General features: G+C 49.1%; 6 protein-coding genes across 10 annotated transcripts; 2 read left to right on the forward strand and 4 right to left on the reverse strand.

Moving 5' to 3' along the window:
* The first annotated feature begins 9,059 nt into the window (after positions 1–9,059).
* Positions 9,060–25,367, forward strand: LRRC59 (leucine rich repeat containing 59). Its single transcript, XM_002748428.7, has 7 exons — positions 9,060–9,407; positions 11,282–11,341; positions 13,381–13,539; positions 13,777–13,881; positions 18,774–18,846; positions 21,648–21,821; positions 23,393–25,367. Exons 1-7 carry the CDS (start codon positions 9,303–9,305, stop codon positions 23,638–23,640), a joined length of 924 nt encoding a protein of 307 aa, XP_002748474.1. The 5' UTR covers positions 9,060–9,302; the 3' UTR covers positions 23,641–25,367.
* On the reverse strand, positions 25,137–32,763 carry EME1 (essential meiotic structure-specific endonuclease 1). Its single transcript, XM_002748430.7, has 9 exons — positions 32,721–32,763; positions 29,984–30,782; positions 29,774–29,901; positions 27,894–27,980; positions 27,680–27,801; positions 27,365–27,482; positions 27,020–27,135; positions 26,101–26,290; positions 25,137–25,839 (listed from the first exon to the last, which is right to left on the reverse strand). The coding sequence occupies exons 2-9, from the start codon at positions 30,756–30,758 to the stop codon at positions 25,663–25,665; spliced, it is 1,713 nt and encodes a 570-aa protein (XP_002748476.1). The 5' UTR covers positions 30,759–30,782; positions 32,721–32,763; the 3' UTR covers positions 25,137–25,662.
* Positions 32,764–32,807: 44 nt separating this feature from the next.
* On the forward strand, positions 32,808–38,106 carry MRPL27 (mitochondrial ribosomal protein L27). Of its 2 annotated transcripts, none has more exons than XM_008997380.6 (4): positions 32,808–32,880; positions 35,418–35,549; positions 35,898–35,965; positions 37,691–38,106. In XM_008997380.6, exons 1-4 carry the CDS (start codon positions 32,871–32,873, stop codon positions 37,895–37,897), a joined length of 417 nt encoding a protein of 138 aa, XP_008995628.1. In that variant the 5' UTR covers positions 32,808–32,870; the 3' UTR covers positions 37,898–38,106. The 2 variants fall into 2 exon arrangements, with proteins under 2 accessions (XP_008995628.1, XP_002748478.1); XM_002748432.7 differs by having other exon boundaries at positions 32,808–32,867.
* LOC108591821 (uncharacterized) lies at positions 36,335–42,084 on the reverse strand. 3 transcript variants are annotated; one of them, XR_013535866.1, is made up of 6 exons: positions 41,597–42,084; positions 40,905–41,017; positions 40,104–40,190; positions 39,672–39,839; positions 39,094–39,338; positions 36,335–38,213 (listed from the first exon to the last, which is right to left on the reverse strand). XR_013535866.1 is itself a non-coding variant. In XM_035301255.3 (6 exons), exons 1-6 carry the CDS (start codon positions 41,991–41,993, stop codon positions 39,219–39,221), a joined length of 546 nt encoding a protein of 181 aa, XP_035157146.1. In that variant the 5' UTR covers positions 41,994–42,084; the 3' UTR covers positions 36,335–39,218. The 3 variants fall into 3 exon arrangements, 2 of the variants coding, with proteins under 2 accessions (XP_035157146.1, XP_017828163.1); XM_035301255.3 differs by having other exon boundaries at positions 36,335–39,338; positions 41,597–41,641; positions 41,981–42,084; XM_017972674.5 differs by having other exon boundaries at positions 36,335–39,338.
* A 2,664-nt stretch (positions 42,085–44,748) lies between these two features.
* XYLT2 (xylosyltransferase 2) lies at positions 44,749–59,572 on the reverse strand. 2 transcript variants are annotated; one of them, XM_054256274.2, is made up of 11 exons: positions 59,402–59,572; positions 51,397–51,889; positions 50,939–51,114; positions 50,466–50,668; positions 49,960–50,040; positions 49,545–49,761; positions 49,281–49,457; positions 48,770–49,032; positions 48,290–48,485; positions 47,366–47,639; positions 44,749–45,912 (listed from the first exon to the last, which is right to left on the reverse strand). In XM_054256274.2, the coding sequence occupies exons 1-11, from the start codon at positions 59,534–59,536 to the stop codon at positions 45,590–45,592; spliced, it is 2,538 nt and encodes an 845-aa protein (XP_054112249.1). In that variant the 5' UTR covers positions 59,537–59,572; the 3' UTR covers positions 44,749–45,589. The 2 variants fall into 2 exon arrangements, with proteins under 2 accessions (XP_054112249.1, XP_035157143.1); XM_035301252.3 differs by having other exon boundaries at positions 47,306–47,639.
* A 68,432-nt stretch (positions 59,573–128,004) lies between these two features.
* Positions 128,005–133,134, reverse strand: TMEM92 (transmembrane protein 92). The gene is made up of 5 exons (XM_002748433.6): positions 133,030–133,134; positions 129,991–130,016; positions 129,159–129,233; positions 128,802–128,997; positions 128,005–128,603 (listed from the first exon to the last, which is right to left on the reverse strand). Exons 1-5 carry the CDS (start codon positions 133,096–133,098, stop codon positions 128,490–128,492), a joined length of 480 nt encoding a protein of 159 aa, XP_002748479.1. The 5' UTR covers positions 133,099–133,134; the 3' UTR covers positions 128,005–128,489.
* Positions 133,135–139,480: the final 6,346 nt, after the last annotated feature.

The raw sequence follows: 139,480 nt of genomic DNA on the forward strand, positions 1-139,480 counted from the left end.
AGTAGGGCAGTCATAGCTCATTGCAGCCTTGAATTCCTGGGCTCAAGTGATCCTCCCACCTCAGCCTCCTGAGTAGCTGGGACTGTTGCATTGAACTTAGCACAGAAAGTCAACACCAGAACAAAAGTATGCCAAATTGCAGGGTTTATTGCCGGCGACCACGGAGGACTCACGTCTCTCCAACCCGTGGCAGAGAAAGAAGAGTGACAAGACCTTTTTATACCCACAAAACCACCTTGGGAGTGGGGTTGAGGAGCGGAGATGGGAATGAAAGCTGTCAATCACCTCCTAGGCTGAGACAAGGGTGAGGGGGCTCCAGATATTCCAAGGGCCAGGGGACTTTTGTCATTCCGATTGCCACTTAAGTGGTTTACAGAGGTCAAGATAAACATTAGTTTATACATTATTTGGACAGGTGTGGGGTCCACATAATTTTAGGTTACTTGGCTCCAGGATGGAATTATCTGGGGGTGCTTACGTTGGTAAACAAAGGCCAGCAATTCTGGCAGTTACAGATAAGAGAAAGTATGCAGCTTTTCCTCTCTTTGCATTTTGCAAGGTAATCTTAGTAGTTTACAGAAGCCATGGCTAGCAGTCATTGTGAGGAGAATGGAAACAGTTTTCCCATTTTAAAACGGCATTGTACTGGTTCTAATTCTAGGCCAGCTATATCAGAGGATTACAGGTACATGCCACTATGCTGTGCTAATTTTTCTTTTTTTGTAGAGGTGAGGATCTCACTGTGTTGCCCAGGCTGATTTTGAACTCGTGGGCTCAAGTGATCCTCCTGCTTCAGTTTTTCAAAGAGCTAGGATTCAGAAGCAGGAGCCACCACACCAGCTGGGTGAAATTATCTTGATCGCACAGGCAGATGTATTTTCAAATGATCAGTATTTTCTAGCTGATATCCCCAAATTGAAAAACCTAAATAAGCCATAATCCCAGCAACTGCCAAAAACTTGTGCAAGTCTTGCTTTTGTAAGAGGATAAGATAAAAATATTTCCTTGATGGTGTAATATTTTATTTTTCTTGGGTCAAAGTGAAGAACTAAAGTCAATTGTGAAGTCTTGGATAAAGACTCAGTGTTAAACCAAATCTAATTTAAGTTCCTTTATTCAATGTTTCAACATTCATTCATTCAGTGACTACCCGTTGACAAGCATGATACGAATGAGACATGGCATCTGCCCTCAATGAGCTCACTGTCTCAGAGAAAACACCAACCCTGAGACTGACAGTGGCCTGCAGTGTGGCCAGTGCTGTGTGAGGGAGGCTGGGGGAGAGGCACCTACCCAAGGTGTGTTACAGAAGGTCTCTTGGAGGTTTGCGCCTAGACCTGAGAAAGAAGCAATGTGTCAGTTTCCTAGGAGGCCGGAAGTCTGAAGTGAGTCTTGCGGGATTAAAATTAAAGTGTTGGCTGGGTGCTGTGGCTCACACCTGTAGTCCCAGCACTTTGGGGGGCTGAGGCATGTGGATCACCGGAGGTCAGCAGTTCAAGACCAGCCTGATCAACATGGTGATGCCCCGTCTCTATTAAAAATACAAAAATTAGTCAGGCGTATTGGTGCACACCTGTAATCTTAGCTACTCAGGAAGCTAAGGCACAAGAATCACTTGAAGCCGGGAGGCAGAGGTTGCAGTCAGTGGCGATCACACCACTGTACTCCAGCCTGGGCGACGAAGTGAAACTCTGTCTCAAAGAATATTAAACAAACAAATAAAATAAAGGTGTTGGCAGGGCCGGTTCCTTCGAGAGGCCCCAGAGAAGAATCCACTCCTTGTCTCTTCCAGCGGCTGGTGGCCGCAGTTCTTCTTTAGTTTATGGCCACATCACTGTAACCTCTGCCTCTGCGCTCGCATCGCCTCCTCCTTTATCGGATCTCTCTCTGCCTTCCTTGTTTTATGTTTTTTGGAATAGGTAGTGCCTTCCCTCATGGTCTTAAGATGGCAGTTCTGGGCACCACATCCAGGCAGAACCAGCAAAGAAGCTTGTCAGCCTTTGATAAGCTAGGAAAGCCTTTCTCTGGAAACCCCCAGCAGACTCCCCTCCGGCTCCACTGCTATCACTACTAACCATGCCGACAACTAATGCAAAGTGGGGCATAGTGCTGTGGGCCATGGTGTGGCCCAAAACACCACAGGGCATCAGCAGGACAGCTCACTTTTGCTCAGGGTGATCAGGTAAGACTTCTTAGAGGAGGTGGCATTCGGACTGGACCTTGAAGGATGAAAAGGAGGGTGACCATGGAAAGGGCGGAGAGGGCATGCCAAGCCAAATGGAATGAACAGAGGAGAGAAGGTGGGAATAAAGAAGAGATGAGTTGAACAGTCTTACAGGAATGATTTTTTTGAGTGCCTTCTATGGACTAAGAACTCATTTAATCCTTATGAAAAAATAGCTTTTAGCCGGGCATGGTGGTGCATGCCTATAGTCCCGGCTACTCAGGAGGCTGAAGTGGAAGAATCCCTTGAGCACAGAAGTTTGAAGTTACAGTAAGCTGGCTGGGTGCCATGGCTCAGGCCTATAATCCTAGCATTTTGGGAGGTTGAGGTGAACAGATCACTTGAGTCCAAGAGTTCAAGACCAGTATGGTCGTTATGGTGAAATTCCATCTCTGTTTAAAAAAAAAAAGTTTCAGTGACCTGATCACGCCACCACTGCACTTTAGCCTGGGCAACAGAGCAAATCTGTGTCTCAAAACAGACAAAGAAACAAAAATAACAGGCTGTGCTCAGTGGCTCACATCTGTAATCTCAGCACTTTGGAAGGCTGAGGTGAGCAGCAGATCACTTGAGGTCAGGAGTTTGAGACCAGCCAGGCCACATGGTGAAACCTCATCTCTACCAAAAATACAAAAATTTGCTGGGCTTGGTGGCATGCATCTGTAATCCCAGCTACTCAGTAAGCTGAGGCAGGAGAATCGCTTGAACTTGGGTGGCAGAGGTTGCAGTGAGCTAAGCCTGGGTGACAGAGTGAAACTCTGTCTCTAAAAAAAAATTTAAAAATAAGCAAAGAAACAAAATAGCTTCTTCTATAGGTGGAGATTTATGACTGAGGAATCCAGGATTGCAGAGATTAGGTAATGTGTCCAAAGTTGGTAGAACCAGATTTGATCTCAGTTCCATCTCAACATATGACGATTTTATTTATTCATTCATTCATTGCTTATTTATTTCTAATTAACTTTTCTAGATTGTAATTTATTAGAAAAGTAATAAGCTCATTTTAGCAAATCTTCAAGGTGAACAAGGTTAAAAATATAGATATTCATCTACACATTTTCCTAGGCCCATACAAACATATTTATCTGTTTTAGTATTATATATTAATATATCATACTGTTAATATCATATGTATATAATTTTTATTTTGTCTTTTAAGAGAGGAAGTCTTGCTATGCTGCCCAGGCTGAACTTGAACTCCTGGGCTCAAACCATTCTCCTCCTCAACATCTCAAGTAGCTGGGACTACAGGTGTAAGCCATTAAAGTCTGGCTATTCTTTTTTTTTTTTGAAACAGAGTTTCACTCTTGTTGCCCAGGCTGGAGTGCAATGGCATGATCTGGCTCACTGCAACCTCTGCCTCCCAGGTTCAAGTGATTCTCCTGCCTCAGCCTCCCGAGTAGCTGGGATTACAGACATGTACCACCAAGCCTGGCTATTTTTTTTTGTATTTTTTAGTAGAGATGGGATTTCACCATGTTGGTCAGGCTGGTTTTGAACTCCTGACCTCAGGTCTCCCAAAGTGCCTCGGCCTCCCAAAGTGCTGGGATTACAGGTGTGAGCCACCTCGCTCAGCCTTAAATCTAGCTATTTTTATTAAAAAAAAAAAAAAAAAAAAAAAAAGATCATGCTGGACAATTAATGGAATCAGAATAAAGTCTATAGATTAGACAGTAGTATTGATCAGTGTGAATTTGTTCATTTTTACAATTGTCCTGTGGTTATGTATTTCCTTGTACTTAGGAAAAATCCACTGATATATTTAAAGATCAAAGGGCATCATATCTGCAGCATACTCAAACAGTTTAGAAAGTGTGTGTGTGTGCGTGTGTGTGTGTGTGTGTGTTTAGACAGAGAGAGAAGGATAAAGCAACTGTAGTAAAATGGTAAAATGGGAGATCTGGGTAAAGAATGCACAGACATTCTTTTTATTTTATTTTATTTTTATAATAGAGATGGGTCTTGCCATGTTGCCCAGGTTGATCTCAAGCTCCTGGCCTCAAGTAATTCTTCTGCCTTGGCCTCCCATAGTGCTTGAATTACAGGCATGAGCCACTGTCCCCAGCTTCATGGCAATTCTTGCACATTTATTTTGCTAATTGAACTTGACTTTTCCCTCTATGTGCCTTCTTTTGTTAAAAATATTTATTTAAAAAGTACTATTATTGTCATATCCTTCTATATGCATTTTAAGATAGTATTAGGCCAGGTGCAGTGGCCTGCCTATAATCCCACCACTTTTGCTAGGTGGCAGTGAAAGGATCTCTAGAGCCCAGGAGTTCAAGACCAGCCTGGGCAACATAGGGAGACCCCATCTCCACATAAAATTTAAAAATAGCCGAGTACAGTGGCCCATGCCTGTGGTCCCAGCTACTAGGGAGGCTAAGATGGAAAGGATCACTTAAGCACTGGGAGGTCGAGACTCCAATGAGCTGTGATCACACCACTGCATTCCAGCTGGGGACCAAGACCCTATCTCAAACAAGCAGACAAAAAGATAATATTTACTTAGCTCCAAAAACAAAAACAAAATAAATATCTTTGGATTTCTAACTGATACTGGCTTCAATTTGAGGGTTACCTTGGGAAGAGCTGACTTACAGGAACATGGTGTATCTCTCTACATGTGGAAGTATTTAAGGTGAATTTATGGCCAGGTGTGGTTGCTCATGTCTGTAATCCCAGTACTTTGGAAGGCTGAGGCGGGCAGATCACCTATGGCCAGGAGTTTAAGACCAGCCTGGTCAACATGGCAAAACTCCATCTCTACTAAAAATACAAAAATTAGCTGGGCGTGGTGGCACACACCTGTGATCCCAACTACTCGGGGGGCTGAAGTGGGAGAATCACTTGAACCCGGGAGGTGGAGGCCTCAGTGAGCCGAGATCATGCCACTGCACTCCAGCCTGGGAGACAGAACGAGGCTCTGTCTAGAGAAAAGCAAATTTATGTTAGCAACTAAATTGTATAAACAGAGATCAATGTTAAAATATACTTTGGGGGTCCACATCCTCAAGGCCTGAAACTGCATTTTCTTTTTGAGATGGAGTCATGTTCCTTTGTCCAAGCTATATGGAGTGTGGGTGGTGTGATCTCGGCTCACTGCGGCCTCCACCTCCTGGGTTCAAGCAATTCTTCTGCCTCAGCCTCCCATATAAAGTAGCTGGCACTACAGGTGCGTACCACTAAACCCAGCTAATTTTTGTTTTGTTTTTTAATAGCGATGGGGTTTTGCCATGTTGGCCAGGCTGATCTTGAACTCCTGACCTCAGGTGATCTGCCCGCCTTGACCTCCCAAAGTGCTGGGATTACAGACATAAGCCACCATGCCTGGCCTGCCTTTGTTTTTGAGACAGAGTTTTGCTCTTGTTGCCCCGGCTGGAGTGTAATGGCATGCTCTCGGCTCACTGCAATATCTGCCTCCCAGGTTCAAGCGATTCTCCTGCCTCAGCCTCTGGAGTAGCTGGGATTACAGGCTCCCACCACCATGCCCTGCTAATTTTTTGTATTTTTAGTAGAGATGGAGTTTCATCATCATGGCCGGGCTGGTCTTGAACTCCTGACCTGAGGTGGTCCACCCACCTCAGCCTCCCAAAGTGCTGGCATTACAAGTGAGAGCCACCGCACCCCGGCCCCTTTTTCTTTTGTTTTCATCTCACCTTCCACTATGAGGACAAACCGTGAAGGGACTCAGCTGCCCTCAGGTTGATTCCTGCCGCATGGTGCTGTTGGCTCTTTCTCACCTGTCTCTCCTGGGTCTTTGACGTACTACTTCATATTATTATGCCCATTTTTTTCAATGTTTAAACATTTATTTATTTAGGGTGACAGGGTGCAGTGCACTCACTATGTTGCCCAGGTTGGCCTCAAATTCCTAGGTTCAGGGGATCCTCCCACCTCGGCCTCCCAAGTAGCTGGGATTACAGGCAGGGGCTGCTGCACCCGGCTATTATGCCCATTTTACAGAAGGAGAAACAGAAGCTGGGAGTGTGACATGCTTGCCAAGATTGCCCCAGAGTTAGCAGTGGCTGCACTAGCCTGACGCCCAAGGGTTTTCAGGCAGCTCCTGTCCTGATCTTGATCTTGGCCTTCTCAATCGCTGCTGGTACTTGTGTTCTGTTTGGCAGCTCCCCGAACCTCAGACATCCAAGCACAAGGTGGCATTTGGTTTGAGGGGGTTCAGCCCTCAAACCCCCTATAGGGCCAGCCTGTTGTTTCCAAGAAAAAGGCTGCCAACAGATAACAGGCTTCACTTTCTCACAAGGCTGTAGGGCTCTAGCCTTAGAGAGTTAAAAAAAATCTTCCCCAAAGTCAATACCTGTGGTCAGTTCCTCGCTCTGCCTCTCTGCTTCCCTGGGCTGCATCTCTGCCTGTCTGGATCTGACCAATCCTTCAAAGCCCAACCTAAATGCCACCTTCTCCATAAAGCCTTTTCTGATTTCTCTCTTCTGTATAGGGTCCTCCTCCCCACTCCTCCCCATGCTAGGTTTGCACCCACTTTTCTTGGAATGTATTCACTTTCCTGCTGTGATTGTCATTAAATAGTTGACCTTTTTGACTTTTTTTTTTTTTTTTGAGATGGAGTTTTGCTCTTGTTGCCTAGGCTGAAGTGCAATGGCATGATCTTGGCTCACCGCATCCCCCACCTCCTGGATTCAAGCGATTCTCCTGTCTCAGCCTCCCAAGTAGCTGGGATTACAGGCATGTGCCACCATGCCCGGCTAATTATTTTTATTTTTATTTTTAGTAGAGATGGGGTTTCTCCATGTTGGTCAGGCTGGTCCTGAACTCCCGATCTCAGGTGATCCACCTGCCTCGGCCTCCCAAAGTGCTGGGATTATAGGCGTGAGCCACTGTGCCCAGCTGATAGCTGATCTTTTTGAACCTCATCACCTGTAAAACTGATATAATGTCTGCCTTATATATAAAGTCTGTTGTGAAGGCCGAATTAAAGCACAGTCTGAGGCACAAAGAATGTTCTTGCACCTGTCAGCCTGATGTTATCACATCACACACACAGCCCTACACATTCATGCACAGATTTCCTCTCTCTGTGTTCAGGTACTTATCCTTTTACCTTGTATAATAATTATTTGCATGGACTATAGGCTCCTTTGTGGCAGGAAAAATAGGGTGTAGTGAAAAGAAACAGGATTTGGAATTTAAAAGTCTGCCCCTCAACCAATGGTGTGAACAAGTGACTTCTCCTCTCTGAGCTTTGGTTTCTTCCTTCCTAAGAGAGAGAGTACAATAAAATGTGCCCCACTGTGTCCTCATGTGCATTATCAAAATAAGATAATGAATGCTCAAGGATTTAGAGACTGCCAAATGCTAATGTATGTCTTATCCAATTGCCCTTGTCTGTTTCCCAGAAGCCCAGCACAGTACCTTGCTGGGGATGGGTTGGGGCTTGCGCAGCAAGGATTTGTTAAATGAGTAGTGGGCCATTGCATTTATTTCATTTGGTCTTCATAGTTTCCCTCAGAGACAAGCTTTTTTAGTTTTAATTTTGTTTTTAGAGTTGGGGTCTTGCTATGTTGCCCAGACTGGTTTTGAACTCCTGGCCTCAAATAATCTTCACGCATTGTCCTCCCAAGTATTGAGATTACAGGTGTGTGCTACCCTGCCCTGCCCCTCTGAGATAAGCTTTAATGTCCCCTTTTCAAAATGGGCAAACTGAGGTTTGGAGTGGGTAAAGTGCTTCATTTATTCATTTATTCAACAGGTATCTAATGAGCAGCTACCCTGCATCGACAGGCAGACTCTGGAATAAAAAAATGATTAAGACAATAATCCCTGTCTTCACAGTACAGAATGAAGGACAGACACATAAAGATAAGTATACTACAAGGTGGATTATGAATTGTAGATAATATTTATTGGGTACTTACTAAGTGCCAGTGAGTGCTGTAAACTCCTGGTGTGGTTAACATTCCTCCCCAACCTCTGTTAGCTACATTTCTTGTAGGTTGATTCATAGATACGACTGAAGCCTGGTGAATGTCTACGGTTTTATAAGTGGCAAGTGGTAAATCCAGGATGAATGCCCGGTTGATGGGTCTTAGTGCCAGAGGTCCCACTTGGCCATCAGGATCTACCGTCTGGGATGACAAGGTAGCACATGAGGCCCTAAGGGGGAGGGCCCTAACTCAGTCTGGCATTCACAGTGCTGTCTGAAAACTAAAGAATTAGCTAGGCAGGGAAGGTGAGTGGTGGAAGACAGGGCCATCGCAGAGGAGGGCCAGACGTGGGAGCCACCTCCCGGAAATCTACACAGCATCCAAGCCAGACAGGGCCTGGAGCTGGTGAGGAAGCTGCGGAAGCAGGCAGGACCCAGCCTCAAAAGGAAGGTGGTTAGGATTCTATAGGTAGCTGGAAGTTTGAATGGTTTTACACAGAGGAGAGACTTGGCCAGATTTTTAGAAAGACCGCCGGGGACCTCGGTGAAAGTGGATGGAAGGACAGAGACAAGCGCTGAGGCAGTGAGTGGGGAGGAGAGAGGGGAAATTCAGGAAGTCGAATTTTCCCGATGATGGTTATTCGGGGGTTAAGTAGAGGACAGGGAGCAATTTTAGAGGACATCTAGCTTCTGCTCCTAATCAGGGGGCTGGGGTGATCTGATGAGATCAGTTTTGGATGCCAACTCAGTCTTCTGGCACCTAGTCAGTGCCCTTTTGCGTCTGGCGCTGCCAGCGATGACGCCCGCGGGTCACCGGGGAACTGAGCACACAGCCTCCAACCCCACCCCTCCGGCGGCGGCGACGTGCAGTGCACCACCCTGGACACCAGGGGACGTTCCCGCACAGGCTCGGGGCGCTCTGGCCCAGCCCATCTCAGTGGTCGCGGAAGGTGACGTGGACACGGAAGTGGTCGTCGTCGCGGCACCGGTGGGAGCCAGGCGCGGTTCTCGGAGTGCGGTCTGCGGGTGGACAGGCGGAGGCGGTCTAGCACCGGCGGCGACGGAGGGCTCAGGCGTTGTCGTTTGGGTGGGGGCCCGCTGAACTGACAAGCGGCATTTCAGCTCCTTTCCCCCGCCAGTCGGAACCCCGGAGTCGGGGCCCGCTCAGCCGGCATCACCATGACCAAGGCCGGTAGCAAGGGCGGGAACCTCCGCGACAAGCTGGACGGTAACGAACTGGACCTGAGCCTCAGCGACCTGAATGAAGTCCCGGTGAAGGAATTGGTTAGTATCGTCCCGCTAGGCCTAGGCACCCACCTTCGCCGGGCGCTGGCCCCAGCGTGGGCCGCCTACTTTCCCCAAGCATCAGTTTCCTCTTCTTTAAAAAGAAGCGGGGTGGCGGGACTAAGTCCCCTGGGAGGCTAAGTCCCCAAGGTTCTTCCCAGGATGTACACGTGTCGCTTTGGCGCAGTTCCAGAAGATAGGGAAGATCTGCTTCTCTGGACCTAGGCTTTTTACAGGCCAAGAAGCGAATCTGTCACCTTTTGGGGGCTTTTACAGCGCCCAACTCATGCCCGACCCAGAGTAGAAGCCCACGGAGCAGTTACTGGATATATTCGAGAATGAATGAGTGACTTGTTCTGAGAGAGTAGGCCTCCTGGTAGACCTGGGTGTGGCCCAGAACCTGGCTTTTCTAGGAAGCTGGCAATTCCAGCTGGCTGCCCGAGTCCTGAGGCTGCCTACCTCGAAGAAAGTGAACTCTCCCTCCTTGGCTGGTAAAGTGTCATCCCAATTCCACTGAAACTGGCAGGAGTCCCCGTTGCTCCCCTCCCACATCTTTCCCCTGTAAACTGAGGCTTAAGGCCGCAGGGAGATTAGGCATCTAGTTTTGTCAACGTGGAGCTAGTTCCCACATCCCTGCTTTTCCTACTCCCGCCAATGCCCTGCTAGCCTCTTTGGGTGACCCACACTTTGCTTTCTGCCGTTGATGAATTACATTTGCCTTGGGCGCTGGGCCCAGTCTTTCTTCCACCGTGGACTGGTATTATGGTGGTTAGAACCGGGTTCCCAGCCCCTCCCAGCTCCATTGCTTAATAGCTAAATGCCCTTGGCAAGCCAGTTAGCCTTTATACCTAGATCTCCTCATTTATGCAATGGTGATAATAGTTTCTATTTCATGCTTATTTCGAGGTTAAATACCATTATAATGAAAAATGCTTGGAAGATAGCAAATACTGATACTTGTAGCTGTTAGTGTGTTGTTTTTCCCACTGTAGTATTCAAAACTTTTGTAGGTGGTCACACTTGACTTTAGGACTTTGTGACAGAAAGTGCAGGTTGCCAGAGGACCCTTAACTGAATATTTGCCTCCTTTTCTAACCCAGGAAGATGCCTAGCCTTATTTCACCCTGCCCTAGGCCTGCTCTCTGAAACCATCTACTCCAGACATCTGCACAGCGCAGCGTTAACCTCAGGGAGAAAGTTTTGCTGAGCCTGTCCAGCCTGGACACCATGGGAAAATAGAGATGGGCTATGAGGGCCTTGTTTTTTTAACTCCATCATTCACTCCACTACTTACTCGGTCAATCATGATTCAGGGAACATTATGGGTATTGACCACCTGCTCTGGGGAAGGCCCTGAACTGGGTAATATGGAAATTGAGAAGCTTTATCAGACACATTCCCTGCCCTGAAACCTAATAAGAGGGACACGTGGTATATTCACTTTTAAAATGCTGGGAATAATGTCTAAGAACCTAATTTTGCTTTCCTTTCTTTCTTTTTTTTTTTTTTTTTTGAGACAGGGTCTCAGTATGTTGCCCAGGCTGGCCTCAAACTCCTGGGCTCAAACGATCCTCCTGTCTCAGCTTTCTGAATAGCTGAGACTATGAAACTACAGGTGTGAGTCCCTGTGCCTGGCCTGAGGTTTCCTTTCTTAGGTGTTCTACAGCCATGTCCCTTCTCTTTGTATTCTTCCTTAGCTCAGAGTTGACTGGCTCATTTATTTTCTTATTCCCAGGAACATTATTCTTTACTGCCATTTTAAGAAGGCCTTTCCTAATTGTGGGAACCTTCTCTGGAAATTGCTTCATTAACAGATATCACTGAATCGTTCCAGGTGTTGGTCTGATAGGTTTTTCTCATTCTCTTTTTCCTAGGCTGCCCTTCCAAAGGCCACCATCCTGGATCTGTCTTGTAATAAACTGACGACTCTACCGGTAAGATTGGCAAGCAGCCATGACTCCTTCTGGTATCTTGGATGCATCTCCTTCCTATTTTGGTGGTGGATGGGGGGTGTGAGGGTGTCATCAGGCATAATTTCAGGATAGGTCTGCCGGCAGGCTATAGCTAAATCTTAGTGAATAGGGGAGGCACAGTGAAGTGGGGTGGTTAGTCTCAGTGGGAATGGAATTGAGGTGGAGGCCTCACTCTTCAGAACAGTGGTAAAGTCAGGCCACAGAAAACTAAAGTCAACAGGATGCTGAGTAACTTACTGGGCTCATTTGTTTTCTACATTATTTTATTCCTCCAAAAAATAGTTTACCTCCCTACTGCATAGAGGATGCTAGAGACCGTTTTGTAACTTGCTCTGCATTCCAGGGAGAAAGCTGTGAACAGCTTCCTTGTGCGTCTTTTGATGGGGAGCAAGAAAAAATGTGATCTTATAGGACTACCTTATCATTATTCTCCCAGAGGACTTGAATTACTTGAGATTTGCTCAGTCTGGCCAGCACATTCAATTGATGAGCAAATCCTTTTGATTCATCTTGCACAGTGTCTGCTAGTTCTCCTTTTGCTTCACCTGTAGACAGTGGATTCATTCAGCCCCTCAGCCTCTCCTCTATAGCACTGCTCCTGCACGGTCAGGCCTCAGTGTGCCGTTGTTGCCTCTTCCACCCATTACTCTGGCCGTGCCACTCCTTGCTGTACTCCAGGGTAACTTTCTATTTGGCCCTGGCTCTGCCTCAGTGATCAAGTTCAGAAGTTGGCAATGCCTTCATTGGATCATTAGTCCATTCACCTCTCAGTATAGTACTAGGCCTTGCACATTTTCTATAGTGTCTTCCCACAGCTCATCAAAAACTGTTTCTAACAATCAAAAACGTCGAGATCCCACTTCTTCCAGTGGAAGATCCCCATAATTCCAGGAAGTATTTTGTGTTGAATGAAAGAATATGTTGGGAGCTGTGGTTCATGTCTATAACCTCAGCAACTCCGGAGGCTGAGGTGGGAGAATCACTTAGCCCAGGAGTTTGAGACCAGTGTGGACAACATAGCAAGACCCCACCTCTAAAAAAAATAAAAATAAAAGCAGCGTGGCAATTCCTTGCAGCCCCACTTCTGTATACTTTGCCAGATGGTCATTCAGCCAAGTGCACTTTGCAGTCTGAGTCTGTTCTGTTGTCTGTACTGACCACTTGCATTTCACCCTGCATTGCAGATCCACTGGCATTTCCAGGTTCCTAGAGAGCATGAATAGTGCCTCATTAGCTGAGGTTGTACCATCAGTTTCAAATGGGTGCTTAGCAAAGGTTTAATGTCAGGGGGATGTTTTGACCTGTGCTGAGAAAGAGCCAAGACATGGGTAGGATGGGCCCCAGCCAGTTCAGTTAGTCACAGAATGTCCATTGAGCACCTATGTTAAGTACTGTGTTAGGCGCTGCAGATAACAAGAATCAGACTGAGTACTCCAGGAGTACCTAATCTTTTTAAGAAAATGGACAGATCCTTTGAAAGCTGAGCATAGGGTGCTGTGGAAGGACAGAAGGGGTCCCACACCACTCCAGGAGCAGTATGGAGGGTGGGCTGGAGCAAGAACTGAGGATGAAGGGATAGGATGAAGGAGTAGTGTTTTGTGCCTACTTTCTGCTAAACCTCTTTCCATACTCTTCTTGGCAATTAGCCCCAGGAGTGGCGGGTGTTCTCTCCTATTTTCATTTGAGGAAGAACAGCTACTAACAGTAGAATCAGGATTTTTTCAGGGATACCTCTGACTTGAAGGTTTCCAGACTGTTAGACCAAAGCGTGTGAGCCCAAAGCTTGCATGAGGGTGTCCAACGTTGTGGCTTCCCTGGGCTACATGGGAAGAAGAAGCATTGTCTTGGGCTACACATAAAATACACTGATGAGCTGAAAAAAGAAAAAAAAAGCATAATGTTTTAAGAAAGGTTATAAATTTGTGTTGGGCCACATTCAAAGCTGTCATGGCCCACGTGTTGGACAAGCTTAGCTTAGATGTTCTCTCTCGGGATCCTAGTCGGATTTCTGTGGACTCACACACCTGGTGAAGCTAGACCTGAGTAAGAACAAGCTGCAGCAGCTGCCAGCAGACTTCGGCCGCCTGGTCAACCTCCAGCACCTGGATCTCCTCAACAACAGGCTGGTCACCTTGCCTGTCAGCTTTGCTCGGCTCAAGGTAACAGTTCATGAACCAGTGTTTCGTGGCCAGGTGTGGCTGAGAACTCAGGGACTCTGGTGCACGACCCTGAGAAAGGCTGACAGAAATACCCCTTTGCTGGTCCCGCCTCAGATGGCTCTTCCTATAGGTGGAACACAGAGGGGCATTCTTCCTGCTCATTTTGTTCCACCCTGAGGGACTGTGTGTGTGAACTTGGGCTTAACGAGCCTCTTTGTCCCTTGCCCATCTCTCTAGAACCTGAAGTGGCTGGACCTGAAGGATAACCCCCTGGATCCTGTCCTGGCCAAGGTGGCAGGTGACTGCTTGGATGAGAAGCAGTGTAAGCAGTGTGCAAACAAGGTGAGCACAAAGCTCCTGGGGGCTCCTCACACTCTCCCCTGGGACTTCTCTGCCTGTTTTTCCCTCCTAGGGCACCTGGAGCTTTGTGTGGAGTTAAGCACTCAGGTCCCAGTAAAATAGGTCCACTATGATTCTGTCAAGCAGAGACCTTTGTTTCTGCGTTTACTTTAATTTTTTATTTGTTTTGAGACAGTGTTGTTCTGGTGCCCGGTTGGAGTACAGTGGCACAATCTCAGCTCACTGCAATCTCTGGCTCCTGGGTTCAAGCAATTCTCCTGCTTCAGCCTCCCCAGTAACTGGGATTACAGACGCCTGCTACCATGTCCAGCTAATTTTTGTGGTTTTTAGTAGAGACGGGATTTCACCATGTTGGCCAGGCTGGTCTCGAACTCCCAACCTCAAATGATCCGTCTGCCTTGGCCTTCCAAAGTGCTGGGATTACAGGCATGAGCCGCGCACAGCCTGCATTTACTTTACAAGTAGCAGAACAAGATTGCCTTCTGCTCTACTGTAGTACTTCCTCTCTCAAGAAGCCAGGACCTTGCATGCTGCAACATGACACTGTGCGGACAGTTGTTTTGTTTGTTTGTTTAATTTTTTTACCACATCATTGTACTCAGGACAGTTGTTTTAACAGTACCAGAGGGTAAGGGGCTGTGGCCTTTCTGAGGCAGAGTCAGGAATGTGGATCATGAAAGTGATAATAAAGGTGTTACAGCTGGAAGTTTATATCTGTAAGCAGACACATTCTAGGCAGACCTGGTATGGGTTCCAGTTGAGTCGTCTGACATAGGAGTGAGGAGCTGAAGGCAGCATGCAAAGCAGCCATTGTCTGTGGCCACTAACCTTGAAGGTGCCAGACCCTGCCTATTAAAAACACCATTATACCCATTTATTAATAACTCCAGCTATAGACATGTTTTCCCCTCCAGCTTTGGAACAGATTGTTGCTGTGTCAGCTGAGCACCAGATGAATGACTTGGCTATATTTAAGGTGCATATTGAACAAAAAAGACTTAACTTTAAATATTAGAATTAATGTAAGTTACGTGTGTGAATGATGAGTCTCTACTGTTTCAAGTAGAGAGTATGATACTTCTTATCATTAGTTCAGGGCTTCCTATGTAATCTCATCATCTGTATCATCTCTTGCTACAAGAAATCAAGCACAAAGTTAACACAATCAAATAGCTAAGGCAAGAGTTTTCCCTTAGATGAGAACAGTGTAAGTGAGCAATGAAATCCCCTTTTGAAAGCTGGGTGCTGGGTGGGCACAGTGACTCACGCCTGTAATCCTAACACTGGGAGGCCAAGGAGGGCTGAACACGAGGTCAGGAGTTCGAGACTAGCCTGGCCACCATGGTGAAACCCTGTCTCTACTACAAGTACAAAAATTAGCTGGGCATGCTGGGGGGCACCTGTAATCCTAGCTACTTGGGAGACTGAGGCAGGAGAATCGCTTGAACCCAGGAGGTGCAGGTTGTAGTTAGCCGAGACTGCGCCGTTGCACTACAGCCTAAGTGACAGAGCAACACTCCATCTCAAAAAAAAAAAAGAAAAGAAAAAGAAAGAAAGCTGGATGTTGTAGGAGTGATGTCCGCCCTGAAGGCCAACAGTAGCTACCATTGATGACTCTTCCCTTGTCCTGGATGCTTTCCATGCACCATGTCACAATCCTCAGAGCCCCAAGGAGTTGGCATTACTTTCATTTCTCTGACACAAGAAACCCTCGGCATATACACACCTTTCATCCATCCATGCATTCAGTAGATAATATGTGGAATCATAGGAAATTGATGATATTCTACAGTTTTTGACATATAAAAATCATTTTTATCAAGTACAAAGGCCTTCTGTATTTGCATATGTCATTCACACAAAGCTCCAGGCAACGCAGTGGATGTGGCAACTAAAGCCATGGTCCCTGGCACTGCTGTCCCAGAGCTGCAGCACACCTTTAGGCTTTGTAGGGAAATGGCCTGGGTCAGTCAGAATCAGGTCACTTCTCTGCAGGAATTAGTTTAGGTCTTATCAGCACTGACCAGGTACGACTTAAACCCTGGTGGGTATATGGGTTAGTCTTAATCAGCTTGGTACATATTAAAGCACCTTTTAAAAATGATTTGTTCAGTGTATTCATTGAGTGCTTACTGTATGCTGTGAGCTCAGGTTAGCTAGACAAAAATTTACCCTCCGGGAGCTCACAGACTAGACTAGGAGACTCTGCCCCATTTCTGCATTGCCTGTATTTTCAGATAATTAACTTTTCTTTTCTTTTTTTTGAGATGGGGTCTCACTCTGCCGCCCAAGCTGGAGAGCATGGTGCCATCTCAGCCCACTGCAACTTCTGCCTCCTGGGTTCAAGCAATTCTCCCACCTCAGCTTTCCGAGTAGTGGGGATTGCAGGGGTGTGCCACCAGGCCTGGCTAATTTTTGCACTTTTAGTAGAGACAGGGTTTCACCATGTTGGTCAGGCTGGTCTCAAACTCCTGACATCAGGTGATCCACTCACCTTACTCCTCTTCCTCAGCCAACACCCTAAGATTCTCACTTTTCACACTCTCCTTGCATCATGGCAACAGGACCCTTGACTTCCCCACTTCCTGAGTGCCCTGAGCCCTAACACTCGTTCCAGACCTGATTTCTTTCTTTTTTTTTTTCTTTGAGACAGAGTCTCTCTCTATTGCCTAGGCTGGAGTGCATTGGCATAATCTCGGCTCACTGCAACCTCCACCTCCCAGGTTCAAGAGATTCTCCTGCCTCAGCCTCCTGAGTAGCTGGCATTATAGGTGCACACCACCATGCCCAGCTAATTTTTGTATTTTTTTTAGTAAAGATGGGGTTTCACCATATTGGCCAGGCTAGTCTTGAACTAGTGATCCGCCCCCCTCGGCCTCCCAAAGTGCTGGGATTACAGGCATGAGCTACTGTGCCTGGCCCAAACCAGGCTCTTGAAAGATCCTTTAGCTGGGTTTGCTCCTAAATACTTCTTATGATGGGTATGTGCTTGTCTCAGGGGTATGCCTGTCTGGAGTTTCCTAGAATTAAGAATTACATTTGAATATACATGTCTGTCTCACGGGCATGCATATTCAGATGTAATTATTATTATTATTATTCTTTGAGACAGAGTTTTGTTCTTGTTACCCAGACTGGAGTGCAATGGCACGATCTCGGCTCACCGCAACCTCCGCCTTCTGGGTTCAAGCAATTCTCCTGCCTCGGCTTCCCGAGTAGCTGGGACTACAGGCGCGCACCACCATGCCCAGCTAATTTTTGTATTTTTAGTAGAGATGGGGTTTCACCTTGTTGACCAGGATGGTCTCGATCTTTTGACCCTGTGATCCACCCGCCTCAGCCTCCCAAAGTGCTGGGATTATAGGCGTGAGCCACCACGCCTGGCCTCAGATGTAATTATTAAGTGCAGTAGTGAAACAAGGCCCTTTTGCTAATAGTTTAGGTTTTCTTCTTTTTTCTTACTGTGTGGTAAAGAAAATAAGCAGCAGTACTTATTGAGCACATACAGTGCCAGGGATTATACAAGGCAGCCAGTACATGTGATTTATTCTCCACAGCACTCGCTAGAAGTATATCTTAACTCTGTTTTCCAGAGCAGAACATCGGCTCAGAAAGGTTAAGTCATTTGCCGAGGTTATACAATAAAGGGTAGTCAGGATTGCATTGGACCCCAAGCTTATACTCTGTCCCCTATAGCCAAAGAATCCCAGCTTCAAAAAAAGATAAAAAAGGTCCTTAACCTCCTCCACCCACCATAGTGAGAATCTTTGTGGTTGTATGGTCAGAGGTCATCCGTGAACAAGTTGATGCGGATCTGGGGAGCTCAGAGTGCTGAGTACAAGTGTGCTGTGTGTAGGCCTCTCTCTCTTGGACCTTTCCTCTGCATGCAGTGAGAGTGCATGGAACAAGCTCTGCCCTAGGAATGCAGGGGACTGTGCTCAGGTCTTAGTTGTGCTGCTTTCTGGCCATGTGCAGTGGACAAATCACCATATGAGTCTTGGTTTTCTTCCTTTTGAAATGGGAATCCAATCAGCCATTCATCATGTATGTGTTAAATGCCTGCGATTAGCTAAACTCTGTGCTAGCCACTCTCCTGTGGGATACCTACAGACCAGACAGCGGTTCCTGCCATTAAGGACTCTGCCATCTTATGACCAAGACAGATAGGTAGCAAGTGGTTACAGTGTCCTGTGTTGAATTCCAAAGGAGTAGGTGGAGGGGGATTTGGTGGGGGCAGTCAGGAAAGCGTGTTGGAGGAAATGCTGACCCCACGTTGTTGCTGAGGATTACGTGGAATCATGCATGTGAGACTGAGTGTAAACGGCAGAACTTCTTACAGATTCGAGTTGGCATTGTGTTTCCCTTTTTCTGACAGTTAATGACCTGGGCTCATATCACTCTTCTCCGACTAAGGTGGGCACAGCAATTTTAGGATACAAAGATAGAATTAACTAAAATAGTTTGGTGGCGGTGGTTGTTTTGAGACCGGGTCTCATTCTTCACCCACGCTGGAGTGCTGTGACGTGACCACAGCTCACTGCAGCCTTGATCTTCTGGGTTCAAGTGATCCTCCCTCCTCAGCCTCCTAAGTAGCTGAGGCTACAGGCATGTGCCACTGCGCCTGGCAAATTTTTTATATTTTTCTGTAGAGATAGGGTTTCATTATATTGCCCAGGCTGGTCTTGAATTCCTGGGCTCAAGCAGTCCTCCCACCTTAGCCTCCCAAAGTGCTGGAGTAACAGCCATGAGCTACCACGACCAGCCTAACTACATTGCTGCCAAGATAATCTGGGAGCTTGAAAATAGTCTATTTTTTGAAACTTCCCTGTGCAAATGTGACCGAAAAGTACTACTTTCCTCCTTTCCCTTTGCAGGTGTTACAGCACATGAAGGCTGTGCAGGCGGATCAGGAGCGGGAGAGGCAGCGGCGGCTAGAAGTAGAACGTGGTAAGTGGCTGTCCCTCTTGCAGGTACCTTCCAGGTCCTCATCCCAGCCAGTGGATTCTCATGCTTCCGGAGCTGGAATCCAGTAGAAGAGTCATGAAGAACAGTTGGTGGGTGGTGGGGGGACAGTATTGTGGTAGATGGTATCGTCTTTATATGATGAATCTCTTTCCAGTCCTGGCTTCCCTGCTGAGCTTTAGGGCAGTCAGCTGCTTATATTTCATCTCTGCTTGGAGGGCTGATAGGCATTCATGTGAAATGTGGCTAAAGCAGATTCCTGATTGCGCTTCAGTCCCTCCCAGTGTTGCCTGTAGTAGGAGATCACTTTTCCTGTAGTTATTCAAGCCTGAAGTAGGAAAAGATGTTAAGACTCCTTTTTTTCTGTAATTCCCATATCCAGTCTGTCAGCAAGTCCCATATGGGACTGTTTGTCCACCTCCAGTGTCATCTCTAACCAGCCACCATTCTGGGACCGCCACAGCACCTTCCAACATGTCTCCATGACGGTGCGGTCTCCTTAAACTCATTGTCTTCACAACAGTCTGGGAGACTTTTTAAAAACATAAATAATTATGCTGCTACTTTCTTAAAACAAGTGGCATCCCACTGAACTTAGAATAAAATTATACTCATTGACAAGGCCAGTAAAACCCACCTTGGCCCCAGCTTGTTTGCCTGCTCTCCGCCAGCCTTGCACACACCAGTGAGTCTGCGCCGTCAGCTTCAGTTTGAATACACCAGCTGCGGTCTCACTTGGGCTTTGCTGCGTGTCCTTTTCCCTTAGTCCCTACCTGCTGGCCTCATGACCCCACATGTCTGCTCAAGCGTTGCCTTAGGTTAACCATAATGCTTTTAGACCACCGGACTAGAGTAACCTTCCTACCTGTCACTCTCATACCCTCTGCTAGTTTCTTTCTTTCTTTTTTTTAATTATTATTATTGTTTGAGATGGAGTCTCACTCTGTCGCCCAAGCTGGAGTGTGGTGGTGCAGTCTCAGGTCACTGCTATCTCTACCTCCTGTGTTTAAGCCATTGTCCTGCCTCAGCCTCCTGTAGCTGGATGCAGGTGCCCCTCTGCTAGTTTCTTTATGGCACAGATCACTGTCATCTTTACGTTCACTTGTTTGTGTGTCTCCTCTAGAGAGTAAATGAGAGAGACACTGGAACGTGACCTGTATTCTCCACTCTGCATCTCAAGCACTTAGAATAACTCCTGGCACATAGTAGGTTTTCTATTGACAGGCTGGCTGATTTCTGAGCCCCTCACTGGAGGACTACTGTGGTTCAAGAAGGGATGTGTACAGTACTGATTACAGGCAGTCCCTGAGGTCACGATGCCCAGATCCCTTATGTGGCATGGCCACTGTGGCAAGACATGGCTGTGCTTCCTCTGACCCCTGCTGCCTTCACCTCCCAGTGGCCCATGTTCCCTAGAGGCTGGGTGGTGTGGTTCTTGGCATTCCTGGTGCCCAGCTGGAACTCGGAGCTTGTTTCTACATGGAGAAGCAGTGGAAAGCTACAGTCTTACAGTACTGCTATTCAGCAACATTATGGCTCAGATAGGCTATTAAGCCCTAAAAGGACATTTAACCATCATTTGTGGCATTCTGGCTTTAGAAAAATGTGCTTCAGACTTCCAAATAACTAATTTGGAAATGCATTTTTAGAACCCAATGATTTGGAGGTTGTAATTTGGAAGTTTGTAAACATGCTTGAACTGCTGAGTAAATCTGAATGTGTACCTGTGTTCAGTTCTCAGATTCATGAGTTCAGGTCTAGAGGCTACTCTGACAAACTGTTAGGCTTATTTGTTTTTTAAGAACAGTCAAGTGCAGGCTGGTCCGAGTGCAGTGGTGTTTACAACTAATTGATCACAACCAGTTAGAGATTTTCTTCTTCCTTCTCCATTCCCACTCCTTCAGTTGACTAGCATTAAAAAAACACAGCAAAACAAACCAGTCTGTGCAGTAGTAAGAAAGTAGACTCACTTTTTTAGAACAACGTTGCCATTGTTACTTTTTTTTTTTCTTTTCTATTTTCTGAGGCAGTCTCACTCTGTCACCCAGGCTGGAGTGCAATGGCACAATTACCATTCATTGCACCTTCCACCTCCTGAGTTCAATCAGTCCTCCCACCTCAGCCTCCCAGGTAGCTGGGACTACAGGCATGTTCCAGCACACCTGGCTAATTTTCTCATTTTTTGTAGAGATTGTCTTGCCATGTTGCCCAGGCTAGTCTGGAACTACTGGCCTCAAGTGATACTCCCAACTTCACCTCCCAAAGTGCTAGGGTTATAGGCATGAGCTACTGCTCCCGGCCTCGTTGTTTCTAACCCTAAACTTGAGTGTTCATTTTCTCTTCTCACTGTCCCCCCATGCCACATTTATTTCTGAAGCTTGGGAAGATAGAAGTCCTATAGAAAACTGCCATGTTTTTTTCTCTTCATAGCTGAGTTCTAGAAGGCTATCAGTTGGTATCTGAGTTCTGAGTTAGTACCTAATTCTAGAGGAGCACCACTTAACCTCCATGCCTTGCTTAGGTCCTCCTTGTTATTTTACCCTAATTTCTCTGCTGCTTGAGGATAGGAACCTTGTAAACAGAATCATTCAGCAAACCCTGAGAACAGCTTCTTTTAGGGAGGGCTACTTCCAGGAACAGAAAGATGGCTGTTGCCTTTGACTATTTCTTATGTGATCCATGGCACCAGGGTAAAGGTGGCAGAATCTATACTTTTAATCACTTGGGAAAGCAAACTGCTGGAGTGTTTGTGGGAGAGAAGTCAAGTGTTGGTGTGTTTGTTATAGAGGCAGAGAAGAAGCGCGAGGCCAAGCAGCGAGCTAAGGAAGCCCAGGAGCGGGAACTGCGGAAGCGGGAGAAGGCAGAAGAGAAGGAGCGCCGGAGAAAGGAGTACGACGCCCTCAAAGCAGCTAAGCGGGAGCAGGAGAAGAAACCTAAGAAGGAAGCAAATCAGGCCCCAAGTAAGTTTGCTGTCTGTCGTAAGGTTCCAGCAGGGGTGCAGTGGAGACACTCATGTTTCTGGGCATAGATGACTGAGTGAGCAGCCCTGCACACCTTAGTCAGATAAATCACACTAAAGCCTGGAAGTAGATGGGAGGGTTTGGTTACAGGGAATGGAGGACTCTCCTCTAGGGAGCTAGTGTCCAGCTGGTTTGTTTCCCTAGTGCCCACATACTTCTGTTTTGGTCAGATGTGTCTTGGAGCATTCCTGGAATAGAGCCTTACTTTTTGTAGAGGTGAGATTCTAAAACCATTGAGATATGCAAAGATCACAAATGGTCAAGTTTAATCTTAAAAGTCCCTCACAGCCAGGTTCCGTGGCTCAGGCCTTTAATCCCAGTGTTTTGGGAGGCTAAGGTGGGAAGAGATCACTTGCGCCCAAGAGTTCAAGACCAGCCTGGGCAACATAGAGAGACCCTGTCTCTACCTAAGTTTTTTTAAAATTAGCCAAGTGTAGTGGCACACAGCTGTGGTTCTAGCTACTTGGGAGGCTGAAGCAGGAGGACCATTCAAGACCAGCCTGGGCAAGTGAGACCCCCCTCTGCTTGAACACTGAAGGAATCATTTGGCCTGAATTCAGGGAGCCACATTGTACAGAAAACACATATTTGTGTTTTACATGAATATGTGTAGTTGAATTTCATTAGTCACGTGGCTCCATGTGCTGTGGAGGATCGGATGCCCTGTGGGTGAAAAGGGACCCCTAAGGGAGAGGCAGGTGAGGGAAGGAGCTCTGCACAGAGAGCGGAGGCCTGTGGCCCTGCCCCTGCTCACCCTTGTCAGGATCAGGACAGGGCCGGCCACAGGCCTCCATCCTCCTGATCTAACTGGTTTTTAATTTCCTTGTTGAAAATGAAGATCATACCTACTTACAGGGTAGTAATAAGGATTAAATGAGGAAACAGGATCATGCAGTTCCTGGCATTGTGGATGTTCAGTTGAGTTTTTTAAAATTTTGTTTAAAAATCTCAAAACCAATTTTTTTCTAATTAAAAATGTAATATATGTTCATTGCAAAGAATTTAGAAAAGATATCTGTATAGATACATATATCAGAAAACGGCAATCACCTGTACTCCTCCATGCCTAGCAGTCATCACTGCTTACAATATGGTGTATTACCTTTGGGCTTTCTTTTTATATACACATTATATCATAATCATGACAAATCCTGACCCTGTTTCCTCAAGTGGACAGTACTCTGTCAGTGCTGGATGCCTCCTGATAAGCCCCTCCCTCTGTGATCCCAAGGGTCATGGATCACCGTGTTACCAAGGACTTAGGACCCTGGGGGCTGTGAGCGACATGAAACATGCAGAATGAGTCCCAGTTTCAGATGTACCCCCTTGAGAGCCAAAGGAAAAGGTGTTTCTGTTTCGGTCTCTGGAGACATTTTTTCTCTTCAGGGCCTGGGGAGTTTTTGCTTGAGAAAGGGGTGTAGGTAGATCTGCATGGAGGAGACTAGCAGAGATTGGCATAGAGCGGGTCTAACTGACTGAACTTGTTTCGTCTACTGTGACTGTTCCTCCAGAATCTAAGTCCGGCTCCCGTCCCCGCAAGCCACCACCCCGGAAGCACACTCGTTCCTGGGCTGTGCTGAAGCTGCTGCTGCTGCTGTTGCTATTTTGTGTGGCGGGAGGGCTAGTTGCTTGTCGGGTGACAGAGCTGCAGCAGCAGCCCCTCTGCACCAGTGTGAACACCATCTATGACAATGCGGTCCAGGGTCTACGCCGCCATGAGATCCTCCAGTGGGTCCTCCAGACCGACTCTCAGCAGTGAGCTTGTCCCCAGCACCTGCTGCCTCCCAACCTTGGAGCTTGGATTCCTATGGAATTGGGTTCTGCTGGACACAACTTCTTTTTAGCATCAGACCTACCTGCCATCATCAAATGGCTGCAGATTGGTACATGAGACCTCCTCTTTGTAGGACTTCATTCCTTAGTCAGGGTTCCCTGGTGGAATGAGGAGAAATGGAGGTAGTGGGGGGGGGGGCAGTTACCTGCATGCCTAAAGGAGTAGGCTTGGGGGTGGGGAGAGAGAAAACATAGCCTTTTCTAGTTGTTGTACAAAGCTGTGTAAAGGCAAGGCTTGTTACTACTAAATGGTCAGCTGTCACTACATTTATACTTTTGTATGTCACAAACCCTTTCATTCCTCCCTGGGCAATCAGGGCAGATCAGAAGTTTTTGGGGACTAGAACACCACACTCAGTAAATCCAGTCTAAACGGTGGGGAGGGGTGTTCCTGTTTTCTTTAGGACCTCATAAGCATTTTAGCAGCCATACAAAATCTCTGAAAGGGACTTCATGGCCATCCAGTCCAATATAACACACAGGCAGCGAAACTGAGGCCTTCCATGACTTGCCTAGTCTCCTAGCTAGTTTGAGGCAAAACTGGATTCCTACTCTGACATTCTTTCTTTACATCATTTTCCCTCCTTTGTAGTGTCCTGAGAGACTAGAACTCACACCCGAATTATTTCTCAGGCGGAGCATAGCATCTTTACTAGTAGACAGATTTCATGACTCAGACATAGAAATCTCTTGCCATCATCAGGTCTTGGGCAGCTCCTGTGGAGTCCTGCCCAACTTATGTGGCTTCCATAAAATGGCAACAGTCCAGGCTCCTTGCTTCAATTTTAGAGCATTAACTCCCTAATTGCCAGTAAGCAAGGAGGTGGCTCTCTGCACACCTACACTGTCTATGACAGCTCTAGTTGTACTTGGTGGGACTAAATACCTCAAAGGCACCCTGCTTTCGCGGGTTCTGAAGTGTCAGCTTCATAAGACACTGAGGTTTAGAACTGTTTGATTCTAGACCATAAATGAAGGGAATAAATGGAAACAGAGGAAATGAAGGGAAACAAGTAGCATCATGGAGCTGAAGCGTGGTGCAGCACCCAGTGACTAGCACAAACAAGGATTGCACTGTCCATTCTCTTGTCTGCTAGATTAAGCATTTTCTTGCCTCCTTTGCTTCATCTTTTCACAACAGCTAGATGGAGGGATCAGCAATGACTGTGTCATGGTGCTCATTCACTGAAAACTCCCAGTTGAAAGCTCCTTGCCTCCCTTGGAGGGAGCAAGAAGCCGTCATAGTTCAGAGACAGAGAGGGTAGGGTCCAGCCTTCTGGCCCTAGTGACCTCTTTGGATGGGACTGCCACTCATGACCGTCCTGGTACTGGAAGAAAGGACTTTGTTAATCTTCTCCCCCAAAACTCTGCTGCGTAGGTCTACACCATACTCAGAATCACTACACATTCCTTTAGTCTTCCTTCGAGCTCCAGAGCCATTGGTACAAATGCTTTATTGAAACTAAATACGTAATACATACAATGAGATTAAGACAACATAGAAGTCCGCATAGTCATATCCTGTTCCTTGGCCGGTTGAGGCAGCTCAGTGGCTGAGCCCAGTCAAGCCAATCCGCAGCTTCACTCACGACTTCGAGATTTGATGCTAATTCTTTTGGATTTCTACCGTTATTAAATACGTGTCTGAGTGGACTGTCTTTGTTCCTTTGTGTTTTGAGGGCTGGCTGGGTAGGAGTGGGGGTGGCTTGTCTGTGGCAGTTAATTTTTGCCAGGAGAGGAACATTAAATGCCGAAGGTAGGTGGCAGTATTTCAGTCTCTGCCCTAGCTGATGGGCAGAGAGACTTTCACAAATAATAAGACCCAGGAGAGACTGGGCCTCACCTAGGCTTGTGCTCCAGGTGCTACCAGTCTCTTCACTGCAGTCAGGCTCTGAGGCTGGGGAGGTGGCAGTCTCCAGCTTTTCATCCTCATCCCTGAAGGCTAGAATCAGTCAACACTATCTAAAGACAGATCTGGCTGTAAAGCAGTCATCTGAAGGTAGATACGCCTGGATAGCTCTGGTCCAACACGGCGAGAGGTGGATGTCACACCTTCTCCACGGCGCACCTGTATGTCTGCAAGCAGATTCTGGCGTTCTTGCTCCGAAAAACACTGTCGATAAGCCTGGAAGTGGTAGATGGCCTCTTAATATGGTACCGTCCATGGTGATCCCTTCTCCATGAGCATGGAGGGTGCTACACTTGGCTTGGGGCATGAGAACCTGTTCTACCTCCCTGAGTCAGTGTTAACAACTCTGATCTTAGCAGACCTGTGCTGCTGACCTGTGAGGCCTTCATGGGCCCTCAACAATTGTCCAAGGAAATCTGGGGATCCACGGAGCCCACCAGCAACGGGCAGTGACCCCAGAGCCCTGGAGCAGCATACCTGTACCAGAAGCTGCGGGGAGGGATAGGCATCCACAATTGCGCTGGCCATTTCCAGGCTGACTCGGTTCAGCTGCTGAATCTGTCTCCTCCAAACCAGTGAGAGTCCCCTGCCAGCACGGTCCACCTTCACCCCTCCAGCCCAGTCACTCTCCACACAGAAGGAGAAGGTAGTTTCATCTCGGAGCTTCCTGCAACACCACAGTTGGAGAGCTGTAAGTTGCTCATTACTCTCCTACACCTGTTCCCTCAAGTAGGAACTGAAAAACACCTTGGAAGAGGTGGGCGCCATCTTACAACTGGCCTATTTGTGCCTTTGACATTTGCTCACTTTGTTCCCAGGTACAGTGCCAGTTGCTGATTTCCTTTAAAAACTACATCTAGTCCATTTTAGTAGAAGAGGTACCAGATTCTTTTAATATTTGGCAATCAGGAGTCTATTTCTGGTTCTTCTAACTGCTAGGAGCTCAGACAAGTCAATCTCTTCAGGCCTCACTTCCCTCAAGTATAAAATAAGGGGCTTGGATGGGATTGTCTCTGAGGTCATTTACTCATTTTAAATTCTGACAATGAACACTCCTTGAACTAAGTCGGCTAAAACTTTGCTTTCCTAGTGCTTATAACATTGTGATCTGACCTGTAATTAATCCTGGTTACTTGGCCTATGGTAACCTGGCCAATGATACCAACCTGCAGAAGAGAACGCTTACACATAAGTGAAAGGAGAATATCTGAAAAGGGGCTGGGCTTGAGGATTCTTCCCAAGAATCCCCAGCATGAGGTCAGCTCCTCCTGCCTCACGCTTGAGAGATAATGGGCTAACTGCAGAGATGAGGAGAAAGGGACATTTGCTTTGACTGCAAGAGCCATGGTAAAGGACAAGGCCCCAAATGGAGGTTGGACTTGCTGGGGGTTCTCACTTGAAGGGCGTCTCAGCCACAGCCTTTGTGAATGCACATGTGAAGTCAGCCAGCTCTTTCCAGCTCTGCACAATTTGAGCCTGGGCTTCCGTGTGTAGCTGCAGATCCACCAATGCCTAGAAACCCAAAAGCAACAATGGACTGGAAGGATGGAGGGACTAGCTGTAAGTCACTATCCACTGAAGCTATACCCCAGCCCTTTGGCTCCCTATTCGGCACCTTCTCTCCTACTCAGTGCCAGGGCAGAAAGCAGTATGCAGCAGGCATTTTATTCTCTATCGGTAGCAAATCTCCTTAGGTGACCAGTGAGTACCCAGCCCGATTCAGGCAACAGAATGTTCTTACCTCTTCCACGTCTACCCTGGATACCATGGACGCTGTGCTGGCCTCTGGTTGTCTCTGCTGCTTCTCCTTCATCTGTTTATTTGTTCCCTGTTTCCCTTTTCTCAGAGGATTCTGAGCACTGGTGCAGGGGAGGAAATCAAAGAAGGACAGCAGCTCCAGGCTGAGCTCAGGCAGATGTGCAAGAAGACTAGCCCAGAGCATCCTGCTGGGCTTGTTAGATATGGGCTACCCTGCAGAATCTGTGATGAATAAACTCACCCCACTTGGCCCAAGAGCTGCCCCTTTGAACATGAAATCATCAGGGCAAATCCAAACCTGAAGCATTTCTCTTGATCCACAATCACCAGTGACAGAGTTTTCCCTGCTGTCCTTGCTGTGATATCAGTTACAAAGCCCCAAAATGTTTCCTTCTCTTTCCTAGTGCTGTCCAGGCTTCCCTGCATGAAGGGGCAGAAACTGCATTAATTCTTGCTTCCTACTAAGAGTTGGCCCTCTGTTCCATGTCCTCCCACCCTCTGGCTCTGCCCACCTGCTTTCCATTGTAGATCATGGACACAAATGCCTCTTCCCGGAGCAACACCAGGACTATTGGCTCCTCCACCCAGTCCTCTCCGTCCTGCCCCAGGAGCACAGCACAGGGAGGGAGGTCAGCAGGTACTGAGCACCTGTGAGAGTGGCCCAGGGCTTCCAGGTGAATGAACTAACTCCCACCCCTGTGCATTATCCCTTTCTTCTGGAATGAAGTCACCGTGGCAAGAAACGATGCAGTCCCTCCCAGCCCTCAATTGTTCAGTCCTGGTGCCCTGCATCTCAGAGACAGCGAATAAAAAAGGGACATAGCAAGTTGAAAGGGGCTGGGAAGTAACTGCCAATTGTTCTGTACATTTTGAATAGGGGGATGGAGGGAAGGGAAACTCTTCCAAAGGATTTAGTACAAGTAAATGACTCTGGCTTTGAAGGTGGATGCTATGAGCTGAGTGCCCCTTACAATCACATAGCTTTTTTTTTTAGTGACAAAGACAAGAATCATAAGAGAAACATCAGTCTGTGAGAGCAATTCCTCTTTATCACAGGTAGGGCATAATCAAAGTCAAGACTGCTTCAAGGCCAACAATACTCCAGCAGTACAGTATAATAGAGTAACTGGGGAGCAGGACTTTTATAGAAAATTTCCTGATTGGGTTCCTATAAGCAAAAGCAAGACCCATACTACATAAAAGTGTAGGTGGGAGGAGCTCTGGGTTCTCATTCCCACTGTGGTCCTCAACAAGGCATTTAACTTTTCTGAGCTCCAGTTTCCCCACCTGTGATGTGGGGAGAAGTCCTACCTTATAGGATGACTGACGGTAACACAAGAGAATGTGGGAGTGCCTTGGGAGGGTAAGCTGCTCTATGAATATAAAGGCTTGCTAATACCCCCAGAGTAAAAAGTGTGGGTAACTGTCCTATGTTACTGAGAAAGTTATCAGATCCAAAAAAAGAAATCAAAGAGAGGAAAAAATAAATCTTTTCTTTTTTTATACAAGATGCTTCTGGTGAGATAAAAAAGAATCTTAGCACCAGGCACAGTGGCTTACACCTGTAATCCCAGCACTTTGGGAGGCTGAGGCAGGCGGATGGCATGAGCTCAGGAGTTCAAAAACAGCCTGGGCAACATGGCAAAACCCTATCTCTACCAAAAATATGAGCTCCACTCTGCTCCGTGATCTCTACAAAAATCACAGGGCCCACATGTCTTCTGGCTCCCAGCTGGGTGTCACCAGCGGGGAACCCTAGAAGAGGACTAGTAGGAAGGAAGAAAGTGAGGGTATTTTTCCCTGGCTCCTTCCCAGTGGGGTCATCTAAGGTTTGCTGTCCCCCTCTATGGCAGCTCATAGCTTCTCTCAAGGTGGCCCTCTCTCCATTTCTCTTCTGGATTCTGTTAACCACTCCCACCCCTCACCCCTTCAGGCATAGGAGTATTAACAGCTGTGCCAGTGGTTTTCAACCAGGAGTGATCTTTCCCCACAAACGACCCCTGACAATGTCTTCAGAATTTGTTACTGTCATGACTGAGAGGGGTATATTTGTGGCCAGTGGCCAGGGATGCTGCTCAACATTTTGCACATCACAGGACAGGCCCCAAAACAACGAGTTCTCCAATCTAAAATGCCAACAATACTGAGGTCGAAAAGCCCTGAGTTGTGTTGTTACCCTGAGGTACCATGCTGTCCCTGGTAGCTTCCTTGTACCCTGACCATGCCTTGGGCAAAGAGTACCTTTATTTAATCTTTCTTCAATTACCCTGAGTTGAATGTACCATCTGTTTTCCTGCTGGGACCCTGACTGATAAGTATCATTTAAAATAAAAGCATATTTATCCTATAACTCTAAGGGGAGGAGGGGGAGGAAATGTCAGAAAACACCTACCACAGATGGCTCAGCCCTTCTCCTCCAAGTGACGCTGCAAGGCACGGCCTGCGCCTCGATCACACAGCGGCACTCCATGGACTGCAGTGCTCCCAGGAGCTGGCCCCCACCTTCCATCTGTAAAAGCACTGCAACAGATGGAAAAGGGACTGTCAGTGGATGGTCCAGAAAGCAGACAACTCAGCAAAGGACAAAGACACATGCGAGAACCTGGATCCAGCACCACAATGATGTGTTTTAAACATTCCTCTGGCCTCTGGGCTTTCATCCTGGTTACCGGTGCTGCCTTCTGTCTTTCCTGTTGTCTCAGGGTGCTTTCCTTCTGCCTTACTTGTCTCTGCTGCTGGCATCCCTGTGAGACTCTTCCCTGGACCTTCTGACTCTGCTTGGTTTTCTTTTGGGGTGGGAGGATTTCAGAATTTGTTTTGGTTACTGCCAAGCTGCTGCTCTGGCCAGAGCAGGTAGACTGGTAGGCTGGAAGCTGACGGCATGGATCTAAGATTGGGTCCTTGTTATCTAATGCACTCCTCTCTGGAGTATCATGGAGGGGAAGTTCAGGGATCTTTGAAAAGGGCTGCTTTTTCCAGTCACATGACACACCTTCATTATTTTGATAATCCAAAACACTTTTAATTAGGGAGCTAGAGTCCTCAGGGCTCAGTTGCCTGTGGGTCAGAAATTTATGTATAAGCCTCTGAGCTAGAGGAATAGATTCTTCATCCTCACTTCCACTGCACAGCAAACTGACTGACTGTGTTTGTGTGACAGTTTCAGCTGTGTCTGGGACAGGTGGTGAATCTTTCAAGCCTGGTGATGGAGGACAGGAGGCCTCAGAATCTGAGATGTCAACTACTACAATCTTCTCTTCCCTTTTAGGCTGTCTCCTCTTTGTTAAAGGTTCCTTCTTCAGAAAGGCAAATGTTGGCAACTCCTCAGAGTCACTGTCACCAGAATCCAGTGAGGGTGATGACTTCTTCAGAGCCATCAGTATGTGCTATCAAATCATTCCCTAAAAGGAAAAGAGACATACGACACAGACTGGAGTATTCAATTCAGTCCACTAGCTGTGGTCCATAGCCAAGCTTTATGAAGAAAAATATAAGATATAGGTAATACAGAAACAGAGAAATATGACATGGCCCCAACACATTCAATCTGGAACTCTAACTCCTGGTAGTCTAACAGGAATCCTCTTCAAATTCTTTCCAGATGACTATAAACAAAGTAGAGTTACCATTACAAAATTGTAATGGGGGCTAGTAACAAGATTTAACACCTCCACCCCCTTGTTGATGTCCACATTTGAAATGGAGACGTCAAAAGTTACACTTTTTTTTTTTTTTTTTTTTGAGATGGGAGTCTCACTCTGCTGCCCAGGTTGGAGTGCAGTGGCATAATCTTAACTCACTGCAACCTCTGCCTCCCAGGTTCAAGTGATTCTCCTGCCTCGGTCTTCTGAGTAGCTGCGATTACAGGCATGTGCCACCACGCCTGGATAATTTTTGTATTTTTAGTGAGGACGGAGTTTCACCATGTTGGCCAGGCTGGTCATAAACTCCTGACCTCAGGTGATCTGCGTGCCTTGACCTCCCAAAGTGCTGAGATTACAGGTGTGAACCACCACACCTGGTCAAAAGCTGGTTTTTTTTTTTGTTGTTGTTGTTGTTTTTCAAAACTGAGATAAAGGCTGGGCATGGTAGCTCATGCCTATAATCTCAGCACTTTAGGAGGCCAAGGCAGAAGGATCACTTGAGTCCAGGAGTTGGAGATCAGCCTAGGCAACATAGTAAGAAGTCATCTCTACAAAAAAAATACAAAACTTAGCTGGATGTGGTAGCTCACATCTATAGTCTCAGACACTCAGAAAGATGAGGCGGGAGTATCGCTTGAGCCTGGGAGGTCAAGCCTGCAGTGAGCTGTGATTGTACCACTGCACTCCAGCTTGGGTGAGAGTGAGACCCTGCTTCAAAAGAAAAATAAAATAAAAAGACATATAATTCGCACATCATAATATCCTTTGAAAAGTGTACATTCAGAAGTTTAGTATTTTCACAATGTTGTGCAACCATCATCATTTATTTTCATCACCTCAAAAAGAATTCCTGCACCCATTAAGCAGTCACTGTCCATTTCCTCCCTCTCCCCAGCTCCTGGCGACCATAAATCTCTCTATGCATTTGCCTATTCTGGATATTTCATATAAATAGAATCACACAATATGTGGCCTTTCATGACTGGCTTTTTTCACTTAGCATAATGTTTTCAAGGTTTATTTATGATGTAGCCTGTATCAGTATTTACTGCTTTTTATGACTGACTAATATTCCATTGTATGAATATGCTACATTTTGTTTATCCATTAATCACTTGGACATTTGTTTCCTTTTTTTTTTTTTTTTTTTTTGGGCTACTATGAATAACGCTGCTATGAACATTGATGTACAAGTTTTAGTGGGGTATGTTTTCAAATCCCTTGCGTGTATATACCTAGGAGTAGAATTGCTGGGTCATGTGCAAAGTTAATCATTCCTTGAACATTTACTAACACTGTAGGTATGACCCAGGAGGAGACATGTAACCTGCCTCGGTCTCAGTTTCTTCCTTAGTAAAACAGGGACGGTAACAGCCCCATTTTATAAGGTGGTGAGAATTAAATGAAATAATGCATCCACCGCGCTTAGTACAGTATCTGGCACACAGCTGGCTGAGTAAAGTAAATTGAATGACTAAGGAGGGGGCCTCATCTCTGACCCTTCGCTGGGGCTCCGCTGACATCTGCAAATGAGGGGAGTGGGACAAGTGGGCCCCTGCCCGATAAGCTCTGCGCCTTTCAGGCTGGCGGTCCGCTGCAGAGACTCCTAAATGCCCTGGCCACCAAGACGCCGCAGAGCGGTACTCAGGAGGGAAGCCCTACCCAATCCGCAGGCCCGCGACCGGGGATACTCACCTGCAAGTTCTCCCGCCACTCTTTCAACTGCCACACAAGACCCGGAAGTACAGCTACTGATAGCGGAAGTAGAACCTTTTGGGGACCGGAAGTTGGTGAACGCAAACATGGCGTCGGCGGCGGTGGCGCTAAGGATCCGGACAGCCGGTAATGGGACGCGGTAATCAGAGCGGGGCGAGCAGGGGAGGCAGAGTGGTAGAGCCAGCAGGGAGGGAAGGAGATGACATTAATCTCTGCGGAGGACCCCGAATGCAAGGGAAAGTCTGTGGGGCACTCCAGGTTTGAGAGCCGGCTGTTGCTGGTCACGTGACAAATCCTGAGTGAAGCCGTGGGTGAGGGAGTTTGAGGAGCACTTGTCCTTACCCTCCCTCCGGAGCACGGACGGCTTCCTTGTCGGTTGGGGGTTTGGGTGGATCCTTCCTTTCTGTGTAGAAGCATTAGTAACATTGGCACACTGGGGCTGAAAAAGTTAATCTGATCATTCCACAGATTGAGGTCTTACTTTGTGCTAGACACAGAGGTAGGTGTTCGGAAAATTTGCAGAGAACATGAAGACAGTAGGCCTCTAACTCCCGAACGGTTCCCTCTGGTGCAGAAGCCAATAAATGAACACATAAAATAGTTGTAAACTGGCAAGTGCTGTGAAGAAAGAGTGTGTGTGTGTGTGTGTGTGTGTGTGTCTGTCTGTCTCTCTGTGTGTTTTTTTAGTTTGGACGGTGAAGGAAGTCCTCTAAGGTCCTGTGAGGAGATAACATTTAAGACCTAAAGAATGACAGAAGGCGTGCAGTGGCTCATGCCTGTAATTCCAGCACTTTGGGAGGCCGAGGTGGGCGGATCGCTTGAGCCCAGGAGTTCAAGACTAGCCTGAGCAACATGACAAAACCCTGTCTCTACAAAAAATACAAAAATTAGCTGGGTGTGGTGGCGCGTGCCTGTGGTCCCAGACACTTAGGAGGCTGAGGTGGGATGTCAAGGCTGCAGTGAGCTGTGTTCATACCACTGCACTCCAGCCTGAGTGACAGAATGGAGCCTTGTGTCAAAAAAAAAAAATAGAATTACAGGACAGTTAGCCCTGTGTAGAGTGAGGGACAGGAGAGTGACTTGAGCCAGTTTTATGTTTTGAGAAGCAAACTCTTGCTCTTATGTAAATTTAAAGGGGATAGGAGTAGAAATTAGGAAATCAGATGGAAAGCTATAATAGTACTTATGAGGAGAGAGAATTTAGCCAAGGTGTTTGTGGTGGCAGTGAACTGGGAGGAAAATGGATGAATTTGAGATCTGTTTTGGAGTTAGCATCCACAGAGCTTGCTGATGAACTGGGTATGTGAGGTCAGCGAAGAGAAGGGATCTGCAGTGACTGTGGTTTCTGCCTAAGCAACTGGATGGATGGTGGCACCATTTGCTTTGAGGAGGAGAATGGGGAGTAGGATGAAAGATTGGTGAATGAGATCATGTAAGTAAAGTAAAAGCCTAGTTCCTGAGCTTAGTAAGTACATGAATGAATGAATAGATGTTTAGAGGTAGGTATATCCTGGTCCTGGGCATTTAGCTTGTTGTCTTTCTAAGTCCTTATCTCTGGTCCTTTGCCCCAGCTTGTCTCTTTGTCATGGAAATGTCAGAAACCCAGGCTTCAGGAACCTCTGAATTTACAGGCTCCAGAGACCCACAAGGCTTCTCTAAAGACATTGACATGGGCCTTAAATCATGGCTGTGTCTGGAGACCTCTGCAGGCAAGGACTTCCACCCCTAGGCTTGTCGTATAGCAAGGGACTACAGTCTTAGTATGAATTTTAGTTCTAAAATTACTTTTTCAAATGAATGGCATTGAGCACTTTGTAATGCGTATGAAGAGGTCAGATTAAGGGCAGTGTGTGGGTCATGGTTGGACCTCTGCTTGATGGACTTTGGGAAGAAAGGGCCCAGCCTTCTGAAATGGCCAGGACCCTGTGGGAGCCACCCTTAGACCAGCTGCCTTTTTGATTTTCTAGCATTTGATATGCATTAGATGAGTGGGTAGCTAAGAAAGTCGTGGGTGAGGCCGGGCACGGTGGCTTATGCTTGCAATCCCAGCACTTTGGGATCACCTGAGGTCAGGAGTTCGAAACCAGCCTGACTAACATGGTGAAACCCCATTTCTACTAAAAATTCAAAAAATTAGCTAGATGTGTTGGCACGCGCCTGTAATCCCAGCTGCTTGGGAGGCTGAGACAGGAGACTCGCTTGAACCCAGGAGGCGGAGGTTGTAGTGAGCTGAGATTGCGCCATTGCACTCCAGCTTGGGCAACAAGAGTGAAACTCTAACAAAAAAAAAAGTCGTGGGTAAAGCTGAAGCAGAAGTCTCTCTGGATGTGCTAGGCTCCCCAGGTCTGTTCTGGCCCCCCCAGGGTGCATGAGGGTGAGTGAGCTTCTGAAGTAGGCAGCTCTGTGGTGTCCATTTCTCCTTAGCACATTCAGACTGAATGTGTCAGGACCCAGAACACATGATGTTTTTTTTTTCCCATTTATGTTTCACTGCTCCCCCCACCTCCCCCAAAAGGAGAAGGCCAAGGACTTATATTCCTTAACACAATCAGTGACACTTCTGCTCCCCTGACACATCTTTCTCATCTCCCCACTACCTCTCACCTCTTAGCAAGTGGCCCATTGAGGCAGAGTTTGAGCCTGTCTGTCTGAACAATGTTTCTGTTTTCTCTGCAGTTACATCCTTGCTGAGCCCCTCTCCAGCTACAGCTCTTGCTGTCAGATATGCTTCCAAGAAGACGGGTGGTAGCTCCAAAAACCTTGGTGGAAAGTCATCAGGCAGACGCCTAGGCATTAAGAAAATGGAAGGTGAGGACGTGCCTTGGCTTCCCCTTCCCAGCTGTACCTTGTCCTGGTGTTCCTTGGGAGAGCAGAAAAACCCTGAATGTGCCTGGCCCTTTTCTTCCTCACCATCATAATTGGCTCCAGATTAAAGGAACAGATAAGATCTGAGGAAAGGTCATCTGGTGGGTGGATGTGAGCCACAGCCATGTGATTAGAGATAAGAGCTGCTGGGTGGCAGATCCTGCACTGCCTATGTTGGACTATGTTGTTTTAGGCCAGGGGCAGGCTTGGACGTTGGTGTGCAGCCTTGGGCCATTATGTTTTCTTGGTAGTTTGCTACATTGCCCCAATCACTGTGGGCTTCTCTTCTAGGACACTATGTTCATGCTGGGAACATCCTTGGAACACAGCGCCATTTCCGCTGGCACCCAGGTGCCCATGTGAGTTGCTCTGTTGCTGCCCCCCTTTTTCTTTTCCGAGGATGACCTCTCCTTGCCCCTAAGCATGGTAAGAACAGTTGAATGTACTGGATGCTTACCAAATGGCAAGCGTTGTGCAGATTCCCATGCCTGCAGGATCTCATTTCTTCCTTACCACATCCCTGTGAGGTGGGTATTGCCCCATTTTACAGGTGAAATGCCAGAGACTTAGCAGGGGTGGGAGGAGCAAGTGGCTGCTGGGATTTGCACCAGATCTGCCTAACTCCCAGGTCTCTGTGTTTTGCCTTGGGATCGCAATGGCCTGGTATTCTTGGTTCTCCTTTCTAACCCTCAGTTCTTGGAGGACAAGATACCTGGTGATTTAAAACATTTTTTTAGTCTTGGGAAACTAATTTCAATTTATTCGTTTTTCATTATGTCTAAGAATTCTTCCTTTGCATAAACTTACTTGTAGAAGGTTGAAAGATAGCTTGAATTTAGTGAAATAGAATTTGGTGTGCCAGAAATTAGGTCCATACCAGGTAGGGGTTTCAGTTTCAGCAAGTTGGCATCATTTTTATGGGCAGGACAGTTCTTTGTTACAAAGACAGAATGATACTGAACTTTTCACATTGTTTTAAATATTAGTTTCTTTTGTAAACAGTTTCCCCTCCCCTGCTCCTTTTTGGATAATATTAATAGGTACAAAAAGTCTGATAGTAACCTGTATTTATTTCAGAGATGCTAATTTATATATGTGAATTGATTATATATGTAGTAGCTTTGCCTTTTAAAACTTAAGACATTAGATTTGTAGCTATGTCAACAACAATCAAAGCTAACATATTTTGAGCTAGACACTATTCTAAGCCCTTTATGATTGTTGACCATTAATCCTCAAAATGACCCTGTAAAGTAATTAATATTATTCCCATTTGACATATGAAAAAATAAAGGCACAGTGAAGTAACTTACCTAAGACCACACAGGAGTAAGTAGCAGTGCTGGGATTTGAACCAGGCATCCTGGCTCCAGAGCCCATTCTTTCAATCAGAGAGACAGACAATAGTGCTGGACTACCTGGGTAAAATGTGCTACATATCCAGCCTGAAGTTCTAAAGAAAAAGCTAAAAGATATAGTTAAAAACTGTATATACAACACAGTTTAACCTCTCTGCTTCATTTTTCTCATCTGAAAAATGATGTTGGAAATAATACCTCTTTCACAAGGTGAGGATTAAATGACTTCATTGCGTGGGTATTAGCTGATGCAATAGTATGATTATTATCATATGCATTAACCATATATAGCTTTGGTCTGTATTTACCATAGAGCCTAAACTTGATAGATCACTATCTAGATGAAAATTTACATTAAACTAGGGTTTTAATATGACAGTTCTAGTGTTTTTTAAGTCTAAGTGAAGATTTAGGGCATTTTCCTGGGTTTTAGGATCTGTCCAGTGTGGCTTCTGACCAGCTGCATAGACATGGCTCCAGGTAACAGCCCCTCTGGGACTGAGCAGTGACCCGTGTTGGCTGTTGGAGCTTTCTTTTCCATCCTTTGTTATGAGTCATTAAAGAAGCAGAAGGTATGAAAGTGCCAGCCAGTGTGAAAGGGAACCTGAGATGGAGCTCTCTGATCTCTCTCTTTGGCCCCAGGACTTGACTCTGTGTGAGAACTATGTCCCAAAACCCTGGGACAGACCACCTTGCTGACCAGCTGACAAGCTCTGTGTGTTGCAGGTGGGTCTTGGGAAGAATAAATGTCTATATGCCCTGGAAGAGGGGATAGTCCACTACACTAAGGATGTCTACGTGCCTCATCCCAGAAATATGGAGGCTGTGGATCTCATCACCAGGCTGCCCAAGGGTGCTGTGCTCTACAAGACTTTTGTCCACGTGGTTCCTACCAAACCTGAGGGCACCTTCAAACTGGTAGCTATGCTTTGAAGTCCTGTGAGGTCATTGGACAGAGACTGGAACCCAGGTGACAGGAGATGGTGATACCAGAAGTCAAAGATTGGGGCAATTACACAGCCTCCTGAGGAAGGTGTCTGCTTGATGGTGACTCTGCAGGAGACTCTGAAGTGACTTCTGGGAAACCCTTTGGGAGACTTGACTGGGGGCCAAAAATAAAGTGAACCAGAGTCATGAATGTATGCTATTCAGGTACACACCTGGATGTAACTGCCTGGTGATCTGTTGGTCCTTACATGGGTTCTCTAGTGCACACCAGTGGAGAGCCTCAAAGCAGGAAAGCACATATCTGAGTGAGGAGATGAAAAGGGGGCACTTTGCAGGAGGGGGCTTGCTTTGGCACTGTCTTCTAGAGGGGAAGGAGGGGAGCTTGTGCTTGTGGGTGTCATTGCTGCTTCCCCTCCTAGATCCCAGAAAAGTCCAGGGGCTGGCCCTGGGAAAAGAGGGGTGGGGCAGCCAGTAAAGGAGCTACAGTCGAGTTCTTCTCCTGTAGCCACATGCAAAGGGAGTTGGGGCTGCAACCCCAGAGATGGCCACAGGAAAGACTCTGCCTCTCCAGGTCCAGGGCAGAGAGAGAGCTTGTGGGATGGCAGGAGATGCTTCTGAGAGGCCCAGTCAGGCCCCATCTGCCCTGGACTACCAAGGTCCTTCCAGTGGCAGGACAGAGTAGGTAAGAAATGACTTCTTCCCGCTCACCTGAAGAGCTAGGCATACCAAGCACACGTTCTTTTCTAGTTCTTGGTTTATCTCAAACGATGAAGAATCTGGCTTCAGGAATACTTGGTGAGGGCTTAGAGTGGGCTGGGGCCAGGCCTTCATTGTCATCCCAGCCAGGACCTTTAGAGGCTTGGCTTTGAGTGGAGGGACCAGAAAATCTCGTGTTTAGATGGTCACTCCTGGCTGTTGGAGGTAGGTGGTATTGGCTACAGCCCCATAGAGGGGCTTGTGGGTCCAGTGGCTTCCTTTCAGGGATTCGACTCTGCCTTGAAGGCAGGCACTCCAGGGCTGGAGGTCAGAGAAGCCTCCCAGTTCTGGAGTTCGGTCTTGAACACGTCATCTTGTTTTCCCAGGACATGACCCCGGATTCCCCTCTTCCTACAGATCCTTGGCAGAGGAGACCTGGGATTTGTGGGGTTTACTTTGGCACCCTGTATGGGGACATCATTTACCAAGGCCCAGCTGGGGTAGTCTTTAGGCAGGGGAGATTGATAAGGGCTGTCTCCACAGGCTCAGTGCTCTCCCTTCCAGTCCCCTGGAGAAAGGGCAAGGGCAGGACAGAGGTGGTTGCTCCCTCCTACACTGTGGTGCTTCCCTGAGCAGGGCAGGTGGCTGCTTCCTGGGATGGCCAAGTAGAGCCACAGCTGGGCGCTGGTGCAGTTGGTGACCTTATGGCTTCCTCATAGCTTGGTGGCAGCTGGAGAGATGGGAGAGCATAGGCATTAGCCACTTGCTTGCCCTCCCTGCATATATGCAACACCCTTTCTTTGGACTGTTGCTTTCTGCATCTCCTGGTGGGTGCTGGAGATGTTGGCTCCATGGAAGTCCCTCTAGTTAGGCCTCCCAGGGCTGGGGCCTGCACCATCTACACAAAGGTGAACTGGGGCCTCCAGCCATATCCTTGGGTTCTCCACTAGCGGCCCTTTTCTTGACCCCATGGCCTCTAATTGGGTATTATGTGTTAAAATGCAGTAAGTGAAAAGCTCAGTTCCCCCAGGGCACTCCAGGGCTGAGAAGGCGGGACATTCACCTCTCTGCAGGCCCAGAGCCCGAAGCTCTGTGCAATCAGCTGGTGAATATGCTGCTGCCGGTCCTTCTTTCGAACACTCTCATAGCTGGGCAGACGAGCTGGCTGCCACAGGGGCAGCTGGTGACTCCTGGGCAGCCCCACACAGAATACCTCACCCCCGTGGGCGCCCTGTGACCAAGAAAAGTCGAGCCAGGGAGGCATGCGCCTGTGTTACCCAGCTTCGGTCTGGATCCTCTTCCCTAGAGCAAGCTCAAGTTCAGGCGCACTACACTCCTCCCTCTCCTCCAAGAAGCCTCTCCAGTCTTCATCCCATCTTTCCCTCCCTTGCATTCTTAGTCCCCTCAACCACACTAGGTCCCTTGCCTGGCTTCAGAACCCCAGCACACACTTCATCCTCCATCCTGGGTGGCAGACCCAGATCTCCTCCCTCACCTGTATCCCCTGGAACTCTTGGCTCCTTTCCACTGGCTGGACTTCAGTGTGGTGTCCCATGGTGCTGAGGTAGGGAGGCGGGCAGTCCTGGGATCATGAAGCACAACTCAGGGTGAAGCTCATAGTGTGCAAGACAGCAGATTCCAAACCCTTTCTTCATCCACTTAATCCTGTCCACCTGGGCCAGGCACAAAGCTCAGACCCTGAGCATTTCTGAAAGGCACTGGGGTCTAGAGGTTCCACTCCTTTCTGGGCACTAGCTCATTCTGTCACTGTCTTGTAGCCAGCTCTGATGACCTTTGGCAGGAGAGTCAGAGAAAACCTCTTCCTGTCCCTACCCCTCCTGCCTGGTGCCCAGAGTGGGGGGATGGTGTCAGAGCCTGGGGTGGGGTGGTTACAGCTCAGATGATTTTGTTTCCTTTCTATACAGGATGCCATATGGCACCCTGTCCCTGGGGAGAAGACTGACAGCACTGTGGCTGCCACTTACCCCCTCCCACAGAAACCGTGGCTCTGGACTCTCCCTTGGGAGCTGGGAAAAGACCTTGTCTCACAGAGCAGCACCTTGCACTGAGTCACGGTTAACAATGGTCAGGGAGGGGCCTGGATCTTATTAACCCTTTCCACACTGTCCCCTGACTCAGAGGGAACTCAGGCTGGATGCTGCAGAGAAGGGATTCCAAAGGCCCTTTCCATACTGAATAATTGTTTCTCCTTGGCCAGAGCACAGGTGCTCTTTGTCAGGACTTGGGTCCAGGGTAGGGGGCACAAAGGCAAGGGTTGGTGGGTCAGGGTGCTTACATGTTGGCTGGGACTCCAGAAGAAGTGGCAGGTGCAGAGGACCTGGCAGCATTGGGGCTCGCGCTGGTGCAGTAGCAGCAGCAGGATGGCCATGATGAACACTGCAGATGAGGCTGCCCTCCCCCAAGAGGCACCGTCAGGGAGCAGCCTGGACCCAGCACACGTGGGCCCATCTCCTCATCACATTGGAATTCGCTCCAGAAGCTGGTGTAGGAATGACCTGGCTGGGACTGCTACCAGCTTGACAAGCAAGGCAAACTGTGGTGCGGGCAGCTCCTTGTTTGCTATAGCATCAAGTCCTTGGGGCAGATTTGTGAGGGGGAGCAGAGTAGCCCTGTCCCTTCCCTGTCTTCAGCCCAGGGGGTAATGTGTGTAAGGAAACATTTACAGAGAGATAAAGGGAGGGGATGGAGCAAATACCCTGAGAAACAGTGGATCTGAGGAGGCAGAAGAGGACCCAAGAGCCCAGCTCAACAGTCCCTGGTGCCCAGCCCCTCTCATATCAAAGACTGTGGCATCATAGGACCTGGCACAGGGAAGGGACCGGATCAGCCATGCACAGCATATTTCAAGTCTTGGCTGGGGAGGGCTGTTGCTTGAGGTGACCCTATAGATGAAGAAGCTGGGCTTTGCCTATGGTGAAGGGTGCCTCTGCCCCACCCTTAGGACTCAGAATGGCAGCAGGTACTCACCGGTGGCCACGACTATGGCTAGGAGGCTGTTGTCCATGGTGATTTCTGCACACGGAGAAGCAGTGACAGGGGATGCCAAGAAAGGGCATTGGCCTTGAGGGCAGCCAGCAGGGCCACAGGGCTGACCCTCCCCAAGGTGCCACACCCCTCCCTGGGAACCCTGGTCCGGAGGAACTCCATTCAGAGCAGAGGCATCTGTGATCAGCTTTCCAGGCTCTCCTGCCTCTGCAGACCTGGCAGCTATGAGGGTCCTGCTACGACCTTCCGAGCAGGAGTTGCGGGGAACAGGCCCTGCTTCTGCTGAACCTGACAGCCAGGGGGACTCCAACTCGCCCAGATCTCTGCACTTCTTAGTCTCAGATCCCTCCCAGCCCCACTGCCCACCTCCACTTCCCATTGGCCCAGGTAGCTGGGCTCTGGATGTCAATTGGCTATCCTCTGGTCTTAGCTTCCACCTCTAACAGAACCTTGGTGTCCATGGTTGCCCTGGAAACCGGGTACGCCAGGCCACGAAATACAAAAGCCTCTCTGCCAGGCTCTCCTCCTCCCTCCAAAGCAGTTACTGTGCAGCTCTGGGGGCCCAGCCTGCATGCGCCCGTTCCCCGCCCCCACTCCGTGTCCTGCCTGGCCCAAATCCTGATCTTGACCCCAGGGGACCAGCCAGGAGAGGATTTCAAAGAAACCTCAAAAAACCCAAACCTCCAGGGTGAGCTCACCCTACAGAAAGGTTTTGGGTAGAGAACACTCTGCCAGGAACTCAGGCAGTGAAGCTCGCCTCAGTGACCTGAACAGGAGAGAATGGGAGAGGAGCGCCTCCACCCCCAAACCTGCCCTCTGAACCTGTCAGGAGTCCTGGAGCCTGGTCCTGGGTCCTTCAGTGCTTCAAACTCAGTGGAGCCAAGACAGGCCTGCCAGAGCAGTGAGGGTGGGGCTACGCTTCCCTAGTTCTGCCTGCCTGCTCATTAGAAAGGCCTAGGAGCTTTAAAAGCATACCATAGTGGGTTGCCACCTGAGACCCATTAAATCAGAATCTTCTTTCAGGATTGTGACTCACTGAGTTGAATGTAAACTCAAAATGTTTACAGCGGGTGACAATAATGGTAACTAAGACCTGATCTAATATGATGGAGAAGGACGAGGATGCAGCAAGTGCATGTCTTACCTAAGGTTTTTTACCCTTGATCTTAGACAAAAGGCCGAGAAGTGATCTATGTAAGTTTTTTTGTTTGTTTGTTTAATGGTACTTTGAGGCCAGGCATAGCGGCTGATGCCTGTAATCCCAATGCTTTGGAGGTTGAAGTGGGAGGATTGCTTGAGGCGAGGAGTTTGAGACCAGCCTGGGCAACGTGGAGAGACCTCTGGTTCTACCAAAAAAAAAAAAAATGCCAGGCATGGTGGCGTACACCTGTGGTCTTAGCTACTTAGAAGGATCACTTGAGCCAGGAGGTCAAGGCTGCAGGGAGCCATGATCTTGATTATGTCTGGACAACAGAGCCAGACCCTGTCTCTAAAACAAAAAGTGATCATAATACTTTGAAAACTTTTGTTCTGGTCTAACACAGCACAGCCAGAGCCCAGGTTAAACTCACAGGCTAGTTTATGAGCTCTTGGGCAGTAGTCTAAATGTTCTAATATTTACTGCCTCTGCCTAATATGCTAAATCTAGTTGTTAATTTTTCTCTTTATTGACCTGAGAGTTGATATTGGGAAACAACCCCAACATTCTAGAGAACCAGGGTATGGCTTCAGATGTTCACTAACACAGGAGCCAGAAAAAAGAGAATCATCTTAGCCTCTGAACCTAAGCACCCTTTCCTTGGAATTCTTGCCCTTAGCTCCTTCCTGCTTACCTGCCCAGCTGGGCTGTTTTGTGAGGAGAGTGTAGGGACTGAGTGGCTCTGGAGGCTTCCTGCCTCTTTCTGAAGCCTGCTGCCACCATCTAATAGCTGTGACTTTGGGCTCGTCATTTCACAGCTCTAAGCCTCGGTTTTTTGATCTGCTAAATGACAATAATAAAAATGCCTCCCTCCACGAGTTGAAAGGTTGAGATACTGTAGGCATGGCCAGCACCATGGCAGCTGACAAAAACCCCAAGGCTGTTATCGGTTGTCAGGAGTACCCCCTCCTGGCAACTACGAGAACTTGACATGTGGCAGCCTAGGCAGGAGTTTGTTCCCCAAGTTGAGCTGTCAGCGTGGTTGACTGATAGAGTGACTTTAGACGTCTAGAAACGTTCACTGTTGCTCCCACATTAAGTAAAGTGTGAAGGACTGATACCGAGCCCTGGCTGACAATGGTAGGAGAGTAAGAGGGAGAGAGGAGGCTGGGGAAAGGGAAGGAGGATGGACAACCCTTTTCAACATGGGTCCTAGGACAGTGCCCAGGGACCTAGGTTGCTGCTGCTCCTGCCCCTAAAGGAAAAAGCTCCAATCATAACCACCAGGCCATGGCTGGATTGCCTCTGTTGAAGGTGCCTATGTGGCATGGCCGGGCTTCTAGGAAGGGCCCTGGTAATGCCAGGGACAGAGAAGCCAGCATCTGCTGCAGCCTGGCCCAGTGCTGGGGGTGGGAGCGCTGGGTCAGGGCTCTCAAACTAAGCTCAAGTTCTGCTAGTCCCCTAGCCTGCTGGGTGGCAATGAGGAAGTCTTCAAGCCTCTCTGGGCCTCTATCCCTCAGAAAAAGAAAAAACTGGATTTGATTTTTTTTTTTTTTTAAACACAGGGTCTCACTGTGTCACCCAGGCTGGAGTGCAGTGGTGCAATCTTGGCTCACTGCAGCTTCAACCTCCTGCTTCAGCCTCCTGAGTAGCTGGGACTACAGGTGTGCACCACCACACCTGGCTAATTAAAAAAAAATCTTTTTTGTAGAGATGAGGTCTCACTATGTTGTCCAGGCTGGTCCCAAACTCCTGGCCTGAAGCAATCTTCCTGCCTTAGCCTCCCAGTTTGGGATTATAGGCGTGAGACCCTGCACCCAGGTTAGATGGGTTCTTGAGTCCCTTTTGGGTGGAGGATTCTAAACTCTTCTCCATCTGGGGGAATGAGATCTTCACCTTCTCAAGGCTACCAAAGTACCAGCTAAGACTTCTAGAGAAGGCCCAATGAATAGTGATAGCTTCCCGACACCCAGGAGGAAAAGCATAGAACCCAGAGTAGAGAGATAGAGATATATTTCTTCTGTTGCATATTTCAGAATTCACGCTGAGCTTCAGGCACAATGCTACTCTACGTTCTTCTGAGAGCCTTGACAGTCTTCCACGCTGCTTGTGCAACCTCACCCTTCCAGCATGCATCTGGGAAATTCTGCATTGGTCTCAGTGGGCCCTGATGCCCTGCCTTTCCCATCCAGGGGCAGGGTATGCTGGAAAGCCCTGGAGCCAGCCCCACCCCCTCCAGGGTCCCCTGGCTACAAGAGAACTGTCCTGCTAGAGCCAGCTCTGCAGTGCCCCCCAAATCACCTGTTCTTCGGGCCTCAGAGCCTGGCAGGGCAACTGCATCCCTGTGGAGACTCAGCCATGAGCACCACAGGCTCAGGCTGGGGTACGAGGCCCTGGAGAGCGAGGGAGGGCCAGCCTCATCCAGAACAGGAGGTGGGCTCAGCAGGCCTCTGGTCCCCACAGACAGGGCCCTCTTCCTGGGGCTGGTCTGAGCCCTATTGCACATTGTCTGTTCCAGTTTCTCCCCCCACCACCCATATTCCTTTTTAAATTAAAAAAAAAATACAAACTAGAGAGGAAGGCGAGCAAGAGCTGGGTGTGGAATGCTGCAGGCGCCCTTCTCACGTTCCCGCCAGCCCTCTGATCCCCAGCAAAGACATTGGCGTAGTTCATACTGTGTCCACCTTCCCTGCCGTCTGTGTGGGTTCTCCATGGCTCAAATGAGTGTGCGGCCTGGGCCTCTGGTTCTTGCCTGTGGGAGTGGAACCAGAGCCTCTGGTACATTGTCTGTAAGGTGCAACTCCCAGGGTCCTCCACGGATGCTGGCTGGGGCCCTGCTACCTGAGTCGCCCGTCTGCTTTGATAGGCCCCAGCTCTGATTTGGGGTCGGGGGACAGAGAGCTCCAGCTGGTCAGTTTGCAGGGCTCCAGGGAGGGGCAGGCAGAGGGGCCTATGGCACACAGTCCGGCCACAGACCAGAAGCTGCTCAGTTCCCCATCTGTCCAGGCCTCAAGCGCAGGGCCTGTGAGCTGTGCGTGCTGCCGGGCGGCCTCCTCCGCAAGCTCTGGCGCAGGCAGGTTCAGGATGCTACTCAGGCCCTGGAAACTCTGCTCCATGTACTCGTTGTGGGGTGGCCCCGCGTGCAGCCAGCTGGCATCATCTGGGGGTGCAGAGCAGGCAGTAAGTACATCCCTCCCGACAGAATCCATGGAGGCCAGACCTGGGAGTTGGGTCTGGGTACCCCAGTTCCTGTTACAGCCTTACTGCTGAGTCACAGCTTGCTGAGTGACCTTGGGCTAATCCAAGGGACTTTCTGTGCCTGTAAAACTGAGTTTTATAAAATCAAGGCAGTAAGCCCTACATTCCCAACTGTAGGATACAGTAGAGCAGTGGGTTCAAGGCACTTTAGAAAAGAAGGGAACAGTCTGGTTTGTGTCCCACACCCTTTCTTGACCATCATCGGTGACTCCTGGAGCCCTCAGAAGCCTGTACTCAGGCCCTTCAGCCCTTCATGCACAGACACTGGCCAGCTTCATCCCCTCGGCTTAGAGCACCTTCTCTGACTTTGTCCTTGAGGCGCAGCCCCTGTCCCCACCTGCTGTGCATTGTCACCATTCTTCTCTTGACTGGGAGGTCCAGGTGTGCAGGGACACAGCTTGCCTGCCTGGATTTGCTGCAGACCCACCAGCACCCCCTCCTCCTCTAGGGCACCCCTCCTCTTAACCACTTCTTGTGATAGGATGTGGTGGGGGAAGGAGACACCTACCAGTGATCACCTCCTACATACCAGCCACTTTCCCTCCAGAGGCTCATACCTCTCACACGACAGTGGAAGTTGCTTATACCAGGCCCTCCCTTGCAGGAAATGTGCCCAGCCTGTGTCTCTGTTCAGAGCCTGCTCCCTAGCCTCAGATAAGTGGGCAGAGAGCCACATGACCCTGCCCACCTGGCCAGACAGTGGACTGGGATGGCCAATCAGATTTGCTGTCCCAATGTAGAACCTGGGGACTAAAAGTCCCTGGTCAGTGTCTGCTGCACTGAGAGGCCATGGATGGGGAGCCAGAGCCTGAGAAAATGCATAGAGATAGGACAGGATGAGGAACAAGATGGCCCCAGAGAGATGGAGAAAGTGCCTCTGGGTCACAGTGAGGCCTGACCCAGGCTCTGTTAAGGAGAGCGCTGCATTCTTCCAGTCTTCTTCCTTTTTTAACTCAAGCTAGGTTGAGTGGATTTGTGTCACATGCACCAGGAGGTCCCTGATAGGTATACTGTTCCTGGTTCATGTGCTAAGACTGAGGCCCAGGAAGGCCAGGTCACTTCGAAGGACAAAGGCCAATGAAACCATCAGAGTTATGTTCCACACCAAGTCTGCCTGACTAGAAAGCTCCCCTTTCCACCACACTGCAGGAAAGAAGACCAAGGCCCCAGCCCTTCCATGCTTCCCATACTCCAGGGATAGGAGTCAGCTCTGATAGCTGGCTTCTCAGGGTCACCTCTCTGGCAAGTCCTGTTCTGTCTGGCTTCTGGGCCTCATTTGAGAACTGCACCCTTACCTTTCCTGAGAGGTAGTTTGTGGTTGAAGGTCAAGGGCAGCACAAGGAAGCGGGTCTCACCCAGCGGTTCCCAGAACTGAAGGAGTCGAACAGTCCAGGGCCCTGGCCGCAGGGGCCGGCTCAGTGGGGGCTTGTACTGTGTGACCTCGGTCTCCGTATCTACTGTGATGTCATAAGATGTGGCCACCACGTAGGTTGGGTCGATCCAGACCACTGTGGCTGTGAGGTTGGGGCCCCGGGCCCAGCGCTGCATGGCCACAGGCTCATCCAGCGGCCCCAATAGCCCCCCAAAGTTCCGGAAAAGACGCTCTTTGGGGTCCCAGTCAGTGCCAACCTGTAGAGAGAGAGGCAGCTGGGCAGGAGTGTAAGAGAAAGGTCTTTCCCCTCCTCTGAGGCTGCTTCTCACTGTGTAATCTCAGTCCAGTCACTGTGTCTTTCTGGGCCTCAGTTTCCCCATCTGCAAAATGAAGGGGTCAGACTAGGAGATCTTTTATCTCTCCCAGCTCTGAGATTCATTCTAGGCTTCCATTCTGACTGCTAGGCAGTGGAGGTCAGTCCTCCTTATTGGGGACAATATGGTAGGGATGAGGTTCAAAGCCCTGCCCAGAGACCACTTCCACATGAAGCCAAAGCCTCTATGAAAGAGACCATGAGGAGCCACTCAGAAGCTTAGTTTCATAGCCTAACTCGAATGTCCATGCCCCTCTAGGAGAAATCTCTGTAGTCTGGAAGACTGAGCTTGTGTTGTAGCAGAACTGAAAATTCTTTCCCTGCTCCCTTCATGTCCTCTGCATGCCCCAACCAGGAGGTGCTCCTCAGTGTGCACAGGTGGGGGAGTGACACAGGATATCTATATGGGGGCACCACCATGGCTGCCATTACTGGGAAAAGAACCTTACCCCTCCCTTGGTGTCTGTCCCTCTCTTCCCGCTACCCCGAGTCTTCTTGGGGGTTGGGAGAAAGCAAGGGGGGGACCTGTCCCACCTCCAGACTCTGGAGCCGGCTGGCCTGGTCACTGCGCCCCAACAGCTTCAGCGACCCCTGGGGCATCAGCCACATCTCAAGCGTCTCTGCCGGCCCCTGGGCTGAGGGCTGCACCACCTGTGTCACCAGGTAGCCCTGGAAATGGTCGTCATAGAAATACAGGTGCACGCTGGACGGCAAGCCCCGGGGCTCAAACCTAAGGTGCCAGCAGGGAGAAAGGGAGATGCCATCAGCATACCTGACTTGGCCTGGAGTCCCAGGGAGGGGGTTCTGGGGAGTCCCATCCCAGGCACTTCCTTTCCCCGATCTTACACGTGGGTGCTGTGGCACCTACATGCCTGGCTGTGGCCTTCTTTTTGCCATTTGCATTTTTCCCTCAGACTGGGGCCTTGTTGTGGGCAGGGGACATCACTCGCTGGTCGGCCTCCCCTTAGGGCACCGCACCCCGAGAGCCTGCTGTATGTCAGAAGGGGAACTCACCTGCAGAGTGGGGTGGCCAGTGGGGGCGCAGCGGTGGCAGCATGGCGCAGGCTGAGGCGGGCAAAGGCTGTGTAAGCGGTGAGCATGACATCACTGAGCCCGCTGGGGCCATCGGCTGCATCGTAGGTATTCTCCCAGTAGGCCTTGAGGGCCGGTGTGCCTGGGGGGTAGCTGCCATACAGGTGGAAGTCCAGGATTTCCAGTACCTCCTGGTTCACAGTCGACTCGAACTTCCGGGCGAAGAAGGTGGGTCTGGAGACTTGCTGGAGCGGGAGAGGCAAGGTGGGTGAAGGGCTCTGGAGGCCCCAGAGGGCATGGCGGGGCTGGCCCCTCAGCACTGCCTAGGGCTCAGCCTCCTGTGGCTTTTCCTGCTTCTGTTGTAGCCCCAGACCTCTGAGGGCTGCTCTAGGCCAAGGCCTCCCAGATTGTCTGACTGGCCCACCCTGCCGTTCTGTGAAAAGCCGAGGGGGAAGACCTAGCAAGGGGCAGCCTTGGGGCTACGGGCAAGCACCTGCAGCCGGAGGAAGTCCTGCGGCTTGAAGTCGTTGGGGGAGCAGCCGCACCAGTCCACGATGTGCTTGTACTGGCACTTGCAGCCCAGCTTGCGGTTCCAGTTGGTGACTCGCAGGTTGTTGTCCACGAGGGTCTCACAGGCCAGGCTGTTCTCCAGCACCGTGTGGAAGAAGGACTGCAGGCAGCAAGGGAGAGTGTAAGGTGAGCTGCAGGCAGCCCAGCCCACGCCCTCCCCGGCCTTCACACCTGCCAGGCCACCCACCTCAGCTGGGAGCAGTGTGTATGTGTAGAACTGGCGTAGCTGGGCCACAAGCGAGTCGTCTGTGTACACCACATACTCCACAAAGCTGCGCGTCAGCACGAACCAGTCAGAACCGCCGTCCACCACGATGCCCGCTGGGATCTGCCGCTCACCCAGGCGCCACATGTGCGAGTCGCACTCATGGAAAAGCCGGTCCAGGCCCTGTTTCTTGATGAACCTGCGGGGGTCAGAGAAGCCACGGCTGGGGATGCTGCAGCGTGGGGTCCAAGCTCTTTCAGTGCCTAGCAGCCGACACTCCTCAACCTGTGATTGGTGTGGAGGCTTTGAAACCCAGGGCTGGGGCCACCGAGCCCCACTGTGTAGTAGGGGTTGGGACAAGACACTGGGGCCAGGGGCTTCTTCTCCACCCTCTCACCTGGAGTTGTCCCGGCCATGTGACTTGAGGAAATTCTTGTCCCGGTTCTTGGAGAGGAATGCCACCAGCTCCTCATTGGTCCTGGTGAAGGAATGGGTGGCAGCCAGCCATGTGAGATAGTTGCTCAGTCCCCTGGCTTTTCTTCTCACCCTGAGAGCTGTCTGGTCATGTGCCCTACCCCTGGCTGATGCTCTGGGGTGGTGAGTACCATAGGCCCCTGAGGAAGACCACCCCATCCTTCCTCTGCCCCTTGCTCTCTGACCCGGCACACCAGGTACAGACCTCTGCCTCCTCCTCCTCCCCTCCACTGCCTATCACGCTCAATTCTCAGATCATCTTACACCAACCCCTCCCCTAAAACATGGCTGGGGCGCTGAGGCCCATCTCTGAGTAGGGTAGATCCCAGAGTGAGGCTGGGGGGCGAAGGTCCACCAGAGCCCTCCAACCTCAGGTACCCAGACAGGGGTCCCCTCCCATCCAGAGGACTCCGAGCCCAATCCCCACACCTGGTTGGGTAGTCGGTGGCACTGAGGTTGATGAAGAAGTCCCAAGCCCAGCCAGGCACCTCTAGCAGGTCCCGCATGCTCCGCAGGTACATCCTCAGGAGGCTGGCCCCGCCCCAGATGGTGACCATGCGCCAGGGCGTCACCCGCACATTATCATAGCGCTGGGCCAGCTCCGCCACCTCCCGGTGCAGGTAGTTGGAACGCTGGTGAGGAGGAGACACTCAGCCAGCCCCCAGCGTTATCACTACCCCCAGTACCACCCCAGGACAGAATGCAAAGGACACAAAACGGCGAAAGCACAGGGCAGGCTCCAGCCTCTAAGCGGCTGAGACGGCTTGTGCAGCTGCCCCCGTTCCAGGCCTCAGTTTCCCTCTCTAAGATACCTGCACCAGGTCAGAGACCCTATCTCTCTGCAACCTTCTGTCTCTGCTCTGCTCACCCCAGACCCCCTTGCCCTCTCTCCACCACAGTACCTTGTCCACATGGATGTAAAAGAAGTGCTGCTCATGATAGACGGCCTTAAGAAGACGCTTCAGCTGGCGGATGGCGCGGCCATGAACCACCAGCATGTAGGCGATTCGCACCGGGGGGCCAGCCACAGGCTGCTGGGCCCGGCTCTCATCCCACTGGATGCCGGGGCTCATCTTCCCTGAAAGCAGAGAACAGGCATTGGCGAGGCCCACCCTAGGTCACAGGGCGGGGGTGAGATGGCAAGAGGGGCTGCCTGTTTTCCAAAGAAGCCTAGACTTGGAGCCCCATGCTCCTGGGTCCCCACTCTGCCTCTGCCACTTAGTAAATACACCGGGCAAAGACTTAGGCCAGAAGGGAGGCCCCCCTCGGCTCTTCCTTCCTCTGAGAAAGGGGTGAGGATCTGGGCCATGCCACCTCCCTGCCCCGGCCTGGGAAGGGCTGGAGCACCCCTGTCCCTCACCAGTCAGCTGACAGTGCCGGGGCACAGCCTTGGGCATGAGGCTCCCAGCCTGGTGCAGGCACACCACATTGGCGATCTCCTGCTGGCACTGCTTGGTGCTGGCCCGGGCCAGTGCAGACAGCGCATCCTTGCCCACGATCTCGCACTTTGGGGTGAAGCCGTTGTCCGTGGGCTGGGGAGCACCCTCCACGCTCCCTGTATCTCCATGCGGTGGGAAGCCGGCTGCCCCTACCAGCGCCTCCCCAGCTGCTGCCCCGCTCAGGTTCTGGCGGCCTGGGGCCTCCGGGGGTGGGGCAGGTGGGACCCGGCGGCTGGCTCTCTGCCGGCTGGTTACCGCCCGTACTACCTTAGCCACGGGCACTCCTGGGCTCTCAGCACGGCCCCGCCAGCGCCCATGCCTTCTGCCTGCGCTGCCCCGTCGCCCTGCTGAACTGTCTGTGTCCTTGGAACCCTCACCAGGGTCCAGTGGCCGTGGCTTCCTCTGCCTTCCTTTCTGTAAAAGATATGCAGACATGTCACTGGGGCAGCCCCTCAATGCCTTCTGCTCCTTGACCTCCATCTTGGCTGGGGGCAACCTCAGACTTAGACGCTCCTGCCCACCTTTTACCCAGAGAAGCGCTTTTCACCTAAGGACTCAATCAGCACCACTACGGGGGCGCCTGCCTGGCCAGCCGCCGAGGGATCACTGGTCCTCCCGCCATCAAACCAACACCCCTGTCCCCACTGGTTCTCAGATCACACAGCGCTGTGCTTGATTTTCTGCTCCAGACTCAGATACCACTTTCTTTTTCAGCAGATGTTAAAATAAATATCCATATGCGTCCCAAGGAAAGGGTACAAAGACCCACCGAAGGCACAAGTGTCCACCTAAGACCCAGCACTCCCACTGAGGGCTGGGAGGAGATAGTGGTCTGCAGAAGACTGACTTCCAGATGAATCCAAAGCATTTCCATGTGGGAAGACTGAGCCCACCACACAGTGAAGGAGGAGTGCCTGTGGGGATGAATGGAGGTGAAGCCTGAGACCCCAATACTGCTTGGGTCCTCTAGGAAGCAGATCAAGACAAAGTGAGAGTACAGGAGGGTCACTGCAAGTACCCCATGAGCGATGGGGCAGGAGCCAGCAGGGAAAAGCTTTGGACCACAAACGAGACGGCCATGCAAGGAGAGGGGAATGAAGAGCTTCTGCCTCCAGCACAGCCTCGAGGAAGTCCTGGCGGGCTCCCAGCAACACTCCTGCACACGTACTGCCTGGGGCTGGTGAGCCCTGAGCCACCTCCACACTCAGTCCCTGGCAGAGACTGACGGCGTCCGCGGCTGGAGGCTGTCACCTCACTGCACAGGCAGTATGTTTTTCCTTGAAGGGATCCCTGCACCGGGGTGCCTCTACCACTGCTGCACCCCTGCTTCCTGGCTCTAAGTGCTCTGGCACCTGCTGCTTCTCCTCAAATCCAGGCCCTTCCCTAGATGGTGTGGTGGTGATGGAACAGCATTTCTACCCCCCTCCTCCCCTGTTCCCCCATCCTACCTACCCTCCTGACCAAATCCCATCCATCTTTTCAGATCTAGCTCCAAGGCCCCTGGAGTGCACCCATTCCATTGGCCCTGCAGTGGGATGGGCTGAGCTCTGAGGCCCTGGATGTTCCTCTAGCAGTGAACTCCTTGATGAGAGACACGTCAGCTCCATCTCCCCAGGGCCCAGCAGAGCAGCTGGCACACAGGGGACACCTAGCTGGTGTCTAGAGGATGAGATGTAGAAAGGACAGAGGAATAGGGGCCACCATGTGAATGCTCTGGAGTCTCCAGGGCTCTGGGCCCAGCTCTGCCAACTCACCAGCCATTGCTTAACTTCTCTGAGTGTGTTCCCTCAGCTGTAAGGAGGAGTAACAAATGAGATGAAGCATGAGACACTGCAGCTAGGGAGAGCCGTCCCACCAGTCTCATAAACCTCTCCCACAGGCCTTCCCCTCCATGCTCACAAGCTCTCCAGGCCTGTCCTTTTCTTTCTTTCTTTTTTTTTTTTTGAGATGGAGTTTCACTCCTGTTGCCCAGGCTGGAGTGCAATGGCACGATTTCAGCTCACTGTAACCTCCGCCTCCTGGGTTCAAGCCATTTTCCTGCCCCAGCCTCCCAAGTAGCTGGGATTACAGGCTCCCACCACCATGCCCAGCTAATTTTTGTATTTTTAGTAGAGATGGGGTTTCACTATGTTGTCCATGCTGGTCTCGAACTCCTGACCTCAAATGATCTGCCCGTCTTGGCCACCCAAAGTGCTGGGATTACAGGCGTGAGCCACCATGCCCAGCCAGGTCCTCTTCTTTCTTGACCTTTCAGTGGTTGAGTTAACGGACCACTCTGTCTTGCTTGAAGTGCCCTCTGCATCTGGTTTCCATGATACCCACCTGGCTTTTCTCCTCTCTCACTGCCACTCCTTCTGGTCTTCTTGGTGCTTCCTTGTTTCCCAGGGCACACCTGGGGCCCTTCCTGTCCTAGCACCTTCACTTCCTAAGTGATCTTTAGTGCTTGGGTTTCTAAACTCCATCTCCTCCCACAGATTGAGCTCTCTGGACTGGATAGCTCCTTTGAACCTTTAGGCATTTAACTACCAGCCTCCTTGACATCTCATGTGGGAGCCCGATCGACCTCTCAAAGCCACAAGTCCAAAAGTTACCTCCTGCTCTTCATCCCCAACCTGCTCCTACTTCACCTTTCCCATCTCAGTTAATGACTTTATCCTTCAAGATGCTCAGGCCAAAAACTTTTGGAAGTCATTTATTTATTTATTTTTTGTATTTTTAGTACAGACAAGGTTTCACCATGTTGGCCAGATTGGTCTCAAACTCCTGACCTCATGATCCACCTGCCTCAGCCTCCCAAAGTGCTGGGGTTACATGTGTGAGCCACCGCGCCCAGCCAGGAGTCATCTCTGACTCTTTCCCTCACACCCCACATCCACTCCATCAGTAAATCCCGTCGAGGCCACCTTCAGAATACATCTGGAATACAATCCCTTCTCAACACCTCCCTCACCATCCCTGCCTAGATTCCCTGGTCTTCCAGCTCCTACTCTTGTTCCCCTAGATTCTTTTCTCATCACGGCAGCTAGTGTTTCTGTTACAACTCTTAAAGCCCCATTTCACCACTCCCCTGCTCCAAATCTCCAGTGGCTTCCTTGCTTGGGATAAAAACCAAAGCCCTTATAGGAGCCTACAGAGTCTCCTGAGCTGTGTAGCTGCCCCCTTCTCCACCCAGGCCTCTCTGACCTCATCTGGGAATTTGTCATGCTCATTCTTCTGCAGCCACAGTGGCCTTCCCCGCACCCCCTCATCCCCCTGGCACTTCTGGCTCCAGCCCTTGCATCCACTATCCCCTGTGCCTGGCATACCTCCCCCAAATGGCCCCATAGCTCATTCCCTGCCTCCTCAATTCTTTGTTCAGATGGCATCCTCTCAGTAGGGCCACCCCGACCACTGGATTTACAGAGCCAGCCCACCCTCCTCCGCTGTCTCTTTCCCATAGCACAATATTTCCTCTCATCCTACCATTTATTTACATTGTGTTTTTATATGTCTTTCTCCTCAGAAGATTCTAAGTTCCCCAAGGGCAGGCCTTTTTGCTGTTTTCTTCACTGACATAGTCCTAGCACCTAGGAGAGTGTCTGGCTATGGTATACATTCAGTAAATGTTTTTTGAGAGTCTGGCTCTGTTGCCCAGGCTGGAGTACAGTGGTGTGATCTCAGCTCACTGCAGGCTCTGCCTCCTGGGTTCAAGCAATTTTCGTGCCTCAGCCTCCCAGGAGCTGGAATTACAGGCGCGCACCATCATGCCCAGCTAATTTTTTGTATGTTTACTAGACAGCATTTCACCATGTTGGCCACGCTGGTCTTGAACTCCTGACCTCAAGTGATTCACCAACCTTGGCCTCCCAAAGTGCTGGGATTACAGGCCTAAGCCACTGTGCCCAGCCTTAGTATTTGTGGAATGAATGAATGAATGCAAAGCTTTTGCCATAGGCACAGCATTCAATAAATGCTGCCATCTTTCTTTCTTTTTTTTTTTTTTTTTTGAGATGGAGTCTCACTGTCGCCCAGGCTGGAGTGCAGTGGCATGATCTTAGCTCTGCAACATTTGCCTCCCAGGTTTAAGTGATTCTTGTGCCTCAGCCTCCTAAGTAGCTGGGATTACAGGCATGTGCCACCATGCCTGGCTACTTTTTATATTTTTATTAAAGACCAGGTTTCACCATGTTGGGTAGGCTGGTCTTGAACTCCTGACCTCAAGTGATCTACCCGCCTCGGCCTCCCAAAGTGCTGGGATTATAGGCGTGAGCCACCGCACCTGGCCCAATGCTGCCATCTTTATCATTATGTTTACTCAGATGAGAGGAGGAAATAGACAAACATGAAATTAAGAGAGGCCCAAGATCCTCCACATCTTGTACTTGGCTGGTTTGGATTCTCTGTGCTCCTCAGCTACCCAGGACTTCCCCTGATTCCTGCACACACTGTTGGAGCATATCAGAAACCTCATGCTGTCAGGCTGACAGCCACCTTCAGGCCAGAGCCCCATCCCTACACCCATGCCCTCTGTGCCCAGCACCCAGCCAGCCTTCTGATCTTTTTATTTTATTTTTTTTAAAGATGGGGTTTCACCATATTGGTCAGGCTGGTCTTGAACTCCTGACCTCAGGTGATCTGCCCACCTCAGCCTCCCAAAGTGCTGGGATTACAGGCGTGAGCCACCGCGCCTGGCTATTTTATTTATTTTAATAAAGATGTGGTCTCACTATGTTGTCCAAGCTGGTCTTGAACTCCTGGGCTCAAGTGCTTCTCCCACCTTGGCCTCCCAAAGTGCTGGGATTACAGATGTGAGCCACAGTTCCGGGTTGCCCTCCGATCTCTTAAAGGTGGCCAGTGGGAGCTGGGGGCGGCCATCCCCATCTGAGAAGAGATACCTGCAAGAGGAGGCAGCAGTCCCTATTCTGTACCCACACTGGGGAGGGCACCCCAGGTTGGGGAACCCCCTAAGAAAAGTGAATGCAGCCCCACTGAACTGTGTGTATCAGCCTGGTAACATCTGACCTGGCCACACAACAAGCAGACAAAGACATTCCCAAGCTTAGGTGGGTAGACATGGCAGAGAGCTGTGGGCTCTCCGGGTGGAAGCCAGTATCAGTGAGTCAGGAAGCTGGTCAGGAGGGTAGGGCATGAGGCATGGGGCAAGGTTGATTGTGGTGGGGGCCAGGATGTGGGAGGAGACGAGCATGTTGGTCCCTGCACTGCAGTGGGAGCTGGCTGACCCTCAGAAGGACAATCCTAGAGGAGGCTGGGGGATGAGAAGGCAGCAGTGAGGGAACAGAGAGGCCCTGGTGGGCAGCCAGCCCCCACCTCTGTCCCTTCCAGGCATGTCCAAGGAGCATTATCACAGCCCCAGCCTTGAGCCCCTCACAGGCCACCCCCAGCAGCCCCTGAGGTCGGGAGCCCTTCTGATGACTGAGGGTGGGGAATGGTCCTCTGACCTCCCACGTAGATACATTCTGGCTTCAGAGACTCCTTCCTGTCCTCCAAGGAGGCAATGAAAATCCTCTGCCACTTCCTGGCTCTGTAGCTCCACCTTGGAATCCTTGAAATGCTCCCGCTATACCCCACCTCCTTTGACTTCTCAGGCTGCATTTAAAACAAGTGGTGAGATGGTGTTTGTGAAGGCTTTGGAAACCACTGAGCAGCTCCTTGGAGGTTAGCGACCATCCCTGGTATCCACTCTCAGCCTCTCCATAGATGGGCAGAGCACACATCTTAAATGCACACTGAATCCTGTGCTGCTCGGACCCATTTAGTGCTCTCCCACTGCACTTAGAATAAAACCCTTGCCCCTTGCTGTGGTCCTTTCAGCCATGCAGGATGGAACCTTCTTCCAGGGAAAGTACCACACCCTCCTATCCATTCCTCAAGGGTGCCCAGCTAAGCCCATCCTCCTCAGGGCCTTCTGCCCAAACTCTCGCCTACCTCTTCCTGTGAGAAGCCTTTCCTGACCCCCTGATCTAACCCAACCCCTTCGTCATTCCATTGAGTTCCTTTTCACTGTCTGTCTCTCCCTGTAGATTACCTACCCATGAGGGCAGAGACCTCATCTATTTTATTTTTTATCCCCAGTATTAGCACAGTGTCTAGTACTAAGTAGGACTTTATACCTATTTGTTGAATGAATGACTGAATGAATGAACTGTATTCCCAATGCACAGTGCTGAGATAATAAGAGTTATTTACCGACAGCTTAGCATGTGCCACAAACTCCTGCAAGTACTTCACAGGCATCATTTACACTTAATCTTTATAATCAGCCAACACGAGAGGTGCCGTTAATATCCCCGTTTGGGGAGGGATACTAAGGGAGGGGGTGAAGTGATTTGCTGGTGGGCTCCTCAGGGGCAGAGCTGGAAGAGAGTGGTGAAGTGGGTGGTCCAGCTTCAGCACTCAATTTGCCAAGCACCCAGTTATGCTGCCTGGTAACCACAGAGTCAGGTGAGGGAGCTGCTGAGGGGTCCAAGCAGCAATGGGTGCCTGGACCACATAAGCTTTTTCAAACATTCTGGTCCAGGCTTCCCCTATTCATTCAGCCAGGAAGCCATAGGAGGAGGTGGGAGGGATGGGGGCAGTATCCCAGAGTGGTCACACATTCCAGGGTCAGAGGGCTCCCTAACTGCCTTCGAAGCCCATTCCACCTTGGAATGTCCCATCTGCCCAGAGTCTTCCTACACTGGGCCTGGAATACTCTCCTCTTCGCCCTACGTGTAGGTCCACACAGGAGCTAAATCCTCGAGGATGTCACAGAGCCAGCCGCCCCCTGCCCCCACCTCCTTTTGGAGTTATGGTCTCATGTGACTCTGTTCCAGCCCCCCTCACCATCCCACCCTCTTGGTTCTCCCAAAAAAGGGGCAAGGGCAGTTCTTCTGTCTCCACACCAGGCCTTCCAGACTGGCGAGATGTGGCAAGGGGTCATGGGTATCAGGGCCGTCCCCAAGGAAGGCAGCAGGCAGAGCCTCTGACCCGGAGGCCTGGAGGCAGCAGAACAGGGTGCTAGGGGTAGGGAGGCCCTGACTGTGGGCCACAGCTTAGGACTGTCCCCTTCACCTATGCAGCATGAACTCAGACCCAGTGGACCCTTCCCACCACACCGCTGGGGTGTCTGAGCCTCCAGCTGTAATCACATCTGCCAAGAGGCAGGGACCTGGGGGCTGGGTCTGCTGTTGCCCCTACTCTAGGGCCTGGGACTCTGCTGCTGTCCCATTCCCTTACAGCCAGAGGGCCCTTCCCTAATTTCCTAAGGTCCTGAGGCCAACTCACCAGCTCACTTCCTCCTCCCTCTGCCCTCCGGAGACCCATCCAGGTTCTTCAAACCCCCGGCTGAGGAAGCCACACCTCGGGAACACTCCAGTTCTCTCCGTCGGGGTCACGCCTGTTCCTTCAGTTCCCGGGTACACACTTTGTCCCAGGCCCGAATTCCACCTCAGAGCTTCACTTCCTCACCGGCCACTGCCCCTCAGGCTCAGCTGGGCAAGGACGCCCTGGGTCCCTTGGCCCCACTCCTCCGCCCACGGCGCGCACTCCCCGCCCCCTCCCAACTTCGGAAAGTTTGGCCTGGGGCTCCCCACCTCCTAGCAGAGCAGGTTCGGGCCCAGCCCCGTCTCCCAGCCCCGCTAGCCGCGCCTGACCTTCATCACTCCCCGGGCAGGAGACCACCTCAGCATGACCTGCTCCTCCCGCCCCGACCCCCAGTCCACCAGGGCCCGGGTCTCCGGGCCACGCACTGCCCCCGCGCGCAGCTCCCTAGGCCCGCGGGGGAAGGGAGTACTGGGGGCCGGATGCTCCGATCCAGGCGACCGCCGGCGCCCCGCACGCACGCACCCGGCCCGTGCCCCACTTCCCCGGCTGGGGCCGCCCGCAGCCCCGCCAGGACCCCGCGCGCCCCCGCGCCCGGCCTGCCAGCCCGCCCGGCCGTCGGAGCACCTCGCCCGCCTCGTCCTCCTCCAGGCCGCTGAAGCTCCACACCACCAGGCCCTGAAGCAGGAGGATGGCCAGCGCCGTGGCAATCGCCAGCTTGTAGCGCCGCACCAGCTTCTGCACTCGCGCGCTCGCCACCATCTTCCTGCCCGGGACGCGAGGCGCGCGCCCAGCACTGCAACCCGGCCGCGAGCGCGCGCACACACGCCCGGGGAGGCGGGCCGGGCGCGCGCCGGGGCGGGGAGGGGGCGGGGCCCACGAGCCTAAAGCGCCGCGCCCCCCAGGCTAGGGGTGGAGCCCGGCTCGCAGCGCCTTTCCGCCCGGGCAGCCGCGGGCGTGGGCCAGAGCACCTGCCTTCCGCGCTCGCATCTTCGCCGGTTCCCCTAGTACCCACGTGTGCTCCCCTCCACCTGGACGGCGAGCGCCTGGTGCTGGGGAGTGGAGGGTCTGCGGCACAACCTCTCTTGCCCAGTGTCGGGGGTCGTGAGCGAGTTCAGTCCCACGCGGGTAAGCTCTCGGCCAGGGAGCCCCGGGAACGCCAGGGCTCCCAGAGACGCCGCCTGGGGAGAGGGCCTGTGAGAGCCACAGGCCTCTGCTTAAAAACCTGGAGGCCGCACCAGCGGGGCAAAGTCTTACCCCTTGATAGGCATCATAGAACTTTCAAGAATCTTCCTTTCCGCTCGGCGCTCATCCTAAGCATCCTCAGGCCGCTTCCAGAGTTGTGGTTCTCAAACTACTCTAGCGTGCGTCGGAGTCTCTTGGAGGTCTTGATAAAACAGATTTTAGGGCTTCTCCTCCCTCCCACAGAGTGTCTGCTTTGGTAGGTCGGGAGTGGGGCCTGAGCACTAGTATTTTTAGCAAGTTCCTGGGTGATGCTGATGCCGTTGCTCTGGGACCAAACTTGGAGAACCAATAGACCTCGACACGTGCTGGTCCCTCTGCCAAGTCCTAGCAACTGTCCCCCACTCCCACCCCCACCCCCTACGCAATCGGTGGCATCCTCCCTTGCGTCCCCAGCACTGTGTCCAGTCGTGACTGCACTGGGATCACGCCCTGCCTTGGACACCCAGCAATGCTCAAGAAATGTTGCGGAAAGCAAGTAAGCGAGGCCCAGCTTCCTGTCTAATTGGCTGTCCCTAACATTTTTTTGAGAGCATGGCGTGTGCAAGCACCGCATTGGACAAGGTCTAAGCACCTGGAAGGCCGATGGAGACAGGGGAGGCGAGAAGAGCAAAACAGTGCCCATCAAAGCTAGGTGATCCCCAGCTGGAGAAGCCAGACACTGGAAGGAGGAAGTCATAAAAATAGCAAATACAAGTTAGAAGGTTTAAACAGAAGACTTTAGGAGCCATTACAGGGAGGTCTGGAAAGAGAAGTGGCTTACAAAAAAAAAAAAAAAAAGTTTGAGGCCGGTGGCTTACGCCTGCAATCCCAGCACTTTGGGAGGCCGAAGTGGGCGGATCACCTGAGATTGGGAGTTTGAGACCAGCTTGATCAACATGGAGAAACCCTGTCTCTATTAAAAATACAAAAATTAGCCAGGCGTGGTGGCGCGCCTGTAGTCCCAGCTACTCGGAAGGCTGAGGCAGGAGAATTACTTAAACCCGGGAGGCGGAGGTTGCTGTGAATCCGAGATCGCCGCCATTGCACTCCAGCCTCGGCAACAAGAGCAAAACTCCGTCTCAAAAAGAGAGAGAGAGAGAGAGAGAGAGAGAGAGAGAGAGGAGAAAAGAAAGAAAGAAAGAAAAGAAAGAAAAAAGTTTGAAAAGCTAGAAAGGCATGATGGAGGGGTTTGGGGTTTTGGAAGCTTGCAGAAGGTTGGGTTGGTGAGAGAATTCTGAACTGATGTCTACAGGATACGCGCAGGCATTTGATGGCACATAAATAAACCTCCTTTAATCGTCTCCTGCGCTTTAGCATCTGCGATCATTCTGTTCTGCCACTTTGTTAAATCGGAGAATTGTAAACAGTGTTTCTGAGGACAGCTTGGCTACTTAGGAGAACCTACACTTCAGAGATTTTGGAAAACATCAGTTGACATGCCAGCAATTGATATGTTAATTAAATATTGATCTTTCGAGCTCATTAAATCAGGTCCTCTCGGGACTTCTACCTGCCAATAATTCCCCCCACAACAATGAAAATAGCTTTATTTTTCACTGATTATATAAGTAATAAATATTGATTATATAATATTTAAACAATAAACAAGAAAAAAGTAAAAATTACCTACAATCTCACTGCTTAAGATAATTATCATTAACATTTTGGTGGCTATCCTTTCCCCCATTTCTCTCTCTCTCTCTCTTTTTTTTGAGATAGAGTCTCAATCTGTTGTTCTGTCTGGAATGCAGTAGCGCCATCTCAGCTCACTGCAATCTCCAATCCCCGGTTCAAGCAATTCTCCTGCCTCAGCCTCCTGAGTAGCTGGGACTACAGGCACCGACCACCACACACGGCTAATTTTTTTATTTTTGGTAGAGATGGGGGTTCACTGTATTGGCCAGGCTGGTCTCAAACTCCTGACGTCATGATTTGCCTGCCTCAGCTTCCCAAAGTGCTGGGATTACAGGTGTGAACCACTGAAACTGGCCCTTTTCCCCGTTTCTTTATATGTACATAATTTTGCATGGATGGGTCACGTCACACACATGGTTTTTAAATATATAAACTTTTTAAAGAATTTCTCTCTCCTCCTCCTCGATGTTAACAGCCTGGCATGGCTCACTTGGTTTCTTCCTAACTTCCTTCGTTCCACCTTTCTCCATAAGAATTCACACACATAGGTTTTCTTTCTTAATTTTTGGAGGGAGTTGTTTTATTTAAATTTTGGGGGTGTTACATTTAAAAAGTTGAATCATATTTCACAATGTCTCTGCTGCTTGCTTTTCTCCCTTAACTGTAAATACACAATAGAAATTCCTCTAAGTTGGATGGGACAGGTCTCACTCATCCTTTTTAATGGCTGCATAATATTCCACTCCTTTCTTGAATGGACATTCACTTGGTTTCTGGGGTTTTGCCCCTGCTGCACAGCTGTAATAAACATGCTTCCATGCTTATTCCTATGCACTGACACTTTTATTTCTATGGCAGAGTTTCCCAGGAATAAGGAAAAGGGAATCTTTAATTTTGATATTGTCAGATTGCTTCCCAAAGACAATTCAAGTTTCCAACAACAATATTTGAGGGTTTTGTTTTCCTGCATCTCTTCCAGCAGCAGATGTTATTCCATTTTTGATGTTTGCTAATCTCATAGGTGAGGAGCAGCCTTCTTGTTTTTTTTTTTTTTTTCTTTTTTGAGACGGAGTTTCGCTGTTGTTACCCAGACTGGAGTGCAATGGCACGATCTCGGCTCACTGCAACCTCCGCCTTGCCTTCTGGGTTCAAGCAATTCTCCTGCCTCAGCCTCCCGAGTAGCTGGGCCTACAGTCGTGCACCACCATGCCCAGCTAATTTTTGTATTTTTAGTAGAGACGAGGTTTCACCATGTTGACCAGGATGGTCTCGATCTCTTGACCTCGTGATCCACCCGCCTCGGCCTCACAAAGTGCTGGGGTTACAGGCATGAGCCACCGTGCCTGGTCCACATTTAAGTTTTTAACCTAGCTGTAATTTGCTTTTCTAAATGATATGAAATAGGGGGTGGGGAGTCTTTATTTAACATTTATTCTCAGTCATTCTATCAGTACCTACTTAGACTTTTAATTTATTATTATTATTTTTAAGACAGGCTTCTCTGTCACCAAGGCTGGAGCACAGTGGCACCAAGGCTGGAGCACAGTGGGCTTACTGTAGCCTTGGGGCTCAGGTGATTCTCCTGCCTCAGCCTCCTGAGTAGCTGGTACTACAAGCACATGCCACCACACCAATTTTGTTATTTTTGTACAGACGGTCCCACTGTGTTGTCTAGGCAGGTCTCAAACTCCTTGTCTCACACAGTCCTCCCACTTTGGCCTCCTGAAGTGCCTCGTTTACAACTGTGAGACACTGTACCTGGCCTTTATTGTTTTTTTGTTTTGTTTTGTGTGGGTCTCACTCTGTTGCCCAGGCTGGAGTGCAGTGACACAATTACAGCTCACTGTAGCCTTGACCTCCTGGGCTCCAGTGATCTGCCCACTTTAGCCTCCTGAGTAGCTGGGACCACCTAGCTAAATTTTTTTCATTTATTTTTTGTAGAGATGGGGTTTTCCTATGTTGCCCAGTCTGGTCTTGGACTCCTGGGCTCAAGAGATCCTCTCACCTTGGCCTCCCAAAGTTCTGGGATTACAGGCATGTGCCACTGAGCCTGGCCCACCTTCACTGTTTTTTTTTTTTTTTTTTTTTTTGAGACGGAGTTTCGCTCTTGTTACCCAGGTTGGAGTGCAATGGCGCTATCTCAGCTCACCGCAACCTCCGCCTCCTGGGTTCAGGCAATTCTCCTGCCTCAGCCTCCTGAGTAGCTGGGACTACAGGCACGCGCCACCATGCCCAGCTAATTTTTTGTATTTTTAGTAGAGACGGGGTTTCACCACATTGACCAGGATGGTCTCGATCTCGTGATCCACCCGCCTCAGACTCCCAAAGTGCTGGGATTACAGGCTTGAGCCACCACGCTTGGCCACTGTTTTTTTTTTAAACAAATTTGTTATCTGGTTATGGTGGAGCCTGTAATTCTCAGCTACTCAGGAGGCTGAGATGGGAGGATCACTTGAGCCCCAGGAATTTGAGACCAGCCTGGGCAACATGGCAAGATGTCACTAAAAAATAAATGAAAATAAAACCCCAAATTTGTTAGTGAGGTATAGCATGCATAGACTGGTTTGGATTTGACTGTATAAAATGCAAGAATCACTGTTCCCCTCTGTCTCCTCTTTAGGTTCTCTGATAAATTCCACTATGCTTTTTTCTTTTACTATAAAAAGTTTCAAAAATACAAAATGATTCTTCAGAAAAGCAGACTAGGAAAGCATTCTTTAGTTATAATTGGGTTGCCTGGATGATATATTCTTTCTCATGTGAAGGAATGATCCTTATAGTCTTTGTTTTTAGAGCCATTTTATGTTTTCAAATGCATTTGCAGCAGCTAGAGTTTGAATTTGGCCCAACACCAGCGGGCATGAAGATTCCTGCAGGAAAACTTCCAGGCTATGCCTACAAGCATCTCCCTGGGCTCTGTCCTGTGGCCTTTATCTGCTTATCCATCCAGTTCCTTCCGATTGACACTTTACTAAGCTGTCTGCTGTGGCCCTGATCCTGGCTTTCCCTCTGGATTCTACCTTTGCGGGTACCTGCTGCCAGCCCACACCCACGCCAACTCTGGATCCATGGGTTCCTGCTTGTCAGGAAGTTCTAACACCTGGATCATATGGGGTTTTCCAGCATGACCTATTGAGATTATGAATTATTTAAAAAATAATTTCCACATATTAAAACATTTTTGCATCCCTAGAGTGAATGTTACTTGGTCTTAGTAGCTGTTTCTTTTTCTTTCTTTCTTTTTTTTTTTTTTTTTTGAGATGGAATCTCGCTCTGTCACCCAGGCTGGAGTGCAGTCCCGCGATCTTGGCTCATTGCAGCCTCTGCCTACGGGATTCAAGTGATTCTTCTGTCTCAGCCTCCTGAGTAGCTGGGATTACAGGTGCGAACCACTATACTTGGCTAATTTTTGCATTTTTTAATAGAGACAGGGTTTCATCATGTTGGTCAGGCTGGTCTTGAACTCCTGACCTCGTGATCTGCCTGTCTCAGTCTCCCAAAGTGTTGAGATTACAGGTGTTAGTCATCATGCCCGGCCATTGCAATATAAGCTCAGTTGGATTTATTAATATTTTATTTATTTATTTGGATGGAGTCTTGCTCTGTCACCAGGCTGGAGTGGCAGTGGCATGATCTTGGCCCACTGCAACCTCTGCCTCCTGGGTTCAAGCAATTCCCCTGCCTCAGCTTCCCAAGTAGCTGGAACTACAGGTGCCTGCCACCATGCCCAGCTAATTTTTGTACTTTTAGTAGAGACAGGGTTTCACCATGTTGCCAGGGTGGTCTTGATCTCCCAACATTGGGATCCACCTGCCTCGGCTTCCCAAAGTGCTGGGATTACAGGTAGGTACCACCGCACCCAGACTTATTTATTTATTTTGAGACAGGGTCTTACTCTCTCACTTGGGCTGGAGTACAATGGCATGATTATAGTTCACTATAACCTTGAATCCCTGGGCTCAAGTGGTTTACCCCCTCAGCTTCCTAGGAAGCTGAGACCACAGGTACACTACCGTACCCAGCTAATTTTTAAAATTTTTTGGTCGAGACAGGGTCTCACTATATTGCACAGGCTGGGCTTGAACTCCTGGGCTCAAGGGATCCACCTTGACCTCCGAACGTGCTGGGATTACAGGCATGAGCTACCATGCCTGGCCTAAGAATGTTTACATCTATGTTTGTGATGGAGATATACCAGAGGCTGCAAAATCACAGAGGTGACTTGTAGGACTTGTTTATTTGACCAGCACAGGGTTTTGAAGCATTTGAGTTTGAATTCCTGAAGAAGGGGTGCACCCTGACCAGTGCCTGCAGCTCCCACCTTTCCCTTTCCTTTCATAGCGCATCAGCTGCAGCCATCTATGTTATTTTCTGGCTCTTTTAGACACTCCTAGTTTATGGTTTTCTTTTCTCATTATATAGCTTTGGTAGATTTGGGAATCGTCATTCCAGTCTATAACAGAAGTTGAGGAGCATTCTTTTTTTATTCTGTTTTTGAAATAATTTATATAACAATAGATACTGCTTATTCCTTAAGCATTTGAAAAGTCTTGCTAGCAAAAGCATCTAACAGGAGCCCTTTAGAGAGATAATTCTTTGGTAACTTCCGTTAAATAAAAATTATACGAAAGCCAGGCATGGCCTGTGTGGCTCACACCTGTAATCTCAGCACTTTGGGAAACTGAGGCAGGGGTATCGCTTTAGCCTAGGAGTTTGAGACTAGCCTGGGCAACATAGTGAGACCCTGTCTCTATAAAAATAAAAAAAAATTAGCTGGGCATAGTGGTACATGCTTATAGTCCTAGCTATTATGGAGGCTGAGACAGAAGGATTACTTGAGCCCAGAAGGTTGAGGCTGTAGTGAGCTATGATTGTGCCACTGCACCCCAGCCTGGGCAACAGAAGAAGCCCCTGTCTAAAACACACACACACACACACACACACACACACCCCACCAAATATATGGCCTAGACCTCAACAGACCAGACTAAAAATCAAAATGGAGTCACTATCTGACCTTCTGAGAAATCAAGAGAGAAATAATGGCCAAGCAGGCCAGTTTAAAATTTTAACTGGCATAATAAAGTTCCCTCTGCTTTAATCCTTACATTACAAAGGTAGCCTGAAGTAACCTGATGTTCACAAATCAGCTATTTTTCTATTGCTCTGTCTCTGTGTTCCTGCCTTACAACAAAAAAGTAACTGAAAATTAATGAAGATGCTCTTTGCTCATTGCAGCCGCTTTTTTCAGCCCTTCTCTGTCTGTGCTCAACCTCCTCTGCTTGGCTCGCTGGAACACTTTCCTATTTTATGGATGAAGTGTTGCTTGATTCTAGAATCCCAAATAAAGCCAATTAAGTTCTTTAAACTATGTTTGTTGTAATTTTGACCTTTGACGATCCCCTCAGTCTCCTGCCAAAAAAAAAATATTTAAAAAAGCACAGAATTATGAATGGACCAATAACCAATAGGGGAAAGAATTAGAAGTGTTAAAGGACAAAACATCAGTTTTGAAACCCCGGCATGAGTGAATACATTTTGATTTCGAGTCTGGTCTGTTGTAGCCTAGTGCAGGAACTCAGTCGAAAACAATGGCCTCTATAATTCTTATTTAACAGAGTCAACATTGTCATTATGAAGGATTTTCTAGAGAAAAATCTAAACACTCTACTTCGTCTCTCTTGTTTTTATTTACTTATTTATTTACTTATTTTTGAGATGGAGTTTCGCTCTTGTTACCCAGGCTGGAGTGCAATGGCCGATCTCCACTCACCGCAACCTCCGCCTCCCGGGTTCAGGCAATTCTCCTGCCTCAGCCTCCCGAGTAGCTGGGATTACAGGCACGCGCCACCATGCCCAGCTAATTTTTTGTATTTTTAGTAGAGACGGGGTTTCACCATGTTGACCAGGATGGTCTCGATCTCTTGACCTCGTGATCCACCCGCCTCGGCCTCCCAAAGTGCTGGGATTACAGGCTTGAGCCACCGCGCCCAGCCCGTCTCTCTTATTTTTCTTTTGCAGTTATTTTATTTATATTGTATGTCAACAGTGTGAAGCATTCAAAAAATGAAAGGTCCACATCTATTTCATTTTTCTATTTAGCCAGCTGAGAGCCCATATGCAATATTTACTTCCTCTTTGGTCCTCTAGTTGTCTAAAAAGCCTGTGGTGGGCGCATGCAATTCACACACGGTTATGACCTGGGTTTCCACACCCAAGCAGAAGAGCACTAGTGATGGAGCATTCTGCTCCTGCAAATGATCTTACTGCCATATGGGGTCGCTATAGGAAGCTGGTCCATAATTTGAAGTTGCCCATATGGGCTTTCAACTGCTCTGATACACATCCTTGACCTGCTTGCTAAGCCTAGAAGAAACGCCCATTACTTGGACTCCCAGGGTTGCAGTCTCAGTGCTCAGCTCTTTCACCCTCAGATTCTATCGGCTAGTATGTTTCTACTGTGAGAAGTAGAAACTCTGTCTCCATTCCGTTCCAAGTGACTTAAACATTAATGAGGCCAGGCGCAGTGGCTCACTCCTGTAATCCCAGCACTTTGGGAGGTCAAGGCGGGTGGATCATTTGAGGTCAGGAGTTTGAGACCAGGCTGACCAACACGGTGAAACCCTGTCTCTACTAAAAATTCAAAAATTAGCTGGGCATGGTGTCGCGTGCCTGTAATCCCAGCTACTCAGGAGGCTGAGGCAAGAGAAGCACTTTAACCCTGGAGGTGGAGGTTACCGTGAGCCAAGATCATGGCACTGCATTCCAGCCTGGGCAACAGAGCAAAACCCTGTCTCATAAAAAAAAAATATTAATTAATAAAATAATGAAAGGAAGGTTGGAAAGTTCATGCTTTGACCCCGCTCTATTCTCCAAACACAGCAATGAGAGATAAAGTTTTTCAAGGTATTGATAAGATATATACAGGCTTAAAAACGGGATAAACACCTAAGTGGATAAGAAAGAGAACAAACTGGAAGGTGGTGAGTAGGACCAAAGCCAAGGGCCTATGGGGTAATGGGAGCTAAAATGTTGCATGGGGAATGGAGGATAGAACCAGACTGTTGCAGCAGCCATGGACCGAAGTGAGGCCACCTTGCCTGTGAAAGGAAACTGAAAAAAAAAAAAGTACAGATGACCAAATCTCAGGAGTTATGGCCCAAACGGTGGACCTAGGAAGGCTGTAGACCAAAAACAGCCTCACGACCAAGACTTAGTTCAAGCTATCCTCTAACACTGGATCTGCATGCCTCCCAGTATCAGTGAAGAGCATGAGTTCCCAACTGCCATCACAAAACTGTTTCTGGACTAGGGCACGGTGGGTGCCACGACAAAATGAAACCCACCAGTGAAAAAAGGAGAGAGTAAAAAGCGCAAAGTAAAAACAAAACTTCTCAACTGTAATGAGCCCGTAAACCCAAATTCCAAAGTACACGAAGAAATGGAATGCTAAAAAAGATAGCCAAGCAATTCAACAACTGGAATATGAACTTTCTCCACATGAAATTCATTTCTTGGACTTATATGACAAAGACTTGAAAATAAGGATGCTCAAAGAAATAAATGAAGAAATCATCTGACAAACAAGAAATTATGAAACAAATTTAGATGAAAATGAAATAAACATATACACATAAAATATAAATATACATCTCAGAAATAAAAATGTAGTAAAGCAATAAAAATATTTCAAAAGATGGAGTGAACTTTAGACTGAATATGGTTGAAGACAAAATTAGTGAATTGGAAGACAGCTCTAAAGAATTGACAGAATGAAAAAATAACAGTTGGAAAAGCAGGAGAATCAATTGAGAGACTTAAAACTATATATAACAGGATTTGCATAGTAGGAAAATGGCAAGGAAATAATATTGAAGATATGATGGCTGAGATTATTTCCAAATTTGAGGAAAATATTAGTAACATACAAGAGGATTTCTTTTTTTTTTTTTTTTGAGATGGAGTTTCACTCTTGTTATCCAGGCTGGAGTGCAATGGCACTATCTTGGCTCACCGAAACCTCTGCCTCCTGGGTTCAAGCAATTCTCCTGCTTCAGCCTCCCGAGTAGCTGGGACTACAGGTGCACGCCACCATGCCCAGCTAATTTTTGTATTTTTAGTAGAGATGGGGTTTCACCTTGTTGACCAGGATGGTCTGGATCTCTTGACCTCGTAATCCACTGGCCTTGGCCTCCCAAAGTGCTGGGATTATAGGCGTGAGCCTGGCCCTTTACTGTTTCTTTAATCAGTTTACATTTAGTGCCATTAAGGGATTATTTGGATTTTCTTTGATTATTATTATTCCATATTTTCTGCTCACTGCCTTCTTTTCCACTTTTTTTCCATTTACTATATTCTGTTGAATTGATAAAATCTATTTTCCTTTTTCTCTTCCAGCAGCATCAGGGTTGGTACTGCTTTTAGGAACTTATTTGATGGCTTTGATTAATATTTTCTGTGCTATTCAATCCATTGAAGAGGGAAAGATTCCCATCCTAGGTTTACAGAGATAGCCAAACACACAACATTTGATTCTGAGCAGATGAGATTGACAGCAGCGTATCAGTCACATATTCTCAGAGCCCAGGGGAGGACATCACACACCAGGCAGGGCCACACAGCGGTTGCAGTCAGAGACAGTGAGCACCTAAAGACTGTGGGGGGCAGGCTTTGTAGTATCAAGAGGATGAGATGTCCCCTAGTTTTTGCAGGAGGATGTGACTGACTTATGAGGATAATTATGCAGGCTGCAGGATGGCAGGAAACTGAAACCCACTACTCAGGAATAAGCAGGAAGTACTCCTGGTCCCCTTGATAAGGGGGATTGTTTGACTGTGGGACCTTATCCAAGGGAGCAGAGTGAGGAGGTGAACTTGTAGGTAGGCCAGTCAAAGCCTCCCAATTTCACCACATGTAAAGTCAGCCTTAATACTGGGCCTGAGTTTTAGGCCTTAAACTCATTTTGCTGTTAATTTTCCTTTTAGGGCAATATAGACTGTTTATCTGCTATAATGTTCCTCAATAATTTAGAAGGCAAGAATTCTGTTTTTTAAAAGAATTTTTTTTCTTTTTTAGACAAGGGGCATCTTACTATATTGCTCAGGCTGGCCTTGAACTCCTGGGCTCAAGCAATCCTCCCTCTTCAGCCAAGTATCTGGGACTACAGGTGCCCAATGTGCCTAGCTCTAGAATTCTTCTTAAAATTCTACTTGTGCTTACTTTCAGCTTTTCAGATAATTTGAATGACATTGTTCCTCAGTGGGTAGGCCTGTGCAAACCTGTCCCCAAAGTCCAAGGACACTGAGAGGCTGAAGCAAAAGGCTGACAAATTCAGTTTCTTAGAAGAAACAACAGGGGATGAGAAACAGAAGCCAGGCCGGGCACGGTGGCTCACACCTATAATCCCAGCACTTTGGGAGGCTGAGGCGGGTGGATCATGAGGTCAAGAGATCGAGACCATCCTGGTCAACAAGGTGAAACACTGTCTGTACTAAAAATACAAAAATTAGCTGGGCATGGTGGTGCGCGCCTGTAGTCCCAGCTACTTGGGAGGCTGAGGCAGGAGAATTGCCTGAACCCAGAAGGCGGAGGTTGCGGTGAGCCAAGATCGTGCCATTGCATTCCAGTCTGGGTAACAACAGTGAAACTCCATCTCAAAAAAAAAAAAAAAGAAAGAAAGAAAGAAAAAAGAAACAGAAACCAGATCTGTGTCTTGTGCAGAGGCTGGCAGGGAGACAAGATGTTACCCGTCCCCACCAAGACCCAGGGCTTATATACCACAGGGAAGGGGTATATGTGATCCAGAAGGCGTATGAAGGACAATTGAAGTTTGATAGCTTCAAGGTGTTTTGACCTATGGGAGGTAAGTACCTGTTCTTACACAGGTAACAACAGAGAGGCTGGAAATCTTAGAGGCATTCCCAAAACCAGGGCCGATCGGAAGTCATCATGGCCGCTCAGCATCCAATGTGGGGTTGCTTTGGCCTTCACAGATATTTGATGATCACAATCCACAAAGAACTATAATTTTAATCTCCCATTGTAGAAAATTAGTTTCTCCCTATTCATCCCTACTTTTTTTCTCTCTCTGCTATGCAAACAAGATCATTTTCACTTGTTAAAAGTTCATCTGGGATTATGAACTTTATCATTTTAGTTTATAATGTAGCTAATTTCTTTTAAGGGAATAATCTCTTTTTTTTTGAATCTTCAGTTTTGAGATTATTTAAAAATATTTAGAGTAATGCATATACATTAACTTGTTCAATGCCCTTTACCAAGTAGATGATTTTAAAAATTAGTTCCTGAGGCAGGCAGATAGCTTGAGCCTGTGGTTCGAGACCAGCCTGGGCAACATCGCAAAACCCCATCTCTATTAAAAATACAATAATTAAGGGCCGGTTGTGGTGGCTCACACCTGTAATCGTAGCACTTTGGGAGGCCAAGGCGGGCAGATCATGAGGTCAGGAGATCAAGACCATCCTGGCCAACATAGTGAAACCTCTACCAAAAATACAAAATTTAGCTGGGCGTGGGGGCCCGCCCCTGTAGTCCCAGCTACTCGGGAGGCTGAGGCAGGAGGACTGCTTGCACCCAGGAGGTGGAGGTTTCAGTGAGCCGAGATTGCACCACTGCACTCCAGCCTGGCACCTGGCGACAGAGCGAGACTCTGTCTCAAAAAGAAAAAAAAATTAGCTTAACGTGGGACTACCATCAGTAGTCCCAGCTACTCAGGAGGCTGAGGTGGGAGGATTGCTTGAGCTCAAGAGAGTGAGGCTACAGTGAGCCATGATCCCGCCACTGCACTCCAGCCTGGGTGACAGAGCTAGACCCTGTCTCAAAAGAAATAGTTCAAAAATTTCAAAAATAAGGCAACAAGTTAATTCAAAAGTGTTTCAGAACAGCCATTGATCTCCCTTTCTTTCCCCTCTGCTCCTTACTTAGAATTAACCAGCTTGGCCCATTTGCTTTCTGCTTCCACAATCTTCTCTCTGCTCATGTAAATATACGCAGATGCCAACCCTTTGGTAGGTTTCCACTCCATGATTTGCAGAAGTAAGATCATATAGAAATTATCCAACACCGTGTTTTAAATAAATCATCATTTTATCATGGATACCCCTCCAGGTTAATACGTAATACTTTAGCATAGATGCACCATAATTTATTGAGCCATTCACCTGTTACTGGACACTGAGGTCATTGCTAGTTATTTTGCCCCTACACATATGGCTTCAAGAAACATCTTAGTTCATATCATCTGACAGGTGTCTTTATTTTTGTATAATAGATTTCCAAGAGCGAGATGAGTATGTACATTTCCATTTTAAAAGGTATTGCCACAGGCCGGGTGTGGTGACTCACACCTGTAATCCCAGCAGTCTGGGAGGCCAAGGTGGGTGGATAACAAGATTAGGAGTTCGAGACCAGCCTAAGGAACATGGCGAAACCCCTTCTCTACTAAAAATACAAAAATTAGCCGGGCGTGGTGATGCATGCCTGTAATCCCAGCTACTCAGGAGGCTGAGGCAGGAAAATAGCTTGAACCTGGGAGGCAGAGGTTGCAGTGAGCCAAGACCGTGCCACTGCACTCCAGCCTGGGCAACAGAGAGAGACTCTGTCTCCAAAAAAAAAAAAGCTATTGCCAGAACATTGCAAAAAGGTGCTAGCATCTGTAGTCTTGAGAAGACATGAAAACCCTCCTTCCCCTAAACCTCTAAGCGGGCGATTCAAGCTACATTTTTTTCTCAGTCTCGAGTATTTACATCTGATTTTTTCCCTACTGTCCTAGCAGAGTAGCATACATCTTTAAGTGATTTATTCAAGAAGAGTATTCAGGAGGCATTCTTTTTAAAGTAACTTCCATACCTGAGGTCTTTTTGTTGCCTTCATACAAGAATGACAACACGGCCTTTCCTTTAGCTTTTTCTAGATCAGTGTAGTTCAAACTACAGGTCACAACCCACTCAATTTAATGGATTGTGGCTATGTTTTTAAAAACATAGAATGGGGGTGGGACATGGTGACTTACATCCATAATCCCAGCACTTTGGGAGGCCAAAGTGGACAGGATCACTTGAGCTCAGGGTTTTGAGACCAGCCAGGACGTCTCTACTTAAAAAAAAAAAAAAAAAAATTAGGCAGATGTGGTGGTACATGCCTGTGAAAGGAGGCTGAAGGGAGAATTGCTTGAGTCTGGGATGCAGAGGCTGCAGTGAACAGTGATGATGTCACTGCATTCCAGCCTGAGCCACAGAGTGAGACCCTGTCTCAATGAATATAAATAAAAATAAATAAGTTGAGCATGGTGATGTACACCTGTAGTCCCAGCTACTTGGGAGGCTAAGGTGGGAGAATTACTTGAGCCCAAGAGTTTGAGGCTGCTATGAGCTATGCTCATGCCACGGCACTTTAGCCTGGGTGACAGAGTGAGACCCTATCTCAGAAAAACATGAAAAACAAGCCTCCACACAGTGGCTCATGCCTGTAATCCCAGCAGGCCTGTAATCCCGGCACACCTGTAATCCCAGCACACCTGTAATCCCAGCATGCCTGGCCTAAAAGTAAAATGTATTTCTTCTTATTTTGAGATGAAGTCTCACTCTGTCGCCCAGGCTGGCATGTAGTGGCACCATCTCAGCTCACTGCCACCTCTACCTCCAGGGTTCAAGTGATTCTCCTGCCTCAGCCTCCTGAGTATCCAGGATTATAGGTGCACACCACCCTCCTTGGCTAATTTTTGTATTTTTAGTAGAGTTGGAGTTTCACCATGTTGGTCAGGCTGGTCTGAAACTCCTCACCGCGTGATCCGCCCACCTTGTCCTCCCAAAGTGCTGGGATTACAGGCATGAGCCACCGCACCTGGACCAAAGTAAAATGTATTTCTAATGACATGAAATAAAAGGAAATTGACCTTTTCTTCTTTTGGATGTTGTAGTCTTGAGGTGACAAGTGATTAATTCAAGAAGAGTGTTCAGGAGGGAGAGCTCGCAGCAGCCTTGAATACGGGCTCACGATAAGTCTGAGATCTTTTTAATTTAAGCTCTTTGTTATTTTTTCCCATTTGTTCGTAAGATCCTTATTTATCACTGCCCCTTCCTGCGTTTAAACTTGTTTTAAAAATTATTTTAAAAATATATGCGGCCGGGCGCGGTGGCTCACGCCTATAATCCCAGCACTTTGGGAGGCTGAGGCGGGTGGATCACAAGGTCAAGAGATCGAGACCATCCTGGTCAACAAGGTAAAACACTGTCTATACTAAAAATACAAAAATTAGCTGGGCATGGTGGTGCGCGCCTGTAGTCCCAGCTACTCGGGAGGCTGAGGCAGGAGAATTGCTTGAACCCACAACATCCCAGCAGTGAGCTGAGATGGTGCCATTGCACTCCAGCCTGGGTAACAAGAGTGAAACTCCGTCTCAAAAAAAAAAAAAATCCATATCTATATCTATATATATCTATATATCTCTATCTATCTATCTATCTATCTATCTATCTATCTATCTATCTATCTATGCACATGGTATTAAAACAACAACAATTACCAGCAGAACAAAAGATAGAAAAGTAGAGTCTCTGGCCAGGCATGGTGGCTTATGCCTGTAATCCCAGCACTTTATGGGAAGATCACTTGAGGCCGGGAGTCCGAGGCTAGCCTGGGCAACATGGCGAAATCCCATGTCTACAAAAAAATGCAAAAATAAGCTACGTGTTGTGGCACAGGACTGTAATCCCAGCTACTGGGGAGGCACAAGAATCACCTGAACCTGGGCAGCAGAGTTTGCAGTGAGTGGAGATTGCAACTTTTTACTCCAGCCTGGGCAACAGAGCGAGACTCTGTCACAAGAAATAAAAATGAAAAAGTAAAGTGAAATATCTTTTGCCTTTCAGTTTCCGATTTCAAGGGTGTGTCTGTGTGTCTGTGTGTACATTCTGGCAATTTTCTTAACTTTTTTAACTTTGAAAATTCCATCATAGTGTGTCTAAGTGGGACCCTCTTTTCATTAACTTTGCTGGGAAGTCAGAACATGCTCTGTTTCCAACTGAGTTCTTTCTTTCTAGCAGGAAAGTTTTCTCCTCCCATTTCTTTGAACACTGCTTTTCCTATGTCTGTTTTGTGCTCTCCGGAATTCCGCTTATTCCCAGGTTATATCCCCCATGTCTGATCGTCTTTTTACCATTTTGCCCTTGACCATGTTAATTTTATTTTCTCCGGGTCTTGTCGGCTATTTACAGCCTCCATCATGACTTCCGACCAGGCTGTTGTGGTTTCTGTCTCCTTGCTACACTTCCTGCTCTCAGATGTCTCCCTCTTTATTAGGATCTTTTCTAGTTTCTAGATCTTTTCCAGCACCCCATGTACTCTTATTGAGAATTTGAACTTGTGCTGTAGTAAATCCGCTCCCCCACAGAGAGGCAGCTTCCTCGGAACCTTCAGGGATGTTTATCTTTCAAGCTGCAGAATCTTTCTCCAGATCCAGTGAGCTTTGCTTTGCCTCATTCTCAAAGAGAAAAGTGCACCCACGATGCACCTGGGGTGGTCTTAAAACTGCGGGGATGCAGAGTGGAAGGAAGCTTGGGTGCACCCTTGCCTCGTCATCCCTCCAGCTGCCCTGGCCTCTAGTCCTTGCCCTCGAGTGCAGGGGATTCCCTGGGGTAGCTGGCATCTCCTGTTTTGTTTGTTTGTTTGTTGAGATGGAGTCTTGCTCTGTTGCCCAGGCTGGAATACAATGGCACAATCTTGGCTCATTGCAACCTCTACCTCCTGGGTTCAAGCGATTCTCCTGCCTCAGCCTCCTGAAGAGCTGGGATTACAGGCACCTGCCATCATGCCCAGCTAATTTTTGCATTTTTGTAGAGATGGAGTTTCACCATGTTGGCCAGGTTGGTATTAAACTCTTGACTCAGGTGATCCGCCTGGCTCGGCCTCCCAAAGTGCTGGGATTACAGGTGTGAGCCGTCACACCCGGCCTTCCTGCTCTGACCCGAGCACACAGGGTGGCAACTTGTTTTCTCTCGATGCCTTCTATTTGGCCCCATAAGCACAGTGCCATCGAAATTCTCCAGTTTCCTTGGTGTGGATGGCTAGTTTTCAATTCTGTTGCAAGGTTTCCCCGTTTTCAGATGGCCATTTCAGGGGTGTTTTGTTGGGATAGGAATCAGGGGAGACCACGAACAACATCCAGAGAGCTGTGTCTGTGCCACCTGTCTGTCGGGTGCTTCCAGTCAAGCATTACGTATTCACAGTTATCACGTCTAGTTGAAACTTTGAAAAGGAGAAAATGTAATTACTTCAGTCATGGTGAACCCCAAGTTTCTCTTCAAAGAATCAGTATGTCAGTATGTTCAGCTCTCTTATTCTTTAATTCTTTATTTTAAAGTTTAACTTCTTTGTAATTCCAGGAAACAACCTTCTCCACTAGTTCTAATCAGTAGTTCACATCTGTTCCTCAGCCCCTGGCTCTGTCCTGACTCATTCTGGTCATCTGCTCTGGTCACCTTCTTTGACCTAGGTCACCCCTGGCTCCCTGCTCTGACCCGCCCATGGCCGTCCTTCCCGACAAAACACCCACCCTGCCACTCCAGCTCAGACCCCTGCTGTCTTAAAATAGCCAATCAGGATTAGCCTAGCTTGTGGGTCTAACCCCAGCCAATAGGGGAACGACACAGCAGTAAGGGTGACCTCATCAGGCAAAAGTACCCCTTCCCCCCTTGTCCAAGCTGTGGCCACTATTGCTCTATCCCTGGGCCACACCCTTTTATAGGCACAAATCGCCTTGCTAAGAGGACTTATCTTCTAGTGCTATTTCTTTTGTGACATTGAAATTTTACTTATAACACTTTTTTTTTTTTTTGACAGAGTCTTGCTCTGTTGTCCAGCCTGGAGTGCAGTGGTGCAATCTCGGCTCACTGCAACCTCTGTCTCCCAGATTCAAACGATTCTCCTGCCTCAGCCTCCCAAGTAGCTGGGGCTCCAGGTGCTTGTCACCACACCCAGCTAATTTTTGTATTTTTAGTAGAGACGGGGTTTCACCATGTTGGCTAGGATGGTCTCGATCTCTTGACCTTGTGATTCACCTGCCTTGGCCTCCCAAAGTTCTTGGATTACAGGCGTGAGCCACCACACTTTTTTTTTTTTTTTTTTTGAGACAAAGTCTCATTCCATTGCCCAGGCTGGAATGTAGTGGTGTGTACCTCAGCCTCTCGAGTAGCTGGGGTTACAGGCATGTACCATCACACCTGGCTAATTTTTGTATTTTTTGTAGAGATGGGGTTTTGCCACATTGCCCACGTTGGAGTTTCCTATTCTTAACGTTCTATGTTCTACCTTCCAAGCTTTTTGGTTCCTTTTTTCCTGGTTACTGTGATACAATATTCTGAGGTCAAAGGCTCTGAAGACAGAAGCTTCTGCATAAAAACAGTATCAGGTGGCAGAGCACAGGCCTGGACACCCTCTGAACCACTCACCAGCTGTTACCTGGCACAATCTCATTTGAGTGCAGCTCAAGATCCTTTTGCTCCTCCAGGCCAGGCTGACCACACGTGCCCCATTCCCAGTGCGTGTGCCCCCACTTCCCCATCAGTGCACTTACCCATACGTGAGGCACGTATTCCATTCTTGGTCTGTTCTTATTTTAAAAGGTTCCCCCTACTTTGATTTCTGATTGTGAAACACTTCAAGAGTCATCTTCTGTGCTTTTAACATATTTTAAATTATCATAGAGAGACTCAAACAACTAAAGCCATTCCCAGTTAATCAAGCCTGGTGTTTGTGCATTAGAGGAGATAATGCAGAAGAAAGCACTCTGAAAACAGAAATCCCAGGGAAGTGCTGAGATGGGGCATCACGAGGGCCTGGGCAGGGGTGGGGGGCTTTGGAAACTTCGAGGGCTAGATCTGGAAACATGGCCTTTTGAAAAGTGGAAGCAGGCGCGGCGCAGTTGCTTACGCCCATAATCCCAACACTTTGGGAGGCAAAGGTGGGAAGATTGCTTGAAGCTAAGAGTTCGAGACCAGTCTGGGCAACATAACAAGACCTTGTCTCTACCAAAAAAGAAAAAAAATTAGCTGGCTGTGCTGTGTACCTATAGTTCCAACTACTCAGGAGGCTGGGACAGGCGGATTGCTTCAACCTAGGAGTTTGAGGCTGTAGTGAGCTATGACCACGCTACTGCACTCCAGCCTGGGCGACAGAGCAACAGCCTGTCTCCAGAAAAAAAAAAAGGTCAAGTGTAAGCAATTGCAGTGGACTCTTAAATTCACCTTTGCACCAAGGCTGATTCATATTCCCAACACTTTGGGAGGCAAAGGTGGGAAGATTGCTTGAAGCTAAGGCAAAGCACCAGGAGGGGTTGAGTTACATGGATGACAAGCAACTCCCTGCCCCCACGTCCTTCCTGGAGAGTACCCTTGAGTCACTGGCCATCCAGTGTCATCCTGTGATGAAGAAAGTGGCCTGTCCCCCATGGTAATGGGATCATGCTGTGCAGAACTGGACCTCATCACTAATTATTCAGAGTCGCTGAGGCCGGACTCAGTTTTCCCTTTGACTCACTGAAAAGAAACTGGCCTGGATTGGCCAGGATTAACTTCGATGGCACAGCTGCTGCCCTCCGCAGAGTGGTCTTCAACCCGAATGACCATCACCAGGAAAAGTCCTGATGCTGGGGAGTTCTGTCTGGGTTGACTGGAGCTCAGGGCCACATCCCTGGTGACCCTTGAGGAGGGTCAGCAGTGCCACCACCAGGCATGCTGGGAAGAGCTAGGTCCCATCATGAAATATCAGAACCTGGGAGGCGAGCCGAAAGCTGGGAGGAGGGAAAGCCTCTCCTCTTTCTGAGCCGGGTTGTTGTTGGCCCAGGACTCTGAGTAGAGAGGATATTCCCCTTTCATCGCCCAGTGGATTTGAACTGAGCACCCACCAGAATGTGCTCAGTGACTATTCTTTTAAAAAAATGAATTCATTTTTTTGAGACAAGGTTTCTCTCTGTCGCCTAGGCTGGAATGCAGTGCAACAATTATAGCTCACTGCAGTCTCGAACTCTGGGGCTCAAGATCTTATCTCAGCTCCTATATAGCTAGGACTATGGGTACATGCCACTGGCCCAGCTAATTAAAACTTTTTTTTGTAGAGACAGGGTTTCATTATTTTGACTAGGCTGGTCTTAAACTCCTGGCCTCAAGAGATCCTCCCACCTCAGTCTCCCAGAGTGCTGGGATTACAGGTGTGAGCCACTGTGCCTGGGCCAGGCACTATTCTAAGCATTGGGATACAGGGTAGAACAGTCTACCAAAGAGAGATGGAGATAAGCAGAAATGAATGAGTCAGAGTGGTGCAGATTGTCGCAGGCGCAGTGAGGATAATAAAGGGGCTGAAGCGATGGAGAAGGTCTCGGGGGCTAGTGTAGACAGTGTGCTCAGAGAAGCACCCGTGCAGCAATAAGAGGAGAGGAAGCCATAGCCAGGAGCCAGCCATGCCGAGGCCCTGGGGGTGTGCACCCCAGGAAGAGCACAGTCCGGCAGCGGGAGTGAGTCTGGTGCATTCTTGGAAGAGAAGGAAGGCTCGAGGGGCTGCCGACGGAAGGGCTGAGCGGAGCAGTCGGACCTGAAGGAAGAGTGATAGCAAAGGAGAAATCCTATACTTAAGGGCCACCACTCTGTGCATAACAGCTGTCTGGGTGGTCAAGGTGATGTCAGCGGCCTGGAGGATGAGCCCAGGTTCGCTGAGAGGCTGTCGCGCGTGTTTCTCTATCTTCTGTTTTCTTCCTCTAACCTCAAACTTACAGTAGTCCTTACTGGTTAGAACCTCGTCTCCTATGGTGAAAGGATCTGAGCCAGTGCCAGGGAGGAGGCAGGGATGGGTTGAGATAGAGGGGGCAGTAGGAGGAGAGAGCCGAGGGGGCAGTAGGGGCAGAGGCCTAGGTGAGGTAGCACAGGGCACAAGGATAGTGCAGGGAACAGGTCAGTAGCGCCCAGTGGGTCCCAGGAGTACTGGGGAAGGCTGGGCTTCCTAGAATTGAGTGGAATTCGAATCGGAGCCCTCAGGACTTGCGCCCTTTGGGCAGAGCCCAGCTGGTGAGGCCAGGACGAGCTGGTAACAGCAGCATCCCATAGAGGAGGTTTCCTAGCTGAGCCCAACCTGTAGAGCTGATGGACTGGGGACCCCATGGGTTCTGCTTATCTCAAATGATACATAAAGGGGCTTGGGCTTTTACTTGGAAGGAGGAGGCATGAGCATTTCTTTTATTCACTTTTTGTTCAATTGGTCTACAAAACTTAATGGGCATCTATTATGTGCTAGGCACTGGCACTGTTGTGGGCACTAAGGATATAATGGTGAATAAATGGGGAAAAAACTGACCTCATGGAACTTACACTAGTGTGTGTGCACGCATAAGTGTGCACACACACATGTACACACACACCCCAGCAAATAGGAAAATCCAGGAGGGAGAGAAAGGAAGTGGGAGAGGAGAAGGTAGGGAATGGAGGGGCTGTCTCCTGGAGCCGCCTGGGGAACAGGTTGAGGATCCTCATGAAGACAATGGTCAGGCCAGAAGCTGAAGGATGTGGGGACATTCTGGACACCTCTGCCCCTCAAAGTCCAAGTGACAGTGGGTGGTATGGAGCTTCCTGGAGCCCTTCTCCCTCTGTTCCTCCACCTCCAGATCGCTACAGAAAGCTGTTTCATGGCCCAAGGGCCCTGGGTGCCTCCAGCACAGAGCAGCTGGCCCATGGCATCAGCAGAGGCCTTGGGAGCTGCATGGTTTCAGAATCCATGGCAGTGCTGACCCCGTATGAGGGAGCACATGGGTAGCGAGTGGCTGGGGAGGAGGCTTGGACAGGGAGACTTGTTGGGGACAGGGAGGCCAGTGCAGAGATGCTGGGGAGAGGGGTGCTGCAAAGCACTTTGTGGCTGGACATCAATGACAGCGTGGCCTTGTTTGCACTCACAGGCTATTAAGGCCAGGGCTCAGGACTGAGCGATGCGGGAGCCCCTTCAAACCCACATTCTTAAACACCTATTAAGTGGAGATGGAGAGAAACAGATGTTCTGCTAATAAAAACTAAATATATTCCCTTTCGTTAAAAATGAGGGATTTACTGCAAGCATTTGTTACATCCTCTTGTCTGAACTACAGTTTATTGCGAGGATTTTAAACTGTTTAAATATTAGACAACACAATAAATCTCTCCTTCTGGGGTGAGCAGCATTCCCCCATGTGATTTGGTTTTGGCATTTCAGCTGATGGCGGCTGCTGACTTCAGGAGGCCTGTTGGAGTCGCCAGCTGCATTGGAGTTGGTGCCCGGCCCATGGCCACACTTTGTGATGTACGTGTTTTCTGTGAAAACACTCCAAAGGAACCCTTTGGGGCCAGTGAAGAGTATTTTAAAATTTCCACTCGAGGGCATTGCCCACTCTGGTGGGATAGGGTGTGAGGAAGTCCAGGTGGAAACCTTTCTGATTAATCCCAAGGGCTTGCCCCAGGTGGCTGCCCTGCTGGCCTGCCTTTCTTTTTTTTAGAGACAGAGTCTTGCTCTGTAGCCCAAGCTGGGAGATCTCAGCTCACTCCAATGTCCGTGGCCTGCCTCTTAATGTGGCTCCCTCCACCAGGAGACATCCAGATCATACTCAGAAGTAATTAGTACTGGTTTTCAGCTAAAAGTAAGTATAACCCTTACTATTTAAAAGGGCAGGCTGGGCGCTGTGGCTCATGCCCATAATCCCAGAACTTTGGGAAGCTGAGGCGGGTGAATCACTTGAGGTCAGGAGTTCCAGACCAGCCTGGACAACGTGGTGAAACCCTGCTTCTACTAAAAGTACAAAAATTACCCAGGTATGGTGGCGAGCACCTGGAGTCTCAGCTACTCCGAAGGCTGAGGCAGGAGAATCACTTGAATCCAGGAGGCAGAGGTTGCAGTGAACTGAGATCACACCGCTGTACTACTGCAGCCAGAGCCTCAGCATGATATAGAGACCAGCTAAGTAAATCCCCCTCTCTGCTTTCTCCTTGTTCCTCCCTCTCCCCCATATACCCCGCCCCCAACTCCTGCCCCAGTCCCTGGGTCATTTTATCCATTTGCATCCCTGTCACAGGCTCTCACCAAATGATTTTTTTGGTTTTTCTTTCCGTGGAAGTGGAGGTGGTTTTGTGTTATGGAGAGGGTTTTAGTCCCCACCCTCCACCCATGAGTGAAACATTTACCAAACCATTCATTCTCTTAGTAAAATGGATCATTTCCTACTGCATAACTTCACTAGATTATTCTGCTAGCAAAGCATCTGTCACTTTTCTTCATCTTTTCAGAATATCTTCTTCCACCCAGATGCGGTGGCTTACGCCTGTGATCCCAGCACTTTGGGAGGCCAAGGCGGGCAGATTACTTGAACCCAGGAGTTCGAGACCAGCCTGGTCAACACGGTGAAACCCTGTATCTACTAAAAATACAAAAGCTGGCTGGGTTTGGTGGTGGGTGCCTGTAGTCCCAGCTACTCTGAAAGCTGAGGCAGAAGAATGGCTTGAGCCCAGGAGGCAGAGATTGCAGTGAGCTCAGATTGCACCACTGTATTCCAGCCTGGTAACAGAGGGAGACTCTGTCTCAAAACAAAAATAAATAAACAAACAAACAAAAAAAACCTCTTCTTCCATGTCTTTGCTTAGTGTGAGCCTAAGATGGTAGGGTAAGAGCACCTCCCTGGAGGGTAGGAGAGAAAACCCTAGCCTGCCTCGATGGCGAATATCCTCGAGGGACACACGTTGTCTCTAGGGGTAATAAGCATCCTGTTTTGAAAGTGTTCACACAGAGGCAGGTTAATTACCTTTTTGGTGAGACAATGGACCAATCAACTCTATCTAGAAGGATCTAGGGAAATTTTTCTTGGCTACTTCTTTCAAAAAAGAATTCATCACTGTAATGGACATCTGCTGTTTCCGCCTCCGAGAACACTTTATCCCTTCTGTCAAAACTGTTTCTTTATTTCTCTCTGGCCTGGGTGGGACTGGCTTCACTCCAGCCCCTGGGTGGGCTTCACCGATCACATTAACATGCGATACAAATCTTCACACTCTGTGCCCTCCCCCATGGGCCCATCCACGTGGCTTTCCCGAGACTTCCTGCTGCCTAATCTGATGCGTCTCCTTCTAGGTCCCTGAGCATCCAGCCAAGCCACTTGCCACTACCCGAGTCCACAGCCATTCTCACCACCACCCATTCTTTCTGCACACCCAGTGGACAACCACACGTCCCATTTGAAGCTCTGCCCCTGTGCTTCCAGGGCTGGTCTGAATAGAGCCACAGAGCAGCAGAAGTCCATCTGTGGCTTCCACCCCGTTGCCAGCTAACTCATCGACTGAGCAAACCTGCTTGGTTTTCATCCTCCATCAGCTGGTTCTAGGCCCCTGACCCTCTACCCCAAGGTGGCTATAGATGTGATCTAAGGAGGGGGCAGGGATTCAACAGCTGTGGATGACAGAGGGGTGTGGACATCTGCTCCTTGTTCCTGCTGGCCCTGCTTGTGTCCAGTCCTGCAGGTAGCACTGAAACTGTGTAATAACAAATATTACACAGTTATATATACAATTACAAATAATAATATATATGTGTGTGTATTTTGAGACAGAGTCTCACTGTGTCACCTGGGTTGGAGTGCAGTGGCGCGATCTCAGCTCACTGCAACCTTCACCTCCCAGGCTCAAACAATTCTCCCACCTCAGCCTCCCAAGCAGCTGAGACCACAGGCTTGCACCACTATACCCTGCTAATTTTTTTGTATTTTTCGGTAGAGAAGGGGCTTCACCATGTTGCCCAGACTGGTCTCAAACTCCTGAGTTCAGGCAATCCACTGGCCTCGGCCTCCCAAAGTGCTGGGATTACAGGTTTGCACCACCACACCCGGCCATGTTTGTCTGTCTGTTTGGTTTTTAAGGACAGGTCTTACTGTGTTGCCCACACTGATCTTCAGCTTCTGGCCTAAGCAATACTCCCACCTGGACCCTCCAAAGTGCTGGGATTACAGACACAAGCCACCGTACCCAACCTCCCTTTTCTTGAGCTAGAACATCCATCTTCTTTTGTCCTTGGAGGTTGAAGATCCTGGCTCTTGAGTCTTTGCATTCCAGGATGGAGACCAGCAGCCTCTGTGGTTTTCAGTCCTTTGGTCTTGGACTGGAAGTTACACCAGTGTAACTGACTATGTTTGAAAGCCTGAGAAGCCGGGTTGCCAGTGGTGTAACTTTCAAGCCAGTTATACCACTGGCTCTCCTAATTCTCCCGCTTGCAGACAGCATTGCAGACTTCTCAGCCTCCCTAACTGCATGAGCCAATGCCCATAGAGGTCTCCGACTATCGGTTTCCTTTCTCTGGAGAACCCTGACTAATACCGATGCTCTGTTTCCAAGACCCAGAAACATCCTGGGAGCTGGTTTTCAACTGACATGTAGTTCTCCACTGTGGATGGTATGGCCTTGCTCAGAACCCTAAGGGTCTAAGTTGTGATTCTCCCACTGGTGCTTTCTGTAAACTTCGCACAGAATCTTTTTGTCCCACAGATATCTGTAGTCCCATAGACTACTTTGAGTCATAGGGTCCAATGGCAGAGCTGCTTGTACTTGTAGGGACCGAGGGAAAATTTCCCCCTCGCCCTCGGAAGGTTCAATGAAAAATCAATTCACAATAAGGCAGATGAGTAAGGGAAAAGCCTTTAAAAATGCATTACTACTGTGCCCCGTACCCTAATGGGGTACAGATGCTTGTATACTTCTTAGGGGAAGGGGAGATGGGAAGTGTGGGTGATTTTAGGGGGATGGTAAATGATTTTTAGGGAAATTCAGTGGGCTTGAAGAATATATAATAATCTGGGGCAAAGTTCGTTGGGCTCGCAGAGGGGACAATGGTTTGTGGCAAAAGTCTGTCCCCGTTTGTTGACAGACTTTAGTCTTACTTCCTGTGATATGGGTTCAGTTCATAAACTCTCAGAAAGGACTGGAGGTAATTGTTTTCTTCATTGGTGGGTCCAGACTTCAGTCAGATATGGGAACTTTAGCCTGTGTTTTGAAAGAAATAGGGCAGGGGTGTCCAATCTTTTGGCTTCCCTGGGCCCCGTGGGAAGAATTGTCTTGGGTCACACATTAAATATACTAACACTAACGATAGCTGATGAGCTAAAAAGAAAAAAAATCTCAAATAGATCTCATATTGTTTTCTGGGTTTTTTTTGAGATGGAATCTTGCTCTGTCGCCCAGGCTGGAGGGTCACGGCATGATCTCAGCTCACTACAACCTCCGCCTCCCAGATTCAAGCAATTCTCCTGACTCAGCCTCCCAAGTAGCTGGGATTACAGGCTTGAGCCCCCATGCCAGGCTAATTTTTGTATTTTTACAGGCTAGTCTTGAACTCCTGACCTCAGGTGATCTGCCCGCCTGGGCCTCCCATAGTGCTGGGATTACAGGTGTGAGCCAGCGCACCTGGCCAAGATCTCATAATGTTTTAAGAAAGTTTACGACTTTGTGCTGGGCCACATTCAAAGCTGTCCTAGGCTGGATGCTGCCTCAGGGGCCATGGGTTGGACAAGCTTGAAATAGAGGATTAAGAAAAGAGACCAAGGGCTGGGTGCAGTGGCTCATTCCTGTAATCCCAGCACTTTGGGAGGCCGAGGCGGGCAGATCACAAGATCAGGAGTTCGAGACCAGCCTGGCCAATACAGTGGAATCCCCTCTCTACTAAAAATACAAAAAAAAAAAATTAGCTGGCCATGTGGCGCATGTCTGTAATCCTAGCTACTTGGGAGGCTGAGGCAGTAGAATTGCTTGAACCAGGGAGGCAGAGGTTGCTGTGAGCCAAGATCGGGCCACTGCACTCTAGCTTGGATGACAGAGTGAGCCTCTGTCTCTCTCTCTCTCTCTGTCACACACGCACACACACACACAAAGAAAAGAGAAGCAAAGCAAAGAAAAGAGAGACCAGCATTTTCTGGGCATTCTGTACAACATTTCAAGTTCACTACCATATTGATTACATCATGTTAATCCAATCAAATGAGTGAAAAATGGCAAACACGTTAAAGCCCTGGTTAAAACATGCTCTGGAGGGTGGGAGATAAACCTGAGAAAGATTCGGGAAACCATGACCTCAGTGAAGTGATCAGCGGATTAAGAAATAGGGGAGCCTGGGGAAGAAAATAATTGTTCTCCTAGGTGGGTCTGTCTGGTCTTTATGTAGACAAGGGAAAAGTGTCTTCTAACATCTTTTGATCTCTAATGGCCTTTAATTTAAAATACTCATCAAACTGGCCAGGTGCGGGGGCTCATGCCTGTAATCCCAGGATTTTGGGAGGCTGAGGCGGGTGGATCCTGAGGTCTGGAGTTCAAGACCAGCCTGGCCAACATGGTGAAACCCCGTCTCTACTAAAAATACAAAAAAAAACTAGCTGGGCATCGTGGTGGGTGCCTATAATCCCAGCTGCTCAGGAGGCTGAGGCAGGAGAACTGCCTGAACCCAGGAGGCAGAGGTTTCAGTGAGCCGAGATTGCAGCATTGCACTCCAGCCTGGGTAACAGAGTGAGACTCCATCTCAAACAAAACAAAGCAAAATACTCATGATACCAGGGGTGTAGTGTGAAGTTCCCTGTGCTTCTTCATATTGCAGACTGGACTTGCTGTAAACCGTTGTTCTCCTCAAGCCCTGCTCAAAGATGGCAGTCTTCCATTTCACTCAGTAATTAGATCAAACAGGATTCCAAGTGCCACCAGCACCTACAGAGCCCTAGCAGGCACTGGGCATCCTTCTTAATAATGGGAGCTATCAGATGAAATAATTTCCCCTCTACCTCCTAGGGAATCCCCACTGGACCTCTGATCACTTCACTGAGGTCATGGTTTCCCGAATCTTTCTTGGGTTTATCTCCCATCCTCCAGAGCATGTTTTAACCAGGCCTTTAACATGTTTGCCATTTTTCACTCATTTGATTGGATTATTATGATGCAATCAATACAGCTGTGTACTTGTAATGTTGTGCAGAAAGCCCAGAAGATGCTGGTCCCTTTGGAGTATAACAGACAGGGGGAGAGTTTGCATGCCTAAGGTCAAGACTGTAAATGTGTACACAGTCAGCCACCACATCCATGGGTTCTGCAGCCATGGATTAAAAACATTTGGCGGGAGGGGAACAGTAAAGAAACACAATGCAACAATAAAAAATAATGTAAATTAAAAATGCAGTATAAAAACTACTTACGGCCAGGTGCAGTGGCTCATGCCTATAATCTCAGCACTTTGGGAGGCCAAGGCAAGTGGGTCACCTGAGGTCAGCAGTTTGAGACCAGCCTGGCTAACATGGTGAAACCCTAACTCTACTAAAAATACAAAAATGAGCTGGGCGTGATGGTGCATGCCTGTAGTCCCAGCTACTCAGGAGGCTGGGGCAGGACAATTGCTTGAACTTGGGAGATAGAGGTTGCAGTGAGCTGAGATATCGCCACTGCACTTCAGCCTGGGCGACAGAGTAAGACTCCGTCTCAAAAAAGAAAAAAAACTACTTAAGTAGAATTTACATTGTATTAGGTATTATAAGTGATCTAGAGATGATCTAAAGTATATGAGAAGATATATGTAGGTTACATACAAATACTATGCCATGTTATATAAGGGACTTGAGCATCCTCAGATTTTTATATGTGGGGGGTGGGGGTCCTGTGAGTATCAAGGGACAACTGTACTATTGACCATCCCAGGCAGTGTGAGACAGTTCCTGATCCTCCTTTATAGAGATGGAAAAGAGTGCACTTGACAGATCAGCAGCTGCAGGCCAGGCACCTGAGTCAGTGTGAATCTGCTTTGGCCAAGATCACACCCAGCACAGTGGCAGCCATTGGGGCCACCGCCTGACTGAGCTTGTGGAAGTCTACTGTCGTCCTGCAGGATCTCTCTGGTTTTTGTAGGGGCCAGACTGAGGAATTAAATGGAGGAAATTATGGGAACCACATTTTACATCTGTAAGGGTGGCATTAATCTCTGCCATCCCCCAGGATGTGATATGGTTTTTGATTGGCTGGGGTTGCAGGCCGTTTGAAAGTCTTCCATTTCACCTGCCTCACTATGATGGCTCTTGCCCCACAGGCCAGGAACCACTGGAAGAGTTCTGGCAATACTGGTTATGTTGATTCTAGTTATATATTAAGAGACCAAGGCTGGATGTGGCAGCTCATACCTATATTACCAGTGGTTTGGGAGACTGAGGTTGGTGGATCACCTGAGGCCAGGAGTTTGAGACCAGGCTGGGCAACATGGTGAAACCTCGTTTCTACTAAAAACACAAAAATTAGCCAGGCATGCTGGTGGGTGCCAGCTATAATCTCAGCTATTCTGGTGGCTGAAGCAGGAGAATGGCTTGAACACGGAAGGCAGAAGTTTCCGTAAGCTAAGATCATACCTCTGCACTCCAGCCTGGGTAATAGAGCAAAACCCTGTCTCAAAAGAAAAAAAAAAAGAGAGAGAGAGAGAGAGACCAGGAAAATGACAACCAGGTGGGTCTGTGGACCTAATGGACCTATTGTAAAGCTGGTCCTGGCTATAACAAGGCATCATGATGATGCTTCAGATTCCTTGTTATCAATGTCAGTTTGGACTCTAGGTTCAGCAGTTCTCAAAATATCTGCATTCTTTCCCAGTGTATAATTACTCAAGTTCTCCCTGTGGAAGGACTGATGGAACCTTATCCTGTCCATGTGCCAGCTGATGCAGTGTCCGTCTTCATTCAGTAGGTTCTAGATCTTAACTTAGGCTGGGAACTGGACAAGGGATCATGACTTTTTATTGAGTGGTTGATGTTTTTGTTGCTGTTGGAGACGGAGTCTTGCTCTTTCACCCAGGCTGGAGTGCAGTGGCGCAATCTTGGTTCACTGCAACCTCCGCCGCATTGGGTGGTTGATGTTTTAAAATAAGCTCTCTTTAGCTGCCCATCTATCTTACCACTAAGAATACTATGTTCTTTTAACCATTTATGGTTTGGCACAGAAGCTCACACTTGTAATCCTAGCACTTTGGGAGGCCAAGGCGGGCAGATAACTTGAGTACAGGAGTTCAAGACCAGCCTGGGCAACATGGGGAAACCTTGTCTTTACTATTAAAACTACATCTTAAAAATGAAAGAAAAAGACACAATTGCCTTAGTTCTCTGCAGTCAGAACCTCTGGCTGCCTCCCTGACCTTGCTGCTCAGTATGAGAATCATGCCTACTTTCTGACAGATAAGTGCTACTATCAGAGGCGTTTAAACCAGAGCAACTCCATCTTGAATGGGAGGGTGGGTAAAATGAGTCTGAGACCCACTGGGTTGCTTTCCCAGAGAGTCAGGCATTCTAAGTCACAGGATGAGATAGGAGGTCAGCGCAAGATACAGGTCACCAAGACCTTGCTGATAAAACAGCTTGCAGTAAAGAAGCCAGTCACAACCCCCCAAAACCAAGATGGCAATGAGAGTGACCTCTGGTCATCTTCACTGCTGCTACACTTCCATCAGTGCCATGACAGTTTACAAATGCCAGGGCAATGATAGGAAGTTACCCTCTATGGTTTAAAAAGGGGAGGCATGAATAATCCACCCCTTGTTTCGCTTATCATCAAGAAATAACTATTAAAATGGTCAACCAGCAGTCCTCAGGGCTGCTCTGTCTATGGAGTAGTCATTCTTTTATTCCTCTACTTTTTTTTTTTTTTTTTTTGAGACAGAGTTTCACTCTTGTTGCCCAGCTTGGAGTGCAATGGTGCAAGCTTGACTCACTGCAACCTCCGCCTCCTGGGTTCAAGTGATTCTCCTGCCTCTGCCTGCTGAGTAGCTAGGATTACAGGCATGCATCACCATGACTGGCTAATTTTTTTTTTTTTTTGAGGCGGAGTTTCACTCTTGTTACCCAGGCTGGAGTGCAATGGCGCGATCTCAGCTCACTGCAACCTCCACCTCCTGGGTTCAGGTAATTCTCCTGCCTCAGCCTCCTGAGTAGCTGGGATTACAGGCACGCGCCACCATGCCCAGCTAATTTTTTGTATTTTTAGTAGAGATGGGGTTTCACCATGTTGACTAGGATGGTCTCGATCTCTTGACCTCGTGATCCACCCTCCTTGGCCTCCCAAAGTGCTGGGATTACAGGCGTGAGCCACTGAGCCCGGCACTAATTTTGCATTTTTAGTAGAGATAGGGTTTTTCCATGTTGGTGAGACTGGTCTCGAACTCCTGACCTCAGGTGATCTGCCCGCCTCGGCCTCCCAAAGTGCTGGGATTACAGGCGTGAGCCACCATGCCCAGACTATTTCTCTACTTTCTTAATAAACTTGCTTTCACTCTACTGGCTTGCCCTGAATCATTTCTTGTGAGAGATCCAAGAACCTTCTCATGGGATCTGGATCAGGACCCCTTTCCTGTAACTCTGCCACTTGGCCTTGATTATTTTGGGCTCCTCTTAACCCCAATACTATCAGGGATCCCCTGCTCTATAACAGCATCTCCCACCCCAGTGGACTCCCCTCTACCAGGATGGCCAGCAATAGACTTCTCGATACTGCTGCTGCTCCTCCCCCACCAGAGCCTTCTTTATTGCTTTGGTAAAAGAGTGTTTTTTTTTTTTAATTGCATTTTAGGTTTTGGGGTACATGTGCAGAACATGCAAAATCACCTGGCAGTGTGATTTTCTGCCTTCCTCCCCTTCACCCACATCTGGCATTTCTCCCCATGCTATCCCTCCCCAGCTCCCCCTGCTGCTGTCCCTCCCCTATTTCCCCCAACCGACCCCAGTGTGTAGTGCTCCCCTCTCTGTGTCCATGTGTTCTCATTGTACATCACCCGCCTATGAGTGAGAATATGCGGTATTTCATTTTCTGTTCTTGTGTCAGTTTGCTGAGAATGATGTTCTCCAGATTCATCCATGTCCTTATGAGCTCTCTCCCAGGGAACGCAGTCAGTTGGGGAATTTGCAGGCCCAGACACAGACACGGGCTGATCCGGTTGAGCAAGACCTCTCCTTTGATCCCTTCTGCCATCTGCCATGCTGTTTGAACTTTTCTCCTTCACTTAGTTTGGGCCCGTGCTGTTTCCAGCCTTCCAGGAGCCATTCTTCTCTTGGGGTCCTTGCCAGGGGGTACAATCTTGCATCACAGGAGCACACTCCTAGTCAATTAATTCTTTCCTGTCAAGCTTTATGTCTTGCCCCTTGATCCTCCTCCTCAGAATCCAGTTCCATCTCTACTCCCTGAATCCTGCCAGCACATGTTGGCACGTTCCTGCAGCTCCTCCAGGGAACTGTCTCATTCCTTCCTCAGCAGCAGACCCTGCCAGGTTTTTGTTGTGACTTGACAGCTATTTTCCTGGTGGCCAGGAGGGAGGTGCACATCATCTTGCAAAGCAGAGGCCCTGCACCATCTTCAAGCATGAGGGGAGCTTTAGCCCTTAACAGCGGGCAGGGGGCCACTCCTGTAGGCCCAGTGGGTTCTGTGGAATCTATTTTTTTAGTGCATTGACCCAGATGTGCCATCCCAAGTCCCTGAGTTCTGATCCTTCTCTACTAGGGTATAACCTGACAGAGAATCTAACCTCTCTGAAGCTGCCTTACTCTTATAATGAAGTCTGGGGCTAATCCGCAGCCTTTTCTGCCCTCCAGCTACAGAGTCTCTATGTGCTGCCAAGAGACTTTCACACTTTGTCTCAAACTGATGATTAAGCACTCTCAAACTTTCATTGTCTTCCTTTAAGCATTGCTAGCCCCAGAGCCATCTGATTCCACAGTCCTTATATTACTAGTTCACTCAAACCTCTTGAATGCCTGGCAATTTGCTTCCACCAGGGCCTCCCTTCCATCAGTTTCCCATCCCTGTACATCCCCAGTAAAAGTTCAAACAAGTGCACCACTCCAGAATGCCAGTGGCTCTCGGTGCTCCACCTTCCAGCTCCAAACACCTATTTTAGAATCTGCTTCCTAAAAATTACTCCTGGCCTCAGCTGCCTCATGTCTGGGTCCCTCCCTGCCAACATATTTGTGATGGATATTTACATGCTGCAAGTTTTCTGGGACATGGTCTCAGAAACAATACTTGGAAGGGAAAAAATGAAGCAGGTTGAGCAGAGGGAGAAGTGGAACCGGGTTGCAGTTGAAGCAGAGATTCAACGGATGCTACAGGGAGCTTTGGACCCGAGGTGACCCTTCAGAATTGTCTCAAATTTAGGCAGGAGGACTACACTTTTGTACGTCCGCACTGACCAATCACTGGGAGGCCACATAAAGCTTGGGGTAGGCAGAGGATAGTCTTTGGATGGGAATAAATAAAGCCTGGGCATTTATGAACATGAAACAATTCCTGGAGGCTCAGCTGTGCAGCAGTGGGCCATCAGCAGGCAATGCTCCCTCCAGCTGGGGAATGAGTGCTCTGGTTTTGAAGGGGAGAGAGAGCGGTAGTACACTCTAGAAGCCACTGCCCTGAGGAAGAGGTTGACCCAGCAGAAGGCAGAGAGGAAGGGCATAAAGATACCAGGTTCTTGGTGACATTCTTTGAGCTGCAGGATGAAACCTTGCCTGAAGCCGCATTTTAAGTAGACTTCTCAGGTAAGCATGTAGGCAAGTTCTCTTTCTTTAAGCCATGTGAGTTGGGCTTTCTGCTGCTGGATAAAACCTTGCCTGAAGCAGCATTTCATTGGCACTTTTCTCTAAAGCATGCAGGAAAATTCTCCGTGTTTAAATCATGTGAATTGGGCTTTCTATCACTTGCAACATTAAGACTGTCCATAGGCTGGGCGTAATGACTCAGGCCTGTTATCTCAACACTGTGGGAGGCCAAAAAGGGAGGATTGCTTGAGCTCAGGAGTTCAAGACCAGCCTGGGCAACATAGCAAGGCTCATCTCTACTATAAATTAAAAAAAATCAGCTGGACAAAATGATGCATGCCTGTAGTCCCAGCTACTTGTGAGACTGAGGTGGAAGGATCACTTGAGCCTAGGAGATCAAAGCTTCAGTGACCCATGATTGTACTACTGCCCTCCGGCCTGGGTGACAAAGTGAGACCCTGTCTCAGAAGAAAAAAGAAAAAAAAAAGCCAGATACAGTGGCTCATGCTTGTAATCTCAGCACTTTGGGAGGCCAATGTGGGAGGATTACTTGAGCCCAGGAGTTCAAGACGAGCCTGGGCAATATAGTGAGACCCCGTCTCTTAAAAAAAAAAAAGGTATCCATGAATCCAAGTACAAAGTTAAACAGCTTACTGCCTTTTTAAAAATCAGAAACTCCCGGGCACAGTGGCTCACGCCTGTAATCCCAGCACTTTGGGAGGCCAAGATGGTTGGATCACGAGGTCAAGAGATCGAGACCATCCTGGCCAACATGGTGAAATCCCGTTTCTACTAAAAATACAAAAATTAGCCGGGCATGGTGGTGCGAGCCTATAATTTCAGCTACTTGAGAGGCTGAGGCAGAGAATCACCTGAGCCCAGGAGGAGGAGGTTGCAATGAGCCGAGATCACGCCACACTCCAGCCTAGCGACAGAGCAAGAATCTGTCTCAAAATAAAATAAATAAAGTAATAAAAATCAGAAGCTAAGATTAAATTTGTGATTTGGAAAATTTATTAGTAAAAAAGATTTCTGGATAAGTTAATGATGGTTCTTCTCTTGCTCCATAGTGCTATCTGAATATGGAGTGGGAATTGCTTATGGAAATACTTACTGCAGTATAATTGGTGCTTGTTTGAGCACTTCGTTAATATTTAATTTTGTATCATTTCTTGAACTAATTTATTGGCACATTTTCAGCATTCCACTGAGAGACAACATAAATCACATTAATAATAAATGGCACGAGAGCTTTTTGTATTTCTTTTCTGAGCTATCGTTTAAAGATAATTTTCTATGACAGGGAATTGTAAATGTTCTATTAAAGATAAGATTTTCTTAATGTCTCCTTCAACAACCAACAGGAAATACAATGTGATTTTAATTGTATTTATGTCTTGGGTTTTGACACAGTGCTTTCCGTTATTAAATCTTGTGAAGTGTATGTCTTCATAAAGCATTTTCAGCCATCCATGAAAACACAGACTTGCTCAGACAAGTACTTGAAAGTAAAATGAAACTATACAAGCTTGTCCATGACATGAAGCAAGACGGACGTTTCTTTGTGGGAATTGGGGCAGGTCACACTTGCCCGAGTGGCAAGGACCTAAATTCTTCAGGTGGCCAATATTTCTGTAGTCAGACTGTCCCCCCAAAGCCAGAAAGAGCAGAACCCACAAATTCCCTGGTCTCAGAAGAGAACATTAGCTTATCTTGACAGGGCTGTCTTAGGAGCCTGTCTCTGCAGGCTCACTGTGCTCATTTCTAAATGTGCACCTGCAAAAGCATGAAATTAACACTTTAAACAAGTCACATTTGCCAATAAATAATTCAAAGGTTTATGTGGAAAAGAGAATGTATGATAAACCACTGAAAGCGTATCTTTAAAATGCATGTCATAATTAAGAATTAACCACCAAAATTTTGAAAAAAATAAACCATACCTTAAAATAGCTTAAAATTCTTTAAAAAAAATCTATGGCAAAGCACATGGATGCTGACATTAAATGCAAAAATGATTTCCCCCCATACTGCTTCTACAACAGTCAGGATTCTTTTGATTGTGAGTGACAGAAATCCAGCTTAGAAGGCAATAGTGGATTAAAATAACCAAAAATGCCTGTTTTGTTACAAAGTAAGAATAGGGGCAGGGCGCTGTGGCTCACACCTGTAATCCTAACATGTACTTTTTTTGTTTTTGAGGCGGGGTCTTGCTCTGCCCACCAAGGCAAGCAGATCACTTGAGTCCAGGAGTTCAAGTCAGCCTGGACAACATAAAGAGACCCCATCTCTACAAAAAATAAAAAAATTAGCTGGGTGCAGTTGTGCGTGCCTGTAGTCCCAGCGACTTAAGAGGCTGAGATGGGTGAATCAGCTGAGCCTGGGAGGTCGCACCACTGCACTCTAGCCTGGGCGACAGAGCAAAACTCTGTCTCAAAATTTAAAAAAAGATGAAATTATTCCTCCCCTTCCCCACATCTCATTCCCACTTCCAAAGGGGACCCTAGAGGGCTGCCACATGATTGGTTTTGTGGCTCTTCAGCCTTCTGCTATTAGCAAGTGCACCCACCTCCCTGCAGTCCTGGTGAGGGTGCTGTCAATCACAGTGCCCACTTGGCTTCTGCTCCAGGGTGGACATGTGACTCAGGCTGAGCTAGCTCCGAGCATCTGCTCTCCTGTTCTGACAATTGCCGTCTCCCCACTCCCCATGACTTGAATTTGTGGAGTCACAGCTAATCCCTGAAGCCAGAAAGAGCAGGACCTACAAATTCTCTGGTGTCAGAAGAGAACATCAGGATTAGCTTGGCAGGGCTGTCTCAGGAGCCTATCTCCAAGGGCTCACCGGGCTGCTTTCTAAATGTGCACCCACCATCTGTTGGATGATTCATACCTGGCTGGCTACAAAGCTGGGGCTCCATTCGGGTCTTTGGACTTGAATTCATTCCAAAATCAAAGGTGTCAAGATTGGTGGTTTAAAATACTAGAATCATTTTGGAAAATGAGGATGGCATTTGCCCTTATACAATCTCTTGATGTGTCTCCCATTTTTATAAAAATGAGGAGGTTCTGAGAGGCCCCCTGAGGCAGCTCCTTCCCCATCTGGGATTGTGCCCCTCTGGACCACAGACTGAGCACCCCTGAGGGGCTCCCCACAACCTGCTCCCCTCCCTTCCTGGACATGCTGGACACAGCTGATGGGCTCTCTTCCCTCTTCTTCCTCCCTTCCTTTTCTTTCCCTGCTGTTTTTAAACTTCTGGTGCAGACATTTGAGTTAGTTAATCCTATGCCTTAGTTCGTGACACTTTCTCCTCACTAGTCCATGTAAGTCCCCTCTCGTTTGTAATTATTTATTCTCTTTTACCCACATATCCTATCCCAGTCTCCACCCCTCCCCACCATCAAAGACACATGTTCTTTTTTTGTTTCTGAGGCAGGGTCTTGCTCTGTTGCTGAGGCTGGAGTTCAGTGGCGTGATCGTGGCTCTTGCAATCTCTGCCTCCCAGGCTCAAATGATCTTCCTGCCTCAGCCTCCCAAGTAGCTGGGACTAACTAATTTTTATATTTTTTGTGGATACAGGATTTCACCATGTTGGCAAGGCTGGTCTCAAATTCCTGGGCTCAAATGAGCCGCCTGCCTTGGCCTCCTAAATTGCTGGGAGTACAGGTGTGAGCCACCGTGCCCAGCCATAGGCTCATAGTCTGTGAGTGTTTTGCTTGCGTGTATTCTTGTAAAGGGAGTATTGCTGTTTTGTATTTTTTTCTATGCTTATATTTTAAATGTTCACAAATGCTATTGGGTTATAGATCTCATTCTGTTTCTTGTTTGTTTCACCCATTCTTATATTTCTGAGATCTGTCCACGTGGCCCTGGGTACATCTAACCCATCACTCCCAACTTTGCAAAGTACTCCATGATGCGTGTGCTAAGTAATCTTCATCTGCCCCCAGGGCCCACTTCCCTCCTTTCAGTTGGGTTTGGTCTTTGAAAGGCACCATCAGGAGATCAGAGGGTAGGCAGAAGTAAGGTGGGAGATTGATTTGAATAGACAGGCTGGCCATAGCAGTGGCTGCATTCTCTTCCCAAGGGCCACAGCTCCTGCCCAGAGGCTCTCTCCTACAGCCTGGGGACTGCCCCCTGCCCTCAGGCATGGTGGAGGCAAGAACCCCCCATGGATGCTGGTCTGAGGGTGCATCCCTGCCCCTTTTTGGTATCCCTAAATGCCACCCACACAGTATATGTTATTCCATCATGGAACCCTTCTCAGTCGTCCTTCAGAGTCAGACTTATTCAGCATGTATTTGCCACATGTGTTCCTCTTTGCCCACCCAGTGGTAGACTCCCGCATTGCTGCTAACCCCCTGCCACCACACCTAAGGGAGAAACAGCCTTACTCTTCTTTTCACCGCTGGTCCTTTCCTTTTCAGGTGTAATGCATTCCCCTAACTCCTGCAGCTGTGGCATCTAGGAGAGGATGTCTCTTTAATCACCTGACCCAGCAGTTCTCAACCAGTAATGATGATTGTTATTTTGAGACAGAGTCTTGCTCTGTTGCCCAGGCTGAAGTGCTGTGCTGTGATCTCAGCTGACTGCAGCCTTCACCTCCCAGGTTCAAGCGATTCTCGTGTCTCAGCCTCCAGAGTAGTTGGGATTACAGGCACGCACCACGCCTGGCTAATTTTTGCATTTTTAGGAGAGACAGCGTTTCCCATGTTGGCCAGGCTGGTCTTGAACTCCTGACCTCAAGTGATCCATCCACCTCAGCCTCCCTCCTGGGATTACAGACATGAGCCACCACGCCCAGCCACAACAAATTTTTAGACAAATAACAAGACCAGGGTAAAGGACTTGGAATCTTAAGGGTGGCAGATTGTGAGAAGGCAAATAAATGGTATGTAGAGGCTAACCAATACGGTCTGTTATGCAGATTCTTCTGTTGCTGATAAGGGCCTAAAGCAGTCTCTGGTGACCAACCTTTGTCCTTCCTGGTGGAGAGGGAAGGAGGGCACCTTTATAAGTTTATGTCTTACTTTTAGGCAAATAGTGGGACAGCAGAGGGCTCCTTATATCTGCTTTGTCTCAATTGTCTTAAACGCAACATAATCCTTGTGCCAAAGGGGCATACTTTGGGGTGGCATATTCTGGCCTCCTACATATCTCTGCAAGGGGAATGGATGTTTTCACTCTTTTGCAGAAGGAAACCTTTTAATGACTAACTTGACTCTGTTCTGTGGCAGAAGGGACTGGAGAAAAGATGGCCAGGGTTGTCAGGGGGCCTGGGTGGGTTTCCAGCCATGGAGGGGAAGATCTAGCCTGGCAGAACTGAGGGGCAGTTCACTGTCTCCCTGTGGCATGTGTGAGGGTCAAACTCACCCTCCCTACGAGTCAACTCAACTGCCTGAGTCGGGTCTGGCAAATTCACAAAGATAAGTTGAGGGAACTGGGCCTTTAACAAGGAAAGGTACGAAAGGCTGGAGGAGAAGGAAATAACCTGCTTTTGAACTTGTGTTCCTGGGGAGATATGCTGCCCTCCTAGATTAAGACCCAACTCCTCAAACAATGGAAAAGATAAAAGGGTGCAGTGGCTCATGCCTGTAATGCCAGCACTCTGGGAGGCTGGGGCAGGTGGATTGCTTGAGCTCAGGAGTTCAAGACCAGCCTGGGCAACATTGTTAGACCCCATCTTTACTAAAACTACAGAAATTAGCTGGGTGTAGTTGTGCATGCCTGTGGTCCCAGCTACTCCAGAGGCTCAGGTGGGAGGATGGCCTGAGCCCAGGAAGTCAAGGCTACAGAAAGCCATGATCCCACCACTGCACTCCATCCTGGGTGACAGAGCAAGAACCGGTCTCGAAATAAACAAACAAACAAGATAAAAGTCATCGTCATCTCTATCATCTTATCAAGATGAAAGGACCCAATCCCAGCACTTTGGGGAGCCGAAGCAGCATGATGGCTTGAGCCCAGCAACCCAGGAGTTCAAGAACAGCTTGGGCAATGAAGCAAGACCCAGGCTCTATTAAAAAAAAAAAAAATCAAGGGGTCCTTTGAGATTGATGCTAACCCAGCCCCACTGCCCTTGGTTCCCCTTGGGCAGGGCAAGTTCTGAGTAGTGTCTTTGTCATGGTATTTAAATTTCTCCTGCTGACCAAGTTAATTCGAGTTGGGTTTCTGTGGCTTCCGACCAAGAGTGATAGCCGTATGTGGATGAGCTGAATGAAAACCGCCCAGGACTCCTGAGCTGGGACTATGGGAAGCAACCTCCCACTGCAATGTCAGGGAGCAGTCATCTAAACATCTCAGTTCCTAAAGGGCCTGGTCTTGTCCTCTATGGCAACTGGGGCTGGGCTGAGACCCTCAGGAACATGGCCACACATCATGGTCAATAATGTCCTCTCCTTGCCTTGCCTCAAAACCTCTCTTTGAGTTTTGGATGAGAGAGCTGGCAATTGCAGCCTCCTCTGGGATTTAATGAGGACCGTCTGATTATATCCCACCTTGGACTCCTCACAGATATTTTTTCCTCTGTCTAGAATCCCTACCAGACACCATGCATGCGCGTGTGCACACAGCTTACATATAACACACACACACACACACACACACACACACACACACACAGCTTGCATATAATAAACTACTACTTTATTCTCTGAATCTTGCTTTTCTTTAGAGATGGAGTTTTGTTCTCATTGCCTAGGCTAGAGTGCAGTGGCACAAGCAATCTCAGCTCGCTGCAACCTCTGCCTCCCAGGTTCAAGCGATTCTCCTGCCTCAGCCTCCTGAGTAGCTGGGATTATAGGCGTGCACCACCATACCCAGCTGAATTTTTGTGTGTGTATGTTTTTATCAGAAATGGGGTTTCATCATGTTGGCCAGACTGGTCTCGAACTCCTGACTTAGGTGATCCACCCACCTCAGCCTTCCAAATAGCAAGGATTACAGGCGTGAGCCACTGTGCCTAGCCTGATTCTAACTTTTAAAATCAGTTCCCCAGCTTGGGTAACATAGCAAGACTCCATCTCTGCAAAAAATAAAATAATTAGCCAGGTGTAGTGGCATACACCTGTAGTCCCAACCACCTGGAAGGCGAGGCAGGACGGTTCCTTGAGCCCAGGAGTTACAGGCTGCAGTGAGCTATGACTGAGCCACTGCACTCTAGCCTGGGCAACAGAGCAAGACTCTGTCTCAAAAAAAGTCAGTTCCGCAGTGCTTAACACAGTGCCTTAGAAAACACTGGGCTCTGACCTGCTTTTCCTTAGCATGTGCCAGGGTGTTAATACTTTCCTGACCATTAGGGAGGTGGTGAACACCATGAGGAAAATGCTGACCAAGAACGCCACACTCAAGGCAGGCTAAGCCCATAGCGCCATTGCACTGGGTGCTGCTACGCAACTCCCTCCAGCTTCCACCAAGGTCATCAGCTTCTACCAAGGTCATCAGCTTCCTGTTCTTCCTGATTCAAATCCCTCAAACGTGGGCCCTTACTCAGGCACCAGTGCTTATGAAACCTCTGAAACTTTCCGTGTGTAAAGCAACAGAGAAACCCTCCAAGAGAGAGACTGGATGATTTGATGACATCAAAATGTTAAAACTTCTGAAGGTTAAAGAAACAATAAATTTAAGGGCAAGCCACAATCTAGGCAAACTGTTTGCCATGAATATGAGCAATAAAAGATAGTCTGCTTAGCAAATATTTATTGAGGGCCTACCCTCCACGGGGCACTGAAGGCTGGAAGGCTGGAGGAGTAAAGCGGTTTGCTCAGCAGCCTTGTGTGTGCATATGCACAGTCACAAACATGTGCTTGTGGGAAGGGTTCCAGCCAGAGGAGCCAGTTCCTGTGAGGACGTCCAGGTGGGACAGAGCCTGGCACATGGGCAGGGCTGAGAGAAATGATGTGGCTGGACACTGAGAGTGAGAGGACAAGGCCGGGAGGTGATGGTATGGGTGTCAGCAGAGGCCAGGCCATCCCCAACATTGCACACCTTTTTAAAAATTATTATTTTATTTTAAGAGATATGGGAATCTGTGGATGGATTTTAAGGGAGGGCTGGCTGAGCGTGGTGATTCACACCTGTAATTCTAACGCTTTGGGAGGCCAAGGCAGGTGGATCACTCAAGGACAGGAGTTCGAGACCAGCCTGGCCAACATGGTGAAACCCTGTTTCTATTAAAAATGTAAAAATTAGCTGAGCGTGGTGGCACATGCCTATAATCCCAGCTAATGGGAAGCTGAGACAGGAGAATCGCTTGAACTTGGTAGGCGGAGGTCATAGTGAGCGGAGATCACACCACTGCACTCCAGCAACCTGGGTAACAGTGAGACCCTGTCTCAACAAAACAAAACAAAACAAATCACTGGAAGGGCCTGGCATTTGCTCAATACAGAGGCACTTACTGCCTCTGTGGTTCCCCCCTCTCCTGGCATTGAACTCACCTCTACCATGACATGCACTCCACCGCATTGGACTGACTGGTCTCCTTGCTTCTGTCTTCACCACCTCTGTGGGCCCCGGGTCAGAACAGTACCTGGCACATTAGTAATTCTCAGTCCCTGTTTAGTGAACAATGAAGTCACCCCACAGCACCATCTCCCTGCTGGTGTCTGGCGTATGTGCTGTATGTGCTGTTCGGTGCAGCCTCTCTGGAAAGAGGTAAAGACACATGGAATTTAACGTGAGGGTGTTACAAGCTGGAGCAAGCAGGAGCACACCCACGCCAGCCTCCACACCGCCACCGAGGAGCTGCCATTGCAGAGAGGGCTTGCTTTTTTCTTTTCTTTCTTTCTTTTTCTTTTTGTTTTTTTTTTTTTTTTCTCTGTCGCCAAGGCTGGAGTACAATGGCATGATCTCAGTTCACTGCAACTTCTGTCTCCCGGGTTCCAGCAATTCTCCAGCCTCAGCTTCCTGAGCAGTTGGGACTACAGGGGCCTGCCACCACACCTCACTAATTTTTTTGTATTTTTAGTAGAGAGGAGGTTTTGCGTTGGCCAGGCTGGTCTCAAACTCCTGACCTCAGGTGATCCACCCGCCTCAACCTCCCAAATTGCTGGGATTACAAGTGTGAGCCGCAGTGCCCAGCCTGCAGAGTGCTTTCTGTGTACCAGATCCTGTGGTGAGCTCTTCCTGATGCTCTAATTAGAAAATCCCTCTGTGCAATGGTGCTGCAGAGACAGTGCCCCAAAGAGCCCTTCAATTCCCCAGCAGCTCTGAAACACAGCTTGATCGACATGATAAAATAGAAAAAAAGCCTAGCCGAGGGCACACTGAGGACCCGAAGCATCCCCTGCTTCACTTCATCCTGTCAGAAGCATGTTCTGAGCACCTGCTGTGTGCTGGGCCCTGTACGAAGTGCTAGGAACAGAGGAGTCCCCAAGCCCCAAGACACACACGTCCTGCTTCCGCGCGCAAGAATGACATCAACAAAGGCTTATTCAAGTGGAAACGTCATGAATTTGTGCTAAATGTCTCCAAAGGAGAAAATAAAGGGCACTAGAGGAGTGAACCCCAGGGGGATCTAACCTCGATGTCCCCAGGCCTCCCCAGGAGCTGGCATTTCAGGCCAAGCATAAACATGGATGCAAGTGACTGGGTGAGGATGGAGGGAGAGGTGAAGTGGGTGAGCAGAGGAGCATTCCAGGCAGGCAAAAGGGATGGGTGACGGTCCCAAGGGCTCCTGAGTGAGCGGTAGTTGCATGAGTCAGAAGGACAGGTCACAAGCTGAAGCTGGATAGCTCATGTAGGGCTGGCGGTTGGGGTCACATTGTTCAGGGCCTCGAGGGCCATATTAAGGCTTTTGTATGTTAGTGAGAGTGTGGTGGGAGGGTCCTGCCCATTACTGTGAGATGGCTTCGTCCCACTGTGTGGCTTTTGCAAGTCCCTGGGAGGAGTTAATCAAGCGATTCCTTGATATTAACTTCCTTTTGAGTCCCACATTCCTTTTGGAGCAGTCTCCCACTGATGGAGCCACCGAGATGGTGCCCGGCGATCCCCACATCTGGTATCCTCAGGTTTGTGAGGTCCCCTCCTTCCCTCCCACATACGGTTGGTGGGTGAGACGGGTAGAGTATGGCAATAATGACCATATAAAATGTTATCAAATACCTCAGCTCTATCTTGAATCCTTCACTTGGGAGGGAAGCCTGCTGCCACGTCCAGAGGACACGCTGGCAGCTCATGGAGAGGCTCATATGGTGAGAAACTGCAGCCTCCCACCAGCAGCCGTGAGTGAACTTAGCAATGAACCCTCCTGGCTTCAGATGACCACAGCCCACTCAACGGATCGTCTGCGGTGTCCTGAGGCACCCCAAGCCAGATTTGTCCCACCAAGCTGCCCCCAGACTCTGACCCTCAGAAACTGCATGAGATAATAAGTATTTGTTCTAAACTGTTAAGGTGGCCAGCTGTGGTGGCTCATGCCTGTAATCCCAGCACTTTGGGAGGCTGAGGTGGGTGGATCACTTGAGGTCGGAAATTTTATATTTATAATCTCTACTAAAAAATACACACACAGAAAAAATTAGTGGGGCTTTGTGGCACATGCCTGTAATCTCAGCTACTCAGGAGGCTGAGGCAGGAGAATCGCTTGAACCTGGGAGGTGGAGGTTGCAGTGAGCCGAGATTGTGCCACTGCACTCCAGCCTGGACAACAGAGCACCATCTCAAAAAAGAAAAGGAAAAAAGCAATGCTGTGATTTCCATTTGGGGAAATAAAACCATCTTCATGTGCCTTCTAGAAACGTTGAGAGGCAGTGTGTTCTAAACCAGTCCCTCATGCTGGCTCTGACTCATGTCCAGATTTCCTGGGGGATCTGGTGAAGGGCAGAACCTGGTTGGGTAGGTTGCTGGTGGGGCCTGTGATCCTGCATTTCTATCAAGCTCCCAGCTGACCCGAGGCTGCTGGGCTGTAAAGCAACCCTGGAATTAGGCCTCAGGGCCTGGCTTCAAATGTGACTTTGTCCCTCGGTCACATTCTGCCGTAGAAGCAGTGTGGCTTTATCTTGGAAAAACCACTCCACCGCAGGGCAGTGCTCTGTTTCCTCTTTTGTAGGAGGAGGTGAGACTAGAGCTGTAGTTGTTAAAACTCCCTCCTTTGTCACTGAGCCTTCTAGGCCACTAATGTGCCAGGAAACCAGCTTTTCCTTTTTTTTTTTTTCTGAGGCAGCGTCTCTCTGTCACCCAGGCTGGCGTGCACCTGCTCAAGCACAGCTCACTGTAACCTCAACCTCCTGGACACAAGCGATCCTCCTGCCTCAGCCTCTCGTATAGCTAGGACCACAGGCACATGCCACTATGCCTGGCCTGGCTAATTTTTAGTAGAGATGGGGCTCTTGCTTTGTTGCCCAGGCTGGTCTCTAACCACTGGGCTCAAGCAATCCTCCCATCTCAGCCTCCCAAAGTGCTGGAATTACAGGCGTGATGCACCACACTCTGCCAAGAAACCAGATTTTCAAGTCACTCCACCTGCCTTTTCATGAGAGGTGGGCCACCGGCCTCCCCAGGGTGGCCTTAGCTGTCCCAGGAGGCTGCTCCCACCTCTGTGGGTCTCTGTCCCTCTATGTCCCTGCAGTCCCTCTTCCCTCCAGGCGATGGCAGCAGAAGACAAGGAGTCCCAGAGGACAGCCACCCACCGACTCCTGGTGACAGGTGGACGCTTGTAAACGCTTCCAGTGTCCATTTAATCAGTTACAAGATGAGCCATGCCAATTCGGATTCACATTCTTATTTCTTTAGAATCTAGACTCCAGCGTTTTTCCCCCAAGAATTGAAGCCTTATGCTACAAGGGAAAATTCAGGATAAAAAATACATTAGAGGCCAGGCGCAGTGGCTCACACCTGTAATCCTGTGAAACGCCGTCTCTACTCAAAATACAGAAATTAGCCGGGCATGATGGCACGCACCTGTAGTCCCAGCTACTCGGGAGGCTGAGGCAGGAGAATCACTTAAATCTGGGAGGCAGAGGTTGCAGTGAGCCAAGATCACGCCACTGCACTCCAGCCTGGTAATAGAGCGAGACTCCATCTCAAAAAAAAAAAAGAAAAAAAAAAAACTGCTGGGATTACAGGTGTAGGTGTGAGCCACCGCACCTGTTTGACTTCTTACAATTTACTCCACTCCAGCCACACTGGCTTCCACATTCTTCCAACATACCAGACAAACTGCTGCCTCTGGCTTCCACTCCTGTTGCTCTGCCTAGAAGCGTTTCCTCCATATTCAAGGTTCACTTTACCTACTGCCTTCAAGTCTACTCTCAGACATCTCTGTTTATAACCGTATCCTCTCTGCCTGCTGCTCTTTCTTTTTTCTTTCTTTTCTTTTTTTGAGAGAAGGAAAGAAAAAAAATGAGTGAAGGAGAGGAAGAAGGAGGAAGAAAAAGAGGGAGAGAGAATGGAAATGTTGCTTTATTCTAAAAAATGGGTATTAATAATGGCCAATCAATATTTCATTTACACCTATGAGTAGGTGTGATGTGGTATTGACAAGAATGTATATTTTGTATATTTAAAATGGAGAGCTCTATAAATATTTATGAAGTTTACTTGTTCCGGATCTGAGTTCAAGTCCTTGATATCCTTATTAATTTTCTGTCTCATAGAGTCTAAGTCTCTATGTATCTGGGTGTTAGGATCGTTAGCTCTTGTTGTTGCATTGATCCTTTTACCACTATATCTTTGTTGCTTTAAAATCTATTTTATCAGATGCGAGAATTGCAACGCCTGCTTTTTATTTATTTATTTATTTTTGCTCTCCATTTTGTTGGTAAATCTTTCTGCATCCCTTTGTTTTGAGTCTTTGTGTATCCTTGCATGTGAAGTGGGTCTGGATGTAGCATACAGTTGGGTTTTGGCTGTTTCTTTTGATTGGGGGATTTAGTCGATTTAAATTTGGTTTTACTGCCATTTGATGTTAACTGGCTGTTTTATCCATTCATTGATGTAAATTCTTCTTTATGTTGATGCTCTTTACTTTTTGGTATATTTTTAGAAAGGCTAATACTGGTTGTTTCTTTCTATGTGTAATGCTTCTTTCAGAAGCTCTTGTAAAGCAGGCCTGGTGGTAATAAAATCTCTGAATACTTGCTTGTTCATAAAAGATTTTATTTTTCCTTCAGTTGTGAAGCTTAGTTTGGCTGGATATGAAATTCTGGGCTGAAAGTTCTGTTCTTTAAGGATGTTGAATATTGGCCCCCCACTCTCTTCTGGCTTGTAGAGTTTCTGCAGAGAGATCTGCTGTAAGTCTGATAGGCTTCCCTTTGTGAGTAACCTGACCTTACTCTCTGGCTGCTCTTAGTATTTTCTCCTTCGTTTCAACCCTCGTGAATCTAACGATTATGTGCCTTGGGGTTGGTCTTCTTGAGGAATATCTTTGTGGTGTTCTCTGTATTACCTGGGGTTGAATATTGTCCTGCTTTGCTAGGTTAGGAAAATTTTCCTGAATAATATCCTGAAGAATATTTTCCAGCTTGGATTCATTCTCTCTGTCGCATTCAGGTACACCTATCAAACGTAAATTAGGTCTTTTCACATAGTCCCACATTTCTTGGAGACTTTGCTCATTCCTTTTTATCCTTTTTTCTCTAATCTTGTCTTCTCGTTTTATTTCATTAAGTTGAACTTCGACCTCTGATATCCTTTCTTCTGCTTGATCAATTCGCGTGTTTAAACCTGTGCATACTTCTCAGAGTTCCCATATTGTGTTCTTCAGTTCCATTAATTCACTTATATTCCTCTCTAAATTATCTATTCTCATTAGGATTTCGTCAAACCTTTTTTCAAAGTTCTTAGTTTCTTTACATTGGGCTACAACATGTTCTTTTAACTCACAGAAGTTTCTTATTATCCATCTTCTGAAGCCTGATTCTGTTAATGGGATGCATTAACCTTTTTTCTTTTAAATGTTCACAAGGGCACTGTCATGTGTGTCCCGCACCTCTCACCTCCCTTGTTTTGCCCCATTTTTTCTGTACCACTCCCTGCAAATAGCTGGGACCACAGACGTGCACCACCACACTTGGTTAATTTTTGTATTTTTCATAGAGACAGGGTTTTGCCACATTGCCCAGGCTGGCCTCAAACTCCTGAACTCAAGCAATCTGCTTAGCTCAGCCTCCCAAAGCACTGGGATTACAGGCATGAGTCACCTGGCCTCCACTATATTGTTATTGTTATTACTTTTTTTTAGACGGAGTCTGTCTGTGTCGCCCAGGCTGGAGTGCAGTGCTGCGATCGCTGAACCTCTGCCTCCCAGGTTCAAGCAATTTCCCTGTCTCAGCTTCCCGAGTAGCTGGGACTACAGGTGTGCACCACCACACTCAGCTAGTTTTTTTTGTATTTTAGTAGAAAGGATTTCACCATGTTGGTGAGGATGGTCTTGATCTCCAGACCTCGTGATCCACCTGCCTTGGCCTCCCAGAGCGCTGGGATACAGGCATGAGCCACCATGCCCGACCTTGTCATTACATTTATTGTCTTGAATATAGGCTCTGTGAAGACAGTATTTTTGTTTGTTTTATTCACTGTTGTATCCGCAGAGCCTAAAACATTGACCACCACGTACTAGGAACTCAATAATAAATGAATGAATGAATGGATACATGAGTTAACTCGATGGTTACATGTCAAAAAGATTCAGGACCTATGACAGCAATATTACTCCATGGATAAATGAAACGCACATGAAATTCATAGGTGAACATACAGCTGACATGTGGGGAACACGTGGCAGACCCTGGTCAAACACACAGCAGAGCTTTGAAGGGAGCATGTAATGGTGCATGTAGACATGCATAGGCTTAAGTGACAGGATGTCCCAGACATGCAGTGGGAATGTGAAGGCACAAGCTGAGTCCACTGACAGGCACGTGACCGACCCAGGCAGGACAGGTGGCAGGCAAACAGAAAGACAGGCTCCTCACAACTCCTTAGGAATGCCTAGACTTCCAGGGCCCTCTGCATTACAATTGCACAAACGAATGCCTCTCCCAAACAACCACTTTTGCTTTTCTTAGTCTAGCTTAGAATGTGTTGATTCTGTTTACTGTTTCAAACAAGCAATTTGGCCAGGCAAGGTGTGGTTCATACCTGTAATCCCAGCTCTTTGGGAGGCCAAGGTGGGCAGATCACTTGAGGTCAGGAGTTTGAGACCAGCCTGGCCAATATGGCGACACATTGTCTTTACTAAAAATACAAAATTAGCCAGATGTAGTGGCATGCACCTGTAATCCCAGCTACTCGGGATGCTGAGGCAGGAGAATCCCTTGAAACCGGTAGGCGGAGGTTGCGGCAAGCCAAAATTGTACCACTTCACTCTTTTTTTGAGAATCTGTCACAAAAAACAAAACCAACTCAGTTTCATTGATCTTTTCTAGTCTTTATTTCTGCACTGATCTTTGTTATTTACTTCTTTCTGCTTCTGTTTGTTTTCCTTTTATTCCTTTTTTTTTTTTTTTTTTGAGAGGGAGCCTCGTGCTCTGTCACCCAGGCTGGAGTGTAGTGCATGATTACAGGCGTGAGTCACCGCGCCTGGCCTGGTTTTCATTTTTTAGTTTTCTAGTTTCTTGAAGCATGATGTTATGGCGTTTATTTGAGATCCTTCTTCTTTTGTGATATGGGCATTTATAGCTATAAACTTCTCTCTTAGAACTGCTTTTGCCACATCCCATAAGTTTTAGTAACTTATGCGTCCATTTCATTTGTCTCAAGATATTTTTATATTTCTTCTTTAACCCATTGGTGGTTCAAGACCATGTTGTATGATTTCCATACATTTGTGAATTTCCTGAAATTTCTCTCGTTATTGATTTCTAGTTTCATACCATTGTGGTTGAGAAGGTACTTGATATGATATTAATCTCCTTAAATTTGTTAAGATGTGTCTTGTGTGACCTATCCCGGAGAATGTTTTATGTGCTCTTGAGAAGAATGTGCATTCTGCTGCTGTCGGATCGAATGCTCTGTATTTGTCTGTTAGGTCTGTTTGGTCTAAAGTGTAGTTTCAGTCTAATGTTTTCTTGTCGATTATCTGCCGGGACCATCTGTCATTATTGCTGAAAGTGAGGTGTTAAAGTCCCCTGCTATTATTGTATTAGTCTATCCCTCCCTTTAGATCTACTAATGTTTGCTTTATATATCTAGATGAGCTGATGTTGGGTGCATATAATTTACAATTGTTATAACCTCTTGACGAATTGACTCTTTTTTATTATTATATAATGAATGACTTTCTTGTCACTTTTTACCATTTTTGACTTAAAATATATTTTATCTGTTATAAGTATACCTATTCCTCCTTTCTTTTGGCTTTCATTTGCATAAAAATATCTTTTCTATCCCTTCAGTTTCAGTCTATGTGTCTCCTTCTTTTTTTTTTTTTTTTTCTAGATAAAGTTTCACTCTTATTGCCCTGGATAGAGTATAATGGCCCGATATCGGCTCACCACAACCTCTACCTCCTGGGTTCAAGCAATTCTTCTGCCTCAGCCTCCCGAGTAGCTGGGATTACAGGTGCCCCCCACCATGCCCAGCTAATTTTTTTGTATTTTAGTAGAGATGGGGTTTCATCATGTTGGCCAGGCTGGTCTTGAACTCCTGACCGCAGGTGATTCCACCTACTTTGGCCTCCCAAAGTGCTGGAATTACAGGCATGAGCAACCACACCCAGCTACGTGTCTCCTTAAAGGTGGAGCATGTAATTGGGTCTTCTTCTTTATTTATTCAGTCTTGCTTTCTTGAAAAAAAAAAAAAAAAGTAGCTTTTCCCCCATAATATTCTTATGCCTGAAGCCTCTCCCCAGATTACAAGAATACTTAATTTTTTAAATTTTTATTTATTTATTTTGCCCTAGACTCCTTTGTTAAGCTGGTGAAACTTATGGATCCCTTCTCAGAATAATGCCTAAACACTTTTTAAAAACTTATTTATTTATTTATTTTGGAGACAGAGTCTTGCTCGGTCCCCCAGGCTGGAGTGCAGTCGTGCAATCTTGGCTCACTGTAACCTCCGCCTCCCAGGTTCAAGCGATTCTCATGCCTCAGCCTCCAGAGTAGCTGGGGTTGCAGGTACCTGCCACCATGTCCGGCTATTTTTAGTAGAGACAGGGTACTGTATTTTTAGTAGAGATGGGGTTTTACCATGTTGGCCAGACTGGTCTCGAGCTCCTGACCTTAAGCAGTCTGCCCACCTTGACCTCTGAAAGTGCTGGGATTACAGGTGTGAGCCACTATGCCCAGGCGAGTTTGGAGTGTGAATAATATTTTAAGATACTTGGAACAACTATAAGGTGACAAGAAATATCTGTGGTTTTGCTGGGTGTAGTGATTTGCACCTATAATCCCAGCTACTTGAGAGGCTGAAGTGGGAGGATCATTTGAGCCCAGGAGTTTGAGGTTGCAGTGAGCTATGATCACACCACCACACTTCAGCCTTGGTAACAGAGGAAAGCCCATCTTTAATAAATAATAATATAAACAATCGTTTAAAGTATCTGTGGTTTCTATGTGATAAATCCACAGGCACTGCTAACATTGCTGCGGCTTGTTGCTTACCTTCATACTGAAGGAGATGATAAATTTCAGTTAGAGGTTTGTGAAAATGAAAATCAAGAGGTAATGTTTTTTTCCATTTCAGTTCATAGATCCCTGATTTTATCCAGTAGCTACTGGGCCCCATGACCTCACATTTAGACTCTGCCCTCGAGCCACACTCTAGAACTGCAGGCAGGTTTATGAAAATAATGTGTCCTGGCTACAGGAATTCAGCTTTTTTGTTTTTTGTTTTTTCTCAAGAGATGACGTCTCCCTCTCTCACCCAGGCTGGAATGCAGTAGAATACTGAAACGCTCCTCCTGACTCAGTCTCCCAAGTAGCTAGGAGTGGGGCATCTCGCTATGTTGCCCGGGCTGGTCTCAAACCCCTGGCCTCAAGTGATTCTCTTGCCTCAGCCTCCCGAAGTGTTGGGGTTATAGATGTGAGCCACCTCAAGTGATTCTCTTGCCTCAGCCTCCCGAAGTGTTGGGATTATGGATGTGAACCACCATTCCAGCCCAGCAATTAAGCTTTAAGACTCTTTTCCATCAAAGGCGTACATTTTTTGTTGTTGTTATTTTGAGACAGGGTCTTGCTCTGTCATCCAGGCTGGAGCACACTGGCACAATCTCAGCTCACTGCAACCTCCACTTCTCAGGTTCAAGCAATTCTCCCACCCCAGCCTCCCTAGTAGCTGGGACTACAGGTGTGTGCCACCACACTAGGCTATTTTTTTTTTTTTTTTAATTTTTGGTAGAGACGGGATTTTACCATGTTGCCCAGGCTGGTCTGGAACTCCTGGGCCCAAGTGATACTCCCACCTCAACCTCCCAAAGTGCTGGGATTACAGGTGTGAACCACTCCTCCTGGCCAAAGGCGTAAAATGTTGAAATCTTAGTGAAGAGGACCTGTAGGCCATCAAGGATTGAATTTGGTTGGACCTGTGAGGAGGAAGAAACAGGATGGCTTCAGTCCCAGGCAGGGGCTTCCCTGTTGCTCTCCAGCTGTCTGAATGCTGCTCATTACAAGAGGCCAGACCCAGCAGGGAGGTAGGGGTTGTCCTGGGAGTCCTACCTTTTAAGGCCCGGATTGGAAAGCTCCCAGTGGAGTTGAGCTGGAGTCCTCCAGGAGCCCCGTGCATCCATTGCAGAGGGCCTGGTGGACCAGAACCAAATCGCAGCTAAAAAGGAGAGGACACTGTGAAAAGGAATGGTGGTGGGTCATTGGGTTTGTGTCCAGGAGTTCAGCCTCCTGGGAAGAGGCACTGCCTCAGGCTGTCTCTGAGGAAGCTGTTTGGAGCAGCTAATCGTCAAAGGGACTGCTAGGAATTTTTTTAAGTGGAGTTTTACTCTTGTTGCCCAGGCTGAAGTGCAATAGCGCGATCTCGGCTCACTGCAACCTCCGCCTCCCAGGTTCAAGATATTCTCCTGCCTCCACCTCCCAAATAGCTGCGCACCACCACGCCCAGCTAATTTTTGTATTTTTAATAGAGATGGGATTTCACCATGTTGGCCCGGCTGGTCTTGAACCATGCCTGGCCTTTGGACTGCTAGGAATTCTTACAATTAGCTGGGCACAGTGACTAATTCCAGCACTTTGGGAGGTGGAGGTGGAAGGGTCGCTGGAGCCCAGGGGTTCAAGACCATCCTGGGCAACATAACGACAACTTATCTCTACAAAAAAACAAAAACAAAAACAAAATGAACAGAAAACTAGCCTGGCATGGTGGCCTGTGCCTATAGTTCTAGCTAATTGGAAGGCTGAGGCCAGAAGATTGCTTGAGCCCAGGAGATCAAGGTTGCAGTGAGCCATGATTGCACCACTGCACTCCAGCCTGAGTGACAAAGCAAGACCCTGCCAAAAAAAAAAAAGTTGAAATTAAACCCATCTAGTTCTCATGGCTTATTCCTAAGATTTTAAAGACTCCTCAGGGCTTTTCCTGTAACTGAGACTCTGAGAAGCTACTCTGAAGAGTTCTGATGCTTTCCAGGTAGAAGAGTCAAGGAAGGGATCCATTTCAAGTGTGAGTGGTGCATATATGGAAAATAGATTTGGCGACAGTACATCCTGGATTTTCTAGGATAGTTCTGACCTCAAAGTTCTCACTCTCAGATCATATTGTCCCAATTTGGGGTATGAGAACTACAGTAATTACATGTATGAATCAGGTTTACCTTTTGGAGTTGGGGAAATGTTCCTCACTATTTAGTGACTTTTGCTAGGGTTCGTGAGTTGCATTTGTTGGTCCAGAATCAGAATTTTCTTTAGAGAGACAATTACTCTTTGGGTTAGAAAAAGCACCTTGATAAATGTGTTTGTTCGTGGAAGGCCAGACCTCCTAAAAATGGAAAGTCTTAGATAAGAAGCATTAAACTGCTCTTCAGAGCAGCCTACAGGCAAAAGTTTGGGGTTGTTTTGGGGATGCAAGGAGAGGAAGGGAATCCTAGCCGCAGGCAGAGCCAGGGAAGCATCAGGTGAGGATACCTGAGCAGGGTCAGGGATGAGCAGCACACAACATGTATGTGTTTTGAGATGTCACCCTCTGGGCAGGTCTGCAGAGGATGGGGTGTGAAGCTGCCTAGAAGCTGCCCTCTGCCTCAGGATCCCTAATGAAAGACCATTTGATCATGGGGGGTTCAGGGGACACTAGAGGCCAATGGGATGGATGATGTCAGTGATTGTGGCTCTCTGGGTCTCCCCAGGAGGGTTCCTGGGAGTGGAGGCCAAGAGCTTCTGCCTGTCCTGGATGAATATCTGGCAAGTCTTTGGTAGCTGAAAGCCGGGCTCACCAAGCCCATTGCCCCTCAGCCACTTCTTCCTGAAACCCAGCATGAGTGCCTTATGGGGTTGTAAACCTGCCTGTGACAAGCCACGGAACTAACAAACACCATGGTTCTGGGGACGAGTTCTTGGCTGGCTACAGACACCATCTTGCTACATATTTCCAGGATGTTGAGTCATCTGTTTAGCAGGGACCAGTCTGACTCAGCCTCACTCTGTTAGCCTTATATATTACGTGGTCCAGAAGGAACCAAAACTCCTGAAAACCTGCCACAGCCCATCACGCCCCTCTCTGTTACCCTGAAACTTCAGGAAAAATCAGATCCACACAGCAGCTTGATTAGCAGTGCCTGTGGGTGGGGGTGGGGGTGGTGTGCAGCAGGAAGAACGCTGTGTCTGGGCTGGGGTGCGGGGGATAGGAGAATGTCAGCTGTAGGAGACCAGGGGACTGGCAAGGAACTGTGCAATTATGCAGGAAAAGCATCTGGATCCTCCCTTGAGGCACCCGACTTTATATTAAAGGTAAAGGTGACCACAGAAGGCTGGGAGGTTTGGGGACTCACAGGCAGCCAGCACTGGAGTAGGTCTCTGATCTCTTTTTAGCCTCGGTTAGGAGGAGATTTGTTGGCTCAGTTTAATCTGAATCCCACATGAGAGTTTTGCAAAGAGATGAAGACTTCCTTTGATGCTGTCTTCCTTGTGTGAGAGCTCAGCCACAAATAGAGTGTAGGGTCCTTTCAGTTTTCACCTCTAACAAATCTGACTTTGTTCTCTCCATTCTCAGCTTCCTGCACCAATCCCCCAGGCCCCAGGTCTCCTGTTATATTTCAGGGGTCTTCTATTTTTATCTGTTCCCCTTTGTTTTGTGGGTAAGAGGAGGTCTAGGTGCATTTCCCTCCAACTGAGGACTTTAGAAATCTTGGCAGGCTTTGGAAATGTCACATGGCATGGCAGGAGCAGCGGATGTGCAAAAACAAATAAGTATTTCCATCAGGATATTTGCAATTTAATTCTAGCCTAGCTACTCACTGATCTCAGCCTTAGGGAGGTCATGGACTTTCTCAGATTCCATTTTGTCATCTGTAAAGTGAGGGAGTTGGTCTATAGGCTACTCTAGGCTCTTTAAATTGCAAGTGACGATAAACCAACTCAAACTACCTTGAGAAAAATAAGATGTCGCTGGGTACTGTGGTTCACACCTGTGATCCCAGCACTTTGGGAGAGTGAGGAAAGAGGATTGCTGAGCCCAGGAGTTCTAGGCAGTCGGCAACAAAGTGAGACCTCATCTCTACACAATTTTTTTATTTTTAAATTTTTTTTTAAAGACAGGGTTTCACCATATTGGTCAGGCTGGTCTCAAACTCCTGACCTCAGGTGATCCGCCCGCCTCAGCCTCTCAAACAGCTGGAACTACAGGCGTGAGCCACCAGGCCTGGTTCACATTTTTTTTTTTTTTAATTTGCCAGAGTTAGTGGCATGTGTCTGTCATCCCAGCTACTGGGGAGGCTGAGACAGTAGGTTCACTTGAGCCTGGGAGGTCAAGGCTGCAGTGAGCTGTGTTCAAACCACTGCACTCCAGCCTCGGTGACAGACAAAGATCCTGTCTGAAATAATGAAAATAAGACAAAACGAAACAACACACACACCCACAAACCCCAGAATGAGAGCTGTATTAGCTTTTGGTTGCCAAGGAAGAGAGGAGTAGCCAGGCATAGCAAGGCAGCTGGATTTCAGAAACAAACAGAACCAGGCATCACAAGGTTATCGGGACTTTCTGTCTCCTGTCTTCACTTTCCTTTGAATGTTGGCTTCATTCAGGTTTTTTTACTTAAGGGGCTAACATGGCCACCAGTGACCCCCAGCTTCTCCATCTCACACTTTCACTACCTGAGCAATCTAGGATTGGACAGATTCCCAGAGCTCCAAATTGAAAATTCTCAGGGAAGGGTTCTGATTGGCCCAGACTTGATCAGTGCCCACCCCCGAACCAGTCAACTGTAGCCAGAGAAGCAGAATCACATTGTACAAAATGGAAATGGCTGCCCCCAGTTCCACAGTCATTGTGTGAATGAGGGTGGGGGTGGGGACAAGTGGAGACAATTCCAAGAAAAGCCAAATGGTGGACCTGTGGCAAAAATATGTACAGAATAACCTGTTCTGAATCTAACTGAATCTAATTGTTGATGAATGTTCTGTGATTGCTGGGTCAAAACACAAAATTGTCCTGTTGAGCCTCCAAAGTGATCACAGCTCACTGCAGTCTCAACCTCCTGGGCTCAAATGATCCTCCTGCTCCAGCCTCCTGAGTAGCTGGGACTACAGGTGTGTGCCACCATGCCTAATTTTTGTATTTTTAGTATAGAGAGGGTTTCACCATGTTGGTCAGGCTGGTCTTGAACTCTTGACTTCAGGTAATCTGCCTGCCTCAGCCTCCCAAAGCGCTGGGATTATAAGCATGAGCCACTGGGCCCCGCCCATAAACTATGCTTTTTATTGGGTACTAGAAGCATATGAATAGCACAGCATAAACCTAAATTTGATCTAATGACGTTTGACAGTATTAAAAGCTCTGGAACCTGGAGGCAAGAAACCGATTTTTCAAACTTTTTATTTAAAAATCATTATAGATTCACAAGAAGTTGGATAGATAGTACAAAAAGATCCCAATTTTCTTTGCCAAATTTTCTCTCATTTTCTTTCCAGACAGCCCCTTGCACCATTGCCCAGGCTGCTGTACAGTGACACAATCATCGTTCGCCGCACCCTCGCACTCCTGAGCTCCAGCGATCCTCCCACCTCAGCCTCCCAAGCAGTCCCACAGTCCCAGCTCCTGAGCTGGAACTGCAGGTATTTGCCACCATGCCTGGCTAAATTTTTATAAGACGGGGCCCTCACTATATTGTGCAGGCTGGTCTTGAACTACTGGGCTCAAACAACCCTCCTGCCTCAGCCTCCCAAAGCACTGGGATTACAGGCATGAGGCACTTATCCTCCAAGGGTTACAGCTCTCTGTGTCATTTTTTGTTGTTGTTGTTTGTTGTTTGTTTTTTTGGGGGGATGGAGTTTTGCTCCTGACCTCCAGGTTGGAGTGCAGTGGTGCAGTCTTGGCTCACTGCAACCTCTACCTCCTGGGTTCGAGCAATTCTCCTGCCTCAGCCTCCGGAGTAGCTGGGACTACAGGTGTGCGCCCCCACACCCGGCTATGCTTTGTATTTTTAGTAGTGACGAGGTCTCACCATGTTGGCCAGGCTGGTCTGGAACTCCTGACCTCAAGTGATCTACCCACCTTGGCCTCCCAAAGTGCTGAGATTACAGGCGTAAGTCACAGCCTTCCAAGGGTTACATCTTATGAACAGTAACAAAGCCAAGAAACGGACATGGGTACAATGTGTGTGCCTCGCTCTGTGTTGTTTTATGACATGCAAATTTGCGTAACTACTACCACTTCAAGTAAAATGCAGAATTGCTCCATCACCAAACAGATATCTCTGGTGGGACCCCTGCGTAGTCAGGCCCACGCTATCCCTGTCAACCACTAATGTGTCTCCATTGCTATCATTTTGAGGAGGCTGAATTTTAAATCAACTTCCGACCCCTGCCAGCAGTTTGACCTTGGATGAATCACTTGTCCTTTTCTGGATGTTGATTTTCTCAGCTATGTAAGACAAGGTTGGGCCACATCAACATTTGTCTCGAGTTTCCACAGGCTGATATGAACTGAAAATGCCGTGGAGATTATGAGAAAGAAAATGGGTTTTGTGGTGAAATAAACTAGGAAAATGATGCTTTATATAAATACATGATGCTTCTTTACCGTGAACTTTCAGCGCTTTAATACACTCAGGTGAACTGTGAATCTTCTAGTGTGGGAGGTGTATGCAGCGTTTTCCAAATTTATCTGCACACAGAATGCTCCCCTCATCCTTAAAAAAAAGAATCCTCACCAGGTGCGGTGGCTCACGCCTGTAATCCCAGCACTTTGGGAGTCTGCGGCGGATTGATCATGAGGTCAGGAGATCAAGACCATCCTGGCTAACTTGGTGAAACACTGTCTCTACTAAAAAGACAAAAAGTGTGGTGGTACGTGTCTATAGTCCCAGCTACTTGGGAGGCTGAGGCAGGAGAATTGCTTGAGCCTGGGAGGCGGAGGTTGCAGTGAGCCAAAATCGTGCCACTGCACTCCAGCCTGGGGACAAAGTGAGACTCAGTCTCAAAAAAAAAAAAAATCTCTAGAAAAAAAAAAATCCCCTAAATTAGTTTTTTAGGGAATGTGCTTAGAGATGCGCTTTTTCAGGTAACCTAGGAGGTCCTCCTGCCTTAGAGTCCTTCCCAGATAAAAATGCCTAGAAATATATCCTCTGTCATGTTATGTCTCTTCAGCCAGAACCTAAGAATGTGACCTTATCTGAAATAAAGGTCTCTTGGGGGTAATTAAGGTAAGGATCTTGAGATGAGATCATCCTGGATTAGGGTGAATTCTAAACCCAGTGAAGAGTGTCCTTATCCAAGACAGAAAAGGAGGACAGGCATAAACACAGAAGAAAAGTATAGGCTGGGCCTGATGGCTTGCACCTGTAATCCCAGTGCTTTGGGAGGCTGAGGCAGGAGGATCGCTTGAGCCCAGGAGTTCCAGGCTGAAGTGAGCTATAATCATCCCACTGCACTCAAGCCAAGGGGATAGAACAAGAAAGACAGGGAGAGAGGAAGGGAGAGAGAGAGGGAGAGAGATAGAGAGAGACAGGAAGGGAGAGAGGAAGGAAGGAAGGAAGGAAGGAAGGAAGGAAGGAAGGAAGGGAGGGAGGGAGGGAGGGAGGGAGGGAGGGAAGGGAGAGAAAGAAAGAGAAGAAGAAAGGGAAAGGAAGGAGGGAGGGAGAGAGGGAGGGAGGGAGGAAAGAAAGGGAGGGAGGGAGAGAATGCTGTGTGCTGGAGAGGCAGAGACTGGAGGACAGCCACAAGCCAAGGGCCAATCAGGGTTGCTAGCAGCCACCAGAAGCTTGGCAAGGGCACCCCTACCCATGCCTGGATTTCAGACTTCTGGCCTCCAGAGCTGAAAGATAAGAAATTTCTGTTGTTTTAAGCCGCCCAGTTTGTGGTTCTTTGCTATGTAACCTTCTTTTAAGACTCTGGGAGTATTTTATTTTTATTTATTTTTTTGTAGAGATGGGGTTTTGCTTTGTTGCCCAGACTGGGCTCAACCTACCCTCCTGCCGCAACCTCCCAAAGTCCTGAGATTAGAGGCCTGAGCCACTGTGCCCTGACAAGGAGTTTTATATTTTTATGTTGCTCCTCTAGATCGCAGGCGTGATATAGAGGAAACTTTCCAGGTATGATATGGAGGAAGGCATTGTTTTACTTAAACATGATGGAGCCCCCACCTAAGTCACTGTACCCCACCCTACTCCATGGCCTAAGACCTTTTCACATGTAAATTCTAGGGTTGTAAGCCCAAGACCCTTTCACTTGTAATTTCTAGAGTTGGGAACCTTTAAAAGGGCAGGGACTTTCTCTGTGAGCTCGAGCTTGGCTACTGGGCAGCTCTGCCACCTTGCTCCCGGCCAAATACATCACCCCCTTCCTTCCCAGTTCAGTGTTCAAGAGGTCTGTTTCTCGGCCTTTTCCTGCTTCATTTGGTTCCCTGACCGGGAAGCGAGGTTTGGTTGGCGGCCGCAGGCACAGCCTTTCATTCGGTACAGAAACAGATGCCTTACTTCGGCATCTGGAAGACGGTGGGTATAAAGTAGCTAAAAAGAAAGCCCAGATTTACCAACAGCAAGTGCGATATCTGGGGTTCACCATCCAGCTGAGAGAGTCAGCCTAGGAGCAGAGAGGAGACAAGGCATTTGCAGCCTGCCAGAGCTCTAAACGAAAAGGCAGGCAGAAGAGTTCCTGGGAGCCGTGGGTGTCGGTAAATTGTGGATTCCAAACTTCGAGGTACTGGCCAAACCCCTACACAAAATGACAAAGATGGAGAGACAAGGAACACTTTGAATGGGGATTCCAGCAGTGGCAGGAACTGAAATCAAAACTATTCCCAGCCCCAGCTTTGGGGCTACCTGACTTAACAAAGCCTCTCACACTGTATGTGTCAGAAAGAGAAGAAAATGACAGTTCAAGTTCTAACAGCAACTATCAAAGCACCCCACACAGTAGTGACTCTAATGAATACCAAAGGACACCATTGGTTGACAAACGCTAGGATAACCAATACCTGAGCCTGCAAGGGGAAAATCCCCCCAGCACTGTTAAGGTCTGCAACACTTTGCCCCCGGTGTCAGAAGGCTCAATTAAAACACGTGTGTTGAAGTGGACTCAGTTGATTCCAGCAGGCCCGATCTTTGGGATCAACCACGAATGGCAGCAGACTGGGAGCTGCGTGAGAATGAAGGAAGTTTTGTTAATCCACAAGGAGAAAGTTGTGCAGGCCATGCAGTAGTGACTCTGGACACTGACCCAGGTCCTAGAACTGAGTGAAGATAAGACTGTGAACTTGTATATGAATTCCCAGTATGCCTTTCTAACTCTTCAAGTACATGGAGTCCTGTACAAAGAAAAAGGACTATTAAATCAGGAGGGAAAGAACTTTCTCCAAGCAAACGGTGGAGCAGATAAACAGCTTAAGGAAAATGTGTCAGGAAACAGAATTCAAGTGGGTGCAGGCACTTCCTTTGGTGTTATTCAGCATTAGATGTGCTCCTGATATTCCCTCTATGAGGTCTTACAGCATAGGCCCCCTCCCAGACTGTGGGCACTCCCAGGAACTCCTTGGGAGTAGGGAAATATTGAGCTAGGATGACAGCTACTAGCTCTAGGGAAAATCACTCAGGATATTTCAATCTGGGTAAATGAAAGATGCCCTGTAAGCTTATTCTCCCCAGTTTACCCTTTCTCACCAGGTAATCGAGTGTGAATAAAGGACTGGAATGCAGTCCCTCTGAAGCCACGGTGGAAAGGACCCCAGACTGTGATCCTGACCACTCCCACAGCCATAAAAGGTACAGGGAGTCCCAGCCTGGATCCACCACAGTCTCGTGAAACCTGCAGCAGCTGAAACTTGGGAAGCTAGACCAGACCCAGACAACCACTGCCAAATCACCTTAAGAAGGACAACAAGCCCTGCTCCAGCCACATCCCAGAAACTGGCTGGTCCACGCACAGCCGAAGCATCATGAACGTCATCGTGGGACTTACCCTTCTTAAAATTTGGACTCGTACAGTAGGGACGTTAACTGATTTCAGAGAATGCTCAGTGTGTGCACCAGGTTACTGAGGTAGGACGGAAAGTGACTGGAATTCTTTTGGTCTACAGGTATTATAAATGTGCAGGGACACAGAAGGGAACCTGTTTATGTAATGGTGCTCAGCATAAGGTGTGTAATCCAGGGGATGGACAGCCTGATGTCTGCAACAGTCCATCAGAGCCCCCTACGCATACGACTTTTGAATTAAATTCCTAACAGGGCGATGCAACAGCCCTACTAAGTTAATAGCTAGAACAGAGGAGAAGGGAAGCCCAAAACAGGTCCCCCTAAGGTTTGATGTCTGCGCAGCCATCAATGCCTATCATTCCAGTGGGAGGCTGTGGTTTCCTCGGATGGGAACAAAGTTATTTGAAAGAGCATATGTACAACTGCCCAAAAGATGGAGAGGTAGCTGTGTCATAGGCATCATTAAGCCTGCCTTTTTTTCCCTATTGTCTGCCAAAACAGGTGGCCTGTTACAACATCCAGTCTCTTCCACCCAGGAGAAAGAAGTCTAATGATAGGTGAATGGGAAGATAATGAGTGGCCACTGGAAAGAATTATTAAGTGTTATGGGCCGGCCACATGGGCAGAGGATGGCTCATGGGGACACCGGACTCCTGTCTACATGCTCAATCGGATCATCCAGTTGCAGGCTACCTTGGAAATACTTATGAAACGGGCAAAGCTCTGTCCATTTTGGTGTCACAAGAAACTCAAATGAGAAATGGGATTTATCAGAACCAGTTGGCCTTAGATTATCTGCTGGCAGTGGAAGGAGGAGTCTGTGGAAGATTCAATTTAACCAACTGTTGCCTACACATAGATGACCAGGGTCAAGCAGTGGAGGATATTGTAAGAGACATGACCAAGCTGGCACACGTGCCTGTGCAGGGATGGCACGGATTTAACCCTGAGTCCTTGTTTGGAGGTTGGTTCTCATCCTTAGGAGGATTCAAGACTCTCATCATAAGTGTTGTAATAATAATAGGTGTTTGCTTGTTACTCCCTTGTTTGCTTCCCCTGTTCCTTCAGATGATTAGAGAAATTCTTCACGGCTGTTATAGACCAGAGAACACATCACAAATATATTATATGCATCATTATCGATCACTTTCTTCAGAAGATCATGAAAATGAGAATGAGAGTGAGAACTCTCACTAATGTTATAGGTGAGATTCTCAAAGGGGGGAGTGAGGAAGGAGACCCTTAGTCGCCCTTAAGCATCTAAGACCACCTCCCCCTTGACTTCCACATTGCATTTCAATAGGAGAAGTACAGGCTGGCAGACTGGGCACCCTCCTATAGATCGTGGGCATGGTATGGAGGAATCTTTCTGGAAGCGTTGTTTTTACTTAGACATGATGGAACCCCCACCTAAGTCACTGTACCTCACCCTACTCCATGGCCCAAGACCCTTTCACATGTATTTCTAGAGCTGTGAACTCTAGAATTAAAAGGGCAGGGACTTTCTCTGTGAGCTCGAGCTTGGCTATTGGGCAGCTCTGCCACCTTGCTCCCGGCTGAATAAATCACCCCTTCCCTCCCAGTGTGGTGTTCAAGAGGTCCGTTTCCTGGCCTTTTCCTGCTTCAGGACTACAGGTGCATGCCACCTCAGCTGGCAAAATCTTAGGGGATTTTGAAGGAATGAGGGGCCTCTTTTAAGTTTCTCTGGCCCCCAAGCTCCTTCTCTCCTCAGGCCTTTGCACATGCTGGCCCCTCTGGGAACCAGAATGGGGAAAATATAGCACCTCTGTGAAGACTGGTAGGAGGGGGTTGGGAGGGAGGGCATTTCCAAGCAGAAAAGCCATTAAAGGCCCTGGGCCAGGTCAAGATTCGGGATAGTCAAGTCCCAGAGAGAAGGCAACTGTGGCTTCTCTCCCACGCAGTGGGAAGGGAGGGAGAAGTAGAAGATGCTGGAGGGAAAGGGAGGGGCCACACTGCCTAAGTCCTGCCAGCTGCAGTCGGGTTTGAGGTTTATTCCGGGTACAATGGGAATTTTTTTTTTTTTTTTTTTGAGATACGGTCTCACTCTGTCACCCAGGCTGGAGTGCAGTGGTGTGATCACACTCACGGCAGCCTCAACGTCTTGATCTTTTAAGCATTCCTCCCACTTCAGTCTCCTCCTGGCCTACCCACCTCCACCCCCACCCCACCTCCCGCCGCCGTTGAATAGCCAGAACCACAGATTTGCACCACCACACCCAGTGAATTTTTTTTTTTTTTTTTTTTTTGTAGAGACGGGGTCTCTCTATGTTGCCCAGGCTGGTGTTGAACTCCTGGGCTCAAGCGATCCTCCCACTCCCACCTTGGCCTCCCGAACTGCTGGGATTACAAGAGTGAGCCACTGCGCCCGGCCATTGGAGGATTTTAAGCATGGGAATAACGTCTTGTTTGTGCATGAGCGAGATCTCCCTAAGTGCAGTGTGTAGGATGAACTGCAGGGGGCGACATGGAAACAAGCCTGGAGGCAGAAATTCGGTAGAAGGTGGTTAGGATAGGCTGGGCCTGGGATGAAGATGGCTTGGTCGAGGGCCATAGTCCTGAAATGGTAATAAGTGGGCCTGGCTCTGTGTCAGGATGAGGCGGTGAGGGAAAGAGGGATCATAGTAACTTGGTAGTTTTTTAGCCTGCACAGCTGGGTGAATGCGGAGCGCCATCTCTTTATACTGGATTTGAGGGGCCATCGAGGGAAATTAGAGCCTGCTTTTGGCTGGGAGATGCGCATCAGGCATCCAAGAGGAGCTGTGAGGTAGTTACTACATGGATCTGGCGTTCCAGGGAGAAGTCCTGCGGGAGAGAAAGCCTTGAGAAGCCGCAGATCCGGATGACAGCCGCTACGGGAATGGACAAAGATGAACACCAGAGACCCAGAGACAGACCTCCAGGGCAGCCATCCCCCAGAGAGGGCGGAGGAAGAGCTGGAAGTGAAGGCTCCGAGGAAGGAGAAGGCCGCGTGGAGGAGGGAACCCGGGGAAAGGTGGAGTCAGAGACGCTGGAGGAACTCGAAAGAAGGCTGTGGCCAAGTGTGTCAAATGCCACTGAGACACAGCCGGGGAAGGAAGGGACCTTTGCTTCGGCATGTAGGTCCCTGGTGATCTGGACGAGAGTCATCTCCTGTCATGGTGGAGACAAAGGGCTAATTGGAGCTGCACAGGATGAGAGTGGGGAGGAGGGCGGTGGAACAGCAGAGGCCAGAGGGGCTGGGGGCCTCCAGGGAGAGTTTCGAACAGATGGAGGGCGGGGCATGTTATAAACGATGATAATGATCCGGGAAGGGGAGAAAGGCTCTGCAGTAGCTACTGAGGGCGGGGGGGGGGGGGGGGGGGGGGGGGGTCGGGGGGTGCGGGGGGGGGAGGGTGCAGGGGTTGGGGGAGCGGGGCTGGGCCCTAAGCGGGGGTAGGGCTGGGGCCCAGTGCAGGCTGGAGGAGGGTGTGCTCTGTGGGGGAAGGAGGCACACGTGGATACAGGGTGGCAGGTGTGTGGGGAGGCAGGGCACTGATATGTGGTGTGCTTGTGTGGTTGCATCGGTGTTCTCTGAAGCCTGTGGTGGCATTGCCTGCTGAAATTGAGGCTGGGGGTGTGGGAGATTTGCCGTAGAAGATATGAAATTCATCATTCTAAGAGCGAGGAAGTGAGGCTGTGGTGGAGGAGGAGCCCAGGGCCCGAGTGGGACTTGCGGGGTTGGGGTTTTTTTTTGTTTTTTGAGACAGAGTCTTGCTCTGTCAACAGGCTGGAGTGCAGTGGCACGGTCTCGGCTCACTACAACCTCCGGCTCCTGGGTTCAAGGGATTCTCCTGCCTCAGCCTCCTGTGTAGCTGGGACTACAGGTGCCCGCCACCATGCCCAGCTAAGGTTTCACCATGTTGGCCAGGATGGTCTCAATCTCCTGACCTTGTGATCCGCCCACTTCGGCCTCCCAAAGTTCTGGGATTACAGGTGCGAGCCACCGCGGCTGGCTGCGACTTGCAGTTTTGACTTGGAAGTGAGTCTAGTCACACAGGGGTGCTGGTTCTTGAGCCATAGTTGGGTCCAGCTGGAGTCTGGAGTTTCCCCAGGTGAGCACAGTGAATGGGGAAAGGGGTAAAGGCTGCAGGTTATTGATTGTAAGGATGGTTCAAGGACAGAGTGATAGCACTGCCAATGGGCAAGGCCGCTGGCTAAGGGCTGAGCAGGTGCAGAGAACTGCTGGTGTGGTGTGGAGGTGATACAGGACCTACCTGAGCTGGTAGTACAGGAGGTAATGTTCAGAGTGGGAGGCTTGAGGTAATCAGGGCTGACAAGATAAGGTATGCCCACTTGAGAGTGTGGCCAAGGTAGAGTGGAGGGAAGGCTGTTGGTGTTAAGGAGCTTCTCTGAATATTCTTACTTTCCCCTTCCCAAGTTTTTTTTTTTTTTTAGAAGAACTCTTGCTCTGTCACCCAGGCTGGAGTACAGTGGCACAAACTTGGCTCACTGCAACCTCTGCCTCCCAGGCTCAAGCGATTCTGCTGCCTCAGCCTCCCAAGTAGCTGGAATTACAAGGTGTGCACCACCACACCAGGCTAATTTTTGTATTTTTAGTAGAGATGGGGTTTCACCATGTTGGACAGGCCGGTGTTGAACTCCTGACATCATGATCCGCCCGCCTCGGCCTCTCAAAGTGCTTGGATTACAGGTGTGAGCCACTGTATCTGGCCACTCATTTAATCTTCATTCATTCATTCCATCTTTCATTATTCACTCATTGGGGTTGAGCTACTAAACCAGCCACGAGGGATGAATTCTCAGTCACTGTGAAACTGCTCATTCACCCAACCAACCAGCTCACTGTTTCTCTCATTCATTATACACCTCCTAAGTCCTGCAGAGGTCTGACGTGTGAGCTTCCCCTGCTCCTCGTATGTCTGGCAGGTGTCCAGGCTTTCCCATGTCCATCATGTGTGTATCCCCTGAGTCACATCCACGTCAGGTGGGTACCACAAGTCTAAAGTCCTGGTATCCTCTTCCGCATACCAGGCCTGATTAATTTATCAGTTGCCATTGATCAAAGTTCACAAGGCGAATCTTCATAAACTTCTAAAGTTGCCTACAGTTTCCAGTAAACAAATCTCTTTCAATTTGCAAAAGCAATGCTTGCTGATTGTAAAAACACACAATGCCAAGGCATACAAAGAATCCCTGCTTGCAATCCGCTACCGACATCCCACTCCTGGTGCCAACAACTATTGGAAGTGTGGGGAGTGATTGGTTCATATCCTTTTAGATCTTATCTGTATTTTGCAAAATATATACATATATATAAAATAAAATACGTATGGGTGATATCCTTACGAACTCAGATCATATGCTTTTGTTCCGCAACTTGCCTTTTCTCTAACAGTAATGGATGCTTTGCAGGGTTGGTGCTACAGATCCTTTTTATTTTCTTTTCTTCTGAGATGGAGTCTTGCTTTGTCGCCCAGGCAGCTGGAGTGCAGTGGTGAGATCTTGGCTCACTGCAGCCTCTGCCTCCCAGGTTCCAGCGATTCTCCTTCCTTAGCCTCCAGGGTAGCTGGGATTACAGGTGCATGCCCCATGCCCAGCTAATTTTTTTTGTTTTTTTAGTAGAGACGGGGTTTTGCCATGTTGGTCAGGCTGGCTCTTGATTATTTTAAAAGGCTGCACGGGGAGCTCCGCTCTGGTGGCACAATGGGTTAGTGCACGGTATTTATATTGAGCTTTTCTGCATGAGCACTTCTGAAGGCTCATTTCTAGAAGTGAAATTGCCAGGTCACGTGCATTTTACATTTTAATGGATACCCAGGAAGACATAGTGCTTCCTACATAGCAGGGGCTTTGTAAAGATCTGTGGCATGACTGCATGGTGCCAGATGGCCCTCTAAAAGGTGATAGCATTTCCACTCCCAGCAAGGATGACCAGAAGAGCCACAGAAGTCTCCATTTGTCACCAGGTCACAGCAAAACTAGGTTTCAGATGGCCACTTTCCCTTGGGCTACTCTGCTACTCCACAGGAGGAGTTCCAGGCCCTGTGATGAAAGGAAGGCAACGTCCAGGCTGAGGGTAACTTCCTCCCCAGGTCTCCCAAGCCCATTGCTCAACATCCTCCCGCTATCGCCGTGAGGGCAATATCAGCTCTGGGACTTCTCTGATTGGAACCAGAGACATCTACAAAAAAAAACATGTTTTCTGCCACCCCTGACCAAGCCCTGAAACTGAAGGGAAACTTCCACTTATGCTTGGGCTCATTCTCTTATGGCCAACCCAGGCACTATCTTGTCAGTAACTGCTGCACTCTTTCTGGCTCCCTATCTCCAGAGAACCCACACTGAACGGTCCCTTTTCCTGGCATCTTTGGGGCTACCTGTGCTATCATGCTATCCCTAGCTCTGCCACCCGCCTGCATCCTGATGCCCTGAGGATGGGCATTATTGGGAGAGCACTGAATGAGGCAACCCCTGTTGGCACACCAGGGCCAGTTCAATCGTCCTGGGAGCTTTGGCCAGCATTGACTCGGGGTCCTCTGCCTGGAGGGGGCTAGCATTGAGTGGGCTGTAGGGGCACAGTGCAAAGGCAAAAAGGGTGGAGGCGCCCAGCCCTGTCTGAGTCCCAAGGCACTGGCACTGTCTCGCCCCACTCTGCATGACCATGTCAGGCCCCCATGGGGCAAACCCCAGTGAAGACTCTCCCGTGCTGCTGGGGTGAACATTCTTTCCCCTGTGGGTTAACTCCCACAGGCGGGGCTGGTACAGAAGGGTGGAACCTGCCATCTCCTCTCCTCCCTGTAGCTTCCAGGGTGGGGCCGTTCAAGGTCTCCTAAAGCCCCACTCCGCAGATGCCCAGCCCCACCCGCTGCTCCCTCCTGAGCTCCTCCCACCCCACCTTCTCCCAGCAGGTGGCTTCCAGGGTTGCTTCCTGGATCTAACCCCTTGCAGTCAACTTCTCACCAAGTAAGAGAGCTAGAGAGCTGGGCTTCACGTCTCCCAGGAAAGCCTTGGGCAGAAGGGATCCGGAAACCCACACACGGGACATGCCCACCCCATTTCCAGGCACACAGAGACATCAAAAAACGGACAGCCAAGGCATCTAGAAAGAGCCTCTCCCCAGGGGTGGACCATGGATGGGCTGTCCTCCCAGACCTGGAGGACTCCTCAGTAGTAGGATTTCAGCGCAGCGACCCCATCACCGCACTCCCCATGCGTGGGCTCACCTCTCCATGCACCTCCCCACACAACAAGAGGCAGGCTTTCAGCCAAAATCAGGAATGTTCAGTGAGGACGTGTGTTTATCATGTGTTTGGGGAGGGTACAATGAGTTCTCTATTCAGGTAGTACTGGAGGCTGCCTCAGAGCTCATCCAGTTCAATCTCCCACAGGTATAGCGGTGCCCTGATAAAATCTCAGAGCTGGCTGTCCAGTCAAGATCTGCATGCCTCCAGAAATGGGGCTTTTACTACCCCTCAGAGTAGCCCATTCTGCTGTTGGGCACCTCCAATGGCTGGCATTCTCCTCCTGGCAGCCTCTTTCTTGGATTGGGGGGTGGGCCGATACTGTCACTCTAGCCTAAACCTCAGGACAAGAGAGGCAGCTGGGGTGGAAACAGAAGCAGAAAAAGCAATAAGTTAAATCTGAGAATGAACAGAGACATGGCAGGACGGGCAGGGACACTCCTGGGGTGCCAGCAGTCTCTAGCTTGATCCAGGGTGCACTGGGGAGGAGGCTGCTGACAGCAAGATTCCAGGCAGGAGATGACTCAGAAGGCTGGGTTGTCAATGCCCCTCTGATCCCTGGTATATTCTTCAGGCCTTAGGCTGTAGGGAGGGGGTGGCTCTGTGGGAGTTGGGCCCAAGGTGGGCTTCAGAATCACCTGCAGGGAAAAGAAGGAGTTCAGTCTCCTGGGCCCTGGCCCTGGCCACTACTCCCCCATGCCAGCTGAGGCATGGTTACCAGGGAGAGGGGTGGCCCAATGCTGGGTGCAGAGTGCTCCCCAGGCTCGAAGGGCCCTCCACTGTCCCTGCTGCACAGCCAGCCAGAAGCAAGGTAGGGATGGGGATGAGACACCCACCTCACTGTAGGGGGGTGGGGATGCAGAGAGAGGTGCTCTGACCCTCTCTGGGGGGATGATGGAGGGCAGTTCCGGGGGCCTCCGGCAATCCAGTGGGGTGTCTGGCTCCGGCTCTCTGCAGTTTCGACAGAAGCACTTAGCCAGGCCACAGATGCAAAAGAGGGACACAATGACCAGGAAGATGATGACGAAGATCCTGGAGTGGGGACCACCAAGAACACCCTGAGTCCCCAGGCCACCTGCCACACCTCCCTGCTCCCACCACCCACACCGCTCCCTCAGCAGGTGCCTGGCCTGGCCCTGTGTGGACCAAGCCCCTCCAAGAACTGTGTCCAGAGGAGCCAGTCCCGGGCTCACCTCACAGGGCCAGGGAAAATGTCGTTCTCCTGGCAGCAGCTGTCGTCACAGCATTTGAATCCTTTGGGGCAGGCGCTGGTTGGAGGGTACAGAAGGGGGAAGGAGAAGCTGTTGGCACCAGAGTGGAAAGACAGAAGGATCCTAGCCTCCCCCAAATACACCTTATGCTCATGGCATAAGCTGCCCCTTAGTGGGGAGGGCATGCAGGCCCCTCTGAGCTCAGCAGGACTCTGGGGAAGGGCTTGTGCACTCGGGCCCGGAACAGCTCCCTACTGGGCCCCACGCCCCTCATCTGTAACACGGGTGGAAGGTGTATTCTTTGACCTCAGCAGGCAGGTGTGGGGATGGGGCATTGCAGTGGCCACTCTAAGGAGGTGCGGGGAAGCAGGCTGCGAGGCATCGCTGGCACCTGTGGAGTATGAGGGATCAGGGAACGGTGCCGACCTAATGGAAACGCTTTTCTGCCCAGTGACCCTTACCCCAGACCCAGCCCTTGTGCTCAGGCTTCTGGGATATCTATATTAGGGTTAGCCCCCTGCCTCCAACCCAGAGGACCCTCAGAGTGGAGACGACCTGGCACTGCAGTAGGAAGGACCAGGATCAGGCTTCAGACCTGCCCCCAAGTGTGGAAGTCCCGAGTTTATTGGTGCAGGGAGAGGGTGGGGTCTCCCTCTTTGGCTGGGAAAGTGAGGACTGTTTCTGACTAGATTGGGAGTGGGTGAGGATGGATGGGGTTTCTGGCCCCCCAGACCCCCAAGGCATGCAGGGCGTGATTTGGGTTGCTCCTCCCCCATCCCCAGATTGGCAGTTATGGCCAAAGTTCCAGACTTACAAGGAGAGACCACATCTGGCTACAACCTGCGGAAGAAGAGAGAGGTCAGGGGTCATAAGCTGGGGAAGCCAAGGTGGGGTCTCTATGCAGGTGCTGCCCAGGTACCTCACAGCCAGCAGGTCCCCTGCAGACTCAGCCTCTTCCTGCAAGCCACTCCTCACCTCACTCCACCATGTTCCCAGGTCAGTGCTTGTAGCCCAGCTGACCCCTGGCTGGCCCCAGCTCCCCTTCCTCTCTCACCACATTTCATCATTCCCCCTTCCCGGACCCTCCCCCACCCCGCATTTATAAGCACATCCTTTCCGACCACCCTTCCAACCTGCCTTCTGCTGAGACATCCATGGCCCAGGGCACTGGCGACTTTCCTTATCCCACCCTCAGTCACTGAGGACACTGTGGGCAGAAGGACTCTTCCTATAATGCAAATTTCCTGAACATATCTGAGTGTTTTACACCTGTCTGAGCCTCTATTCATCCTTCAGATCCCTGCCTAGGGGATTCCATGCTCTGCAAAGCTGCCAGGACCCCGCCTCCCAAACCTCCCTCTTCTGTACTAGGTCTACAGGGCATCCAGGGCATCTTACAGAATTTCACTCCATTGATAGCAATTATATGTCAAGGCCACACTGACTTGGAACACTCTTCTAGGTGGCTGCAGGGCTGGCTCCACCCCCTCCCTCTCTGACTGCCTTATTTAAAATGATAACCACTCTCCTTCCCCTTAGTGTGCTTAATTTTTTTCCACATCTCTTATCAACATCTAACATACTTTATCTTAATTGTCTATCAGTTTCATAAAAGGCAAACTCCAAGAGGGCAGGAATTTTTGTTACATCACTGTTGAAAACCCAATAGTCATACTTGCAGAATGAAGGAACAAGCATTCATCAATTACCTGGTTTCATTTCATCCTGGCCTGCTCCCAGACTGGGGAAGGGATGTAGGTGCTGGAACATAGGAAATGGGTGGTGGGGGAAGGTATCTGTCACCTCACCCTAGCCTCCTGGGACAAACAACCACGGCTAAAAAATAGGAAGCCAGCTTTGGCAAAACCACTATTATCCTTATCTTTTTGTTGTTGTTTTGTTGTTATTGTTTTTGTTTTGAGACGGAGTCTCTTTCTGTCTCCCAGGCTGGAGGGCAGTGATGTGATCTCGGCTCACTGCAACCTCCGTCTCCCAGGTTCAAGCGACTCTCCTGCTTCAGCCTCCTGAGTAGCTGGAACAACAGGTGCATGCCACCATGCCCAGCTAATTTTTTGTAGAGACGGGATTTCACCGTGTTAACCAGGATGGTCTCGATCTCCTCACCTGACGACCTGCCTGCCTTGGCCTCCCAAAGTGCTGGGAATAACATTTCAGTTGCAAGTCACAACAGTAAAGATAAGAATACCAGTGATAGCCAATAATAGTTGGGGCGATTCCCCTTTTCCATGCTCAGTTCCAGGAACAGGAAGGAACCCCTGCAGGTTGGCCCAGAGAGGGTGAGTCTGTGAATCCAAATCACACAGCACACAAGAATGACTACAGAGTTGGAGACAGGCCCTGGGCTCACTGGTTCATGCCTGTAATCCTAAGCATGTTGGGAAGCTGAGGTGGGCAGATTGCTTGAGGCCAGAGTTTAAGACCAACCTGGCCAACATAGCAAGGCCCCATCTCTATTCTTTAAATTACACACATATATATATATATACACAAACACACATGTGTATATATGTGTGTGTATATACACACATTATGTATGTAATTTAAATCTCTCTATATACACACATATAATTTAAATATATTTAAATATAAATATAAAATATATATTTATATAAAAAAAATATAAATATATATATATAGAGAGAGAGAGAGCGAGAACTTGGAGACAAATCAAGGGGGTCGATCCAGGCACTCAGCAGCACCCCTCCCTCCTCAGACATCACTCTGTCCCTCGTCCCTCTTGGACCCCAACGAAGAAGTGATGGATTAGTAACAAGTTTAGTAAATTAGTCTCAAGGTCCTGTTTGGGAGGGAGAGGAGCTCTTCTTTCAGATTGCCTCCTCACATTTTAACCATGGGGTGGTCTTGTCTGGGGTGGTTCGGAGGCTGAGTTTTATGGAGCATCAGGGTGGTCTTGGCTGGGAGTGAATAATTCTCAGCTTACTTAACTCCAGAATCGAGGGCATTAACAGCACCTCGCCCCTGGAGTGGGTAGGAGGGGTAAAGCAGAGGATGCCCAGCCCAGAGATTTAGAAGGAGCACCTTGCTCGCTAACCCGGGTCCACGGAGGGGGTTTGGCAGAGCCACTCTGAAAGCTCAGCCTCAATGTGTGAAGGGGTCCTGTTCTGGGAGCAGGCCCTGACTTCCGTCTGGTTCTAGACCCATCTCTGTTCCTAGGACAATCACCCATAACAGGACTGGATTGCCTTCCGCCATCACCTGTAGCGTTTACCTGGGAGGAACAGAAGGACCCAAGAAGCGCTCAAACCCTACACATCCCTCGCCAAACCACAGATTTCAGAGGTCACCCCAGCCTTGGTCAGGCAGCCAGGTCAGATCCCACCACAGGCTGGGATTACTCACTCCTAGAAGAGGATGAGGGAGCCTCCTCTCCCCTAGGGAACAAGTAGAGAAACAGCCCCAAAGAGGGTGGGGACATCCCCAGGATCACCCAGCACTGGAGGAAGAGAGCTGGGGCTATGTGCTGGCGCAGCTGTCCAGACCTCAAGGCGGGAAGGAGCTGGAAGCATAAGCTGAGACTAATACGGAGTCCAAAGTCCCTATTCACAGTGAGGTGCTAGGTGTCAGATAGGTGGTAGGCGGCGTCCAATTCCCACCACAGGATCCCCCTCAGAGGTGGGAGAACCCAGGCTCTCCCAGGGCCCCCTCCGATGCCCCACCTCCACCTCCACAGCAAAGAGAAAGGAAGTTGCTAATTTCGTGTGGTCAGGAGGAAATCCTGACAAGGGGAAGGTAGCGACCAGGCTCCCGAAGCAGGCTCCTACCTACGAAGTTAGGGCTGGAAAGCTCAACAACCTTACCTCCCAAGTCTCACCTTTTGGAGGCCAGCCAGCAGGCTGAGCAGCAAGGTGGGCGCGAGGCCGGGGACCCAAGCTTGGGACATCGTGGCACGGGGGCCACTGAGCTTTCCAGTGTAGAGGAGGTAAGGCTGCGACCTCTCCCTCTTCCCTCCACCTACGGGGCCCCGCCTCGGGATGGGGGCGGAGCTGCACCGGGAGGGGCGGACTCCGGGCAGGGAGGGCCTGGGAGGAGGAAGCGAGGCGCGGAGGTCTCGGTTGGGTTTTGGGAATTGGGAGGCGGAAAAGATTAACAGATTTTTTCTTAAAAAGAAGTCCCGGGCGCGGTGACTCACTCCTGTAATCTCACCACTTTGGGAGGCCGAGGAGGGCGGATCACTTGAAATTAGGAGTTCGAGACCAGCCTGGCCTACATGGTGAAACCCCGTCGCCACTAAAAATACAAAAATTAGCCGGTCGTGGTAGTGGGCGTCTGTAATCCCAGCTACTCCGGAGCCTGAGACAGGAGAATCACTTGAACCCAGGAGGTTGCAGTGAGCAGAGATTGTGCCAATACACTCCAGCCTGGGCGATAGACAGACTTCATCTCTAAATAAATAAATAAAATAACCTAAATTTAAAAAGAGGTGGGGTCAACTCAACACGCCTTCCTAACCCCAACTCCTCCACTCCTAAGTACTCCAGACTCCGGGGAGGGATGCAGGGACTGGCAGGAGTGGGAGGGCGGACAAGGAACTTCCTTCTCATCTGGACTTCTGGGTCTGGTGAGAAGTCAAATGGGGGCAGAGGTGGAGGGAGGGGGAAGGCGAGGGTTCTAGGGTAGATTTTGAGGGGTTATGGTTGGGGGATATCGCCCCGTTGGGTTTGGGCCAGAAAGGGAGAGAGGGGGCAGCCTGGCTGATTTCAGAGTGACCTGAGATTTCCGGTCGAGGAATAAAGACCAGGAGCACAATTTGGGTACCCTCGCGTCCCCTCCACTCTTGAAATCCTAAGGGGAGGTGTTGGTGTATCTCCTCCCTTTGACAAAACAGGAAATCAAGGCCCCAGGGTTTAGACTAGCGCCGGGGTCCGCAGCTGGGGCTGATCCTCAGCCAGGCCCGCCGGGGTGCGGAGGCCCATCCAGATTCCTGGAAAGACCTAGCGGAGGCCACCCCAGTGCGGAGAGGCCGGATTCCGAGCCTCCGGTGGCCGCCGCCTCCGCACTCCAGGGGCGGTGCTTCCGGGAGCGGCCGGCAGATGGCAGCATCGCCCAGCGCGGGTGCCCGGGAGCTGGGAGGGGCGTTGCCGGGGCTGGTGGGCGGGGGCCGCTGGGCTGGGGCGGGGCAGGAGGGGTGCAGCCGGGACCCCGGGAAGAGGGCGAGGGGGCGGTGGCGCGTGAGGCTCCGTTCCGTGTTCCGGCGAAGGGGGAACCCTGAGAGGCTCAGCGTCTGGTCCTTGGGCGCCCCCTACTGCTTCGCCAATCTGTCCTGACCCCTGAGATCTTTCCTTGCTCTGCCTCTCACCCTTCTCCCTCCTCTCTCCCAGTCCTGTCCTCTGCCTTCGGTTTAACCCCTCTGTGTCTCTCCTCGTTCCTCCCAGCCTTTCTGTCTCGGTTTCTCCCCATCTGTCTGCACCCAGTTTCTCTCGCGTTCCCTGCGTTTCCCTCTGTTCTCCCGTCTGCTTCTCGTCTCTGTTCACCTCTGTCTGCCTCGGCGGAGGCGTCTGTTTTTCTCGGTTTCTCCGGTCCCTTCTCCCTTGTCCGTGGTTTGGACCCACAACCTCAGTCTCTCTGTCTGTTTCTTACGCCGTTTCCTGCTCTCTCACCCTTTCCCTGTCTCTGTTTCCCATGATCTCCTAGCCCTCGTTGGCCCTTAAGATAATCTTCCAGTCTCGGGAATTGGGATGCGGCCCCTCTGTATTTGAAGTGACTGTGAGCTTGGAGAAGGAAAGGGGCCGCCCTCCCCCTCTTCCCCTGCAGGTGGACCTTGGCAGGGGGACCTAGTCCTGAGAGTCCTGGAGCCTCCGCCTCTTGAGTCGTTGCCAGGTGGGCTTCTGGGGTTCTTCTTGATCCCAAGGCACCGGCAAGGCCTGGGGTCTCTACCCCACACTCCCTGCTATCCTGCCCAGGCCCGGAGCCCTGCAGACTGGGGCCCTTATGGGAGAGGGAAATGGGAAAATGGCTGAGCTTAGAGGAGGAGGATACCCTGGGGGGTGAAATGAGGGTGCTGAGAAGGGCGTGGGGAACTCTAAGGGCAGATGTGGGGGGCCAGCAGGGGTGGGTGTGAGGGAACTAGGCAGGCACCAGTGCCCTGAAGAGGGGCAGGTGGAGGGGAGGAGGCTGGCGTGGCTGCTCCCTGGGGTTCTGGCATCCACCTGAGCCAGATATAGGGTGGCCAGACAAAAGACAGAAGACCTAAGTAAATCCAAACTTCAGATCAACAGGAATCATTTTCTTTTAGCATAATTATGTCCCCTGCAATATATATCTTTTTTTTTTTTTTTAAAACCGAGGCTGGAGTGCAGTGGCACGATCTCACTGCATCCTCCACCTCCCAGGCTCAAGCAATTCTCATGCCTCAGCCTCCTGAATAGCTGGGATTACAGGCGTGTGCCACCACACCTGGCTAATTTTTTGTATTTTTAGAAAAGATGGGATTTCACCTTGGCCAGGCTGGTCTCCAACTCCTGGCCTCAAGTGATATGCCCACCTCGGCCTCCCAAAGTGTTGGGATTACAGGCTTGAGCCACACCTGGCCCCACACAATATTTGAGGCACACTTATGGTAAAATTTACTGTTTTATCTGAAATTCACATTTAACTAGATGTTCTGTATTTTTCTTTGTTAAAACTGGCAACCAGGCCAGGCAGAGTGGCTCATGCCTATAACCCCAGCACTTGGAAGGATCACTTGAGCCCAGGAGTTTGAGACCAGCCTGGGCCACATAGGGAGACCCCGTCTCTGCAAACAAACGAAAAACAATTAAGCCGGATGTGGTGGCATGCACCTGCAGTCCCAGTTACTCTGGAGGTTGAGGTGGGAGGATCACTTGAGCCTAGGAGTTCAAAGTTGCAATGAGCTGAGATCACACCACTACACTCCAGCCTGGGTGACAGAGCACCACCCTGGCTCTAAAAAGAAAAACAACACAAAACCTGGGAATGCTATCCACATCCCTACAATGTCGTAGGAACAAACTCCGCCCCCACCCAACGTCTTCCAGTGGAGAAATGAGGTCCCCAGCACTTGACTCACCAGGCCGAGTCTGAAGGGCTCTCAAGACCCAATCTGGGCCCCCAGTTCCTTCTGACACCAAACTGCTCTGTGTTCCTTCCTGCAGATGGGGACAAGACGAGGAGTCTGGAGGTGGGTGGCCCCAGCCCAGGCCAAGAACACCAGGGCCTGTTATCAGCATTCATCATGACCCTGGGGCCCTAGGATTGTTGGTGGGTAAGGTCAGAAGGGGGTGGGAGCACCATGGACCCCGATAGACTGAGAAGAGAGGGGGCTGTTCTAGAAGATGGAGGGTCCTGGACAAGGCCAGCCAGCGTCTTCTGTCATCTGGCATCAGGAGGGCATCGTGTGCAGGTGTTCAAGCACACACAAGCACAGAGACCCAGAGGCGTCACGCAGTCAGCGGTCTCCCTAGATTCTACGCCAAATTCCATCTGGGGTTTCCCAAGAGCAACCGCTTCTAAATGCCTTCATAAGCGCTCACTGGCCCCCCAGTGCATTCACTAAAGAATGAGCTGATTGTGCATCCTGCTGGGGCCAGCTGGAAGGAAGGGCCCCCGAGGTCAGCCGGCCCACTTACACCCTCTCAGAGGAGGCAGGGGGGGCCCAGAGGGTGGGAAGCCCAGGTCGCACAGGACATGAGGGGCTGAGTCAGGATCAGAACCACACAGCGCCACACCCGGCACAGGTGGCACTCACCTCGGGCCTGGGGAGCCCTGCTCCACTGCTCTGGATGGAGGACCTCTCAGGGCGTGTGGCTTCGCCTGGCCTGACTCAGCCCAGCCCAGGGGGCCAGGCCTGGGTGACGAGGAATAGCCAGGCCGAGTTCTGTTTTACTTGGCGTTCCACCCCCGCCCCCGCCCCCATACTTTGGTGGACACTAATATCTGTAATGGCTGATGGCGCTGGGCTGGGAATGCTTTTCAAAGCCAGCTCTGCCTGTAGGGGCAATATTGTGTCATGTTAGTCAGCGTGCCACTTAATAGATTGTGCTGTGTTACCTTAGAGGAGAAATGGAACTTCTCTGGGCCTCTCTCAACAGGGAGGAAAGGGAGGAGTTGGATAACAGTACCTCCCTCATTGCACAGGCCATGATGAGGATGAAATCAGCTGCTCAGTGTCTGGCATATGGGAATGTTGAATAAATGCCAGCTGTCATTCCTGGTAGAGAAAAGGGGCCCACAGTTCCTTCTCTGCGTTTCACATGGAGGTGGGTGGAACGCCAAGGAATGCAGGGTCTTGCTGCTGTCAGACACGGCTCACTCTCATGGATGGGCTGCAGGAGTCCAGCCTCAGTTTCCCCAGGATGCCTTGCTCACTAGACTCCTCTGCCGTCCACTGGGTCCCACTTAAGGGCCAGCCAGGCCAGAGAAGGTGGGGCTGGTGACAGATCCCAGAGGATGCCCAGGGGCCAACCACTCCTGATGCCATCCCCTCCACCCCCAGTTTGCCCCCCATTTCTACTCCCACAGTGCCCACTGAGCACTGCCTGAATCTGCTTCACAGAGGAGGCTGAGAGTGCATGGAGGCTGGAGGCTGTGCCTGCCACAGGTTTCCTCTCCCTTCACCCACTGCCATCGGCCCCCCGTGCAGCCTGGCTAGTAAGGACTGTCATAGTCATATTCAGCAAGGCTTAGTCTCCTCATTGCTGTGTTGGGGCATGCCACTCTCTTGCTCCCTAATCTTTAGCGGCTCTCTACTGCCACCTGAATAAAGTCCCATCTCAGAGAGACCTTCAGGGTCCTCCATAACCAGTCCCCACCTGACCCCCAACCCCGACCCTGCCCCCGCCATGTTCTCCAGCCCCCGTCTTACTCTTTCAGCTTCCCTCCTTGCCCTCCTTGCCTCTGCCCAGGCAGTTTTTTCCACCTAGTTTCTCCCCCAAGTCCCTCCCAGAAACCGAACACATCTTTCCCCATCCTTGAAAGCTCAGCCCAAATGCCACCTCCTCCAGAAAGCCTACCTGGACTTGGATCTTCCTTCAGGAAGTGATTGCTCCCTGCTCGCTCCTACCTAGGCCTCTTCCCCAGGCCTCTCTAACAGCCCTTGGCTGTTTCCCTTGAAGACGTGTGGACATGTCCTAGTGTTCCCACCCGGCTGCGGGGACTGGCCAGCTCTGATTCAGCATGCATTTTCCCCTGGCGCTTTGTTCCAAGTAAACACTGGCTGTGTTGTCATTGAATCCAAGCTGGTTAGGGGCCTTCCTGGGTCAGGGGCCAGATTTCTCCAAGGGGACAGGGAATTCATCTCCAAAGTCCTTGGGGAAGGGGTGGGAGGAGTCCAGACCAACTGTGTGGAGAATCCACCTCCTCTGCTTCCCGCACCCCCTCCAAAGAGTATGCTCAGATTTGTGACTCCCCCATCAGCAAGTGAGGAAGATGCTCCCGATGGATGGACCCTCCTAAGGGGGTGCGGCAAGGAATGCTGGGTTTACTCTCCACCTTCCTGGAAGAGGCAGAGTCCAAGAATAGGACTTCTTGGCCATGGGATGGGACCTTCAGTCTCCTTTCCAACATTTTTTTTTGGAAACTGAAGCCCACCAGCCCTTTGTCATTCTTGGGGTGATGGGCATGTGGGTGGAGAAGATCAATTCTGGAGTCAGTTCCAAGTTTGAAGCCCCGAACCTGCGGGCCCGGAGGACGGAGGGAGAACAAACCACCTGAGAATGCGCAGTGCAGGGCGCTTATTATCCCAATGAGCAGGTTGGAGGGACTCACGGATGCTCCCTTTCCTGGAGGCTTAGCAGAGACAAAAACGGCATTTGGGAGCCATTATTCTTCCCAAGTGTAGGTTTCTGGGGCACAGGCCAGGGTGGAGAGGAAAACATAACGAGCCATGCTGGGTGTCGGGTAGGGAGGGGCAGGGGGAGGTTGAGTGGATGAGCTTTGGCTTCTGGGGTGGCAGATGGAGCAGAGCCATGAAGGTGTGGGCAGGAGAGGTTGAGCTTAGACTAGGGTGAGGGTCTTGAGAGCCCCCATGCCTGGCCTCCTTCCTCTGGGGCCCCCTCCTTCAGTCTGCAGCCCCAGTCCCATGCCTGCCCTCACTGTCTACTCTCTGAGACAGGATCCTGTAGCCAGAGGAAAGAAAGGAATTTGAGATCCCCACTTTCTAGCTCTGTTCTTGTTGGCTCCTTAAAAGAGGGTCCACCTGCACTGTGTTTGTGGGTGCCTTTGTTTCTGACCCAAATGTTACTGGGGTTGTAGTTAGACCTGGAAGAACTTTTCAGATCCAAAGGAGCTGAAAGGGATTCAGGACA

Source organism: Callithrix jacchus, chromosome 5 (assembly GCF_049354715.1).
Source record: "Callithrix jacchus isolate 240 chromosome 5, calJac240_pri, whole genome shotgun sequence".
NCBI classification, from domain to species: Eukaryota; Metazoa; Chordata; class Mammalia; order Primates; family Cebidae; genus Callithrix; species Callithrix jacchus.

Bases quoted from the DNA above. Each gene is read 5' to 3' on its own strand.
- XYLT2 (XM_035301252.3), bottom strand. From the start codon at position 59,536: ATGGTGGCGAGCGCGCGAGTGCAGAAGCTGGTGCGGCGCTACAAGCTG. The intron at 49,762-49,959 runs GTGAGAGGGTGG...TGACCCCCGCAG, and splicing joins CATGGCCGGGACAACTCCAG to GTTCATCAAGAAACAGGGCC. The intron at 49,458-49,544 runs GTGGGTGGCCTG...TGCTGCCTGCAG, and splicing joins ACACACTGCTCCCAGCTGAG to TCCTTCTTCCACACGGTGCT.
- LOC108591821 (XM_017972674.5), bottom strand. From the start codon at position 41,993: ATGGGAAGTGGAGGTGGGCAGTGGGGCTGGGAGGGATCTGAGACTAAG. The intron at 40,191-40,904 runs GTAAGCACCCTG...TCATGATCCCAG, and splicing joins TCTGGAGTCCCAGCCAACAT to GACTGCCCGCCTCCCTACCT. The intron at 39,339-39,671 runs GTGAATGTCCCG...CCATCTCTCCAG, and splicing joins GGCTCTGGGCCTGCAGAGAG to CTGCCACCAAGCTATGAGGA.
- EME1 (XM_002748430.7), bottom strand. From the start codon at position 30,758: ATGGCTCTGAAGAAGTCATCACCCTCACTGGATTCTGGTGACAGTGAC. The intron at 27,981-29,773 runs GTAGGTGTTTTC...CTCCTGGGGCAG, and splicing joins GAAGGGCTGAGCCATCTGTG to GACGGAGAGGACTGGGTGGA. The intron at 27,483-27,679 runs GTTTGGATTTGC...CCCCTGCACCAG, and splicing joins GATCAAGAGAAATGCTTCAG to TGCTCAGAATCCTCTGAGAA.
- TMEM92 (XM_002748433.6), bottom strand. From the start codon at position 133,098: ATGTCCCAAGCTTGGGTCCCCGGCCTCGCGCCCACCTTGCTGCTCAGC. The intron at 128,998-129,158 runs GTGAGCCCGGGA...TCCCCACTCCAG, and splicing joins ATTTTCCCTGGCCCTGTGAG to GATCTTCGTCATCATCTTCC. The intron at 128,604-128,801 runs GTGGGTGTCTCA...TTTTCCCTGCAG, and splicing joins CCCCACCCCCCTACAGTGAG to GTGATTCTGAAGCCCACCTT.
- LRRC59 (XM_002748428.7), top strand. From the start codon at position 9,303: ATGACCAAGGCCGGTAGCAAGGGCGGGAACCTCCGCGACAAGCTGGAC. The intron at 9,408-11,281 runs GTTAGTATCGTC...TCTTTTTCCTAG, and splicing joins AAGTCCCGGTGAAGGAATTG to GCTGCCCTTCCAAAGGCCAC. The intron at 21,822-23,392 runs GTAAGTTTGCTG...CTGTTCCTCCAG, and splicing joins GGAAGCAAATCAGGCCCCAA to AATCTAAGTCCGGCTCCCGT.
- MRPL27 (XM_002748432.7), top strand. From the start codon at position 32,828: ATGGCGTCGGCGGCGGTGGCGCTAAGGATCCGGACAGCCG. The intron at 32,868-35,417 runs GTAATGGGACGC...TTTTCTCTGCAG, and splicing joins GCTAAGGATCCGGACAGCCG to TTACATCCTTGCTGAGCCCC. The intron at 35,966-37,690 runs GTGAGTTGCTCT...TGTGTGTTGCAG, and splicing joins GCTGGCACCCAGGTGCCCAT to GTGGGTCTTGGGAAGAATAA.